General features: G+C 39.6%; 2 protein-coding genes across 4 annotated transcripts; both read left to right on the top strand.

Moving 5' to 3' along the window:
• The first annotated feature begins 48,079 nt into the window (after positions 1-48,079).
• Positions 48,080-129,196, top strand: LYST (lysosomal trafficking regulator). 3 transcript variants are annotated; one of them, XM_032183498.1, is made up of 53 exons: positions 48,080-48,138; positions 63,751-63,835; positions 64,857-65,055; positions 67,151-67,241; positions 69,672-71,751; positions 73,355-74,372; positions 75,951-76,112; positions 76,767-76,923; positions 78,111-78,337; positions 79,679-79,745; positions 80,593-80,702; positions 81,733-82,156; positions 83,287-83,431; positions 84,167-84,340; positions 84,861-85,021; positions 86,427-86,617; positions 88,066-88,311; positions 89,585-89,758; positions 90,637-90,786; positions 91,412-91,549; positions 92,285-92,483; positions 94,068-94,199; positions 96,508-97,135; positions 97,605-97,782; positions 98,541-98,710; positions 100,156-100,386; positions 101,253-101,419; positions 101,890-102,042; positions 103,441-103,632; positions 104,238-104,416; positions 105,552-105,758; positions 107,055-107,231; positions 107,712-107,788; positions 108,693-108,881; positions 109,634-109,779; positions 109,855-109,951; positions 110,567-110,628; positions 111,033-111,088; positions 112,144-112,296; positions 112,637-112,881; positions 113,611-113,677; positions 114,924-115,080; positions 115,478-115,618; positions 115,999-116,216; positions 117,581-117,811; positions 118,874-119,063; positions 119,914-120,050; positions 120,854-120,952; positions 123,483-123,622; positions 123,899-123,996; positions 125,637-125,793; positions 126,005-126,076; positions 127,089-129,196. In XM_032183498.1, the coding sequence occupies exons 3-53, from the start codon at positions 64,864-64,866 to the stop codon at positions 127,225-127,227; spliced, it is 11,391 nt and encodes a 3,796-aa protein (XP_032039389.1). In that variant the 5' UTR covers positions 48,080-48,138; positions 63,751-63,835; positions 64,857-64,863; the 3' UTR covers positions 127,228-129,196. The 3 variants fall into 3 exon arrangements, with proteins under 3 accessions (XP_032039389.1, XP_032039388.1, XP_032039387.1); XM_032183497.1 differs by lacking the exon at positions 48,080-48,138 and adding an exon at positions 48,617-48,661; XM_032183496.1 differs by lacking the exon at positions 48,080-48,138 and adding an exon at positions 60,797-60,877.
• Positions 129,197-131,195: 1,999 nt separating this feature from the next.
• On the top strand, positions 131,196-143,787 carry GNG4 (G protein subunit gamma 4). Its single transcript, XM_032184594.1, has 3 exons — positions 131,196-131,378; positions 136,788-136,893; positions 143,030-143,787. Exons 2-3 carry the CDS (start codon positions 136,798-136,800, stop codon positions 143,156-143,158), a joined length of 225 nt encoding a protein of 74 aa, XP_032040485.1. The 5' UTR covers positions 131,196-131,378; positions 136,788-136,797; the 3' UTR covers positions 143,159-143,787.
• Positions 143,788-144,179: the final 392 nt, after the last annotated feature.

The following is a 144,179-nucleotide window of genomic DNA, read 5'->3' as shown; positions in this document are numbered from 1 at the left end:
TTAAATGTTTGCGTTCTCAATGAATCTTGCTAAATCTTTGGCCTCTGAAGTGTTCTGTGGTATTGAGTTCCTCATTTTAGTTACAGTCGGGGGAAGAATCTCAAGGTTTGGCATTTGGTATTGGCCATTTCAGAGGATCTGTCTTGTGTCTATCATATTTTTTTAGTTAAATGCTCACAAGTATTTTGAATGGGACATAGCAGATGTGATTTTTCTGTTTTGTCTCTCAAAGCATAGACAGTTAATGGCATCTTTTTTATAACATGGGGCTTTCTCATGCTGACCCAGATCTAATTCATTTACCTGGTTCCTATCCTGATTGCTGTTTATTAGTGTCTGACTGTTGTAGTCTTGCTCAGGCACAAGCATATTTCAGTTATATTTTACACTGTGCTTTGGGTTTAAAAGTTATTGGAAAATGGGATTTCTTTAATTATTAAAAATAAGTTGTTATAAAAAGCTGGGATTGGTAATCATGTCAGTCTTGCTGTGGTGTTTGAAGAAATTATTACATGTAATTACAATTCACATTGGCTACAAAAAAACAGAAATCCACAAGTTTTTCTGGGAAGGTGAACAACTCCTTCAGTGGTTGAATGAAAGACAAAATACTACAGACTTCTGCAGAGATAAGTTTTTTGAAATGCTTCTGTTCAGATCTTCCATCACACATAAGATATTAAATGGTGACACCATTAGTAGTGTTTAGCAATGATGTAAAAAGTTGCAAGCTGAAAGTAGTATTGACTCCCTGATGAACTGATGGGGTGGTTCAGCCACCTTTGCATCTGAAGGGAGTGTAAAAAGAAGTTACTCACTTGTTAACTTCTGAAGAACTCTTTCCTCATGTTTAAAGTCCAGTGTGGCTTGCTGAAACCCAACATCCTGTCCAGTATTGTTCCAAGCTGGCGAACTGCTTACTGTGCAGTTCTCCAGCTGCACAATTTTGTCACAACATATTACATTTTTAACTTGTGGGCATATAATTAAGAATGACAGATGATTAGTGGGGAATAAGGGCCCCTCGATGACAGTGTCACAATTCATCAGTTTAACCTATGGTTAAATGGAAAAGTATTTTTTGTGTAGGATTTCCCAGTGTATTGCTTGGAGATCTTGCTGAAGAAAAAAACAGGTTGTGAAACACATGGTTATAGAGAATACAGTTGTGAGACACCCCCTGCTTGGTCTGTCTGTAAGTACTGAATATTATGTCCAGTATCCAAATCCCCAACTGGGGATCTGGCAGCAGTTTGTTCATTAAGAGACTGAGTCACCTTGATTTAAATTCTGCTGCATATGAAATCTGTCCTTTATCCGATAAATGAGTTTAGGATAGTCTGTCATTAAAATAGGGGAAAGATGTGAATATTTTTTTCCTACAAATATAAATATTGAGGACTCTGGAGCTTTGCTTAACTAACGAGATGTTCAGCTGGCAGTGCAGTGAGTGGGCTTCCTGCTGCTTTGTAGCAAAGCAGGAGGAGCTGCAGTAACATTTGCTGCTCCTCTTTTGGGGGGGGAGCATTCTGGAGTTGATGAATGGCAGAAAGCTGCTAGTCTCACAATTACTCAAACGGTGTATTTCAGCCTCTGGCTTCTTTGTTTTAAGCATGCACCAAAGCCAATTCAGTTTGTGGTCCCTTTGCTCTGGGCAGGCAGTGTTTCCTGCACAGTGGGGTATCCGGAACACACACAGGGCAAACAGGGTAGTTGTGTAACGCAGGGCCTGCAACAGGAGAGTACAGATGTTGGTGGGGCGTGCCTCGTGGCAGCTGTGGGTTGGACCCAGGAACTTGTGTAGCAGTGCTGGGGATGGCAATGGAAATCTTCCCAGGAGCTGAGTGTAGAGTTATGGAGAAAGCACAACTGTGGTGACAGGCAACTGAAGGAGAGACAGATTCTGAGGCAGTGGATGGTGATGTGTGGGAAGCTTGGGAGGTGGGAGGGGCAATTAGCATGAAGGTTGTAATGCCTTTGTGGTCAGTAAACTGCAGGGGGTAGGGCAAGGGAGATGAAGCCACAGAATCACTAAGTTACAGCAGATGTTAGAAACCTTTTAAGTCTCTTCTCCTAGTACCAGAATTTCCCACTGACCACAGCACTCTCTTTGGCCACTGCAGGCTAAACTCTGAGATCCCACATCCAATTCTGCTTGAACACGAAACTCGAGAGCTCAAGGTTCTGTTCTCCTCGCCTCTCTTCCCTGCTTTATGCAGAGGAGAAACCTGAGCAGACGGCAGAAAAGAGCCCAAGCTACAAATCACTGGTCTGTCCCCAAGCTTCAGAGACACCTCCCACTAGACCAGGTTGCCCAAAGCCCCATCCAGCCTTCCCTTGAACATCTCCAGGGATGGGGCATCCACTTCTCCAGGCAACCTGTAAGCCTGCAACCTGATGATGTGTTTGTAAGCATGAGATTTTCTCATGTGGTGTATTAGAGGTGGATTAGTGGTTGTTAAGCATTGAGTAGATGTATCTCGTGTATTTTTAAGTGATTGCACTTTAATCATGTATCTGAGAAGTATGTTGTCCTTTCAAACATGAAGACTTATGGAGAACTGGCAAACCACACAGCTTTTTTTTTTTTTTTTTTTTTTTTTTTGGAAACAAAACAGCTTTCTAGGTTCTTGGCTTCCAAATGGCAGTGCAACCATGTCACTGACTTCTTCAAAACAATGAGAGAGTGATGTGCTGCAATTGGTGTCTGTGTTAACCTAGAAACCTTGTAACTCACTTTTCACAGTGACATGCCACATAGACATTTTTAGCTGACCTTAACCTGAAGAACCAGCACTTCTTTATTTTGTTTCAGTCCAAGTCCTGGCATATCTCCAAGCACCCAGCTGATATGGGTGAAGTCTGGTATGGCCTCTGTAGCAGTTAATCAAAATGCGTTTGGTGCAATGCATCTTCTCCAGGTAGACACATCTGTGCTCTGCCATGGCAGGAACAACTTCCAGCAGTGTCAGAGGGCCGTGCTTCACTCCAGCTGTCCGTGACTTACACTCCTCTGTCTGATAGATTTTACTGACATAGATTATATGTATGTAGGAGTCTGGACTTTGCCAGGAAAGATGTTTTGAATGTTAACCATAGATTAAGACAAAGAGGAGGAAATTGTTTCTCTCAAGGGAAATGCTGCCAGAGATTGATGTGCTCCCTGTGAAATCTCAGTCCCTACTGGGTGTTCCCTGGAATCCAAACTGTGAATGCAAGTTGGCAGTACTTACATTTGCCCGACCAGTTCTTAGCTTGTCTGCTGGATTGTCATCTCTCAGGGGCAGCCATTAGAGTTTGAAAACCTATGTAAATTACACATTTGTCCTGGTACAGTATTTTACTACTAGTGAAGCAAGAAAATTTAGGCTCATTTGTTCTTTAGTGCTCTGAGAAATCTACGCTCTTACAGTTGCGCAATTTGTACTTTTCATTTTCAGCTTGATTTTTACTTGAATGAAGAATTGCAGAGGGAAGAGCAGCATGTTCTTGTATAAAAAAACTCCTTAAGACATTGCCTAATGAGCTACAAATGTACAACAGTTAGGGAACACATTTAAAAATTTATTCAAAGATTTTATCAGGAACAGTGTTTTCTCCTAAAGCCTCAAATCTTACGCACATGACCCCTAATAACCTTGACTCTAGAAGTCAAATAAAAAAATTTAACACACAGAATTTTCCCCCCAAAATTTATATTCAGTATATTTAAACTGGAAGGAACCTCAGCAGTGTGTCAAGTCCAAAGCCCTGCTCAAAGCCTGACCAACTTCCCTGCAGGAGCAGATTGCTCATGATCTTGTCTGATTGACTCCCAAAATCTTCTAAATATGAAGGTGCTGCCTTCTCTTTGGGCAGCATCTCAGTACTGACCCATTTCAGTGCTGAAGTCCTGAAGCCCAGCATTTCCTCAGAAGATTAATAGGCCAAGAAGGATCTTCATCTAGCAGATCTACGTTAGGTTGAAATCAAGTTAGGATTGGTGCTAACACATGAAAGGGAGCCTTGTGAAACACATTTAAATTAAAGATTCTGTCTCTTTGAAGACTTAACAAGGTATAACGCAAACATAATGATTAATATAGCAATCTAAAATACAATGCTGAATGTGGAAATAAACAGTCGTGTGTAGTGGAAGGCTATGTGAGAGATAGGGTCTCATTTTCTGTATCTGCCTGGATTTCAGATTGTGCATTGGTTGTTCTGAGTTGCTCCTGGTCCCACGTGCTGGTGAGTTGCTTAAGACAGTCAGTCCAGTTACAGGATATCATTCAGGAGCAAATTACAGCTGAATGCAATACACCTTCAGGCAACTCACCAAATTTAAGCCTTGATGTCAAGGTATGTCATCAAGTAGGGTAATACAAACAATGTTTTCAATTTTAAGTGCTCTATGATATCATTAGTTAAACTGCAGTTAGGTGGTTATTTATCATCCTCAGGTTAGCCACGGTGTTGTATGTGGATTAGGTATCATTTTGTTAATACAAATTTGCCAGGTATCACTTAAGTTACAGTAATTTCTGATTCAGCATGTCTGTCAGCCAGGTAAAGTTACTGATTCTGAAGCAAAAGCCTTCAAGTAGGGTTTCTTTAAGTGCTTGTCCATCTTCATAGTTTGAGAGGCTTCCCAGTGTTGAGCAAGAGAAGATCAATTGTTCTTTGTATCTTGGGACTGGTGTGCTGACTGAAACTCCAAGATGCATCCAGATGCAGCTGCCTCAGATAAAAAGGACTGGGCATCGGAGCAGGTTTTTTAGGTTCTTTGTAATTGCCTGGGTCCTGTAGCCCTGTTACTTTGCTGGGTAGTCTCCTGACAACTCACTTGGGTCTAATTCCAGTCTTTTGTATCAAAACAAACAAGTAAAATCAAGGTAATTCTGCAGAAAATGTGAACTGCTTCAAATTACGCTGTTTGCCAAGCAAGGCAGAACACAGCTGTTGGGTGTTTTAGAGTACGTGAACAGTTTTAAACCCAAGGTCCGTAGGAGAAGGACTGCATGTAATCTGACTGACATCCCTCGTGGTGGGCGCATGGGTTTGTAATGCTCCTACAGGATAAGTCTCTAATTTCTGCTTGTCTGTGCAGGTATCACTTAGAGAAAACATGAAAGAGAGCTCTTCTAAATTGCAGTCAGGCTGCCCTGAAGTCATGGGTTTCTTCTCCAACTTGAGCTTCATTTACAAGCAGCATGGGTAGCTCTAATCACCTGCCCTTATCTATCACTACAGCTGATCAAAAGGTCTCAAGCTAATTCTTGTTTTTGTTCCGCTATAAATCACTCCTTTCCCTGCTGTGACACTGAAGTAATTTGTTGTTGTTTTCTTGTGTTGGTACCATGCATGCTTCTGGAGACTTACCATGCCAGTAGCACAACTCAGCTGGAGTCACATTTTTTTAGCCATTTTACTGCAGATTTCTGTATAGATCAGCTGTAATGCCCTTTTTTCCATTGCTCCTTCCTCATTTTCCTTGCGGGCATTGTTTATATTCTTGCTAAATAAGGACTTTGAAGTGCCTTAATTCAGCTCACAGAGTTACCGTGCCCTTGTTGCTTTGGTAGTGAACGACTGAGGCCCCCTGGTGCCTGCTGTGTTAGCAGCTGGGGGCAGAGTGAAGCATTGCGTGTTTTCCATGCTTGTCCTCGTGTTTAATTATATGGGTAAACGAGAAGTAAAGCAGGAGAAAATGCTTCTTCCCAGTGCACATTGGTGCCTGGATCCTACATTTTTGAATAATTGAATTTTATAGTTTTATTCGACTATTTTTCTTCAGTGTTCTCTTACTGTCTGTGCCGTGCATTTTTCCTCACATAATAATGGCTTTACTATAGCTCTCAAATGAGAGATACAAGACCACATATAAAGCTGCTTAACACACAGGAAGGGTTTCATTATTTTCCACACCGGCTTTCTTAATCTTTATTGCGTCCTCGGTTGAACAGTGGTGATGGTGTTTGTTCCCTAGATTTCTCCTTTCCATTTCCCCCTTACTTTTAAAAGGGACATTTTGCATTGTTTCAGTCCTGGCTAGCCTTTTTTTATTCGCAGTTAGGGGCTGTGTAGTTTCTTGCTTCTGTTTATGCAAGAATCCACATCAAAGACTTCATCATTCCCAGTTTAGAAGATCATACGGAGATCAAAAATAAGACTTGAAAAGCCAAATCTCCCTGGAAAAAGGCTTACGCAAAATATCAGTAAAAGCTGTAAGAGCAAGCATTCAGCAGTTTTGGATGTTTTTTGATTCATGCAGGTGTGGTGATGTAACTGGACACCAGCTAGTGGCACAAGGTCAAAAATAATCTGATTACAGCCATATGTTGATCCATGCTTTGAAGTTTATTCAAATGTTTATGGTGGGCAAAATGTTGAGTTGTCTTGCTGAGGGTCTTTTGTGATCAGAACAAAAATGTATTACTTGTAGTGATTCACAAATTAATGAAATTACAAGTCAGCTTCTTGCCAAATCATCTGTCAGTAGTGTGCTACCACCCCCAGTGCGTTTAGCATTTGAAATGGTTTTCCAATGCATGCCACCAATTGGTATCTTGCTTAGGAGTAGTCTGAAATGTAAAATTCAGTAATGTATTTGAAATTAGCTATTTCCTAGCGCTGTGTGTGTGTGTGAGGGGTAGTTTGTGTTTTGTTTGCTCTGTTTGTCTGCTCTGATCTAAAAGCATGGTCTCTTTCGATGTTAAGTGCTTAAGAACAACATGGCAAGGAAAGTATGTCTTAATATTTGCAACACAGGTTTCCCCTAATGTTTTCTTAGAACTCGATGTATTCAGCTGTTCTGGAGAGTGCACTGTCTAAGAAGGCAAAAGTTCAGTGCTTGTGTTTGTGGCTGTTTATACAAACAAAAGTTGTTGAGCCATTTAGTACCATTTCCCCCTTTTTTGCTAATAAGGTATTACTTTTTTTTTTTTTTTTTTTGCTTCTTGTTACTGCACTGCAAGCAGGATGTTAATAGATTCATTTTGTGCTGGCTATACAGCCTGACTGATGACTAGTTGGAGGCTCTTGGCTGATAGTATGGCTTCCTTGTGTTCCTCTCTTCCCAGTAGAATAAAGGTGAATTTAAAAATTAAAAACAAACCTCAAACTTAATTATATGGAGTTGTTTTATATTGTTAGTAGACACTAAAGCTGAGGGCAGTGCTATGTCCTTTCTTATCCTGAAGTCTGCAAGGACTTTTAGACAAGAATAAATAATTGTCAAAAGAAGGTAAAACTAAACAGTGAAAAACTTGAAATTCATGACCCTCTTCTCTAAAACCCATATTTCTTTCAAACATAGGAAGGTGATCAAGATTTTGCATCTTGCTCCCTGGAGCTGTTTTCTCAACACCAATAGATCACCACCTGTTATCAGTGTATTTCAGTTCCTTGCTGCATCTTATGACAAACATTCACTTCAGGACATTGGCATTCAAGACAAGGTTGCTGTTTAAAAGCCCAACGATCTTAAACTGGCATCTAATATCAGTGCTGCTGACAACAAAAAAGACCTGTCTGATAAAAAACAGACCAGCTGCTAGTGTACATCATCCAAATGTGAAAGTGGCGTTCAAAAAGTGTGAATTCCAGTGCAATGCATTAACTTCAGAGAGGGGCTGAAATCCAACACTTGACAGCTGGATCTCGTTCTCCTTTATGAAAAGACCCTTATAGTTAGCTTTAGGCTATGCACAGAAAGCTCGGCATGAATCTCTGTCTCAACGTGTGTTTTAACAGGCAGGCTGTACACACAATGTATAAAGAGATGAGGGGTCTTGCCCCCAAAGTCGTACATCAGAAAACCCAGTAGATACTTCTTGCCTTTTCCAGTAGCTCTGATGAACCACATGAAAAGTTGGGATCCACGTAACTCCTGGAGTAAACTTGAAATCTTTATTAAATATCATAGCTTACACCCATCTTTACTCAAAGCACCTGAAAATACAACCTCTGGGAACAGCTCTGGGGAAAGTAAACAAACGGGTAAAAAAATAAAAAATAAAAATAAAATGTCCAGGAATCCCAGTTTACCTCTGTTATTGGGCTGCAGTTACCAGGATGCATGTGGGAAGGACCTGGTTTTGAAGAGGAGCTCAGCAGTACACCAGTGGGGGATTTAGTGGTTTGCGAGAGGAAGGTTTTTCTGGGGTAACATGGGAGGGTGGGTGAAAGCTCTGGAAGAGAAATAAAGAATTGGCCTTTTGCTAGGGCAGAACTAGCCTGTAAAAGTTCTTTTGGAAGAAAGGACAAGAAATTGGTACCAGAGACAACAAGAGGGGGTTAAACCTGAGGGTAGTGAGAGGAAGAATCAAGAGGAGTACCTGTGACAGTTCAGGCAACCCAGAAGGGCCATGTAGATCAGCAAGGAGGAGGTGAGGTGCCAAAACATGGAGTTAACAGGTTTGGATGACAAGTTTGACAGAATTAATTATGACCTTGAGAGATGATATGGCTGGATGGAGGGAGCAGTTGGCAGGGCGACGGGGGAGGCTTCAGAAGAGAGATGGGTGTTGTGTCCTGACCCTGCAGGACACAGGTCCACAACTGGTGTTTTGTTTTCTTTGTGAAAGTCTGCAGAGGTGGAGGTGTTGTAGCAGGCAGGGCTAAGCACTGTGAGATTACCTGAATGCAGCAGTAAAAATCACATAAGCATCACTAAAGGAAGTTAGTGGAAGAGTTGTACAATAGGAGGATCAAAAGGCTTAAAAGATCATGTATTTAGTGGCCATGGAACAAAGACATAAGTAATAGGTTTGATTTAGCATCTTAAGTAGTTTGATATAATCCAGAATAAGTGACAGAGAAAACTATCTGCTAATGTGTTTAGGATGCTTTGTAATTCAGGTCAATACGGAATTTGAGATGTTAAATGGCTTTCTCTTCTTCATTCCTGTACAACCCATCTCTGGGAACTTGAAAAGGATTTACCTTCCTGTGAACTGGATCCCACAAATGGAAACATTCTTACACAGCCTGCATATGCAAAGGCAGTCTCAGCTTCAGAAATACTTCACATAAAGAACTCCTGAACAATTCTTGTCCCGTAGTTCTCTTCAATCCCCAACTAGTGGGCTGTGATCCCTGGAGAAGGGGAATTAAAAGAAGAAAAATGGCAGAGTTGTGAAATCAGCTGAAAGAAAATGTCAAGCACTTGTGCAAAGAATTCTCTACTTCTTCCCTTCCAAGGAAGGCTGAGGTTAGAGCGCAGCACTATTTGATGTTTTTACCACATATTTTGGCTGGTGGGAGAGTTGACATTTCTTTCATGTTTCTAGTCTTAAAATCTTATATCTAGTAAAGAAAAAGGAGAGAGTGAATTTTAATCAAAGAGGAAATACTTAAAGCCAGAACACAGTTGCCTCATCAGCAGCAAATGGCAGAGCTGTGCAACTGTGTGTATTCACGCTGACAAATCAAGGGGGCAGAATCTGATATCATGTCTTGTATTGGTGAGACACTTTTTTTTTTTTTTCAGAATAGTCTTAATGTCTGCATTTTGGGACGGAAATAAGGGTAATTTCTCATGTACCTCCTAATTTCTGGTTTCTCAGCGTCTGCATAGCATCAGAATAAGGCATAGCATCCTTAAATCTTCAGAAATTGATAATGGTTAAAACGTTACAGTGACTTTTACTTAGTATGTTTCCCATGCCTTCTGGAGTAAGGCCTAAAAAGAAGCGAAGTAGGGCTGCTTTTGAGAGAACTATGTTACATGAGAAGCCTTTCTTTCAGATGTTGATATTTCTTAGTGTCTGCTTTTGCTCTGGTGGTTATGATCTTTCTGTGAAGTTTGAGTTATGGCAAAAGAATATCCAAGGACTTTATTGCAGATTGTTAACTTCTTCCATTTTGGGTGCTCTTCCTTTGCAAAGCATCAGGAGATGGTCAATTATTTAAAGGTAGAGTAATTTCCCTGTAAAAATAAATAAATAAATAAAAATTAAGAGCTTGACTTTACAGGAACAATAGCATCGTTATCTCATTGTATAAGTCTAGCAGGCTCCATGGATATTTGGGAAGAAATGTGGGGGGAAAAAAAGAGAGGGGGGTAGTGATCACTGTTCTTAAAAATATTTTTTTTTCTCAGGTATTTTGTCGTAATCATAGTATAATGGTAAACTTCCTTGTGTAAATGACCTCTGAAAGCAGTGTTACCAGAAACTGTTCTGGTGCTCCATGTAAGTACTGAGCTCTGGCAGGGCACAAGGGACACACTTTGTACCTCTTGCATTTTTCAGATTTGCGTTCTTAAATTCATGCAGAAGGCCATAAGCAGTTTTCTGTGTCTTAACCACTGCCTTGATGTTAAAGTGATACTTTTTATGCAGACAACCTTCTGGTGCAAGCAACTCCAATGCGTTTGGTTAATATGCAGGTGTGTCCAATATCTCTGCTAATCTTGCAGATCCCTAATGATTACTGGAAGGGCAACTGCAGAAGGCATAATAACAGAGACAAAGCAATCCAGTGATGTGAGATTAAAAGCTGACTCTGCACAAGTCTGTGTGTGCGTACAGATATGTCTGTTGTGCAGGGCTTTAGTTGTATTGATTGGGTGTGTTACACTTTTCTGGAGCATTTGGGATCGGTGCAAGGTCATAATGTGTCTTGCTTCTTTTGTTCTTTGCTATCCCAGTTTAAGGGAAAGAAGAAATGGCCCTCTGATGAGATGAGGTGGTAGTGGACTGATACAGGCCAGGAAGAGGGTGTTGAAGGCCCCCCACATTAACCAGCCAGGGCAAATACACTGTGCCACATCCGTGGTAGCTACAAGTCAAAAAGATGCCCTAGCTGTTTGTTCCACCACTGGTGTATGCACAGCCAGTACTTTAGGATAACTATACAATGACTAAACGCAGCTTTTCAAAGTTGGTCTATCTAGTTTTACCTGCTAGATTCCCTGGCAGAACTAATTATAGCCCAATTAACTGTTAGCAGGTAAGTTCGTGAGCCAGGGCGCTTCCTGAGCTGGTGTTGCTGGTTTGGGTTTTGCAGGTGGTTGCTTAAGGTCCACCTCTGCAGCTCTCTAAGGGAAGGACTGATGGTTTGCAAAGGCAGAGCTCTCTAAGGGGTGGGCAGCCAATTTACGAAAAAGCAATATCGAGAAATTAAATTGCTTTTCCTGGTGGCCAAGTGGAGGAGCAGCATCAGCGAGAAAACCTGCGTGAGCCATGCCCAGACACAGCACAAGCAATGGCACTTCCCGAGGCTTCACCTTGAAACCCTCGGATGAAGATTAGATGTTTGAGGACCTTGCGTGGTCACAGAGCACACCGTGGCGGTGTGGCTGGGAGCAGAATTTACCACTAGGTGGTAGTGTATCAACACAGCATGGCTTGCTTCCCCGGCTGGGAGTGAGTCCCGAGGCAGGGGCAGGACTTGCAACTGCAGAACTTGTGCCTTGGTGCTTACACTGTGAAGGGACGTCACTTTGCAAGTTCCCAGCAAAACCTGTGGTGATTGGGGATTTTAAAGACAGCACCAGGAAGTACAAAAGGTCCAGAAAGTCGTGTGTTAGCAGAAGATGGAACAAAAGGATGGACAACGAGCTCTGGGAGTGAGGCCCTGTGCCTCCCATGCAATAAAAGAGCAAAACAGACAGAAATGAGGTGTGATCTGTCCAAACGTGATGAGATGTACCCCTTGGGATGGCATTGTGCCAAATACATTTCTGGGCTACTAGAGAACAGCTTTTCAAGGAAGCAGCTATCCTTTTGTTAAATTCTCTTAGAGCTTGTAGGTGCTAACGTGTTACTGAGATGTATCTGCATCGAGGCATCTAGGCCCTGTGCAATCTTCAGTGTATGGGTCCCAGGGGAGCACTGTGCTTCTCAGCAAATCTTCTGAAAAAGCCGCAATGAAATCAAATTAAGTTAGAGAATTTGTATCAGTAAAATATACTGGGGGGTGGGGTGGGGGGGGGGGGGGAAGCAGTAAAAAAAAGCAGTAAAATGCACCAACTGCTGTCACTTCCTTGAAGAAAGGCATGATGAATGCCAATGGTCAGGTTCAGCTTGAGAGATTCAGGCATTGCAGGTGGAGAGAAACTAAGATCTGAAATAACCTCAGTGCTGCTCTGTACTGGCAGCAGCCAGCAGTGACATTTAGGGCTGGTCAGCTCATGAATGGGTTCCCTCTGGAAACAATTAGAGCAAAGCAACGTGTTGTGAAAATGCTAATTCCAACAAAATGTGCAACAAAAAAACCAACAAGCTGATTTTTTTCCTCTAGCATGCTATCTTACCCAGCAGTCAGACCATCTGCCTGATGGGTGACTGGGACCCACCACCATGCCAGGCACTCGGTGTCTCAGGTCACCAGTGTCCCCACAGCTGTGGTCACGCAGAGCACCGTGGAGCCATCAGACCTGCCTGGGTGAGAAGGTCCAGCTCTGTAATTCATCTGGCACTGAATCCTTGCAAAAATTATTTTTCGCATGGATAAACCTTCTATCTTCATTTGTTCCAGTTCAGAATAAAATAAATCTAAAATCTTCCATGGGAGAGGGATTGTGGTGACTGCCCAGCATAGGAAGCTGTCGCAATGAATTCTGTTCCACTTCAGGCTGCCTCGGCTTTTCAGGTCTCCTAAGATTTTGGCTGTATTCCTCCATCAGGCAGGGATCATTGACAGGATGTTGAAATAGCTGTGCCAACTGAATGGGAATATAGTTCAAAAAAGAAAACATTTGAAAAAGTCTCCTACAAGATCGTCATTGGTCCTTTAGCCAGCAGCTGAACAGCACTGAGATAGCTGCACTAACTTTTTTTTTTTTTTCCCCATTCCAGCATTTCTGTTTCTCTGACAAGGAGAGGTTCCAGATTTCTGCCGTGGTACTGTATTAGTACTATATTCCTGATTTAAGAGATTGGTCATTTAGAGGAGTTCTGAACATTTGTCTGGTAGCTCGGTACTTGGAGGGGTCTCCTAAAACACGGAGCCCAGTTGTCTGCTGTTACAGGCAGCTTTGTCTTATTATCCCTTAAACAGATTTATCAAGTTTCATCTTAAAACTGATTAGGCTGCTTTTGCAGCCAAAGTTTCTGCCTGGAAGTCTGTTCCAGAGAATTACCTTATTGACGGGTAGAAATAATCATCTAAATCCAGTCTAAATTCGTATGTGGCTGGTTCACAGCCACATGTCCTTGTGCCGATGTTATCCCATTGCTTAAATCCCTCTTTTCTCCCTCTTTGTGTTTCTTTCCAGTATGTGTCCAGGAAATGATCATGTGCCTTCTCAGACGTTAGAGGAAACAAACAATAGTAATAGCTGTCTGTCTCCTCTTGTAAGACACCCTTACATTCCTGACATCCTTCTCTGCATCCATTCCAGCATGTATTCATTTTTCTTTAGTGTGGGGTACCAGGATGCTCTTCCCTGTTCTGGACAAGCCTCATCCAGGCAGTGCCTCACTCAGTGGCATTCCTGTGCAGGGCTTTCTGCAAGATTGCTGCAGTGTGGCAATAGTCCCATCATCTGTCATCCCAGATGTGCCCAGCCCAGCTCAGCTGAGTGTCCTATGTCATTGCATCCCTTCCGCTGAAAAAGCGAGTGTGTGTGGGGGGGGAATTAAAACTACTGGGACTAACGGAGAGGAAAATCAGCTTCAGCCATCTTCCCTTAGACAGGCCACGTCAGACAGTCCTTCAAGCAGTGCGAGTATAGACTCTGTAATTTCTGAATTGGTTAAGCCATAATAAGAGGGTGTTTTTTCCTTATTAAATGTTTCTATATCCCTGTCCTATAAATATAGTCACAAAATACTAGGTGCGGCCAGTGCAATATTTCTGATAGGACTTGGAGTTATTCCAGTTTGGCCAGATAATGTCTGATCTCAGTGCTTTCCCAGGTAACTTTGAGGTATATGGACGGGGTAAGCAGTAATAAATATAGCAAAGCATCTGAGATTCCTGCTATCCACTGCTGAACTAAACTTTTGTTCAGGAATCTTTTTAAATTGAGACACTTAAGGTCCACTAATGTTATTTATAGGAAATAACTAGTTCTGAATTGTAACCCAGCCTGCTCTGTTCAGGGAATTTCCTGGAATAGGGAAAATGCTCTTCTGTACTTGCAGGGTTTTGAGTCGGTGCCAGACGGAAAGTGTGGAGCTCTAGCTCATGACCAGTGCTGGGAATACTCTAAGGGATGTATACATCCACTGCTTTTTTGAGTTTAATCAACAGATATAAACTGTAATAATGTTGGAATTGTTTCTCATTTACACTGTCAGAATGTGTGGATATAGGAAAGACTCCAAAGAGTTTGGATAAAACAGAAAGCAAATAGTGTATTTAGTTTGGGTCATTGTTTTTTTTTTTTTGTTTTTTTTTTCAAGCTTGCATGGCTAAGCCTAAAAAGCCTAAAGTGACCATCAGCAGAAGGTAGCACCCACAGTAATCCTAGTCCTTGACTGTGTTTCCTGTTCCATTTATGTACTGAGTTCCAGTTTTTGTTGCATTTCCTTTCTGAATTGTTTTGCTACCGGTAAAGATAAAACTGTTGGAAAGATAAAACTGTCCAGAAATTAAAGCTCACGACAACTTACTAGAACAGTGTGAATATTTTTAATGGGTATTGAGCCAGTCACTCTGTCCTGTTGCCTTGCTCTGCTCAAGGAGCTCTGCTTTGCATGTGTGAGCCCACACAGCCTAAAGGGCAAGCTGTACTGGACACAGGTGTGTAGTTGCATCTTCCTCTGATACAGTTCAATAAAAGTACAGAAAAGGAGGGACTGCACAAAACAACTGGTGGACCCTGAGAAACATTAGCCTGCAAAAAAATCATATGATCCCTATGCCCCATCTCCCCTTTTGGTTTACTTAGGAAGGGATTTCTTGATTATGAGGCACGTAAATAACTGGTAATCCAGGGAAGTTCTGCTGCCAATCCCACAGTTTTATTCTGAGATTAGGTGTTCCACTTGAGGTTTTCACTGGGTGTTTTCCCTCTCTGATCTCTGAAGTCCTTTTCCTTTTGTTTGCTTAAATCTTTTTCTTGGAATAAGAAAGCAAAAGCTATTACTATTTGTTTGCTCTGTCTCTACTTCTCAGTGGTAGAAATTGCAAAGCAAGAGTTGGTGTCCTCTACTGCAGGTCTCTGAGTAAAGAATTAAAGGCTCTTGTTTGTCACAGAGCCTCTGCCATTGCTGATGCTGGGACAGAAAGCTCAGTCCTCACGTATGAGGCTTATGTCCACATGAGGATTTGTTTACTCAGTTCTTGACTAAATTGCAATCCAACTCACGCTTTAAAAGGCCCCTAAATAACACATGTAATTAAGTCTTTGCAGTCAGGACAGATAGTGTAGTTATAAACTTGTTTTCCAGCCATGTTCAATTTTCAGGCCAACAGGTGCTTTAAGCTATGGAGTACAGCACATAAGCATTACCCCCTTGTAAAAACAGTGGAACGGAAAGGAGGTTTTATAACATCAAATTTTATGTTTCTCATCTGTTCAAGTTCTGCTGAACCATCATATCTGATAGTGTTGTGTGTTTTTTTTTTTTTTGTTTTTTTTTTTTTTTTTTTTTTTAATGCGGGTCCAAGGGTGAAATTCAGCCCTTGGGGCCCTTTTAGTTATTTTGTTGTTCTTGTGCGTAAAGGGACAGAAGAGGTCCTAACTGCTGCATGTTCTTATGAGGCACTGAAGGTTAAATTAGCATGCGTTTTACAATACAGGTTTTACCCGAAAATATCTTTCAAGGTGAAGGTGCTATTCAGGCTCTTTATTTCTTCACGTTCAGAGTTAGTGGAAAGTACCAAACCGTCTCATTTAGACTGACAGTTGTTCTACTTCCTGAACTGGAGATGGTGAAACAGTGGCAGGTGTTTATAAAAACCTCTTCTGTGAGCTCGTTATAATATATGCAATAATTAGCTCTCCTGGGGACGTACTTCCAAGCAGTCTGTCTGAGTGACTCACGCTGACTTCAGTGGGAGCTTCATACAGGGAATTGGGTCCTTTTATAGAAGAGAGGGAAAGAAAAGAACTGTTGTTTTTAAGAAGGCAACTTGAATCCACAGATAGAGCTGGCTATTTTTATGTCACTCTCCCGTTGAATTCTGCCTGGTCTTGATGTTATTTCAGCTGCTCTTTCCTCCCACCTCTCCTGGGGTGTTTGATTTCCTCAGGCATTACAGCCCTTGTTTTCCCTTTAGGTGCATCATCCTAATGATACTTTAGGCATATCCCTACTGATGGTAGCACCCCCCAGAAATATCAGAACATAACTGGTTTTATTTTCGGAGAAGCTTTTGTTTTCTCTTTTTGTCACCCCAGTAGAATGTACCAGCTCCGAATTTTCTGTCCACTTCACCTGCACCTGCTTTACATCACTACCTCTGCAATAGCTTCAGCAGATCAAATCCCGACATATAGTGGCGTGGGAGAACTGACTGCTTCTTTGTATTTTCTTTGAGCTTTAGCTGTCTTGCTTACAGAGTGCAGCTTGTGAGCCCGACATTTCGTGCATTGTATAAGCTACAGATGAGTCAAAGTCAACAATTCATGGGAATCTTTCCAGTAACTTCAGTGGGCTTTGACTTAAGCCTTGGGTGCCCTTGACTAAAACAGATGGCCTGTCGGCAGGCAGGCGGGCAGCCTATGGACGTCATTTTCGGCTGTATGATGTCATTGACTCTGATTTACGCCAGTTGTTAGTGAACAATGCTGCCCACACGTGCAAAGCCTCTCCTGTGAGTTGCTGTACTGAGTTCAGTCCAGCAGCTGCTTTGCTCGGCTGTTCTGCTCCTGACAGTGGGGGCTGGAGATGAACCAGAAGCAATGGGTGGGTGTGGGGTAACTCATTTCTATAATGATTTTCTCTTGAACATCAAACACTGGGGCTAGTTTAATCCCTATAGCATGGTTTAATCCCTAAAGCACAGAGTTTCTTGACCTTTTCACATTTCAGTATTAAAACCATCACCTTGGAGGTGTTGAAATTGGCTGTCATTTGTGCAGAGTCAAAATGGGAATATTAATGTCAGCTTCAAAGGCAGTACAGCATGATCCTGTTCACCCACAACACAGTGTTTCTGGAGTCATTCTGTGGCATAGGGCAGAAGCCAACAACATATACTTCAGGGCACTGGAAAACCTTTAAGTGTTATGGAAATACCACCAGATAGTTCCTGTCTGTGTAGAAGAAAAAAGGTTCATGTTATTAAGGTCTCACCCTGAAAGCTGTCAGATGATAAACTGCACAGCGATCTCTCTTGTACCTTTGAAGCAAGAAGGGAGGGTAAATCCTACAAAGGCCCATACCTCCAGGCAGTCTACAGACGCAGCTGTTGATTGTTTCTTTGAGGAGATTTGCCATGATCATTTCCTTTTTGCTTTCATTTTCTACTTGCTTCTTCTCCAGAAGAATTCTGAAGAGGGTGATAAATCTCAGCCTGGACAGCTGAGGGCCTCTTTGCTCTTGCGCTGTCTCCTGGTCATTCCTTTTGAAGCTCTGACCCCCAGCTCAGCCTGATGGAAAACTCTCAGAGAAATCCAGAACTTCCTTATTCCTATACCTGACAAGGATCAGAAAACTTTTCTGTTCTGTATTCTAAACTGTGGTGTTGCAGGTAATTTATTGAGCTTGTAATTTTCAGTGAGAATGAAACAGGAACTTTCAGTCCAAAAAAACACCAGCAGCTGTTGTTGGTCAATGTACAGCATTCATGAATGAAAAGTATCTTAAGTTTCTAAAACTGGATGGATTTATCAAACTAAAACTGACCATGGTAATGAGCACTGAAAACAATTTCTAGTTTAAGAAAACATTCATTGTGATCAACTAATTTCATATTGTTTCTTCTTTAACGAGCACCTGCGTGAGGAACTCTTACTGCTTATCCTTTATCAGGCTCACACTTTAATTTTCTTCTTACAGCATAGAATGGGTGAGAATCCTTCTTTTCTATGGTGCAAACCTAATCTCCAAATCAACAAAGATGATTCATAAGCTTTACCCTCTGATCTGGCCAGGTCAGCCACTGCCAGCAGCTTCATCTCTGCTGGCAGCCAGCTCCCCTGCAGCTCTCTGAGCAGCTAGAAATGCAGACTGATGGTGGTGCACCACACAGTCTTACTGATGATGGGGGAAGAGGGATCTGTGTGGGTGTAACTTTTCTACTTTCCTCCTCGGGCTCCTTGCCTAGAGCCCTTGCTAACATCAGAGAAGCAGCTTATCTCCCTCTAGTCCAGTTGACTCTGAGTATCATGCCTTGGAGGAATTTCTGTTTGAGAGCTTCCAGTGGGCGTTACTAAATCCTGATCATTTCAGGTTTGCACTTAAGCTGTTGTTGGTTTTGTTGGTTTTGTTTTTTTCCCCAGTGTGGTGAGTAGCTATGTCCTGTAGTACCAGGGCTGCTTTTGCATTTTCCTTTAACTTTGCTCAGGGTAAGGATGTGAAATCTGCATGTAAATGTTTGTCTGGTTCTTCTGTAAGATCAGATATGAAATATATACATAAAATGACTAGTCAGTTGCATGTTCCATGTGACTCGGTCTTTTTATGTAGCTACTCAGGAGAATCTTCTTGTCTATTAACTTGAACACATAATATTGACCCTGTTGGGTCAATAGGAGCAGTTCAGGTTTCTAATAAAGGAATTAATTTTTTTAGCCTATGCAACTTTTCACCTTATCAATTTTTCTAAGGTATTTGTAATTCTGTAATAAACTGTGAGCTGCTATAAAGAAACTCGGGATTTAAGTCACCATCATGTTTAGATAGATAATTCTTCAGAGATCCTGATGTACTTTTAATATTTAAAAGAAATCAGGTAATGTTTATCTTGTACTATGTCAAATATCAACAGATTGCTTATTACTTTTAGGGAAGAAAACAGTTAATGTTTCTTGGGTGGTTTAATGGGTATTTTTTACTAACCAAAGCTACTTAGGATAGGAGTTTGCAAGTAGAATCACAATTTTATTTTTATTTTCCTTAGTGGAAATGAAGAGAGAGCACAAAACCACGTATTTTTTGAACAAAACACATAGCACGTCTATTTGCAGATATGCTGTCAGTTGTATTATATGCATGTGATAATGGCATACTGAATTGCATCGTGTTTCTTCTCGTTATCTATGTATGTCATTACAAATTTGTCTCTATACCACATGGGACAACATCTTTCTTGAGTAGTATTGTGTCTTGCTGGTTACTGAAGCTTTAGGATTTCTCATGCAGTACTTCAAATCTGGTTTACTGCTTCTTATCTTAAAAAAAAAAAAATTACATTTCCTATGATATCCATCTTTAACCTCAGTGTGAAAAGTGCTTTGCATGCAAGTCTGCTTGCAGATAGTCAGAAAATGTCAGTGGTGATGTACACAATAACAGGGCAAAAAGGAAGAGGAAGAAAAGAGTTACACTTTGTGAACGCACAGCTCTTTATTTCAAAAAAAGGTTATGGGGGATTTCTTGAGAAATATGCTTTTGTCTCAAGGTACTGTTTACTAATAGTGGGTGGTAGAGGCCAGCTATGTAGGATGTGCACTGTTCCTGCTTCAGAGTGAAATACTCTTTCATCTGCTTCCTGTTCTGGCTCAAGACAAGTTGTCTCATGGATAGCCCAGCCCTGCATTCCCAATAGTAGAGATAAAGAGTGAAGAAGAAAAGGGTTGTTGTCCACTCTCTTGTTGTTCAATGACGCAAAAAGAGTTAGTAGTTAATGTGCAGATGTGCATGCCACAAAAACATTACGGCCAGAAGAAAATTGCACAATCAACTCTGCTGAGCTAGAGGAGGCTTGTCACTTGCCAACAGAGCAGCCCCTTGATATGCCTTGAGGGCACCTCCATTGCCGTGCTCTTCTCTGCTCATCCTTCTCTTGCATCTTTTGACTCTGCATTCGTAGAAGAGAGATTTTGGTATCCAACTTCAGAAAAAGCAATTGGGCCAAACTCTGTATGAAAACTATCAAAATTACTTTTTTTCCTTGCAGAAAAATATGTATCCCATCCAACATCTATACAGTAATTAAGGCATGTGAAGCTCCACCTACCAGCTAGTTGTCCCATGTGCTTTTGGACTTCTTTAGTGATGTTCATACAGCTCCTGCAGGACAGTCAGAAGTGCAGCTGAGACCTTTGCAACCTACCTGCTTTCTGCACACTTGGTTGTCTCTCAGGTAACTGGAGGCGGCCTTGCCTGTCAGCCAGCAGAACTGCTGACCTGCACAGCAGGACCTTTGCCATGTAGGAACCTGAAGTGCCCTGGCCATGCCCACAGATTTACCATTTCTGCTTCATGGGTTTGAACACCTGTTTACTGAAACCGAAGGGGTTCAGGGACAAAGCGCTATCTCATGTACATCTGTACTTCTCCATGGGAACACCCCTATCCAAGACCTGACAAATAACAGCCTGTTTAGCCCTTGTGACCTGCTCAGAACCAGTTTGAGTCTACCTTCTCCCAGCAGCCCAGCTAAGTAGAGCTCTGGGGTTGTGGTTATGGGTGCAAAATGTAGCACACGTGGAAGCAGTGCCTTCCACAATTTTTGAAGGATTTGCTTGTGTTATTACTGCATTTGTAGCTTTTCTTTTTCTCTACATTTCCATGTATGGCAGAGAGGTTGAAGAAGCATTCTCCTCCCTGAGGCCAAAGCCTCTGTGTGCTTTCACCAGAATAAAGAAACATGGATTTCTAGCGGCCTGACATTTGTCTGGTTGAGAAGAGACAGATCGCAATGCTTAGAAGTCAGTGGTGTATACCGAGACAGACTGCATGATAACTTTAAGTGATGTTCATGCTGAAATCACACATAGAAGCCATTCATTTTAGAAGTGAGTCAAGTTCTCCTAATGCATGGCAGGTTATATACGGTGCTGAAGGTCATACATCACAAGGCTTTCCTCTTCTGCAGCCGTGTGTATAATATTTTAGTTCCAGTACAACTTTGAAAGAGATTCTTTTATAAAGCAGGAATACAAAACTGCAGTCACTTCACACATAAAGGAAATAGTAGAATGAGGTTATTATTCTTTCTTAAATGTTGCAGTTACATAACTCTATTTGTAGTGATCTGTCCACATCCAATAGTTTAATAGCATTAGCTACTCTGAGAATTTAACCAATTCTATTTTCTGAGATCTCTTTCATTTGATTTAATAGTGCTCAGTATGTTATGCGTAACATGTTTAATAGTATCATCTGTTTTGAAATGAATAAAATTCAAAGCACTAGTAACTCCCTGTCAATAAAAATCAGAGTCCAAAGTCTGTGAATAAAGAAAACACTTTCTATGGAATAAAGGAAGAGAAAGAAGTAGTATTAAGCTTTAATAAAATACTTGTACTGTGCATTTAATGCTTGAGAGTAGAAGCTCATTGATAGGCACTGGAGTGCTTGCTTTCATTGAAGCACTGATTCAAATAAACTGCTATGCAAGCAAATTTTTCTTGAGTTAGCTTGTAAAATGTGAGTGGCAACCCAATAAGATTTTGGAGCTGCACAGAGTTACACTGCAGAGTGGCTAAGACTGGATTCTCACATTACAAACACTTGATGCCAATACTGTCTTAATATATTCCCTGCTGCAGCTGATTAAGCTGTTTGTGTGATGGGACGTTAAATTGTGCCTGGCAGAACTTGTACTGGTGACATGGCTTCACCTGCTGCTGTGGAGGAAGGGATGATTATCCGGGTGTAGGAACCTCTTCAGCTGGATCTTCTGGTGATGGAGTGGTGTGCAGGAACCACAGCCTGATGGCTGGGTGAGGACACGCTGGAGGGCGATCGCAAAATGAACTTCCCTACGCTGTGCTCTCAGTCTGCCTCTGCCCTGGCAGAGAGACCTCTACCAGCATATCAGTACCTTTGCTTCTCACTGCTCCCTCTAGAGTTAGCCCCTCTATTCCTCTGTCTTGTGTGAAACCTCAGGATCTTGGGTCTCCCAGGTTCAATGTTTTTTTAAAAACTGTGGCTCTTCAGAAGTTCAGGTGGTGCAGCAGCAGAGCCTTTCCTCCTGGGGCTGACAGCAGGAGGCAAACAGAATGACTCACATCTGACCAACTTCTGCTCTCTGCAGAATCTGAATCAACCAAGTGAAATAAAGTGAGTGGCTTCCTGTTCAGCTGGTACACAGAAAGGAAGAATTGTGTCCATTACTCATGCGGGGCTGAAAGGAACAATTTATAGTCAAAGGTCTTCCTATCTAATCAGCAACCTATCTAGGCTGATAAAATCTTGTGCTCACAGTCTTTCCCATGTTGTCTTTTTTACTTTATGCTGTACAATGTAGCAGTCTCCAGGAAAGATTACACCATTGCAGGCTTGCAGCTCTGAGGCAGGTGTTCATTTGTTGCTTCAATCAGTGGAAACTGCTCTGTGCTTTCTTTTTTACTAAAATGCTCTGGTTTTCCTTCCTTCTTGTCAGGTGGCATATTACAATGTTCTAGGGGATATACTAAAATGTTCTGTACACTAATGTGTACTAAATGTAGTGAAGGGCTAATGAATAGAAAATCTTGCATTTCAGAAATGATAAAACACTTATTGTCAGAAGAAAGAACACATTATTTGTGCAAACGGGGAAAGAAGATCTCATTGTGCCCAACTTTGTCTCCCATTCATATTGCATTTTCTGGTTTGGTTTGATTTTGTTTCTGCATAGACCTTTTTCATTTAATTCATAGATATTTGTCATTTGGTATATTTCAAGGCCCTGCTGAACTTTTTCATCAGATAGCTAGAAAAGTGTTCATTCACCTCATGAACACCCAGTGCTGCTTCTAGCTTTGGCACAGGACGTGCGGATGGAACTGAGGAAGCTCTTCAAGAGCCCAAATCTCTGTTCATTTGTCTGTGACTAGCAGAGTAAAATCTGGATTTCCAGTGAATCATTTACAGCAGAAAGACCACCCTACATATGGGGTTAGCAGAGCCACGCATCTTTTGGTTTGCTGGATACAAACACAAAGAAGGGGGGCTTCAGGTGCCTTACCTTGACATGTAGCCCTCTCTCTTCCCATGTTTTATTGTTTTTGTTTCAAGACCGTTTTGGTTCACATCTCCTCATGCTTCCACAGTGGAGAAAAAGACAGACATTACTGCCTCAGTTTGCTGCATTCTCCTGCAGAGACTGAGACAGCATGCTTAGAGACATCTTTGATAAAGATGAAGAAATCCAGCGTCAGCACACCTTCTGCCTGGAATCACGAAGTCTTGGCGTGACTGAAGCGGTTGTTCATGTCTGAGATGGGATGTCCTGGATCTGCGATGCACCATCTCCAGAGCCAGCTTCAGCAGAGGAATAACTCTGAGAAAGATCATGATCTTGCCTGGTGGAAATGTCTTTGGGACCATTCCCTCTCTTACTGAGAGCTGCTTTCTGGAGATGAGCTGCCTTGCGTTGTCCTACTGTGAATACTATCTAAACAGTTTGATATTCTACAAACTGCTTGGTTTTAGAAAATGGCTTTTCTATTGCCTAGATTTCTTCTCAGTATCTTAGCAGGATCTTTGGCTAAGTTCTGCTTTATTTGTCCTCCCGGGGACCTGAGTTCAAAGTTCACTGCAAGGTGCTGCGGTTAGCACACGTGCATTATTAGACAAGGATGCTAAATCTGCCAGGAACAGAAAGGTCAATAGTGCTCACAGGTATTTCTGTTCTCTGTTTGGAAAGAAACCAAATAATATTCAGCTCTCATATTCTCATTCCAGAAATAGTTTGGGATTTGATTTTTTTTATACAGAAACTACTACGATACCATTTTTCAGCCTGTCAAATGAGTAATTTACAACCAAACTTTAAAAACAAACCAACAAACAGATTGACAAACTCTCTGAGCCTCTGATGTCAGTACATAATGAATTTGATAATATTGGAGAAATGTCAACACAAGCTTGTTTTTAAAAGCCACAGTCCCCAGCTCCAGGGACAAAACATTGCTCTTTTGACTGCCAAAGCATTGTCCTTTCTGTCTTCTGTTTGACCAATGAGGAATGAATGGATATGTCTTCTCTCTGAGAGCTGTCACAGAAGGCCAGTGGTTAGGGCTGTGATTTTGGAACTCATCTGCCATTCGAAGATGTTTACTGGATTCCAACCTTGCTCATTGATTAGGGATGCTTGGAGTAAATGTGACTCACCAGCTATATGGTCTTGCCTGAAGAGCTGGGACTGCAGAATTTTTCAGTGGTCGATCTCCAGTTAATACTAAGGGATGGCATGAAAATGATGTCCTGGAAACTGTGATCATCTAGGGGGAGGGAAGGTAGACTTGGATCACGTTATGGTGACTCATGCTCCCTCTGGAACAGGCATGAAATCTACATCCTGCACAGCTAAGACATTAAAGCTATCACAGCATGAACAGATCACTTCTAAAACGATGTTAGAAGCAGTATGCTATCAACATTGTGTGATTTGCACTATAGCTGGCTTCTGGTTTTGGGCTTCACATTGTCATGTTTCCTTACCAGCAGTGAACAGAGAAATTGAATCGGTCACCCGTTTTGCAAGGGAAAATGAGTGAAATTCACAATCGCTCAAAGGATCTCAGATTTGATACCTTCTTGGCCAAAAAATCCTCTCATTCTAGGTAGTTGCACAGGAGTTATAACAGCACCTGGTTCTCTGCAGAAGTAGTGGCATAGGAGCTGATGTCTGAAGACAACACAGGAAATTGAAATCAGTGTAGTTATTGGGTATCTTTTCATGGAGAGCAAGAAGGGAGTAGTTAAAGATGTACTGTTTTCCTATACATTTAACTCTTAACTAAGTAATTGGAGCATAGGATGGCATGTGCTTGCATGCATGTATTTACTGTGGATGGAAAACCTGCCAATGTTTGCATCCCCTTGAAATCAACCTTATGTCTCCCCTTGTCTTCAGGGGCAACAGAGGCAAAATCTGCAAATCCTATCTGCTAATTATAAAAGAAACAAAGAATTGCAGTATGCAGTAAAACCTGATATGGCTGTGATTCAGGAAAGCACTCAGTGCTCTCTGTCAGGGAAGTAAATCACATAGCAGCAAGGGACGTTCCCTGTTCCAGATGCCCCTCAGGAAAACCAAGCACAATTTTAACGGTGCAGGTTTATGTATGCTGTGCCTTCATGAAACTTTCCCATCTCTGAGCTGTTGTTTTTTAATCCCCCAAAATGTGCTGCTTCTTTCTTGTAATATGTTGCAGTGTGCATTTGTTTCCACAGCTGAGCACTGAACCTCCCCCAAGAAGGCAACAGCTGTTGTGAATGTCTAATCAGATTGCCCAACTAATTAGCAGGTTAAAATGGACTTGCATGTTTTATTCCCTCTCCTTGTGATTTCAGTGACTGATGCTGTTAATGAACTCTTAATGAGGAAGGATGTTATATAAATGTTGGGTAAACATTTTTCGTCTTTCATTTTCCAGGCAGAGCCCACAATTAATATATACCATGCATAGAGTCATAGCTTCATTTAACTCCTCTCAACTTGCCCACTTTACACTGAAATGAATATTTCCTCCTCATTTTACGTGTCTTGTTGTGTTAGATGTACCATGCTGATCTAAAAAAGGCAAATTCTGTGGGTGTCCAGAGTTGTTGTCAGAGTCAGACACTGCACGCTTGCAAGACATGCTTCCACGCAACGCCTTTGGTTTGAAGAAATGTGTAAAATGATCTCACTTATCCTTTCAAAAGTGGTTTCTAACCCATTTCCTTGCAAATAAGCCATTGAAAATGCAATCGTCCCATTAAAGCTGACAATCTATTACTCATTTATTTTTCCGATAGGGTCTCATTCTATTCATGGTGTGGTCACAAGTAATCAGGGAATAACTGTGCCATCTGTAAGGAATTTTTAAATTTGGTTGGAAAACATTACTTTTTATAATAATTACTCGGGATCATTTCTCAACATTAACTTTGAAAGAATAGTGATTTTTTTCAAGAGTTTCCTCTTGAAAAAAAAATGTGATTTTTAAATATAATAGTTATAAATATAATAATAATATAACCCATTGTTATAAATATAATGTTATATTTACAAAGCAATAATAAGAGGTTGAAATCTTCTCAAAGCTTTTCTCTGATAATCTCTGCCAACCAGTACTGGTGAGTAGGAAAAAGAATTTCAGAGAAAAAATCTTGCATATTTTGAAAGCACAACCAAATGTTTAACAATTTGAAATGTAAATGAACTTAATATCTTCAAGACTTTGCAACTTCTAAGGAAATGTATATTTATGGTAAATTCTCATCTTTTAGAAAATGGACATGTGTCATCAGCTATCTTTCTTGTGGAAAATTCCTGCTGTATTGTGTGTAATGTCAGCAAGCCTCAGAATACAGAGGATCATTTATCTCCCATTTACTGGAGGGAGGAAGGCTGCTTAAAGCTTCTCTCTATATAAATAGCAGGGCCCTGCAAACCAGGAATCAGTCTCCCTATTAAAAAAAAAAAAAAAAAAAAGACATTTGCTTAAAAACAGCGTTTCTGTAAATACTTAATATTCATTTCTCTTTTAGCTTTCTGTTTTCTGAGACTTTAGGGCTTTCATTTTCCATGCTTTGATGTGCAACTCTGAGGATATGAGTAATTTTCAAAAGGGAAGTGGAGTTTCTTCATTGACCACATGAATGCAAGAGCTGGGCTTTTATGAAAGATAATCCAATATTATGAAATTAGTGATAGTGTGGCTCAGAAGACAGCTTTAGAGCATGAAAAGTACTGGAAAGGACAGGGTGAAGGGAAGCTAAATAATTCCAAGCACTGGTATCACATCCCAACATTTGTGTAGTGCACCCAGCGTTCAGCTTAATGGTTCCTCTTTCTTGCAGGCCCTAAGCAAATGTTTTCCTAAATGCGTCACTTCAGGCATGATCGGCTTGGCTCAGGTGTCTTGCTGGACAGAGATTTAGCTTATTTACAAAAGGCAAGCCTATCTGTCAGTTTTTATCCACTTATTCTCCTCAAAACTTTTTTTAGTCTTTTAGATAAAGATTTGGTACTTACATATCCTGAGCTCTACTGCTAAAGTTATATTTTCTTGAAGCATGCTCTTGGTATGACAGTGCTGAGTACGTGTACTAACAAAGATACACGTGCTTCTGACCAGCGTGCAGGGGCCAGAGTTCTGGATCAGAGAGGGAAAGAGCTTTTCCTTTCTTTTGGAAGTGATGTCCCCACTGTTGCCATTGCAAATGTTGGAACGGTTCCTCTGTGACACAGTAGGTAAGCCTTGCCAGTCTGTTAGCCAAGTTGTTTAGCATGGACTTTGGTTAACCTACATTTAAATTAAACTTTTTCTTGGAAAACCTAGCTGTTTGTTTTCTGTTATTGCTACGTTTGTGGTTAATATCTTGACATCTACATTATAATAATGGATAAATAAAGAATTGTATTAATATGGATTTTTGTTTGGCACCAGCAAGCTATATTACGACTCCGCCAACAGCCGAAGCAGCCAGATGTGTGTGTACGTGCGTGGTTTTTCAACCACATAGGCTTTTGCACAATAAATCCATTAGTGCTGATTGCTTCCCTTTCTCTAAAAGGCTCTGCTTTTTCACTTCATTTTGCTATCTCTAACTGTAATTCAGCAAATGGCCTTTAGTGAAAACCTGAGAGAAGGACATGAGTGAATTATATAATTTAATGCATTAGTCACAAAATAGCAGATGGATTTGTTAAGGGTGAGTCACAGCTTTATTGCCTGCGTCTTCTAGATGTAAAATGGATCTTTGTGGCTTTTTTGCCTCTAACCTTACTTATTCTTTTCTGTTCTGAATGCTAAATACCTGCTCAGTGTTATGGCTAGGAAGACACACCATATGAATGAGGCGCCAGCTTTCTCTCTAGGTTCCGTATATATTTTTAATTGCATGTGCTCATTTTACTACCTGTGAAACCTCACTGTTGGTTGCTTTTTTTTTTTTTTTTTTTTTTTTTTCAAAGCAAGTCATAAATACAGCTTCAACACCCATTATACTTAAAGCACACAGGGTCTTGCTTGGCACTTTCTACCAGGCCTCAGGGTGCTGGGCGCGCAGGCCGCTGGTGGTGCAAGGGCAGGAAACGGGGGTGACACCTCCTGCCGGGGGCAGGCCACTCACACAGGGCGAGAGCTCTCTTGAAGGGATAATTTCAGTTTCCGAATTATTAATTGTTGTATGGTGGTGTCTCGCTTTGGGCTTGGCATGGAGCCCGCAGCTGAAAAGTCAAGTCTTTCTCACACCAGTTCTGCATGACCTCGGTGTATGGCAGCTGGAGGAAGAAGTGATTTCCCCGTGCCCCACACTGTGTTTGTGCATTTACCCAAGTGTTTGGACATTTCTCAGCACCCGAAGTTGCACGTTGTGACTAGGCAGTTGCAACACCTGCCAGAGGCCTTCCTTCCTCTCCGCATCCCTCCCTCGGCCCTGGTACCCCTCCTGCCCCCAGGACCTTCCCCAGGCCCAGGGGCTTGGTGGCACAGGGGCAGAGGAGGAGGAAGGGAGGAAGAAGACTTTTGTGCTGAGCTCCTTCTCAGGGAAGAAGTTGTTACAGTTTCTTCTCAAGATCCCAGCCTGTTTACAGTCTCTCCAATTAAACCCTAAAGCAAGAGACAAAGTACCTTCTTTATAGGATAGGTCCAACAGATCCTTCAAGACCAGGTCTGTGAGTCAAGCTCTTACTCATTGCTGGGGACATGCCAAGGAGTCTGTTTTTAAGGCACTTACCTTCTGGGCAAGCAGTGCTATCAGAAATAATTGTAGTGATGCAGCTCCCTCTTCACAACAAACCAGCATTTGTTATGTCCCTGAACATAGCTGGCAGTGCCCTTTGATTAGAGGGCCAGGGCAAAATTCAGATTGTCTAAAGCTGCAGGAGCAGCCATGCAGCATGCTTTGCTTTTCCCAGATCCATCCTGCTGTTTTCTGTCCCTCTGTGTGCCTCCTGGTAAGCATCCTTGCCTCCTATGCTTTGTCCTTTCAAAATTTTAACTTCTGAAATTACTCCTCAGCTAGTGGACCTTCTGTTGTCTTCACCAGAAAAGAGTGTTTTTCTCTCAGGAAAAGAGCCCCTTCAGCTCCTGGCAGGCCATTTCATACCGACCTGCCCCATGTACTGTTTGCCCACAGTTCATTTTCTTCAGTAAAGGCTAGTGATTAAATACTTTGCTGCCTCTCCCTTGCCAGCAGCACATTGCAAGCTGGAGAAGCACAAACATAGTTCATAAAAACACCACGCAAAGCTCCTCATTCCTCACAGAGTTTATGTCAGGGTACAAAAGAGCTGCCCAAGGCCTCTTGTAGTTTTGCATAAAGCAGTAAGTTAAGTATTTCTAGTTTGTGTGTGCAAATGGAAAAGCATTTTCACAGTCTGCATCCTTGAAGCGCAGAACCTGGTTTACTGAGGGGAAGAATGTCACCTCTTATGCTCAATGCGCTTCATGGTCTTTGTGAGGACTTTGTAAAGAGTGATCCTATTAATGGTTAACCAAGTCGGTAACAAGACTGGGAAAATTGTTAATGATATATTTCACGGAGAGCACAGTTGGAGCAACTTGTAAAGTTATGCGTGATGCCATATGCGCACACAGGCAGGAGCGGGCAGGGTGCCACAAGCAGTGTGTGAGGCCTCCTGACCCACCACACAAGTGACACAGGCAAGGCAGCATCGCTTGGAGTGACTCCTTCCAAAAATGGTGTTATATAAGAACAAAATTCACTTTGGATGTGGCAGGTTTGATTTTTTCCTTGCCTGCCCACACTTGTGGTGGGAGTACCAGCATGTGCTAGAGAGCCCTGGACTCTGGGACACCTGGGTCTGCATGGGGCTGTGTTGACCAGACACTTCTGTTATGCAAACTCTAAATCTATTGACAACAGGCCAAGAAAATAACTGGTTTGCACTAGGATGTGGCCCTACGGTGTGGTAATTATCTCCATTTCAGCCTCACCTCTGAAGAAGATGGCTGCTTTGGTTATGGTCACTGCGTAGGTGCTGGTGGCTGAATATTAACACCCGCTTTGTCCCCTGCCTTTGCAGCAGTAAGGCAGTCAGCTTCTCAGAGCCAGCCACAGTGTGTGCTGTGCTTGTGCTGGCCCTGTCAGTCTGTGTGTGGTAGCAGTGTTTGTGCTAATACGGGTCCTGTCTTGGCAGGCTTGAGGTCAGAGAGACCACTGAACCCCTGTGTGTGCCCTCTTCTGCAGGAGGGGAAGGGCAGGCACTGGCTCCTGTCTTGGTGCCAGTCTGCGGGCTGCTGATGGCCTGGTCCCCAGAGGCCTTCACATCTCCAGCCCGGGCACCAGATCGCCCTGGTGCTTTGGGCTCCCAGGAGCCAGAGATGCAAGCAGGTCATCTCCTACAGGGTCTTCTCCCTTTCCTGGAACAATTTGCTTGTTCTCCTCATACAGTAATCATGGAGTGTGGCAGGCTAAAGGAAAGTAGTTCACACTTCCATTTTTTAAATACTTTCAGAGCCTTTTATTTTTTTTTCTTTTTAATTCTGAAGGAGGATCACTTGACTTCCCAAGTACATTTTTAAAACAATATGACTTCTGTGACCATCCTCCATCTACTGGATTTATATAAATAGCTTCAATAAAAAAATCATGAAAGGATTAGTAATAACACGCAAATCATCATCTTTAAGGGTATCCGTCTCTTCTCTCTCATATTATGAACTGCAGATTTGCTGGATAGCTTCCCTTTGCATTAAGAAGACTCGGTATTGTTGCTTGGCTTTCTGCCACTTTTAATTGCTTAACTCCTTTAGATAATTAGCAGCTCTTCTGTTTATTAAGTTTGTGTCAGTTTAATAAGGCACCTCCACTGGGCGCTATTAAATCTATCTCCCTTGAGCTGTGCTACTCCTTGGTGACTGGCTTCTCCCATCTATGCAATTGCATTTAGGGGATGTGAAATCTCAAGCAACTCATCCTGAAGCGTAGCACATGGCCAGTGCTACAACTTTGTCACAGATCAGGGGAAAGGAGTGTCCTAACCAGAGGCTGACCTGCCAGCCCACTTCTTCCACAGGTGAGCCCAGACCTGATGGTGACTCCTGTGGAGGTGGATGACCATCCCACAGAACATGCTGGAGGCTTTGCATGGCCCCAGGGACCTGCTGGCACCACAGCAAGTTCTGCTTAGAGAGCCCAAGCCTGAGAGAGGTGTACAGACATAAGTACCTTGAGAACAACTGACATAAAAGTGCCAAACTTTTGGTAAGCTACTTGTGTGTGAAGAGTATCAAAGTGACTAAAGAACATGATATGAGTCCTGTGATGGCAGGACAGCACAGCATGACAAATTATTTTTGCCTCGTATTATGCTCTGTTTGGTCTGTTAGTCTGATCATACTGAGTCTGTCATGCACACAGCTGCTATGGAAGTGCGTATGTAAATATTCACTTAAATAAACACATCAGCTTTGATAAATGCACCTCTGCTCAATGAACCTGGCCAGCTAATATAAATCAGTATATTATTAAAAACAGAGACGATAAGTGGAACTTCTTCCTCTGTGTGTGTAGCAGATGCCACTATATTTATGACCTTTGCCCTGTTAGTAATCTCTATAGCATACACTAGCCATATAGGCTAACACCTATAGGGGTTAGCCTATATATATATAGGGCTGCACCATGGAGATGGAGAAAAAGAGGTTTTCATTAGGACATTTATTCTTGAAAATGAGAATTTAATCCTCAAACAAAACAGAGAAGGCCTTGGAATTAATCAGCAATGTTTCAGAGGCTGGAGTGCCCAGGACCTCTATTTATCTGCCACAGAAAAGCCACTGGCTGCATGGCCAGAGCTCACCATTACAAAGTGATGGAGCAGCACTGAAATCTCTCAGCTTCCGTGGAAATTACCTGAAACGGAAAGTGCCAAGTACTTTCTGAGAGTTACTTGACTCTCTGCAAGCTGAAGCTCTAACGTGTTGTCATTTATTTATCTTTCATTTGCATGCCAGCCACGCTGCTGAATGGAGCCTGGTGCTTCTTTATACTAAGGCCTCTCTGAACCACTTCAGTGTTCATATCTGGTGACGACACCTCAGTCTGAATGAGGATGCACCTGTGTAGCGTCTGTGCAGCTCGAGTTGTTCTGAATCCCTCTGAAAGGTTGGGGCCAAACCAGCACATACTGCTCCTTTGCTGGGGGCTGTCAGGTAAATGTACTGGCAAAAGTGACCAACAAGAACTTACAAATAAAATCTGCTAAAGGGGGAAAGAGGCAAAGAGAGCAAGCAGACCTTATTACCTACATAATGTAAATGATCCCTGACATTCTTAGGTTCCCTTTAGAAAACTGAATCCTTCCACAAGAATGGATGTAAGGCTTACAATATCTGATACCACAAACAGGAAAGTTTGGAAACTGACTCTCAGGATCTGCGCTCACTGGAGCCTGGCTAACGCTTTGTGTCTTTGCTATGTTTACTTGATCTACAGTTCAAATTACAGCTCAGCAACTGACCACATAACATGATAAAAGAGAAGTTTGTCCCTACCTGACATGGCCTTTGTATCTGATGTGCCTCATATCTCTCCAGGTAAATTGGCTCAGCTTGACTTGAATAAAAACCAAAATAAATAATTTTCAAATCTTCTACCCATTCAAGATCTGTCTTCACTTACACTGGGTCTACTTCCGTTTTCCTTTCATTTTCTATGCACATTTGCAAAAAGGGTTTCTTTTTACTCACATTTCAGGGAGGTTTTTTTCATACACAGGTTTTAGATAAGCTCACTAGCAGGCAAGTGCGTAGCACAGAAAAATGCATATGATTTAACCGATGAGTCACATGCAACAAATAATGAATTATGGATGGTAGAACTCAAAAGAGAAGTCACAAGGCTTATGCAGCATTTAAATCCTGTTTACAACTCCAAATGAGGTCACTTTGATTCAGGTCCTTATATATTTGCTTACAGGCCGGATTCCTAGGAGCCAGACAGGGATGTCACCAGTTTCCCTCTGGCAGTTCCTGCTCTCTGTATCTCATTCTTCAGCCTATTAAAAAAAAAAAAAAAAAAAAAAAAAAGAGGCACAAGAGACACAGAATCAATAAATGTCCTTTATCTGAAGTGTGAAGAGCTGCCACTGGCCATCCAACATGCTGCATGTCACCAGAGCTGCCAGGTTTTGCTACAGCTGCTGAAAGACAGTACAGAGGACAAGGTGGGTGCAGATGGGTGCTGGTGAGAGGAGAACTGAGTGCCTCCCCCAGGCCTTGCCATCTGTGGGGCCAAATGAGGCACACTGGAAGCGCCACTTAATGCTGTGTGTGTCTTGTGGTTAAGCATGCAGCTTTACTTTTCAAAAGCTTCCGTTTGGTGTTTCTCATAATTGTAACAAGTGTTAAAATCACACGTCTTAAATTCGTTTGTGGGCACGAGCAGACAAAACATGCATCACACTTTGATTAGTTGCAGAAGGGTCAGGCCCAGAAAAAAATCACCGCAGAATGAATTTTATCTCTGCTTTGTAAGCTGAGCTATATCTTTATATGTATATAACAATTGGTCGAAATATGTTGTTGCTTGCACCTTCTGGCACAGTAATTTGTATGATACTGATCTAATACAATCTTGCTCTTCAGGGTCATGCTGATTGACATCTGCTCTGCACCTAGCAGCCTCTGTCTCTCTGGCACCCGCAGCAGAGCTGGCTGCTGCAGGGACTGCATTTAAGCTGTAGCAGCTGGAGGGAAGCCAGCTGACGTCCTTGCATGGGATCTGCGTCCCTGGTCACCTCCTCTGCAGATCAACCGGCAAGACAAACTCTTTACTATCCATTCAACCCTGTCCCTTCATTTCCAGCCAGCTTCACTTGTCTCTTCTTCCATTTGTTCTTCTCCTGTGGTTTGCCATTGTGGTTTGCCTTTGTTTCCCACAGCTCTTCCTTTCCTGCCCCAAGAAAACTGTAATGTTTTCTTGCCTCCTCACTCCCCCTTCTTTTTACCAGTGGATATATGTGCAGTGCAAGGCCCTTGGAGCAAAGGCTGTTAGGAGTTTCTGCACTGCCACCACACAAAGGTCCCTTTCCAATCTGAACCCTCTTTGTGTTGCTTAAACATCCCTATGTGTGGACGGCAGTGTCCCCCCTCCCACATGGAGGTAATAAATTTGTGATTTTGACTGTTGGAGACGCTGTCTGAAGGCCCAGCTGAAATCAGAGCTCACAGGTGTATATATAAGAGCTGTTGGGTTATGAGCACCTTCTTCACACAGCAGCCATTTCTGTGACTACTCCCTTGAGTCTTCCCCCTCCTTTTCCCACACTGCAGCTCTCCTGCAGCTCCATACTTCTCCATCCTATGCCTCGCTAGCCAGTGGAGCAAGGATCTCCTGGATCTCTTGCCCAAGCTGGGTGATGGCCACAGGCACGATCTCCTCATGCTCCTGAGTCTGGTGATGCAGCAGTGGCATGGGAGGAGTAGGACAAGCCACCCTGTTTCTCACCAGCAAGCAGAGCTGTCCCAGACTGGTGGCCTCCTTCTGCTTGGGTTTATGAAGCTGTTGCCTTCCCAGCCCAGGGGCGAGGGAGCTGCCTGCCTCTTCCAGCAGCCCCGGCTGGCCCAGCCTGTTGGAGCACTGCTTTTGGGGCAACGTCTCCAGCCTTCTGGGGCAAGACTCAGGCTCAGGTGAGACTCCCCAGGCTTGCCTTGGGAGCCTAGTGTCATCCAGCACTGAAGCAATTTGGAGACTCTCCCAGGACTGAGCCGGTGCTGAGCAGTACAGTGAGGAGAAAAGAGGGATCCTAATTTTCCTGGTTACAATATTCTTGCTAATGTGCTGGAGTTTGGGGGCCTTATGGCAAAGAAAAACACTGGGAATGTCTCCATGAGTGATTGTCCCAAAGGGCTGATGCTCACATAGAAAAGGCAGAAGGACCCCTCCTTCCCTGAGACCATTCCCAGAGCATCCTTCAGTCCTTCTCAGGGGCAGTGCACAGACTTGTTGTCCCTCCCCTGTAGGCAGCTGCCTGGCTCTCAGCCACTTCCCCTCCCTCCATGCCAGGAGATGAGGTTTTTTGAGGGGCCACTGGAACCTCCGCTCCTAACCAGCCAACAACTGGGGCAGCAACCTTTTCCCCTTGTTGCTATGAGGGATACAGTGTGGGCGCTAAGCCAGCCATACACCTCTGCCATAGGGTTGATTGTTATGGTTCCCACCCTCCTGGGGCAGCCTCTCCTCCCTGAGCTGCCCACGCAGCCTGCTGCAGGCCCTGCCTCGGGTGGCAGGCCGGACGGCCATTGGGGTGCGGGCTACCACAAACACCAGTGCAGAGTCAGGCCTGGTGCTGCTCAGAAAGGCAGGCACTGCCGTATGCAAGCCGTGCTTTACTAGTAGCACTTGCTTTTATTCACTTCACTATGTCACTCAGCCTCTGGCCTTCATGGGTAGTTTAGGGAAATGAATGCTTCTGGTCAGTGCTGACCCCTTCTTATTTGGAGACAAATGTCATGCTGGAAAATGCATGGGTAGTTAGCTGACAGAAAGGGAACAAAGGCAAAGCATTTCTCTGTTACACAGGATGAGTTCTTGTTGCAAATGGTGCGATTATAATGAGCTTGAGCCCAATTCATTACCTCTGTTTAAAAAAATCGCACACCTTCAGAGATAATGATCTTTAAATTTTAATTCCGTTTCTAAGTGACTTGGTTTGACCTGTTTTGCCAGAAATAGTAATCCTGCTCATGAATACCATCTGCCCATTCAAACCATTCATGTACCAAATAATATATTTGAGGCTGGAGCTTACAGCTTTAGCTGTCACATGATATACAGTCCCATGCCTCTTAATCAGAGCATCAAGTGATTTATTCAATGTGCTTTTTTATTTCCTGCCACAGCCTGCCTTCTCCGAAGTTTCCAACAGCTTGCGGCAGCCAGCACTCACTCTCAGGGCTGGCTGCTTTCTGACGAGCAGGGCTGTCACAGACTGAAGCCCTTTCTGCTTCAGCTTCCCGTGTTCATTTCTGTAATGTATTTGGGAACCATCTTTTTTTGTATTTACATGACCATGACCTCAAAATGGCATCTGATAGGTGAGCCATGTGCCAATCAGTATGCCACTGGATGCTTATCCCAAGCAAGATAAGTTATTTACTTATATATATTATTTACTTAAAACTAAATAATATTTGTTTATATGCATATTGTTCACTCATTTAGTCAAATTTTCTGCTGGAAATGTAACTAGACCTAGATACCCCAAATGTGATCCAATCATGAGATTTGAAATCTGATTTTTTTTTTTTTTTATATCACAGATGCTTCTGAGCTTTTGCAGGTCTGTTGAAAGAACAACTTAAAGACCTAGTCAAGAAACAATTGAACCAACAGCACAGGAATATTACAGAAAGTATTAAAAAAAAAATTGTGATTGAAATGTTTGTTTAGTATAGGAGGGTGTGCAGTGATCTATTCCCTAAATTTCATATTGGTGGTGGTTAAGCCTTATTCACAAGATTCGCCTGTTACATGCAACTGCTGCTTGATGCCAGGAGGGAATCCTGCATGGTAATGTATGTTTCAGTATAGGTCTGTGAGCCAAACCTTGGAGGGCAATGGCTCTCAGGAAAATTGTAGCAAGGGCATAAAGGGAAGTTAGATCACTAACCTATATTCAGCCTTCTTCTAGGCATGAAGGATGGATAATGTGTAGGGAAGAGGACACCATGACGCATTTCCATGGAGACATGTCCCCCTACACATGGGAGGTCTTGGTTTGACTGATCAGATTAACAACAGGCAATGATAATTTACTGCGTTGTCTCCAAAGAGCTTTCTGGATAGATCCTGTGTACAAACAACATTTCCCCAGCGTTGATCACAACCTGGGCTGTCTTCATCATCCCTGACACTGATTTCTGTGGTAGAAGCACACAGATGGTTCCACAGACCTGTAACATCTGGTCCACAGTGAAAGAATTACAGGCTTGCCCTTTCCCTCCAATCACTAATATGCACATTTCTGCCTTTTATTTCTGCATTATAGGCCTTTCTTGTCAGACCAAAGTGGTTTGTTTGTGAAAACTTTGCTTGTAAAATCAAGGGCCTTGCCACATTAAAGATTTGTCTTTGTGGGCAGAGATCTTGAAACCATTTTTTGTATCTTAGAAGTTCTTACAGTCCTGTAGGCTAAGGAAGAATGTCATCCTGTCTTTCCTAAGGTGAACAGAGACTAAAGCTGCCAAGGAAAACTTTGAAAAACTGATCTCCTGAATTGCAGCCTGTGACAACAGTCATGACCATCCTTCCTCCTATTTTAGTAATAAAAGTAGAAAAAATAAAAAGGAAAAAAAATGAAAGAAATGAAGCAAAAATGTACCTCTTTCACTGTAAATTAATTAAATATTAAGTTTAAAGATGCAGGTTGTTTCTTGTATTTGTTGTAGATCAGGGTGAAGATAAGGAATGGAATTCTCTTAGCATCTCCTTTCAGAATGGGTCTCTCCCTGAAGGTGCACACTTTGATTCTGGCCATTTTAGAGAAATGACAGCCTCCGTATGTGACTGAGTTGCACTCTTTCTCTTACAGTCCTACGAGCAGAACTAAGAACTGTCACACTATACACAGGGTCAGGGAAGGCTGTTGTGAGAGCAGTAGAGCATACAGCAGAGGATACCTGTCCTAGCCTTTGCTGACTCTTCAGTGATATTCTGCATTTATGTGTTTTAGGCAGAGTATTGCATTGGCACTGAAGAAGCAGAGCCCTCCGGGATGAGTCATTTGTGTATCCTGTGATTGTGGTTTTGTATATCAGCCTGCCAAGATAAAGATTAGCATTCTTGAAAGAAGGACTGAAAATTGTTGTATGTTGCAGCTGAATCAGCATCGGCTGTCTACATTGGTATTATCTTCTATTTTTTTGTAATCTTCCTCATCCATATCTTGGAGATTTTGTCTTAACACAAACAGACATCTAGCTTTCTCAAAAGGCCTAGTATTGACATCACTGGCCAGGACAATATTGGTGGTACAGAGGTGGCACTTTTTGTGACATCTGAAACATGTGTTCAGCACGCGGATGTGTTAAAGCAGCTGTTATGCAAAGTGCATGCCACAGGAGAGAGCCTCCGGTCTCCAATGCTACCTTGTGAAAATCTGTATTCAGGAACTCACCTGTCAGGTCAGCACTACTGGGAGCAAAACCGACCTCACTTGTGCACAGCAAGCACTCAGATGCAAGCATCCTTCTTCTGTGTCCACAGTGTTCACATCCATTCTGTTTATAGCTGTAGTGACTTGGACACCAGCTGCAGCGACTTGAAGCAGCAGCCTCTTCTTTTCTCATGGGAGCCCTGTTGTACAGGGTGAGGTGACAGAGTACTGTTAAATCTGCTGGGCTACTCCACTCAGTCCCCCAGTGCCAGCAACAGTTTTAAGTCATTTTCTCTACCAAAGGATGAAGGTGAATGATCAGCTTTCATTCTCTTTCATTCTGGTCACAAAGAGTTGAGAGACAGCTGAGGTGGTTACAGGACACCCCAGAACTGTGTAGGGAGAGCCAGAGACTTGAAGATGGCTCCCCAAATTCATATTGTTGTTAGATACCTTTGAATGGCAGTCTAGTGGGATGGATCCATGCTGTGCTTGAAACAGGTCTTTGTGACCTCTTTTAGATTCAGACTCTGATTATAAACTGTTGTTCCCTAGTCCCAAAATGAAGAATAGCAACTGCAGAAGTGCTGGATGAGGAGATGAGTGTATCTGTGCCCCTACGAGGAGCTTGGCAGTGCCACACCACAGCTCCACCATTTGACAAGAAGCACAGCAGTGAGGCCACCCTGAAACATGTGCCAGGCACTTCTGCGACGTGTTGACACAGAGGTGAATGGAACACCAGAGCAGATAGACGAGCAATTCAAGAAACCTCTACAGGAGCTTAAAACATGAGCTTAATCCCCCCCAGCAAACCCTAGAGAACCATAACTGACACCGATCCGTGGTAATGCAGACGTTACAGGGCTGTTGTGGAAAACGCTATGACACGAATACCGCATGACCGGACAAATTACATACCATAATGGTCTGTGTACTCTCTTTTCACTGAACTACACTGATGTTATTGTTACTGTCTTAGCTGAGAGTCTTCCTGAACATATACAACAAATTTTGAGATGAAGTACTTTTGTCCACTTGTGTAATCATGCATAATTTTACTTGTGTTTTCAGCTAACTCTTACTAGGATGACTGGTTTTTGTGCTGAAGAAGATGGCCGAATTAATTTATATTTACTATTAATTGGCATCTGATATCAAGCTTTCCTCAGAAGAGGAGCTGGAATGCATGAGCTAAGTAAAAGTTATTTAGAGCTATAATCATAGTAGCACCAAAAGTATAATGCCACAGTCAAGAAATCATTACAGAGACGATCCAGCAGCTTGCCAGGTAGTGGTGACTGTATAATGTGATATTTGCAATGACTGCATGTAAAGGAAAATATTAATGGACTCCTCTGATGAAAGATCAAGTTTATATTTCAGTCAAAGCATAGACTTACATGCAGTGTAAACCAAAATCATTTGTAAGTGTAATGAATATACTTGTAGGAAACCCAAGCATTTTCAGTAATAAAGATAGCCGGTAAAATACCTAGTGCAATAACAACTGATGAGCTATGTGATATTTTATATCTTCTTAATGTTTTGGAAGATAGTCATAGCTTCATTCAAATTTAGCAATACAGACTTCTTCCTTCTCCCCCCCCCCCCCCCCATTTGTTGCCAGCATAAAATAGTTTAAAAGCAACTCCTAAATACCATGGGCTATGAGGTATGCACAACCCTAAGCTGAGATAACAAGAACATCCTGCAACTAAAAAAGGAAAGAACAATCTTCTGTGCATCAGGAATAACAAAAGGCGTGGGAGTCATGATCATTATATTCAGCCATGCAGCCACTCACTAAGTGCTAATCAATAGAGACAGATTTAGAAACCAATGTAAGTCATTTCCAGTAACAGAAGTAAGCAGAGGGCTCAGAAATGGCATAGCAACCAGACTGTTCTGCCTGAAGGAAGCCATTTCCATCAATCCGACTCCATCACCATCAGCTGTGACACATACAGGCCATGTACATGGTGTCACTTCAGTGCTGAGTGTGTGCAGCATGTAGGCTTTTCTGTTCCCAAATTGCATGTACTGGCAATCTGGTCTGAGCACAAGTGTCTTGTTTAAAATCGTGATCATGGTAGGACTTATGTCTTATCTGAACATGAGCCAGGAAGTGACAAACTGATTTAGTACAAACTGGTTTTGTACAGCACGAACTAAGACCTGAAAGCCTGATGCTCTTGTATTCTGCCAGAAGAGCATTTCCAGACCTTAAGGTACTGAGGACTGCCTTCACCAGGTGATTGTGTCGGTCTCCCAGGCTGTTGGGCACACACAGAGTGAGCAGGAGCTGAACACCACCCTGCCTTTGGCCTTCTGCACCCCTGCTCCTGTATCATCTCCCTTTGTGCATGACTTTCTCATGCCTTTTTATTGATACTAAACTTCCTCCTGCTTAAATCTGTCAAGGTCACTTTGCAGTTATAGCCCTTAGGCTGTAACAAAAGGGAACAAGAGGTTTTTAAAGGGCTGGCCACTGTGACCGTAGGGATTCTGGTAGGGCACACAGCTTAGGGGTTATGAAAGCTGAAGAAAAGTGGCACATGTAAACAGATCATCAACTTTATGTGAAAAATCATTTAAATGCTCAACAAGACTATAGCTTGGAATCTATATGCCACACATTCCTGTAATAGGGTGTGTTTGTGTGCATAGTGTGTGCTGTGATGGAGCACTGTCTGTGGCTAGAGCCTCCAGATGTTTAAAGCAGTACAAGCAATCGTCACTCAGCTCGAGTGTGTACAATTTCACCGCACTGTTGCCATTCACCAGAAAAAAAAAGAAAAAAAAAAAAGAATCCTGAGGATGTTGTCATAGCATGGACTCTCTGCTGGTTATCACTAGACAGTTTCTGAACATGCCTGCATGCTTTCAGGGCCTCTTTTGGGGGAGACGGAAGCATGTACTCAAGCAGTTGGTGTGTAGTGTAAGTTTGCCCATAACATGTACACACGTGTGGGTTCAAATTGAGCCTAGAAGAAGCAAGGATGGGTTGCATCTAGCCTAACTTCAGTCAGTATAGGACAGCTCCCTAGGCTCTTTCTATAGTCAGTGGAGAGAGAGGGAGAGGAGCATTTTCAGGGGCTAGTTCATCCCATTTATGCTGCAAACCTCTTTTAGGACAGAGTAACTTTGTCTTTTCGTTCCTATCTGTCCCCACTGGCCACATAGGAATGGTGTTTTAGATTGTGCATCTAATTTACGGGGGAATGAATTTAGATCAGACAAATCTCATGCCTAGGGATTACTGCAGATTTCCAATTTCTAAGAAAAACTCTAAAGAGCCATCATTCTTTTCATAAATCCTTAGGCATTATGACAGATTTGTCAGTCATTTTATGACAGGAAGAAGCTACAGCAATAATGAAGGGATTATTTTAGGTTTCTGTGTCAGACTCCAAATTCTGCTATAGTATTTCATTGCCTCCTGTGCCAGGTTTTGTCTCCCTGAAACTGAGAAGAAGCTTTCTGTTGGTATAAGTACAAGAAGTACATTTATGCCTGGAGACTTTCCAAGAACTTTCCAAAATTGAGAAGTCAAATTAAATAGTGATTACATGTTTCCATCAACATTGCACTGACGGTGAGCTGTATTCTCTTCCTTTATACAAACTGCTACAGGCACAGAGAGTGTGTGAGTTCCCCCTCAGACAACCATATATTTGGAGTGACCCCTCTAAAACTAAGGTGGTGTGGACCTGCTGACTGTAGATGCAGAATCCAGCACCATACAACTGCACATAGCCTGCATGGAGGTTATTCAGAGAATACACGGTAAGGTTTGCTTTCATGGTTAGGCTTGTGAGGCTGAAATCAGAAGGGATGGTGCTGCCCTTCATGTTGCAGGTGCATGCCCCCCTCCCTTGTGCTGACACAATATTTGTGACTAGGCCATCAAACAGGTCAGCAAGCTGATCTGGTTGAAAACTTGCCCTGGAAAAGCAGCAGATCGTTTTTCAGCTGGGTCAGTGGGCTGATCCAGCCAGATGCAAGACCAGATGAGAACCAGCACTCCCTTCCTAGCACTCAGTCTCAGCACCCTGAGATGTAGGTGTGACTGCAGGACGTAGAAAAATGAACCTACCCAGCAAATATTAGAGGCAAATCCCAAGACCATATTGCACTGACAGGAGAAATCGTAAGAGGTAATTCAGCGTATCGAGACCAATGGGTAAATTGACCTGGTAATATGTGGCAGCGGAGCTCAAGGAAGCAGTCTAAAAGACTGACTCTGTGAGACAAACAAACATTGCATGGGCACCTCTCAGCTAAGGGCTTGGAAAATCGCACAGGAAGCGAGGGACTGCTGCCCACCTCTGTGCTCCAGCGGTGCTTTTAGCACCTGGCAGCTGTCATCATGGTCACAGAGCAAAGCCAGAGCAATGTCTGCAAGAGGTCATGGCTTTGGGTCTCTTCCCCTTTAGCTGAAAATAGCAAGCCAGTGTTAGCCACAAAAGAGTTGGTTGGTGCCTATGCAACTGTATGCACTCATCTGGTATTTTAGAACAAACATAATTTCTTTATTATGACTAGCAGAAAGGGGTCCTGGCCTTCCTATTCTTGCAGATGTTATGGAAAAAAGGTATCTAAAATTACAGGCTCAGAGATGCAGCTGCAGATTTTGAGTTGCATGGTTTGATGACCCTTTTATTTTCTTTAATTAGAGAAATAGCATCAACTGGAAATGAGAAACTTTTATTTGAAAATCAGTTCAGGTTTGCTCATTGAAAGCTTTTTGGCAAAACTGGACAGAGTTTTGAGTTCTTCAGACAGTCTTCTCAGTTCATGAATTTTGCCTTAAGGCTGAACTGTTCCCTTTTGATATGCCTGTATGCAGTACTCAGGTGAACACAATAGAATGGCATATTGGAAAGCTTTTAGCCTCTTGCACCACTTAGCACAATCTTTGTAGCTGTCTGCATTTTTTTATTCATTGCCCCGCACCACTGATAGTAAAAGCCTGGATGTGTTTCTTTTAATCTTTCTTTGCTTTATTTATTTATTATTATTATTATTATTATTTTGACCCAAGCAAAAGCAAAACAAAGCAATCTCCAAACTCCAAACGTCTGCAGAAAAGGCTGCTTATGTGAAGCTGAAATGGAGCCAGAGCACAGCAGCAAGGAAGCTGTGATTTCATCCCGCAGAAACTCCAAGGCTTCACTGCAGCAGCCTGTGCAGATGCAGCATCACTCTGACTGGGTCTGTATCCAAGGCTAGCAGAGGAGTCCCCAGAAGGAGGATACTCGTGTAACACTGTGCCACTGCCCCCTTGCTTTGTAGCTCCAGCTCTCTGAGGAAACCAGGTATGCCCTGCAGGTTTTTAAATAGCTTTTATTCCCTGGAGTAATGCCTAATTTCCAAGGGAAGGGTGAGCTGCATAGAGAAGGGGCAGATCGATGACAGAGAGAGGTGTCCAAGGAGGGCCATTCCCTCATGTCTTGTGCCAGGGTGTCCTGTGGGACAAGGCGCAGGAAAAGCAGCCTGAGGGGAGGTGGGAGGGCACTGCTATGGGTGCTTTCTGGAGAGTTTTGCAGCCCAGTGGTGCGGATTCTGAGAGGCCCCACATCTGGCACGAGGACCAAAGAGCCCAGGGTGACTGAGTAGCAGCTGCTGCGCGTATTGTGGTGCTTGTCTGGGACAGGTCAGAAGCAGGGAGTGATGTCTGTACCTGGGGGTTGTGTGCCAGCTCCTGTGTCAGGTCAGCACTGAGGGGAGCGCTGGTGGGGAGGGTCTGGGGAGGTGTGGGTGGGGCTGGGGAAACACTGAAGATTGTAGCAAACCCTTTTACACCAGCATGACTCCAGGGTGACTCTGCTGAAAGCAGTAAACGCTGACAAAACCGTGAACGGGATTTGGCCTTATCATCAGAAAATGAGAAGATTTGGCAGAGGGCCTGGAGGGGTGCTGGGAGCTAGTCTCTGGTTCCATAAATGCGTATGTTTCCAAAAAAAAGTCAGTGCCGGTTGCTGGATATGTGTCTGAAGCCTTCCAAGCGTGAATCACCTTTCATGTGGAACAAAGAAACTGTTGCACTTCAGACAGCCACCCTGCTGAATTATTTAATGCAACTAAATACCTGCAGAGCTCCGCCGCGTTACGTAAACCTGCAAAACTGGCTCAATTCCTTGCCTTGAATCAATGTCATGCTCTCTTTCTGTAAGCTACTTCATGGCATCAAACGAATGACTTGGAGTAATTCTGGAGACGTTTGGAGAAGGAATAGAAAACACAGGCAAGTGTGAAGGGGAATGGGCACGTTCCTGTCAGGATAGCCCAGGCTGCTGCAGAGGCTGCTGCTCGTGGGAAAGTGAGAGCATCTGAAATTTAGCTTTGTGGCCTGCAGTGTCTCCAGGGCTAGCATCTGTCCGAGAATGCTAATCTGGAGAAAGTGCCTCCTACAGAAAGGCAGAAAGGCACAAAGGCTGAGCGTTGTCACAGGGGCTGCTTCCTGAGCCATGTTTGTTCCAGGACAGACAAAGCAGGCCCTGTGTGCTGTCCATGCTGGCTCTAGTGCACCCCGTTGCTTTCCCTGCATCATCATTCCTCTTGCCAAATTCATCTCCTGTGCCAAAGCTGAAGGTAGTGTTAAGTACCAACAGGGAACTGTCTGCGTAAACATTGAGCATCTACCTTTGCTGATTTTCCTCAGATTTCACCTCAGCTTTGCTGGCTCAGCTCAGGAGCTCATCCTTTGCCTGTTTATTTACTGTAGAATGGGGACTGGGCTGTAGACATTGTTACTGACACATGACAATGTGCAACTGTATGAGGTGATGATCTGGTGTGGCTCATACATTTGGGAGCCATGAGAAAGTGCAAATTAAAGTGCTGTATATATGTATTCATCCTCTCATATTATTTGCGTTTCTCATTTGGCTTCTCTCAGTCCTTGTAGTGTGAATTACTCTAACTTCAATCATTCCTGTAGAAATTGATTTCAATCAAATTTTCTTATATCATTCAAACTCACCACACTAAAGGCATTTCACTTCTAATTCAGTGATTAGCAATTTACCTCAAGTGTTTTAAAGTAAACTTTAGACTGGAGGAATTCCTTCCAAGTAGCAAAGCCAAGGCTGGTCAAGCTAGACTTGCTGATTCATAGAGACTACACATAGCACAAATGTAGGGATCATGCAGTGTGCTACAGCCAGGCTCTCCACTACCTGCTCATCTCTTCTGCAAACTGCAACAAGAACCACCAGTAAAGACATCCTGATGTCAGCTTTGTGCTGGCCAGGAATTACTGCAGTGACGAGTCAGGCACCACGGGGAATGCAGTCCTGCTTGGAGCAGGCAAGCCTGAGCAACAAGAGAAGGTTTCCCAGAGCTTCTGTGCTTTCAGATCTTTTTGGAACCATGTAACCTAATTTATTTTTGCCTTTGTGCTCTACCCATTAAATAATGTTTTCGTTTTCTCCTCTCTGGTCTTTCTATTCCACTAGGGTCAGCTAGTCAAAAATGAATTACCCAGGCATGAAACATGACCAGCCTGATTTTGTGTATCCTTGAATTTGCTCTACAGCTACTTCCTCCAACATTCATCTGGAAGTGCATCAACTCACAGGCTGCTTCTCATGATAAACATACTGTATGTTACCCACATTTAAACTAGCATGTTGTCCTAATGAATCTCTCAGACAATTCACTCATTCCCCAAGTGCAAAACTACTTTGCCATTTTTCTCACTCTTTCAGATTTTTTACAATAGCATAGGAAAAAGTGGAGTATGGTGCTTCCTTGGGAAAACAGGCCAATATTCATCCTCCGCAAATCTGAGCTAAGATATCCTTTCCAAAAACCTCTCTGATTTAAGATGGTGGTTTCAAGCCATCTCATATATTATATGTATCACTCCACAGTTTTTATTAGTGGCTTTTTTTATATACCATTAAAACACAGATAGATTTTCCTAGACAGGTAAATAGGCATTAGAAAAGAAAGAGCGAATATGATTGTAGAAATGGCCCACAAAATCCGTGCCTTACATTGCCTTTGTAATGTTTTCAGCTGAAACTTTGATGACAAGAGTAGACGGTGGCTTACGAAATGTAGTGGGTACCTAGGAAGTTCTGGAATAAGACATTGGCCCATTGACCCCTAAAATTTTTGAACCACTGATTTTAATCCACTGCCTGTGAACATTAACACCACATACTGAAGCATATGGGTACTGATGCTACCTGTGCAGGTATCAGCAGTGCGGGCTTGTTCTGTTGTTCAAGAGAATAAGAGGAAAATGGCATTTATTGTCTTGTATCTTGCTTGGTTCCCATGTTAGTACCACCTGCATGTTTGCAGAGGAGGGAGAATTATAGCAGAATGCTACAATTTAGGAAGAATTCTGCTGAAAGACCTTACAGATTCAAGAGAGATTCAGATGATGCTTGTAAAATAAAGGGAGTCAGCAGTGAATTACTGTTGATACAAAGAACTAGACTTGATTTAAAGTTATTGAAGCATGAACTGGGGTCATGTTACTCACTTTAATAGAGCTGCTGCAAATTTATATTGACGTACATGAATTCAGAATCAATTCCCTCATGCATAGTATTTTATGGTAAAACACAGATTTCAAACTGAACAGCAGGCATGCTGCCATATCAGCAGGAGCTTTAATTATCGTAATTAAAGAAAATCCACATATCTGAAAGATAGGTTGCACTTTCAAGCATTCTAGAGAGAACATTAATGTTCTGATAAAATCTTTAATTTCATTTACTTACCTTTCTCAACATATTTTTATTATTATTACTATTATTCCATATAGTTTATAATCTTTTTATAGCATGTACGTGAGAGCCGTTTCAGGGCATTTCAATATAGGCTATGACCATCTTCTCTTCCAAAGACTGCAACAGATGCCTTGCAAAAATCACTCATGTATTCAAGTGTGGTGACCAGTTCTTATCTGAAAACTCATAGTTTCAGTAAAGGTTAAGTTATCAGTCCAAAATGCTTATATTCCTGGAATACCAAAGCTGATATCCAGGGGTGTGTTGATGTATTGTTGTACTTCTGATCTGGCCGTCTTCCTTTCCATTGCTGCTGCTTAAATTCTGCCATACACCACGGCAATGTACAGGCTGCCTCATTTCTCTGGTCTCCCTGAGAAAACCAAAGACAACGTGCAACTCTGAGCGTCCTGCTGGCTCTACGCGGTGCCTGCTGACAGGGAAAGCTGGTCAGCAACCCTGAGCCTTGGAGATACCGATGGGCACGAGCTTTGTGGCATGGCAGAAGCCTCTGCCAGAGCAGCAACCAGCTGCTGCCAGCACGGCGGAGGGACACATAGGCATGGTTCTGCACGACAGATAAAGCAGCGCTCTCTCTGCTTTCTGGTAAACAGGAAGCTCTGGTGGAGAGGTAGCGAAGACTTCTCTTTCTTCGGGGCCGCAGGAAGCGCAGGGGCTTCACGCAGACGTTTGGGAGTTTGCGCCCAGCGCAGGGCACCCTCCTCCTCCTTGTGCCCTGCGCCGCTGCTGCCCTTCCCTGGGCGCAAACCCCCGGCTGTCGGTGTGAAGCGGTCGCCTCGGGTACATCGTGTACATGTACGCTGCGGCAGGCGGGCCGTGGGGCCGGGTGCCTGCAGGGTAACCCTGGTGGGCACCGCGACCCGAGCACTACGCGACCAACTGGGGCACGACGGGGGGCGTGGCCTAAGGGATACTGGGCGTGGCCTACGGGATACTGGGCGTGGCCTAAGGGATACTGGGCGTGGCCAATGCCTCAAGCCCCGCCCCTCTGGTTTTCGCCCCTCCCCTCCCCGCCGGTCACGCAGGCGGCGCAGCCGATTGGCTGCAGCGCGCGCGCGTGACACCGCCCCCCCTCCCCTCCCCTCCCCTCCCCTCCCCTCCCCGCCCCTCCCCTTCTCTCTTCCGCGCGCCGGTGGCAGCGGAGCGGGAGCGGCGGCGTCAGGTGGGGCGGGGCGGGGCGGGGCGGGCGTTGCCATGGCGACGGGGGCGGGCGGCGCGGCGGGGCCGGGCCGGGCCCTCCCGCCATGGGCTGCCGGGAGGCCGGCGGCGGGATAAGAGCGGCGCGGGCGGGCGGGCGCCGCGGCTCTGCCGGAGCCACGAGCGGGTAAGGGCGGCGGCAGCGGGCAGCGCCGCCTCGGGGTGCGGAGGGCTCGGCGGGCACAGGCCGCGGCGCTCGGGGCCGGGCGGGCCCCACCGGCGGCCGCTGCCTCGGCGCTGCTGGGCCCGGGCAGCGGGAGGCGGAAGAGGCGGCGGCGGCGGCGGCGCGGGCGGGGCCCTGCAGTGCCCGCCGCGGGGCTCCCGGGAGGGGCCGCCCCGGGCCGGGCCGCGCGAGAGGGGCGGGGCCAGCCCGGGGCCCGGCGGCGGCCCCGCCCTCGCGGTGGCTCCGGGGGCGGCCGTTTAACGGCCCCCGGCCCCCGTGAGAGCGGCTGGGGGAAGGCGGGGGCAGTGGCGCAGCCCCGTGTCCGCAGCAGGCTCCTGCCGCTGCCTGCGGGGCGCTGGGGCAGCCCTCGACGTAGAAGCAGCGAGGAGCTCTGTTTGAGTCAGGTGCGTCGCGGTCTCTGGCTCTGCAGCAGGGGAGAGATGTCTGGAACGGTGAGCCCTTCCTGGGGGAGATACCGGCGGTAGAGGTATGTCTGCTGACGTGGTCTGGTTGAGGTTGCTTGCTTGGGCAGGAGATGATGTCTGGAAGGAGCCCGTATCATAGTGGGACTGTAGCATGGAAAGGGGTCAGCAAAGCACAAGTTCTTTTTCCTTTAACTGTGGGCTGACAGATAATCGCCAACAGTGCAAAGAATAAAGCATCCTTTTAGGTACTGTGGGAGATTTGCTGCTCGGTGGCTCTGAGAGTTTATGTTGGACATCTAAAATACCAAGAGAAGGAAGAATGAGAAGGCTTTCATATATTGTTACAGCTGAGAAGAAATGAGCCTCTTCTTACGGTGTTCTAATTCTGTTCTGTTTTCCTCATGTTTTAAGCAGAGATTCTTGCAAGGTAGAAGCAAATAGCTATCAATGCTGTACTTTGAAAACCAAGTTTAAAAGTAGGTGAGACCTCAGGAAGTCAGTAGTCACTCAGTTCATAAGGCTGCATATGGATTTCTTCAGAGGAGCTTGTTTAATGTCACTCCTTCTTGCTTTCCCTCTACCATCAGTGTTACTTTACCCAGAGACCCCTTCTATCTTTAAAACGTTGAATAATTGTGGTAAGACTCTTCTGTTAGTTCAGCAACCATTTAATAAGGATTCTTAAATGCTTCTTTCTGCTTGTTTGTTTCTCTCAGTCCTGTGTAGGCTTCTCAGGTGCCTCTGTATCAGTTTGTCATGCTGTTCTAGACAGTAAGAAGAGACTGTAAGCACCTTGAACAGTAGCAGTGTTGGAAAGTGAAACACTTGATACGTAAACGTTAGGAAAGAGAAACTGTACATCCTTAACACTTAAGAAAAGCAACAACATACTTTTCTTCAGCTTTCTTTGGAGTTGAGCTCAAAGAGCACACGCAAGCAGTATGAATATTAACAGATGCTTCAGGCAGTTACCAGTCCTGAGTTTGTCAGTGGTTTCTTTAATAGTCCATGGTGCATCCTTATTAATGTACAACCGTACGCCTTTGTAGCTTGTGCGGAGACTTAGGACTTGTGTATTGGAAGAATTTTGCCATTGTCATAGCAGTCCTTTCAAATAAGGTAATATTGCACATAGAGGAATTCTGAAGCAAAAAATAGTTCCTGTCTTCTGTGGGTAGAAGGGAGCTGAGGGAAAACAGGGTGAAAAGATTATGTTGTAAGAGGATTCTGTTGCACCAGGAAGCACTTGCTGCTGAACATGCTCTCACTTGCCTTCTGCAGACAAATTAAGGTTCAGTGGAGTAAACAGCTGTCATTAGCCCCCACCAAGGTCTGTTTTATCCTTCTCTGAGGAGGCTTCAGGCTCTGTGGGCTTCCTCAGTGGAGAACTGTACCAGCTGCTGCCTGGGATGTCACTACTGGATGTTGTTAATTAGGGTCATCTTCAAGGTGTTCCTTTAAAAAAAAATAAAAATTACTGTTTTAAAAGGATTGTAGCATGCAGGGAGGGAGGCTTCTGTATATGTCTGTGGTTACGTTTTACCTTTTCCAGTTGGAGATGGTTATGAGTGTCAGTCACTCTTGCACACTGTTGTATGATGAAGATGAGATAGGATCAAGTAATTGAGTGGATATCATGAGAGCTATCAGCTCCTGTGATACCACTGTTCTGAAGGAGATAAACCTGTTCTAAGTTGTGTCAAGATCAGGGAGAAGGATTTCTGGGCACTTTTCTTTTGTGGTTCTGGTTTGCCTGAGCTGATCAAGCAGCTTGTTGCTGCTGTGGAAGGATCTGCCTCTCACCTTCTCCCCTTTTCTGCCAGTGGCTGACCTTTGCGTGGTGATCCAACACAAAAATAAACCAGCTGGGGAAAAAAAAAAGCTTTCTGCAAACCTGTAGAAATGAATTGCATCAAGAAACTGAGTGGGCCAGCAGTGCTGGTGGAAGAGGAGAGGAAGGATTGCTGGGCAGGAATAGCCATGCCTTGCTAGCAGGGAGCTGCTCCTCAGGAAGTGGGGGCTCCCTCAGACTGAGCAGGATATCTGCTTCAGCTGCTGAGGTAACTCAGGAGGAACCAATATAGCACTGTGGTGTTTAGTAGATTGACTTTTTTTTCTCCTTCACTTCTCATTCAGACACTGCATTTCAGCATGCCTTTCAGTGACATGTTGAAATTAGTTCATTAGTGATTGTCTTGCCTCCAGATAAAACAGTGTGCAGAAACGATGCTGGATGTGTGAAGGGGAAGGGAAAAGGGAAAAGCATGTCATGTGGAGTCTTGGTGGAAGAGGTTTTTCTTGCTATAACTGTCAGCTCTAATGGCTTATGCTTGCAGCCTGGGGTCTGATCAAAATCCCATCTTTCTGGGAAGCTAGGCTTTGGTACTAACTATTAGGGTAGAGTCAAGGGTCTTGCTAGTGTGACTTGTAGAGTGCTGTGCTCTGCAGGTAGACAGTGCAAATCCATTGCTGAGGGTGAGTGCGAAGCAGAACAATTTAACACAATCAGCTTCTGTGTGTTGAAGAAGGTGTTGAATGCTGTAGTTCATGCAGTGGAGTCCTGGAATTGTACTATTTCTTGATACCTGTTGAACCAGCTGTTACATTTTGGTTCCTGGATATTGAAGTTACAGTTGGTCTTTTGAAGTCACCACTGCGTGTTTCATCTGTCATCTTCTGTGTCTGTGCTCTGCTTCTCAGACTTCGTGGCCCTCCGCCTCCCTGTACATAGCTCACTACTGTCTGCTGCTACTGTGGGTGTGATTTTGCACAGGCGATGTGGTACGTAAGCACTGAAACCATTGTCTTCTGCACTTTTGAACTTGTGTAGTTCTCTGCAGGAGGCAAGCCCCAGAAGTCTGCAGCTCTTGTTTGAACAGCGCTTTGAGCCACGTGGAGTGGAGGCACTCCAAGAATCACTTCCTGGTGCCCTGTGAAAGAACTGGCCTGCGCTTTGATAACCTGGAGCGTGGGGTAGTGGAGATGCGGGGGCAAAAGCGGTGAGCGGTGCTGGAAGGCTGTTGTCTGCAGGGCTGTGTCTGTGTCAGGTGGTTGCTCAGCCATTCTAACAATCTCAGTTAATCCCCACGCTTATTTATTCTTTTCCCTCTTTTCCTCCACCCCCAGGTGAGCTTCTTGACTGCAGTTATGTGCATCACTGTGCTCTGAGGGAAAGTACGTGTGCATGAAGCACTAAGAGTGGGTGGGCGCCTGGTTCTTTGGGCTTCTAGCTTTAGAAAGAAACCTGTCTGCTTTCCTAAGAGAAAACTGGGAAGGTAAAATGTCAAAGGGAATTGTCAGGTAGTGCTCGCATTAAAACTTTTCATTTTGTACAATTCTATTTCAGCAAAGGACTTGCTTTATGCATTCCTCTCTAGTATTGTGGATGCATCTCCTGAGGATTTATGTTCTTGAGGTGGATGAATGGCAAAAACATCTAACTAGATCTGTTAACCTTGGTAATCAATGCTAAGGTTAAGTCTTACTATACTAACCAGATGAGGAATGAATGATAGAAATGGCACTGTGAAGGGATGAATAGTTGGTGTCTTAATTCTGGAAAAAAGTGAATTAGCAAGGAAAATATTAAGTTTTAAGGAAATATTTTCATGCATTTGTAGGATTGCAGGAATCAATACAAGTACAACAAACTTCTGTTATATTTCAGGAGTTGCTTTGTGTAGCTTTCTGAGTCAGTAATTGACACAGAAATTGACTTAATGTATAAAAAAAAGTATCAATTTTCTATTCTATTTCTAATGGAAGATCAAAGAGGCTAACAATCCTAATCTCAAATTAAGGGCAAATGTTCTTATGGCTTGCTTTAGTGAAAATGAAACAAAAGTGTCAGACTATAAAACCTAATGTGTAAGCTACCTGATGTACATTTGTACTTTTGCATTAGCTGCATCTCTCAGTTCTAAAGAAGAAGAGTATATAGTTATATATACTATATATATATACTATATATCTATATAGTATATAGATATATATTCGATTTATAGTTCAAATAATGAAAAATCAAAGGAGAACTCTTACGCATCTGGATATCTAGGTGAGATTCTACACGAGTGTCTTTGGCCCCAGAAGGTGGTCTAAATTTATTGGAAACTATTTTAAAAGCTTAAATTACTTTAGTGTTACAGAGTCACTTTCATTATAAGGGTCCTGTAAAATCCCTGACATTTGCAGAAAAAAAGAAAATGCATGTGACATTTGGTTGCCAAAAATACTACTACACTGTACATCTAGTTTTCATCTGGCATACTTCATTCTCTTTCCAAACTGTCAGAACAGTTAAGTCTTGTTTGTGTGTACATGTAATAGGTGTCTGTAGTTTGGGGGACATGTTAAAGTTTGACGGTCTTTAGTATTTTGAATAGCTTTATGGTTTCCTAGAGTGTTTCAGAGTCTTCTTAAATATGTCTATTTGCTAGTAGGTATATTGGGAAACTTTACACTTAGTCATTATTATACAAAGTGAAGTGTAATCATTGATTATAGTTTCTTTGTTGCAGTGCTTGACTAATTTTTGAGTGCTTTTTAAATGTCAAGAATAAAACAAAAATCCTATTTGTTCCCAACTTGCGTTTCCAGTGGAGAAAAGTTGCCTGAAGTGAGATGTGTGACTCCTCCTGGCTGTGGTTCTCTTGCTGGTTAGGCAAGGGTGTTCACAGGCCAGTTCGTGTCCCTTTGGTCTAAAGCCTGGGAGAGGTACAGGGTCAGGCCCCCAGAAGCAACTGATGCTGCTTGTGCTTTGCAAAGAAGCTGGCACACTGAGCTTAACTGGAACAAGTGTGTGAGACTAAATATTCTGGGAAATGCTGTTTTCTTATATTAGCTTCAGATTGCTACCCTCCGTCTTGTCCCCATGTGGTTACTACTAGAAAATATGGATTTCATACATTTTTTCAAAATATGGATTTTCACAGACCAGCTTTAAAATCCCAGAAGCAGAGTGTCTTCTGCACATTAATGACCTCTTTAACTCTGATCATTGACCATCTTCTCTTATTTAACTGCTCTTGGTGAGTACTTTAGACACAATGTCAAAGTTTATTTTCAGTGCTTTGCTTTCTTGTTCTAATCCTCTGATTACCAAGCTTTCAGTTTCAGGAGCAGCCTTTACTCATTGCTTCAGCAAGAGTGCCTCAAGATACTGCTCAACTCTCTGCCTCTTCCATCTCTGGTATTTTGGTGCAATCAAAATGTAAAATCTCACAGGTTACAGAGAAGTGTGCATGGTCTTCCACATCATGCTTTGATTTGTATCAAGATGACATTTGTTGTTTAAAATCATCTCCAGGTAGATGCAGTGTGTTCTGTTACTTGCGGTATGGTCACAACTGTAGCATTTTTCCCTGCTTGTACCGGAGACCACAGTATCTGCTGTATAGCCAAATAACGCAGGAGGGTCTTCTCCAAGTCAGGTTAGCTTTGCAGGGGCTCATTGCCATGAGCTTTCTGCTGGAGGGGTCCTGAACTTCTGACTTGACCTCTGTAGTAGACTGTTTCTGTTGCTGTTTAGAGTGGAATGTAATCTTCATCTTCCAAGTTAGTCACCACTGCGCAACCACAGCTGTCAAGACTTGCTCTCTTGTCTCTTTGGGGGTGTTTATCAAATACAAAGCTTGGAAGAACACATTTTGGAATATTTGTTTAACTTTTAATTTGGTGAAGAACTTGCTAATACGAAGTGTTCCAGACATGGGTTACTTGGTAGCCTCGCAACTTCAGCCTTTTCATTTCTGAATGTTTTACTGAAGTTCTTCATCCTCTGGTTTTCTTTTAAAATAACTTAGTAGTCTTTTGTAGTTTATTTTTCTAAATAAGTTCTGTCTTGAATTGGTGTATGTTTCAGTTCCTTTCTGTAGTACCATGTGCTTCTTACAAACATTGTCTTCTGGCACTTGAGATAAGATCCTGAACAGGTTCTTGTCTTCTCTGATTGTGATAGCCAAGCTTGTCTCAAGTATTTTCATGCTATTGGTAACAGCATGGTGGTATTCTTTGTTGGAGCATTTTAGCCAGTCTCCGTGACAGCAAGCATGCTTGTTTTTAACACAGTTAATGTAGCAGTGATTGCCTCTGAAAACCTACAGTGTTCACCGTGCCTACTCTAAGGAATGTTTATCCTCAGCACCTGTATGTGCTGGTCTGAAATATGTAAAATTAAATGAACTGGAATGCATATAATGTGGCTGACAAGGTGGCTATAGTTACTGTTTTGAATAGTATAAAACCACAAGCTAAGCATAACTTATGTCTGGCATATACTATGTACAGTGTTAATGCGTGACTTGCGTGTAGGTAGTTGTTTGGGAACCTGTCTTTCATCAGTGCTGTACTTTTATCTGCCAAATGATTCATCTTCTCTAACCTGATTGCAGGCTTACCAAGATTGCATGCCCAGGTGTTTCACATTGGTTGATGACTAAACAAAATTCCATGTTGAGTTGAGAAGCTGTCTCAAAGCACTTGTGATATGCAGATAAGCTGAGGGATTCTTTGCTGTTTACTGTCTCAGTACTATTTCATTTGGACTCAAAAGGGGGAAACAGTTGCTGATCTTCTAACTTGTAAAAGGATACAGATCTTTGTAGCTCAAGGCAGGACCTGATCACAACCTGCTGAATTTCAGCAAGAAAGTTTACCTTGCACTGATCACTTAATCTCTGATGCCTTCTTTTTAGTACAGTTAGCGTTGCACTGCTCCGTTCCATTATGGCAGCTTACATAGCTCCTCATTACACGAATTGCTTTTAAAAATCTTACACGAAGGGTGCTTAATCTTATCCAGTATTTTTTCCAAGTAAGGCTCGCATGTCAGGTAGGTATTTTATGGGTGGAAAACCCATGACAAGACAAAACTGAAATACTAAAGCGTGTCAACAAAACTGAAATACTAAAGCGTGTCACTTTTCTACCAACAGATTTTCCTTTCCCCGTTCTTACATGATGGTAAATATAATCTGTTTTGGATATGCTCTACAAATGGAGAGCTGACACTTAATCCTAGTATCCAAGATTATAGTACTTCCCAAAGAGTAAATATTAAGTGTGAGTAAGATTTGCAGGTGCCATATGTCTGAAGTTTAACGTTGACTCTATCTTGAAGTTAAAGCAACATAATAAACTCTATTTGTAAAAGTTCTGTTATGAGTTAAACAGATAATGCAGATTTTTGGAAGTAGACTTGAAAATGAACAACAAATTATGACATGAATGCTTCAGTCAAGTTGGGTAAAATGCTGTAGCTTGAGTTAAATCTTATTTAAAAGAGGTTTGTTCGTGTTTCACTGCTGTGAACACTTCAGTAGCGTGTGATGCATCAAAATTCACTGGATTGGCCTTAATGAGATGGTTTATAAAAATGACTCCCCTGATAAAGAACAATTAACTAAATGTACTATATGGAATTATGCAAGGAATTTCATGGAAGACATGGGAAGCTGTTTCCTGGGCTCCAGGAGGTGTTAGCTTGCAGATGTGGTGGCAGAGAAGACAACTAACACACAGGAGGAACTAAGACAAGTGGGTGAGTTAGCATGCTTTAGAAAACATGAGGGCTGGGTTTGAATAACAGGCTTGGCCTCTGCCATACCCTTGTACAGGAGGCACTAGTAGACTAGGACAATAGCTGAAATCTGAAGTTTCCCAGTAGTTTCATCATGGCGGATTTCAGATTTTTTATTTTAATGGTTATGATTTTTAACCTTTGGAGTTCTATTTGTGTGATGTTTTAGAGGTCTGACCATGCGGTTTGTATATTTCTGGTGCATTGCTTGTATGTAGACAAGTCTGCATTTAGGTTGCATGTGAGCTGGCTTCCTTTCTGGGGACCCAGATCCCTTATCACCTGCTATTTTCTTGCCAAGTTCTTTTGTTTTTGGTTCTCCCTGGTTGTGCAACCTCCTTAGAGCGATTTATTATACCTCACTGTTCTTCTTGGCTTGATTTCCAGTCCCCTATGTGCGGCTTGTAGCTACAATCCTTTTATAGTCACTGGCAGCTAATTAATTAGAAACCAGTTGTTTTGAGCTGATAGAACAAGCTGATGCTTTTCATGGCCATTAGTAGGTTTTCTGCTCAGGGGACTGATACATAACAAAATGTATGCAGCAAAAATGCTAAGGATATAAATTACAACACTACTTCCATTCTACAAACTGTAAAGTTGTACTTCGGGAATTCATGAAGAAAGTGTTTTTTCTATGTAAACAAGAGTATTGTGTATGTATTGATCTGTTACACCATTTTGATTTGTGCTTCTATTATTCATTCAGAGGTGCTGTTACAAATAATTGTGCTGAAGATTTTTGAGATCCTAGGAATAGTCTTGTTGGACAGAGTGCTACAAGTCAGAATGTATCCAAGAAACTGGATTATACCTTACTTGGCCAGCATATTTTTGTAGAAGTAACTTAAACTGCATTTGCTGGAGTTTAATCTGAAACAAATTTTGTGCCCAAAGTTACCTGTGAGTATAATTTTTTCCCAACTGTTGAAACAACCAACCTCTCCCTCTACTCTCCCCCCCCCCCCCAAAAAAAAAAACAACACCCCACCACTAAACCACTGAGGCATTAAAATATATGGCAAATGATGATTTGGGGATAAGGGAAGGCTTTGTTTGTCTTTACTTCCTCACATTGTGTGGTGTTCCATAGATCTGGATCCCAATCAGAAGAATGACATTTCTGAAACTGAGAAGTCGACTTGCCTGGACATCTAACGTCTTTTTGTATATCTCTAGGTACCTATAGCCTTAGGTACAGTGCTGATTAAAGGTTTTCTGACTTGTTTATATGTATGTGGTAGGTATTTTGGAAAGTGCCCACTTCCTTAGTTTTGCTGAATTTAGCGTAGCATTTGTCTGATCTTGATTGTCTTTTTCATTGGTAAATCTGTTCAACAACAGAAATGACTCATTTAGGAAGCACTGTGACATGGATAGCTGACTGTACTCCATATTAAAAGGAACATTTTTATTTATGGACTGTCTCTTTCAGAGAGCACAGATATTGTAATTCCCTAAAATTCTGAGCTTTTCTTTTTTGGTGTAAGATGAAGTGCTTTCACATCCACTTAGTAGAAGAAATCTAATTCCCTGGTTGTGTAAACACTGAGCTTCACTGCTTAAATTTGATTTTAATATCTAGGTAGCAGAACATAAGTAGACTACATTTTATAGGAGGCTTAAGGTGCTTGTAGAAGCAGGGCTTTGTCTTGTGGTGGTGTTTCAAGGCGAGCATCCCACGTAAGTGAGAAGGGAGCTGCAAACACATCTGACTTCAAGTGAAAGCAGCAGTGCTAAGATTATACATGCACAAACACACTTGTGTATACAGCAGGGCTATTGCTCTGAAGATCTCAGCATACCTTACAGTGTTTATTGAAGTAATGCTTGTTTATTGTGTTATGAACTTGATGTGCTTTTCCCTGGTTAGTGAAGAAGACTGTATAGTATTGTTCCAAGTATACTAAACATTTTTTCATTTTTTCTTTATCCTGGGGAGAGAGTCTGAATGACTTCTTTGGCAATATTAGTGGTCTAGTAGATTTTTCAGAAGACTGAAAGCCAGTTAGTGAAGTCCTTAATGAAATAAAGGACTGCCAGGCATCAAACCATGCCAAGGAAATTGATATCTACCTGCAGTCTTCTTATGACAGCTTCTGTGTATTACGAAGCTGCTTTTCATGTGCAGCTTAATGGCTGGAACAATGCTGCCTTAATGTATTTTAGTAGTTTGTCTGCTTTTGTGACCCCCCCCAAATAGCTAATAAGTGAGAGCAAAGGTTAGAGCAGGAAGTGGCTGGAAATAAGGAGTAAGCAGGAGGTCTTCTGCAGAGCTAGAGCCTTGTGTGGTATGTCTGTTTTGAGAGTGAGCTGTACTTGAGCTGTCTTGTTTTCACTTGTTTGCTCTTGTTTTTGAATATCAGCGTTGTTGGATGGTTAGCAAATGTTCACTGCCTGTTTTTAAGCTACACTTCTGGCTGATTGCCTTGCGTTTGTAAAAACAAGGCAGGAAAATGGAAGCCTCTCAAGTTTTCTGTTGATGTGCTGCTTGAATTACAGGTGCTGTTTTCTTAAGGGACTGCATATTGCTCCTGCTGCATAGCCTGTTTTGACAGTGCTGGTTGGGTATTCATTTCTAGCCTGTTTAAAGTTTCAAATATCAAAAGAAAAAAAGAATGCTAATTTCTCCAATACATTACCTTCAAACTTTACTTGTATTTCCCCAGCAAGGGGTCAAATTTGGTGTCTGCTGCTATTGAGATAAACAGTTTCTGTAATAAACCTGGCTATGTGTGTGTTACAATTGCACAAGCCTGTTAGCGTCTCTGTCAGTGATGTGCTGGTGCTCTTCATCATACCTGTTGTCCCCTGCTAAGAAAAAAATAGAGCTTAAATTTAAAGTTTAACTCCAAAGTAAACCTGAAAATCGTTTTTAATATAATCACGTTAATGTGAGAATCATGGAAGAGGTCAAAAGCATATTCTACAAAGTGAAAGTGTTTAGTGGAGGCAAGAAGACCGGGACAATTATTTACTGAATGGAATGAGTACAATGTAAACATAGCTTTTATTGGCCAGTAGTGACTCATTCCCATATGTTTTATTCCGGAGTGAGTAAAACAGTTCCAGTTTTAGAATTTGAGGCCAGAAATAACTGCATTGTACAATGGCTTACATAAATAGCATTTTTCCAAGTGTTAATTTTCATACCTCCTGACAATGCAACTTCATTGTACCCTGTTCTCAAAAGGACTCACAGCCATGCATTTGTGTAAAGCTTAGTCAACGTTTGTCTCTTATCTGGAATAGAAAACAAGAGAAGGTAAACAAATTAACAGCTGCCTGTGCCAAAAATTCTACTCGTGTTTGAATAGCCCATAAAGTAATTTCTCGTAAGTTTATTTTTTTCTTACAAACAAGGCTATCACTTCTTTACTGCCATGTATAACAGGGCTAAAAGCATATAACCCTTTATACAAGATGGCTTTTATTGAAAATAACAGTGGGCTGCAGGAAATAAAGGCTTACGAGTGGCTTATGTATGCCATGTGCACCTTGGGTACATGTAACTTTGCTTTACTCAGGCACTCTAGCCAGGCCATGCAGCTGTATGGATAGCACTCAGTAGCATGCTCTTTTTAGACTGGCAGTTACTAACAAGCAATTTGCACAAGTTTTGATATCTACTTCATAAGAGACAGGAGACTGAAGTAGTTTCCTGTTGTTGTTCTTTGCTAGTACTGTAAAATTAATATAAAAAATGAAAGATCTAAGAGGAAGTGGGTTTATCAGAGCAGTGATTTAGGCTCTTGTGTGAACTGTAGACCACCACCAAACTTTCTGCCTTGTCCCTTACCCTTGTGGTAGCTGTTGGACAGCAGTTACAGAAAGTAGTTGTGAACTAGTGTTATAATGTTTTGATTTCATTTGACTTACTGTAGTATTTCATTGCAGTGTTGCTATAGTAATTTGCTAATTGGTACTGTTTATTGTGTTACTGGACTTTTCAGATATTTCTGGGCAATATATTGATGAAAGCACAGCCAAGTCAAAGGTAGAGTTCACTCTCAAGCAGAATACTAGCCTTGGCCATGAGCTTTTTTTGCGTTTTCATCATTCCTTCACACTGTAGTGATGTTGGAGATTATACAGCACTAATGAATTAGATATTAAGTTAGTATATTCATGATTTGGTATTCAATGTTGAACAAATGGTCTTATTTTAAGTTCCGTTGTGGTTTAAATTATTTAAAGAATGCTTTTGATATTTTCTTCTGAAGATATGAAGCCCACTGAAGTACAAGGCATTCCTATACTTCAAAATGCTCAACTGATGAGCAACTTCATAAAAATGAAATCCAGTCCAGAGAAACAAGTTTCAATTGCAGGTAGAGTGATCTATACCATGACAGTAAATAGGAAGTGCATTCCCTGAGAGCTGGCACAGGAAGGGGCTGGATGGCAGAACTGGTATGAATTGAATTGAGGATGATATAAAGATGGATGAGATTATATGTGCATATCAGGTCATTCATAGCTTAAGTGATTTATTCTCTTTAATGCTTGAGGATTTTTCTCCTTTCAGACATGGTTACTATTCATAAAGAACACCTCAAATAAAATGAGATCATATTCTAGAGGGTGGAATGGAATTTAACAATGTGATTTTTTTCAGAGCTAACCATGTGAAGCCATGACACTGTATATTCCATAACTGTCCCATTAGGATTGTACACAGGACTGGGGAACCAAGATTTTGGTAGGTTTCTTGCTGTTCTCTTGTGGTGTTGTACATTTTTTTTATTTTGATAACACAATCTCTCTGAAGTCCAAAGACAAACTAAGACACTACCTTACTATTGGTATCTAGTACAGTGTCTGTTTCCATACTACCAGGCATCAGAGCAATTAAAGATGTCATCTTAAAACAAAAATACTGTAGTAGAGTAGTTCCTACTTAGAACAAATTAGTTGGCATACTTTCTCAGAGTAAGAGGAAATGCCATGCTGTGTAGGATGTAGTGTCAGTATACCACTATCTGCAACAGAAAGAGAAAGTGATAAGCAAGCTGAAACGTTAGGATGTGGGTGGATTTGTTATTGGTTTTGGGGGAAAGAAAAAAACCCTCTGTGGAGCATTTGCTTTGTTACAACATCAGTGAAGCAAGTTGTTCAGTGAGTCTGTTCTAAAAGTGCTATGCTTTAAGGGCTTAAATGACTGGTCAGGAAACAACACAAAAGGGAAGAAGGCTGGCTCTGTACATGCAACTTTTCTGGGTACTTGTTTATTATTTCTTGTTTTTGCTTTATTTTTTGCCTTCAAGACGGGCTGAACATTGAGGTGATCTGAAACTGCATTTCCAAAGACACATGTGGTGTCAGTCTGTTTTAGGACTGAATTGCAGGGAAAGAAACAGGTATAAATAAGCAGCTAGCACTTGTTGAAATGAGTCCTTCCAAACAGAAGTGCTTTGTCCTGCATGATAGCCCTGTTTTTTTCTGTGCTTTAGAATGACAGCATTTTACTTTCTTAGCAATTGTACATGAAATTCTCCGTGAAGATGGCATGCTTGATGTCTTTTTCTATTAGTATTAACAAAAGAGTGTTTTATTTTAATAGTGATGTTGAAAATTCACCCTTTTGTTAGACTACTTCAACTTTTTAAATCCATGGAACAGCGCAAGCAATGCAGAAAATCTGGGGAGTGAAGTTCCTGAAAGAGGGACACTGAAATATGGAGAACAGTGTCTTTTTTTACATCTTTTAATAACGTCTGGTGCACAAAAACCATGAGTTGCCTGAGCTATTATTGCTGTAGTTGCAATGAGTTGTGAACACTGGCTGTATGGGTAAGATGGTTTTCTGTGAGGCTTAAGTTGAAATGTGCTGCTCCAAGCACTCAAAGGTGGGCCAATTACTATGAGCTTGCCTGTGGAAGCTGGAGGTCTTTTGTGCAATGTGCATACTCCATCACAATCACAATGATGAAGCTGAAGTTTTCATTTAATTGCCACCTGATTACTACAGCCATAATCTTTTAATTTTTTTGCTTTTCTATCCCTGAATTAAGGGGAATGGGTTGGGGGGGTGGCGTGGGAAATATGGACTATAAGTGGTTTTGGAGCACTCACCTAGAGACCTTTATAGTTGAATGTTTTTTCAGTCTTTTCTTGGTGTTGAGCTTTCACATTCCCACTGATGGCAAATGCATTTCTGTCTCTTAATCACTTCTAGAGAATGAGGTTTTAATGTTTAGATTGGCTTTCAGCATTGGCACCCCAATTTGTGAATGCTTCAGTAAATGTGTGATTGGACAGCTCATCTGTGTATGTCTGTGGTAGCAGCTTCTGAAAATGTCAAGACTGATAGAAATTGGGTTCAGTTTAAACATCAATTTGGGACCTGGACAAGTTGGATTGATGGGCAGAGGTCAATGGGATCAGATTCAACAAGGCCAAGTGCTGTTGTGGCCAAAGTGCAGGACACAACCCCATGCAATTCTACAGGCTTGAGGCAGAGTGGCTGGAAAGCTGTGCAGAGGAAAAGAATCTGGGGGTGTTGGCTGACACTCACCTGAACATGAGCTAGCAGTGTGCCCAGGTGGCCAAGAAGGCCACTGGCATCCTGGCTTGTATCAGAAATGGTGTAGCCAGCCGGGCCAGAGAGGTGATCGTCCCTCTGTACTCTGCTCTGGTGAGGCTGCATCTCGGGTGCTCTGTTTAGCTTTGGGCCCTTCGGTAGAAGAAGGACATCAAGGCCCTGGAGTGTGTCCAGAGAAGGGCTACAAAGCTGGTGAGGGGCCTGGAGCACACGTCCTGTGAGGAGCGGCTGAGGGAACTGGGGTTGTTTAGTCTGGAGAAGAGGAGGCTCAGGGGAGACCTCATTGCTCTCTAAAACTGCCTGAAAGGAAGGTGTGGGGAGCTGGGGGTCGGCCTCTTCTCACAGTAACTAGTGATAGGCCTAGAGGGAATGGCCTCGAGTTGTGCCAGGGGAGGCTTAGGTTGGAAATAAGGCGACATTTCTTCTCAGAGTGGTCAGGCATGGGGAAGGAGGACAGAACTCTTACGTTACTTCAGTGGGCTCTACAGATACAAGGAGTAAAGCATATGCAATACTGTTCTCTTCCAGTTCTATTAACTACCTCTTTTCCAGTGATTAGGGTAATAATGATTTGGATATCTGTCAAGGCAAAAGAAAAAGAAATGGTTTAATGAGCAGTCAGGTGCTGATGAAAATGCATAATTCAGATTCTCCATCACTTGTATCGAGAGCTGCAGTATCTAGAGCTGCAAGTGCTTAAAGTGTTATGCATGTGGAGAGTCACCACTTTAAAAAAAAAAAAAAAAAAAACAACCTGCTTCTAGAGGAAGATGTTTAAACTTGAATACCTAGCACATTTTACATTTTCAAAACTAATGAACCTTATTATGTTAACTTACCCTGCATGCACCAGTTTGTTTCTCTGTAACAGAATTTTGGTTATACAGAGTCATAAGGTAAAAGTAGATGTAAGAGTTTTAAAGCTCAAAACTCAAGGAATTTTCATGAACTACAAATAACTATCATAATATGCATTCTAGAAACAAAGAAATTGCTTATTAAGTATCATGCTTTTTTTGCTTTTCAAACAGGTGAACCAAGGGTGGCATTTCTGGAATATATCTACTTTTCCTTCCAAGGAGAAGATAAATGCATTAAGCTAGTGAAGTAATTCTGGTAAGAATCTTTTCTGTTACTGAGAATGTTATATGTATAAATATTCAGTCTTGCCACTGAAAGAAGCTCTTTCTATTATTATTACTCACAAACTTCTTCTTTCCTAACTTATTCTTACTTGTATGTAAATGTTTCCTGATCGTGCAGTGTTAATCTTTCTGCTACATTTCAATGATCTTAAGTCATTTGGCCCCCTTCGTGGATGTTCTGTGCTTGGATGTTATGAAAGTATTTGAGTTTTGAAGATTTTACTTCAACTGTTTACATAAAAATGAAGAGTTAAATGTGCTGTGGTATTCATTAAATGGGTTTTACGTGGATTAAATATTCTTGTTATTCTAGTTACCACAGATTTTTTGTCTTGCCTTCATCAGTGATCTGATCAGTTTTCTACAGCGATGTGTACATAGTAGTGATTGCCACCCACTCAGTTGATTTTGTTTGAGGGGAAACACTGTTGGGGTTAAGTCTAAAGCATTATATTTATAAAGCTCCCACATTAATCTTAAGTCACTACTTTTTCTTTTTTCCCTTGAAGCAAGGTGTATATTGCTTGAATACATAACAGGGTAGAAAATGTCTTTAATAAAACATTTAAGAATGCATTTCCTATAAATTGTTTAATAGCTACCTGTTGTCCCTGTGTTTTTCAGCTTAAATGCATTTTAGAAGCAGATGAAGATTGAAGCTCACATCCAGCTTTTTTTTAAAGTGAAATTTAGTAATTAACTTTAATTTATGCAATGTGAAGGAATGCTGTGTATCATGGGATTCACCTATTAGATTTATAGAACAAGTGTTTGGAATAATCAGCTGTTAGCTAAGGTCTCACTGAAATTCTCAAAGTTTATCTTTCCTATTCCTTTCTACCTTATTGTTATATTGAATCCTCTGTCCTACAAATCTTTCATGCTTCGGAAGTGGGCAGATTGTGAAGAAATGCCAATTCTCTCCCCCCATCTTTTCTATAAGGAATGCATTTTCTGCACTATTTAATTTCTGTACTTCCCTCTAATTACAGCTCAGACATGAGCAGTGCCAGTAACTCACTGGCACGGGAATTTTTGACGGATGTCAATAGACTGTGCAATGCAGTGGTCCAGAGGGCAGAGGCCAAGGAAGATGAAGAGGAAGAAACTCATATGGCAGCACTGGGACAATACTTAGTTCAAGGCCGTGGGTTTATTTTGCTGACCACATTGAACTCCAGTATTGATCAGGTAATAGTTTTTCTTACCTCATTTTAAACCTTTTTGTGTTGAGTTTTGAAGGGGTTTGTCTGGCTTGTGTTTATGGTGCTGGTTTTCTTGCCCTTCTTGTGTGTGCGCAAATTAATTAGACTAGAAGTTTAGAAAGATAAGTTGCAATTACATTCTGTCCTTCACCAAGAACAAAACATAGCTAATATAACTGTTTGCCAGATGATACTGGTGGCTATTAAACTTCTGATTAGTTAAGTCGTGTAAAACTTGAGTGCAGCAGCTGGGTGGAAAGAGGCAATAGGTTAGGATTTTTAAAAAGCATGAGTCTGTTTGGGGAATCTACAGCTGAAACTGACAGTTATTACTTTGAGAAGGTTCTTCTAGTTTAAAGCAATAAAATAATGTTAATTAACATACATATTTCATTTTGGGGGGGGTAGTGGGGAGAGGAGTGTCATGCATCTTTCAACAAAAATTCTGAGGATGGTCTCTTGTTGACTGTCATGTGAATGGATGATCGATATTTGAGTTGTCCTGTTTAGAGTCCATCCCAGAATCCCATATATGCCATAACTGTAGATTTAAAAAAAAAAAAAAAACCTTTAAATCCTTATTTCCTAACTACCACTATCCTTCACTGATGGTGTAATTTCAGGAAAAGGCTCCAAAATCTTAAGCTCTGCCTATTCAGAAAACTTAATTGAAATGTATTTGCTTTGTTCTTCCCCATCTTATGTGTTGTACTGTTTTGTAGTTCTCTACTTTGCATCCAAGAATGAAAAGAGGTGGGGAACAAGAAAGCAAATACAAGTCACTTTGTAAAAGTAGATCTAATAAAATGGAAGTTTAATTATCAGTCTAATTTGTAGAGGGGTTATTGATGGACATGTGTTTCTGATTCAATCTTTGGAATATTCAAGCTTGAACTATTTCAGTTGGTTTCATTCAAAGGAACATTTTTTTCTGTGAAATACCAGGTGATTTACCAGTGAGGTGTTTCTTGAACCAAACCAAGTGAATAAGCTAGCATGAAGAAATTCAGATAGGCATATGCAAAAGTAGCTGATGCTGCTTTGCAAGGTGTCATTCATTTTACTTATTGACTCCAGTAGATTAGCTGCCTAATTTCTTAAAACTTCAGCAAGTACTCTGAATAATTAATCTATTAAAATATTTAAGTAGATACCATGTTAAGTTTTTTTTTTTTTACTTCTGTCCTGTCTAACATTTGCGAATGTGTTTCTAAGGACTCTGAATCCAAAATCTTTGTAAATAAAGGTGTGTGCAAACATTTCAAGTCACTTTTAAATTCTAGGCTTCAACTAAAAGCAGATAGGTAAGAAGTCATAAAACTTTATTAACAAGCTTACTCAAAGTTATCTTCACACATCTTAATCTCATTGCTACCTTGAATACTTGGGAAAAGATATTCCTTTCACCGCGTATCCCTGAATGGTGGTAACTACCAAAATGGTCAAGTCAGACTTCTTTGAAGAGGAAAAAGATGGGATTTCTTGATCTTTAGGACTGAAACCACAGTGGTAGTGATGCACAGCAATGAGTAAATTAATTGTTAGAGTCCTTTATCTTCTACTGTTTCTGTCTGTCTTAAAATCCAAGTAGGATTGAGGTATTTTAGTAATTAATCTGTTTTCTGAATTAAGAATCATTCTTCTTCCTATATTTTTACCACTTCATTGTGAGTCAAAAACATCACTTGATAAGTGTTTCATTGGTGTAAATGTCAGTCTGGATAAAGTAGAAAGCTTCACATGATTCTCTTAACTTATATTTCTGTAACTACAGAAACTTCAAACTTTTCCCAAGCTTCATGTTGACTTTGACTAAATCCACAAGTATTTGCTTTTGTCTTTTCCTTTCCTGGTTTTCCTGTTTGATTTTTGCAGAAGCATAATAAGTATCTTAGATGCTTTCTTATTGGCTGCAGGTAATGATTGTAGCACTCTTAGTGGTTAGGTCATTTTTCCAGTGTGCAAAACAGAAGAAGGGCTTAGGGAACTGAACGTTTATAGCTTGTAAAAATAAACCTGAAGATTAATCTATTCAGGAAAAAAAAGTACAAAAGCTTATTTCTGTTTTGTTTCTAACATAGGAGCTGACATGTCGGGAAGAACTTCTGACTCTTCTTCTGTCACTTTTGCCACTGGTGTGGAAAATTCCTGTCCAAGAGGAAAAAGCAATAGGTAAATTTTATGAGTTACGGTATTAAGGACCTGGAAAAGAGTGGTGCATTGTATTTGTATATTACTATGGAGGCAAGGAATTTGAAAGAGTATGATATTTTCACTGAAGAGGAAATGTTTAATGGTGAGGTAGGAAGAAAAACTTACTGGTTCTTAGTGTGATACATGCTGGTGCTGTAGACTGATTAGAGGTAAGTTAAGGAAGACTTCACTGAAATTGAAGAGAATAGGCATAAAGTGTAATTAATATCAGTTATAGTATAAAAGTGCAATGAAATGGTAAGGAGAGAGGCTCTGAAAATAGAATAATACTATGTGATGATGAACAGACCCAGGTTGCGTTTCTTAGTTGGATGTTCTGTGTCAGAAAAACTGATGTGCTAATAGAGGAATTAAACCACGAGAGTTCAGCTGCTGAAGAATCAGTTTAAAGCAAAATAAAGAAATAAAAGGTATGATAAAGAAGTTAAAGGTATATATACAAGGTAAACCTTCACAAGAAGCGAACCAGGAAAAGACAGCCAAGATTATTTTCGGAGGGGGGGAGGTGTTTACATTTGTTTGCTTTCTTAAAGGGTAAAACAGATGATGAAACAAATGAAAAAATGGTCTGTTTGTTAATGTTTGGAGACCTAAGGTATTTTAAATGCAAGCTTCATGTTACTTTTATGTAATTAACTACCCTGCTTGCATCTTTCTTCCATGGTCCTGGAAGCAGGATTGAATTAAAGAAACATTTTGGTCTCGTGATAGCTTACTGAGTCTTCCAGTTTAGTTTAAAATGCTGGTGTATTAATAGGATAAGATATACTGGTTTTGCACTTCGCATAATGCACATTTTTTCCTACTACAACCTTCCATCTTGTATTACTGATGCAGTAAAAATGATGTATTCAGTTGTACCCCAAGAGCTGTGTTTCCTTGGTCTGAAATAATGTCTTGACCCATCTGTATTAGGTAACTTTTTTTGTTCTGTGAGGAAAATTATTTTGTGAATTACTTTTAATTCCTGCCTCCAAAACAGATTATCCTTAAGCAACTATGACTGTGAAACAACAAGGAACAGTCATTCTTGCACATGGAAGCACTTTCCAGTTTAATGGTCGTATCTGTAGTGTGGGCTTTTGGGGCTTTGTTTTTTTTGGGGTGGTGAGGAGTTACTCTCAACTATCACATTTTTTTTAAATACTGAACTTACTGGATGATGAATGTTTGCAGTTGTTTTATGCTAGGTATTCTATTCACCAAGGCATCCAGATACCATCGTGCCATTATTCAGAATGGACTTTATCCAAGAGCACAGCCAATTTTTTCCACCTGCTTTTGCAAATTACAGTCTGAATCTACTAGTACAAGAGAACTGGAAAAACTTGTATTTTATTCTTCAAAGTCATCTTGCCAATTGAATCAGACTTAAATTTCATATTTGCCATTTTATACTGAGTAACTGAAAGGTGTTCAGTCTTGGCTTTCGTGGGAACATTCCACACCTTAATCAGTACTCCTTTCCATCTTCTTGTCCCTGATTATTGCAGTAAGTCTACAACTTTTGGCTGTTGCTTTTGTTTGGAACAAAGCTCAAGTGATTGAAGCCTGTGTACTTCAAGATAAGCGGTATTTCTAAGTAGGTATTTTTTCCCTGTTACCACCAATACTCAACTGTTTTTTGTATGCTCTTATAAGAGGGCTATGAGTGAAGGCACTCAGCTCCTATAGCAGCTGAGATGCATAAAGCAACAGTGAGTCATCAAACTGAAGACCTTTTTTCTTCCCTTTAAGAAAGCTTTTTTTCCTTGTTGTGGGATGGGGTTGTTTCACAATGCTTATTGTGAGACTTGGAACATACAAAATGGTATGCTCAAAATAAATATTATTAGTGTTACTACCTAAAACTGCTTCCACAGCTAAGTAATAAAAGAGATCTCAGAGCTGGTATCTTGCTGATTAATAATTTATTACTGCTGTATTAGTGTAAGATAACCAAACTTGAACTGAGTATAACTAATGGATTATGGTTTTGTTTCCCCATATCTTATCTGTAACAGGCAAAAGATTTTTTTCAAACTAAGCTTTCTTCCGCTTGCTCCCCAAACAGATCTTTCATGTTCCTTGATATAACCTTATATTTTAAGAGAAGGGAATAGATATGCCTACAATAAGTTCTGGGAAACTAGCACATTTTTATCTATCCCTAATTGAAAAATTAACTCTGTCTCGGCTTTCAAAGTAAGCCAGTGTTGTTCCTAAATGTCAATTTTTTACTGACTTAGTGTATGTCTGTTGTAAATGTCAGACATAGGCAAAAACATGGCCTATTAAAATAGTATTTTTCATGTTTTTGAAGCAAAAGTATTGAAGCATTTTTCTTTTATGTTTTTAACATTTTCTTGAATGTTTCTTTAATGTTCCTTTGTTTTTCTGTTGCAATAGGTTTTAATATACCCTCTACAGTAGACATCTGCCTAACCAAAGAGAATTCAAGTTCTGTGAAATCTACTCAGGAAAAACTAGGATTAGATGGAAGCACTCGTTCATCTCTTCAGGCTTCTGTAAAACTAAATCCTCGATCCCGAAAAAGTGGACATGTGCGCAAAACCACCCATCGTTACTCTGTGCGAGATGCGAGAAGATCTCAGCTGTCCACTTCAGATTCAGAGGGAAATTCTGATGACAAGACTACTGTAATGATGAAACACAGACGCTCCCAGTTCCTGCAGCCTTTTTTAACACATTCAGTTAGGGAAAGCTACCTTGTAGGTAGAAGTGACTACTTACCTGCTGAAACGGTACCAAATTCTAATCTTGATGCCCCTAACGTAGAAAACTCCAGCCAAATTACTCCAGCACATGAGCTCAACCCAGAGATTTTGAATGAGCCAGTTGCAGGAATTGCTGGGAGTAACACGGATAACTCTCCTTTTGACTTATGCCATGTATTATTGTCACTGTTGGAGAAGGTGTGCAAATTTGATATTAGTTTGAATCACAGTTCTGCTCTTTCAGCTAGTGTGGTGCCCACATTAACTGAATTCTTGTCAGGATTTGGAGACTGTTGCAATGTCAGTAACACTGAAAATGAAGTAGTTTCTGCAGGGTGGACAGAAGAACCTGTGGCTTTGATTCAAAGGATGCTCTTTCGAACTGTACTGCATCTTATGTCTTTAGATATTAGCAATACAGAAACAATGCCTGACAATTTACGAAGAAATTTAACAGACTTACTTAAAGCAGCATTAAAAATCAGAATTGGCTTAGAAAAGCAACCTGATCCTTCCCTTCCAGGGTACAAGAAAACACTACAGCAGCCAGTTCAGGATGACTTTGTATTTTCTAAGTGTCATCACAGAGCTTTGCTTCTACCAGAGGTTATAGAAGGAGTCTTGCAGATCTTGATCTGCTGCCTACAGAGTGCAGCCTCTAATCCGTTCTACTTTAGCCAAGCTATGGATCTGGTTCATGAGTTCATACAGCATCAGGGATTTAAGCTGTTTGAAATAACAGTACTTCAAATGGAATGGCTGTGTATGAAGAATGAAGGAGTAACTGGGGAAGCCTCAGAGCATCTGAAAGCCCTTATCAACAGCATCTTGAAAATAATCAGCACTGTCAAAAAAGTGAAATCAGAGCAGCTCCATCAATCAATGTGTACAAGAAAACGGCACAGACGATGTGAGTACTCTCACTTCATGCATCACCACAGAGATCTCTCTGGGCTCTCTGTGTCTGCTTTTAAAAACCAAGCTTCCAAAAATCCATTTGAGACAGCTGATGGAGAAATTCATTATCCTGACAGATGCTGTTGCATTGCTGTTTGTGCACACCAGTGTTTGCACTTGTTGCAGCAAGTTTCTCTGAGCAGTACTTGTGTTCAAATTCTCTCGGGTGTACATAATGTAGGAATATGCTGTTGTATGGACCCAAAATCTGTGATTGTTCCATTGCTTCATGCTTCCAAGTTACCGATATTAAAAAACTTTCAACAGCACATACTGAACATCCTTAACAAGTTTATATTGGATCAGCTGGGTGGAGCAGAAGTTTCTCCAAAAATTTTACAGGCGTCATGCAATATATGTACTGTTGATTGTGATCAGCTTTCTCAGTTGGAAGATGCCTTGCAAGGCAACTCTAATGATGCTGGTCTTGCATCTAGTTCCTCTTGCAGAGTTCAGGGAATTCTGCCTAGCAGTGGATCTGAAGATATGTTACTGAGATGGGCTGCATTAGAGGCTTATCAGGACATTGTTTTTGAAGAAGACAAACTACGTGGCATGCAGATTGCAAGCCATATCTGCCACTTAATCCAAAAGGGAAATGCAGTGGTCCAATGGAAACTATATAACTGTATTTTTAATCCAGTGCTTCAGAAAGGAGTTGAGCTAGCTTGCCATGCTCAACAACTGGGAATAACTACAGCTGATAAACACACATGCAGTTACCATAGCCAGTGCTTGCCTTATGAAGTACTTCAGATTTATTTGCAGATACTCCCTGTGTTGTTTAAATCCAGGTTGGTTGATTTTCTGCTTATTAATGGGAAAACATGCTGTTTATGTAGTACAAAGCTTTATGTATGTTACTGAGTAGAACACAAACCTTTTTTGGACAGTAGTTTGCTTTGGATATTGGGGGGGGAGGGAGGTGGGATATAAGATCAAAACAAGATTTACTCCTAGATTCGTAAGCCATACCAAGTGAGGGTTCTGCAGTGATGGGCCATGGCCTCTAACAAGTCAAAGCAAAGCATGAAAGCATGTAGAAACACAATCTTTGACATACTCTTTGCCTCTTAATTCCTCATGCTGAAGTGAGTCAGGAATGCTGAACATGTCACTTTTCTGTGGTAATTAAACCACTCAATTTTCTAATATGTTTCCATTTTTCTAATGTTTACAGAACACTAATCATTTAAAATGGTTCAAAAAGAAGAACATTCTTCTAGGGATTGAAGTAAATTCCATATTTATTGTGGAGTCAATCAAGTAGCTGTTGAATAAATTTCCATTTATGATTATTAATAGGAATGTGTCATTTTTTCCATTAAAGTTTCTGATCATTTCTCCTGGAGTCCTGATAAACTGAAATTAGTTTAATAGGGTTACGTAGGGTTACCTGAGATGGTTATGAAGAATAAACTAGTATTCCAATGTTCATGAAGGCTTGCCTAATACATTTCTAATATTTATCCTAATCTAAACAGTCAAACTATAAATTTCTGAAGAAGCATGTAGTGAAAAGCCCTTTGTGGCAAAGAGATAAGAGAATTAGTTTAGATTTATAAAACAAACAAAAAGCCTTTAAGGTATCTTACCTACCACTGGCTTAAAACTTGTATATATACAAGTCAGTACATGACTTACTTCTTTCTAGAGTGCTTATCTCAGTTACAGTGAAAGCTGATGCTTCAGAAAGGAAGATGGAGAGTAGGGCAGGTGTCTGCAAGCCAACACAGAACATTAAGAAACTTACAGATCCTTTCTTCAAACTGCTTGAGTTCAATGTACTATGTGGAGAGTAGAAAGAATGGAAAAAGATACTTGGAAATACCCCCCATATTTTTTAATATTAAACTTTCTGGCACAACAATAGTACAACGCTGTGCTTCAAATGCATTTCAGATAAAATTCAAGAGTTTTTTTGCAACTGTTAATACATTTTACTAGCTATGTCTATTTAAGATCTCAAGTTTGAGAGATTCTCTACTTCCTAACTTCCTAGTGAGGTCATAGCCATGAAAGACATCAAGATATTGACTAGCTACAATTGCTAATAAAAACTAATAAAAAGTGAAGTGGAAGTTAAATGCATGTTATAGAGTTAAACACCTTTTTTAATGCTTTGAGTATCATACATCTGTGTTCTGTGTTTTAGTGGTTAACCAATGTTATTTCCTACATTGTGTCTTACAAAAAAGAGATTGAGTTTTCCCATCACATTCCTGAGATGGGACACTTAGAGCAATTACTGTAAATGCCATCTGTCCCTGGTGTTAATCAGGTGTGGACCAGAGGATTATTTTTGGGTATCTCATCTTATGAATAGCTTATGAGGTCTTAGGAGCTACATGAATTTTTGTTCCTCTTATGAGGTAACTCTTATGCTTTCTCTTACAGGATAATTAGGAACTTGTTTCTTAGTTGTAATGGAGTGAATCAGATGATTGAGTTAAACTACTTAGATGTTTTAAGAAGCCATTCTTTGAAAGTGTTAGGGACTTTGATACTCTGTCTTGGGGATCAGCAGAAAGAACAAGCAATGCCAGAACTAGAAGACCTCAGCAATGAACATCAGATGTCTACGCCTGACTTGCCTGCATCTCTTTGTAGCCAGCACATTGTTTCAGAAGTGCCCCAAAGCCTGAGCAAGTTTTATGCTGGCCTGAAAGAGGCTTACCCCAAAAAGAAAAAGTTTGAGAGTCAAGACACTCATGTCAACACAATAAACCTATTCCTCTGTGTTGCTTTTTTATGTGTAAGTAAAGAAGCAGATGGTGATCTGGATTCAGCTAATGACTCTGAAGATACATCAGGATATGATAGTACAGCCAGTGAGCCGTTGGGCCACAAATTACCATTTCTGTCACTGGAAAGCCTTACTTTGCCCTCCCTGGAACACATTCACCGTGCTGCAGATATTTGGTCGGTGTGTCGTTGCATCTATTTCTATAGTTCAGTTTTCCAGAGACAGTTCCATAGACTTAGAGGCTTTGAAGCATGCCACAGACTACTCATCCTCATAATTCAGAAACTTGCAAAACACGAGAAGGAACAAGAAAAAAATGAGAAAGTACTGAGTGACAGCAAAAGTTCACATGGGAGTCCTCGTCTCAACAAGGATGATGCTGTTCAGTTCCTGAAGAGCAGGGAGATGACACAATCAGAGCTCAATAATGCTGACCGTCTTGCTGGTGCAGAACAGCTGGTGCCTGAGTGTGTCTCTTGTGACATCTCTGTGAGTGGGGAACATGCTTCAGTTACATCAGTTGTAAATCTTGAAGAGATTAAGACTTCTGTAAGAGAAGAGACTGAGTGGGCACTTCAGGGTATCAGGCTTCTGGAAGCTCTGCTGACAATTTGTCTGCACAGTGCAAGCACCATCCAGCAGAAGATGGAAGGGGAGGTTTTTCACCAGGTACTGTGTAACTTCCCTTAGCTTACCTCACTCATATTTGTTATGTATGGTATTACTTTAATAATAATCCAGTCAGAAGTTCTTCTGGAGATTAAAGGTTTACGTTCTTACTCTGGTACCATAATTTGTGTCATGCCTCAAGTGTACTGTTTAACTGTAGGTGTTGTAGTTGGTGGCAGTGGTCAGCAGGCATGAAGGAGTGGGAGTAAGCAAATGGACAAACTGGCAGTTGCTGTTTCTGGGAAGGCATTCCCCGTGCGTCAACTTGTTTCCCTTTTTCTGTACCCAGTAAAATACTGGTTAGGACCCTGTGCCTGTTTGTCCTCCAAAATTATCTTTGTCTTCTGCTCTTTTTGGTTGGATCCGTGTTTGTGCCAGTTTCTGCTTTCTCAGAGGCCGAGGGAGAGTGTTCTAGAATGGCAGAATAATCCAGCCTAGATGAGATTTTTACCTTTGTGGCATTTGAGTTGTATTTCCAGTTTATTTTTTCATTCATCTATTACAGTTTGAGCCATCGTGGTCAGTGTGGCCAAGGGCTTAACATTGCATGCTCTGTTCTGGATTAATGCATCTTGAGTCCGAGGGAAGGCTGATCCTAGGAGATGAATTTTTTTCTTCTGTAGCCTAAGGTGGTCCTGACTAGAGGAAAGGGATGGTTTCCTTGGCCAATACATGCAATAGTAGATGTTGACTACTGTAAATTGCTGATGATTTCTTTGTCTGGTTGGGTATGGCCTGTTCTTTCTACTTTTTTATCCTGTGCAGTTCTTTTGTCTAGTCCATGCTCTATGGAGGCTGTCTGAGCTGATGGGTGAGAACGGTGAGAGAGACTTCTTTTCTGAAAGGGTCTTCACTGGATAGTGTGTGACAGAGATGAGATTGAAGGATTATTGCATAGGGAAGACATGAATTGTATGCAGTACCTTGCGTGTAATGTTTTTGATGAAAATGCTGAGCAGAGCACGGTGCTTGAGAAAAGGAGTATTAGAGGGCACAGATACTGAAGACACCCGAAGAAACAGTTGCTTAAGCTTTAGAGGTGAATTAATTCAGCATACCACCAAAAGCTGTTGATTCATGGAAGACAACTTTGATGTGCTTTATTATTTTAACGGCCATTTTTAATTGTACTTGGCAGTTTACTATAAAAGCAGGAGGAAGTAGGTACAGGTGAGAACTAGAAATGGGTGTTTTTTCTGGGCCACCTGTTGTTTTCCTTAAGTTGGACTTTTCACCCGTGATCTTGTTAACCTATCTAGTAATAGTAATGTGGTGTGGTCTAAATGCACTCTGCACTTAAAGCTGTTTCAGAGGCGTTTATTTTTGAACCATAGTGCTTTCAATTTTTTAGGAAACAGAAAGTTGCCTGGATTTTTCCATGTGCAGATTGCTTAAACTTGTCATGGCAAACATGACAAGTCTCTGTTACCGCAGGAGACCTCAGTGAAGCCTGGTAGTTCTAGCTGGGAAATCTAATCAGTGTAGGTGGAAGGAAGTTCTTAATTGGGATACTGGACTATTTTAGTTAGCCAAAACAGAGTAACATGAATCAAAATGTTTGTCTCTTCCAAACTGTAGAATGCTTCTGTGGATGATATCTTGCTCCAAATAAGAGAACAGCTTGCTCAGTCAAAAGTGCTAGAAACTGCCTTGGCAAAGCCTCTGTTTGATTCACTGCTCCGTGTTGCGTTGGGCACATTCTCTGCTGATCTGGATCGTTCTGAAGAAAAAATAGAAAAGGTATGAAACACCAATTAAATAGATAGTCTAATTCTGAATACTGCAAGGTTTTCTAGATCAAGTTTTTGTTGTTTGGGTCTGTGCTTTTAAATGAGATAAGACATTTAAATGTTTGGTTCTTGTGGTTGTTGAAAAAGAATTCTCTGATTCTAATGTGTTTATGTTGAATGATGGTTATTCATGTGCTGCTCTGAAATGAGTCATGCCCCCCCCCCCCCTCCAAAAGGAGAAAGCTCCAATTATACTTTATAGAAATCCATGAAGTTCTCCTCACTCTTCCATTCTGTAGCAGGGAATGGAAAAACTCTCAGAGGAGAGCATCAGAAGGTGGATGTTCACTCACATTAGGGGCTGCAGACGTATCTTCACCGAAGAGTGGATGTCAAAATCCTAACTTACAGTGATTTTTGCAGCAACAATTTTTCTTAATGCATTGGGTACTTGTTTCCCAAAACTTTGGGTAGCTAGAAGGAAATATCCGTCTTTGCAGAATCCATGTTCTATGTAAGAATGATGTATCCTTAGAAAGAATCTCAGTTTTTTTGTCTTTTTTTTTTTTTCTTTCCCCAATGGGCATAGAGAAAGGTTCTTGAAGGTTCTAAGCTACTTACTGTTCTGAACTAAGATGGTAAATTTGTTTGGTGTGTTAAACAGACACATTACACTGAAAAGGAGCCTGTGTCACAACCTGGAGATATTTCTGACGAAGCTGAAGAATCACAGTGCTGTAGCCTTAAACTTTTTGCTGAAGAGGAAGGATATGAAGCAGATAGTGAAAGTAACCCAGATGACAGTGAAACCAAGGTTGAAGGTAAACTTGAACTTTCTGAATATGCAAAGCAGTCTTTACAACATAGCCAACCTTACTTGTCTTTTTGAGGTGTACAAAAATAGGGTAGCTAAGGGGTTCTAGTTCTGGTAGGATCCAGTTTCATTTGGAGAGTCTGTCTTTACACTGAGTGTTAAAAGAAGTGTTTTTGTCCTGGTTTATATGATTCTTGCTCTGAAGTCGTGTTGGGTTGTCTTGGTTGAAATGTTTTATGGTGATCTAGAAGCAGTTTTCTCCAGAGATGCTTATCAGTAGGTAGTTTATCAATAAAGGTTCAAAATTTTATGTAGTTTTATAGTTGCTAAAAAGCGCGTAGTCTAGTCTAACCTATTTTCATTCAACAATTGATATGCAAGTATTTCACTTTTTTGTGTAACTTAGAACGCATTTTTTTTGTGCTGAACACCTAGATACTTAAATTTTAGTATAATATGAGGTAATCATGAACTGTAATAGCAGCTAATAGAACTGCATTTCACTATTATTGTTTACCTGTATGATAAGGCTTTATCCATAGTGATCTAGAGAAGCGTATACAGCATTTTAAAAGCATTTCTGAATTAAAAATTCAAACTGAAATATTTCCACGAAGCACTTTCAAGTAGCATATGTCTGTACCAAATCGTATTAGTTTTAAGTGATGTGTTTTAAAGTCTCACCAAGTTGTGAGAGGGGGGCTTAAATGTTTGTTTCGTGATTGTCATAGAGATATTCTGCCATGCATGTTTCCTGAGTTAAATAACTAAAGAACTGTTTCCTCCAATCTTTTAACATAAAAAAGGTTCATTTAAATTGATGTCCTTTCTTGGCAGGCTCTTAGTTATTTATAGAAGCTGAGGTTCTGATGCACTGCGTTTTACTGTCGTATTTTCAGTTGCGTATTTCATCATTGCAGTGCATGTCCATTTCCCAGCAAATGAAGGCATGTAGTTCAAGAACATGTAATGGGAGAAACTGCATCCTTGCGCTTATGTATTGGCAGGAAAATAAGAAAATCTGAAGCAGAATAGCTTGTAACTTTTATGAATTTCTGAAAAACTGCTGATATGCTAGCGACTGTTTTTGTTTTGTACCTTTGAGATTAGATAAAGTATGTCCTTGGATGTCCTACTTAAGTCTTGCAAACTGTATTTATCTGAGTAATTTTCAATAAGACTGTCTTTTTTCAGGAGCAGATGCAAAGGCAGAACCAGGGTGTACTGATCCTTCAGGTTATTTTAATGACCTAACTGAACACATCAATCAAGGAGAATTAATATATCCTGAAATCTGCATGTTAGAATTGAACTTGCTGTCAGCTGGTAATGCAAGTTTAGATGTGCTTGCTCATGTATTCCAAAGCTGCTTGGAAATTGTCAGCCAGAAGGAGAGAAATGCCACTGTACTTATAGAACAGGTAAAAATGTTATTAAACAAATGCAACACTTCAGAAAACTTCAGAAATGCAGTATTTTCTTTTTATTCAGTTCTGTAGTAACAGTGTAGCTAATAAGGTGAACTCAAACATTATTACTTGTTATGGCATTTGATAAGACTTGAAACAGTATAAATGACTGATATTGCCAATGAAGCTGCATTGCATTAAGAAGTTAACAAACTATACTTAACTACAGTTAGTAGAAAGACAGTTGACCTACAGAGCTTTTGAGTTTCACGGTTTTTCATCAAAACTGTTCAATCATGAAAACTCTGTGTGTGGTTTTAGAAACCATCAAGCTACTGAATATAGAAAACAAAAAAGCAAAGAGTATATATGTACATACATATTTGATACATGTATATTTTGTAGTGTACTTTTAGAAACTTTCAATGCTATGCCTGAAAAACATTTCACTTTTGCTCCTCATAAGTTTATATTAACTATAATATTTATATTAGCTCTAATATTAATCAGCTAAGCACATGTTGATGTCTTTGTGGTAATTTTGAATTTCTGAAGGCTAGCTTGTTTTGCTTTCAAATAACTAAGCTTTAGTAAACTTGTTTTGCAGAAATAAAAAATATAAGTAAGCTTAGTGTTTGTTTATATAATAACTTGGTGAAGTGATGTTAGTGCTTGACAGGTTAATCTGAAAGTGGGAAGAAAATGTTTTATTTTGGTACTTCAAGTCATTGTGTGAATTACTAGCTTTAAATCACTAGTACATATTTTATTTTTCTGAACTTTAGCATGTAAAAAAAATACTATTTTTTCTTTTAGTGTATTTCTAAAAAAGCAAGTATATATCTACAGAACTAACCAGTTTAGAAACTTTGTATATACTTACGAGATTTTTATGTGACATTTAAAATTGCATTTCTGAAGCATGTTGCTCTTAAGTAAATGACTTTCTAGTTACTCTTTAAAATAATCTTGCACAAAAAGGTTGGGGAAGGGTTAAATTTGTGTTCAGTATTGCATCTCTATATACCAACATGTTGTATTTTGTCAAAACCTGTCAAATTTTTTTAATTCTGTTCTGGTTGAGAACACAAGGGAGTAGTTCTCAGTTGCTGAATAGATAGTGGTAAAGGATACTTTCTTGAATCATCTGGATTCGAGAGTCTTTCTGATATGCATTTGAACTGTAATCATGAAAGCATACTCATTAGCAAATATATATTAAAAAAAAAAAGTAAACCAACTAGAATTATTCTTACTTAAATCAACGGTGCATAAGAACTGTTTGGGAAAAAAATACTTTGAGCTTGTGTGTGTTCTTGAGACATGACATTTTCCCCTGTATTTTTGGAACAGGGTGCTGTTAAACACATTTTGGGAGGATTTATGAACATACTGACACAAACGGAATCTAGTTTTCATGGTGAGTACGGGGTCTAGGTTACTTGAACATTTTCTGTAACTTAATGTATATAGCCCCAATTTTTTAGCCATTAATGAAAATGAAAAACATTGTGAATTCACATTCAAAAAAACATTACAAAGTGAATTCATTGGCATGTGTGAATGGATGCAGCTGTCTCTAACTTGTGAGGGATATCTAATTTGTGTAAATACAGGGCTATTTCTGAACTAGTAGAAACTGTTATTTATACACATTCTGCCAGATCTGAAGAGAATAATTGAAACCACAAACCTAGGATGATAATGTTAACAAACACTACTTGGGAAAAATAGCACTTAGCTCACTGATTAAATCTGACTCCATCACAACATAAGCTTTTATTTCAAATTTATTTGTAACCCAAAATTTAGTACTATCTTGATTGTGTTTTTCTAGTCAGAAAATACCCTAGCTAATCCAAGAAAGTGGAAGCAAAGTAAAAACTTATCCTAAGGTAGCTCACAGAATGAGGCTTTTCCACAGCAGGAAATTCTGTAAGCCGTCCCAGGACTTAATCCCTGGCTTTGTAGGAAGAACCTTTGCAATCTATATGCTAGGTTTCCTAGATTTTCAGACTTTTGCAAACCTGGAAGCCCAACTTGCTGTAGTGGTCTAGATTTGTTCAATGGAACTTTAAATGCTAATAGTGTCAGGAAGTAGGTAGATCACTGTAGAATTCATCTTGTAATCATTGCTGCTTCCTGAGTTTGAAATCTTTTCACAAAACACTGAATTCCAAGTTAATTTTTCTTCATAGTTGTATCAAATAGAAATTTATAAAGTTTTTCAAACATACTCTTCAAGAATATTTTCTCTTTATTTTTAGCATGTCAAGTAGTGCTGGTAGACCTGCTAGTTTCTTTGATGAGCTCACAAATAAGTTCAGAAGAGCTCACTCTTCTCTTAAGGATATTTTTGGAGAAGACGCCTTGTACGGTATGTATTCATTAACATCTTACAAAATTGAGAAGGAAAAAAGAATCCTTTTGTGCCAAAGTATTTTGGGAAATAAGGACTTTTTAAGAGCAATGTTGGTTGTTGAAACAACATACTTTCAAAACATGATAGGGAAGTTGGAGAGAAATGAGAGGAGTTTGAAGTCTGTTGTTGAATATACTAGAAACTCCTTTCTTTAGCACAAGAAAACAGGACTTGTCTTAAGCAGATGGACATTACAGTTATGGATGACAGAGTATTGTAATGCTGTAAAATGTGAAGTCTTTCCCTTAGTTATAAAGCATCTGTATTTTAGGAATGGGTGCTGCTTTAACAGCAGAAATTACTTTAAATACTGACTTAAGTTGGTTTGTTTAACGCTGGAATCTACTCCTTGTGTGGGATATACTGCTAAAATAACTAACAGTTGGTTTGTGTGGGAGTCTGTACAAAAAAATGCATGGAAGGAAATTAAGCATTATTGTGGAACATAAAATAGCACCAAACTGGGAAACAAGTCAATCTTTCAAAGGTAGCTTGCAATAATTAGCTATGTACCTAAGGAAACATTAGCTTAAGGGCTCAGGTAGTTTTGCTGCTTGATTATGCAATAACAAAGGGATGGCCTGTGTGTACACTCACACTCCCTCAAACAGGGAGTAAAAGGTGTGGTCTTATTTGAGGTGTAAATTAATCTTCTATTCTAATGTGTCAGAAAAGTGAGATAAGACTGCACAATGGCCACCTACAGTGGTTCAGCTAATTCCTAGGTATTGTAACTTGAAGATTGATCTGCTGTAACTAAATCCCCAACAGTTGTGGGGATTTAGTTACAACTGATCTAGCTACTCACTGTTGTAATTGGGTTTCAGTCTGGATATTTAAGTCCACCTATATTGGGAAAACCATGAATCCAAGTTTAAATGAGGAGTGGGGTTCTGTTTAGTTAAGAGATGATGCTTGATGATGCTTGAGAACATGGTATTAAACAGTTTGATTCTTACTTACTTGTTTGGTTTATTTCTTCTAGGAGATACTGCTTAAGGGTGTATTGAAGATTATAGAAACTAATATTTATATGAACCCATTGCAATACCTTGCTTTCCCTTTACTTTATGGCACAAATTTGAGTAGTAGTTCTTCACAAAAATCTGCTGGCACTTTCAACAGCAAAACTGTTGGACTAGTAAAAAGAGCAAAATTTTCAAAGAACAAGAAAGAGGCAGATGGTGAAAATTTGAGTCACCAGCTGCTTTCTTCTTGGCATGTAGCCCCAATTCACTTGCCTTTAGTTGGACAGAACTGTTGGCCACACATGTCTGAAGGCTTCAGTGTCTCACTATGGTTTCATCTGGAGGGTGTTCATGAAACAGAAAATTCAACAGAAAAGGGGAAGAAGCAAAAGAAAAGAAGCAGACTCTTCTCTGTAAGAGAGAACAGCTTTGATAGCACAGGTGAGGATATAGTACTACTTCTTTCTATGTAGGTAGCAGCGAGGGATTCTGGTTTATTTTTTATTACTAATTGATGTCAGATACAAAGGGTTGCACTTTTTTCCTTATGATGAATATTAACCAGAAGTGATAATAACCTTTCTGATTGTTCTTTGTGTGCTGTAAGATATACTTGGGAACTAAGCTAGGAATGTTTACTTAATAACGAAGCCAGAAGTGTTTTATCTTTGTTAGATTTATGTCTACTTCCTTAGAAATGTAGTGTTTTCATTGAATTTTTAACTTCAGTCAAATGTCTTTATTCTGCTTCATGTTATGTTGGAGGAAATATTCAATGCTGAAGCTGAAAGATCATGGGAGAAGACTGTCATATTTAATTGGTCTCGTGTTGATGAATGGCTTTTGTGTTGTAGCTTTTGTGTTCTTTCTCTTCAATAGAGAGCTACTAAGTCTTTTTGATTTAGGATTTAAATACTGGTACTCTTAACTAAAAGATGTTTTAAATCCATCAAGAGCCTGAGGCTGACTCAGTGTAAATCCTCTAAATTTCCCTGTGTGCCATTATAAATATCAATAGCTGTAAAAACACTTCTCTACATTTTTTAAGGCTTGCTAGCTCCCAAACTGTTTCAAGCTGAATCTCTTGGATTATAGTTTATAAGAGGAAATATTCCTTGAGGTATTCAAAATGCCTCCCAGTCACAATACTTAGGATGCCGTCTACTGTACTTTTACTCAATACAGTTTAAAAAAAAATGTGTTTGGGGGCTGAATCTTGGAAATTACTAGAAACACTTTTGTTAAAAGATATCTACTTGTGCTTCATAAAGCCAAACAAAAATACTGGATGCAAGATCATGTTTAAAGGGTAGTATGATTTGTAAAGAACCAAGTCTAAAGACTTGGTGCACTTGGTCAACACAGGAGATGGCGTTTGTTGAATTAGAATGTATACACATTTAGTGGGTTTATCTGATTCCGAACAAAAACATACCAACTGTACCAAGTGCTTAATGTTAACCTCTGTTTCAATACACAGAAGACCTAAGTCTCTGAAGAAAAATGCACATTTTTAGCTTGCTAAAAATGAATTGTGTTGTAATTGTTTATAAACATGCTTATATTTCTAGAAGAAACCAAGTCTATGGGAATGGAATACCTAAGCATGGGAGACAAACTTGTTGAAGATGGCTGCATTCATATAATTTCATTGGGTTCCAAAGCATTGATGATACAAATCTGGGCAGACTTGAACACTGGAGCTTTCATATTTCGGTATGGTATATTAGTCCAAAAGTCAAATGTTTGTAAACATGTTGTCCTATCTAACTTCTAGCAGCAGCTTGCAGAGAACACTGCTGTGGAATAAAAAACTACTTTTTATAGTAGAGCAATTGTACATGCTGGAAACATCAAATGAAGTTTATTGTATATAACCTACGGGATTATTACATCTCAGATCTTATATGTTTCATATAAATATATATAAAGAGTTGCCCTAAGTTTGTTGCAAGATGAGACATAAACACAGTGTAATGCAAAGTGACAAAGTAGTGATGAAGTGACACAGCAAAAGCTTTTGTAGCTGTAGATTTTCATAACTCAGGTGTGAAAATTCTTAATAGCTATGACAATCCTCATCTTCTGAACACCTCTTAGTATTATTTTACTTCCTAGATCCTTAAAACAGATCTAAAGCCTGAATTTTAGAGCACTTAATTTCATAGGTTTCAAAGAACTTGCATTTTTTAATGCAAATTACTTCTCTGTAAAATAGAGATATTATACTAATCTAAAATGTAAGTAGATACATGCAAGCAGATTAAGTAACTAAGGTGAAACAACATACTTGCATAGATTATTCTGAGCATTCTAAATACATAATTTTGTGATCTAAAAAGTTATCTGTGAAAGATGAGAAATAGAACCTCAAAGTGACTGATAAAATGCATAGTTGGAGCTGAAAATGCAAACCTGAAAACACTTGTTTTCCCTTTTCTGTTTTCATAGTATGTGCATGGATCCAAATGATGAGATGAAAGCAGGTCTTCTGGCACAGGCTGAATCTCCAGAGAATGTTTTCCTTGTGGGCAGGTGGCAGCATTTGGCAGTAACATATCTACAGCTGCCAGAAGGCAAGAAAAATATCCATGGAAAGCTGTTGTTGTGGGTTTCTGGTCAGAGGTAAAATGTACACTAGTTACATCTATATCTTTTTCTTCAAAACCTATCAATTATTTGATAAGAAAGCATCTATGCTACTTCAGTGCAGGCTGAAGTTATGGTTGAGAAGTAGTGGTTTTTTTTGGGGGGATAAGGGGGTGGAATGTCAAGTAGAAATTCTTGAAAAACTGCCATTTTAAAATTTCGCTATAACGATTCAGGTGTGTGTGTATAGCATGTGTATGGTTGCTTCTTCACCGAGGTTAGAGGGGAGGAGAAAGGATTTCCCATCTAGCAAATCCTGACTTTATGGCAAAGCTAGCTGATAACGCTATTTCTTTTCTTCTGTCCTGGGTAGTAATTGAATATACATGCCATTATAGGCACCTTGAAACTCAGTTATAGAAGGTGAAGATGGCTTTATTAATTTAATGTCAATAACTACATGGCTTCTCATCTACTAAGTATTAAAATTTATTTTAAGTCTAAGCTGACTACTTGAGGTAGCAATTTTGAACACTTATTTACACTTTATTTTTAGGAAATGTGAGATCAACTTAGATTATGCACTACCAAGGAAATCAAGCTTGTCATCTGACAGTAATAAAACATTTTGTATGATTGGCCACTGTACATCATCTCAGGAAGAATTGCTTCGCTTGTCAGGCAGATGGGATCTTGGAAATCTGCTTCTTTTTAATGGTACTTCTGTATGCTTTGTTTTTCTAGCATAAGTCTTTATTTCCTCCTTCCCGATCAAAGACCTAACTTGATTTCTTAACAATGCCACTTATTACAGTAAAAGCAACGATACATTATTTACAAGTGCAATATATTAAAGAGGAAGTAAGCAAACATTTCAGTATTGAGTACTTCCTAACGTGTCTTTCTGCTTCTCCCACTATTGTCTGTCTTTTTTGTGCTGTAGCTGGCAATTCCAGTTACTTCAGTGATCTTAAAAATTTCTTCAAATAATACACTGGGGGGCGAGGGGATAGAGGGGGAAGTGATGGTAATACTTGTTCTCCTTTATCTTAAAGCACTCGGTCTCTGCCAACTGGAAAACAGATTTCATTTACCTGCTTCTAAATTAGTAATTTAAAAATACTTGAAGCATATTAAAAATCAAACGAAATCCAAACCACTAAATGCCTTGTGTTAAACATGCTTATTTCTGAAACTGCTCAAGTTACTTTAGGGTTTTCTTGGACATACAATTCTTCTCCTTCTTCTGAAAGTTTTTTTCAGGACTTCTGTGTGTTTGGTTAGCCCCAAAGACTGGAATCCTGCTGATTATAATTCTGGCATTTCTTCATGTGCAGTGGTCTAGTAAGAACTACCTTACATTAGAAATCAGTTGGCTGGGGTGTGTGGTGTGTCTGTGTTGTGTGTATGGAGACTGCATATTTGAGCAGGCAGCGAGATGTTTGCTGTAAATGTAAGCTCCACCTGGAGAATCAATATGGTCTGCGTTGACTACAGCTGGTATAACTGATGTATCCAGAGAACAATGGATATACAGCTGTTGTGTACCCAAACATCATAGACTTCAGTCCTTCTACTCTCTGAAGCAACTGATAAGAGTTGCTTCATTTGAAGATACATTCTCACAAACAGGTCAATTGAGGGATAACCTTCCCTCACTCTCTAGGCAGTGTCATTTGACTTTTTTATTTTCTACACTTATTTTTTTCTCCCTGTTGGTTGTAGTGAACTATTATTATTGGATCCTTGAGTCACTCTGATCAAGTCTTCATGGTGTTGTGGCATGTTCTTACTATCTACAGTCTTGCTATGCTTTGAGAACTGAGTAGTCTTGGATAGATAACTTTTCAATTAAAAAAAAAAAAGAGTAATTGATTAATTTAGTGCCAAAGGCAACTGAAAACAAATCAGGAAAGCTGTCTGTTTGAACTTAAGACAATAGAACTGAATAATCAGGCCTATGACATGTGGCAGAAGTCAGTGCTTCACAGTAGTTAGCACTGGACTTCACTGGTTGTTTCAGATCAGCAGGTCCTGTAAAGAGAGCCAGTAATCTTCCTTCTTAAGGTATAAACTTCACCTTAATGTATGCTTAGAAGTTAATGTCCTTTTTGTGTTCTAGGTGCAAAGATTGGACCAGAGGAAGCATTTTACTTATACACCTGTGGACCAGACTTCACGTCTGTAATGCCTTGTAAATACGGCAAAACATTGGCTGAATGCTCAAAGTACATAAGTAAAGATATTCTACAATGTGAACAAATTAAGGAGCTCTTCATGACAAAAAAGGAAGTGGATGTTGGACCTTTAATTGTAAGGTTCTACTTAAAAATGGTTCCTAAACTCTTAGAACTGATTAAGAAGCTGGGAAATTGTTTTCTGCTGTCTCCTAAAATGCTTTACTTCCTAAAGGCTGGCAGGAGTAAATCCAGTTCTCATTAACATAACTGCAGAAGTCTTTCCATTTATTTCAGTGGGAGTTGCTCTGTACACCCTGTGTAGAGTTCATCTTCATGCATATTTTGTTTGTCTGAGAAGCAGGCACCTCTAGAGTTGTTTTAAGTACCTGTCCTAGGATTAATGGGTAGCTGTTCACTTCATTAGCATAGAGGTAGCCAAGGACAGCTTAGCTTAGTTAACTTCTTAGCATTAAAACAGGAAGATAGGATTTATCTGGCTTTAACAGGAAGCAAAAACTTCATCCTTCTTCTGTGGTGTTGAGAGAGCTGAAAGCTTGACTGAATGAATGGTCATCTTCCAGGTAGCGGATTGTTGTTTTTCACATCTGCCCTGATGCATACAGTTGTAAATATTAGTTATGTTAGAAAAAGGAAAAAAAAAATATATTACACTTGGAGATTTCTATTACTTTTGGAAAATTGTCCTCATACAGGTAACTCCTGTTGTATGAATTGTTCCCACTAGAGGGAATTTTCTGGTATAGTTCTACAGCAGCTCTGTAGCTTTAGGCAAAGGATCTTTCTGGATGTAGTTCTTGTAAACATTAGTACCAATTAGTAAACTAACTGGTACTACAGTGAATAACCAGAATAAAGCTATATGTTCAAGTGAAAAATCCATCTCTGTACTTCTGCATAGAACAAATGCCTTAAATGTAATTACTCTATTGTAGCCTCTATGTGAAATAAATAGACACAGCCAGTTTTCATTTTCTGTGAAAATGAGTTGGTTACTTCTGATAGGTTTGATTTTTTTGATTTAGTCTTTTCATCAGTAAAAACAACTTCTGTAGCCTTATGTGTAAATTATGTATAAATCTTCTATTGACACCCATTTTATAATGGTGAAGCTGATTGAAGAACTGACTTAAAACTAAATGTTTTGGAGATATTTTGAAAAATAGCAGTTACTCTATATTTTGGACTTGGTCATTCTTCCACTTTTAGGCAAGTTTGTTTCCCTTTCTGATATTTCAGTATGTTTATTTTCATTCAAATTTGTTACCTTTTTTGCAAAATAGTTGTGATTGTTTTTCAGGTGATAACAGGAAACTGATCCTTGGTGTATGTTTTTTAGTTACAGCCAAGGAAGTTAAGAAAACATGACAAAGATTTCTTAAATTTAGTTCTGTTGCATTTTAGTACATGCGTATCTGTACAAAACTTAGTGCATACGAATGGTAAAGCAGAAATGAATCGTTGAGGTTGCTGTTATTTGCTGTTAGGTGTCTGTATGTGTTCTTTTAATTAAATCAGTTCAACTATCTTAATTTTTTGGCTAATAAACCTCTTGTATTTCAGGAAAGTCTTGCTGTTGTTTATACCACGTGCTGCCCTGGTCAGTATACCATATATGAACCTGTTATTAGACTGAAAGGTCAAGTGAAGACTGTTCCTTCTCAGAGACCCTTCAGTTTAAAAGAAGTTCAGAGCAATGTATTGGATTCTCATCACTTGAAAACACTTCAGCCTGTTGAATATAAAACTCTCCAGGGTATCCTACATGAAATTGGAGGAACTGGTGCATTTGTTTTCCTCTTTGCTAGGGTAAGGGAGCTGGAGGAGGGGGAGTGCATGCATATGATTGCCTGTATAAGGCTTTCCTTTGATCTTGGGTAGCAAGTAACATATTCCAGCTACCTAATTCATGTCAATTACAAGTCTGCATGTGATATTTTTTATTTTTAAAGAAAACTTGTGGAAGGAATCTGTTGTAAGAGTGCATCATAAGGTTGTCTTAAACAGGAAGCTGAACTGAATTATGTAATGCTTTTTATAATATAGCTTGTATGTACAAGATGTGTTCTGATTTAGAGATGGGGCTTCTAAATGTCAAAATAACTTATTTTTAGGAGTATTGTAGAGCTGGCTGTATTTTTTGGTTTCTAATTTTTAAATCTAAGTATTGATTAATATTTTTAAAAGTCCTTGAATGCATTGCATCTCTAATGCTTGAAACACAGGATATTCATAATGCAAGTATGAAGAAATGTATAACTACTTAGCGTGCAGAACTTTTTATCTAATAAAATCTGAGGTCTTTTTTGAAAGCAAGTCTTTTAGCAATGTTCAAGGCTTAACCTGTCCAATAATTTAATTTCCAAAATACTAAGGCTATGAAGCTTAATTACTACTTTACTAGGGCCTGTATGTGAAAAGCCAAATACCCATGCTAGGAGTCTCTGTAGTGTTAGTTCCCTCAGAATACTAATGCAGGCCTAAAACTTGTTTTGCGTGCATCTGTGGAAACAGTTTTCTAAAAAGTATATATGGAGATTAATCAGTGCACATTAAACTAGAGACAGGTGTTGCGGCTTCTGGTTATGGAAATACTGCCTGCTAAGTTTTAATATTGATAGTGAAATCTGAAGAGAAAATTCTTATTTGTGGTACTATATAATGCATGTTTGTGCATGCTTTTTATGGACAAAATAAAACTTGTATGTAGACACTTACAATCAAATGTTGGTGTAGTCTATGCCAGCAGGAACCTTAAATTAAAAGTTTAACCAAATTCATAAATGAAAGGCAAAACTGAGAGCATCCAGAGGAGGGCTATGAAGACGGTGAAAGGTCTAGAGGGCAAGATGTACGAGGAGCAGCTGAGATCCCTTGGTTTGTTCAGCCCAGAGCAGAGGGGAGGCCTCCTGGCAGCCTGCAGCTTCCTCACTGAATATGCATATATATTTAGAAATAGTAACATATGTCATCTGACAATCTTTAATCCAGAAGTTATGGCTTGAGACTGCCACAAATAATTTCTAAGGCTTTTTTCTAAACATTTCTCATGTAAAGTGTTCTATTAAACTTGTTTTTTCAGGTTGTAGAGATCAGCAGCTGTGAAGACACTCAAGCTTTAGCACTGCAACTTATACTGTCTTTAACAAAATACAATCAACAGAGAATACAGGAGATGAAAAATTGTAATGGTTATTCCATGATTCATCGAGTGTTGATCAAACCAAAATGCATTGTTGGATTTCGCATGCTGAAGGTAGAGCACTCTTTAAACCTGATTCTGTTAATGCTAGCACAAACTTAGAACTTCTTTGTGACTTTAATTCTACATCTGAAGCTGTCTTTGCGAAAGTAGAACAGTGCTTTGGAGCCGGTTCAGTTCAGGATTGTTTTCGTCTTGAACTAGAAACTACTGATGGGTGAGCAGAGAAAAAGGAAATGTTGAAAGATTCTGATTTCAAAGGGGATGGGAAAAAATGCAACTTCTCTCTGAGAGCAAAGACTCTGAAGTAAACTTAAACTTCTAAGCAATGAACAGCAAGTTGGATTCTATTTTTGTTTTTAGTTATAGTGGCCAGGTAGAAAAACGTGCGCGCAGTGAATGAACCCTGTTCTATTTGTACCATCATGCTGTAAGATGGATAAGTGGCCAGAAGTGTGTGAGTGCATCTTTAAATAGATAAATGAACTGCTGGTTGTCTGAAGCATCTTGGCAATAACTTTTAGAAGCTTGTTTTTAATGGGTAATCTAGTTGTACATGGATCATGAAAACACCTAGAGGTATTTTGCTGTATAGCTTTCTGCAGTTTAAGAGCTTAGGTGTGATTGTAATTCTCAAATCATGAAGCTTCACTTGAAAAGTCCTGATCAAGGCTATTAAAAGCGTCTTTCAAAAGTGCCTATTTTGGCACTCAAAACACCTGAAATTTTTCAGAATTTGTGTACTGGTGCTATAAGGCCTCTACAATGAATCCAGTGAGGTGACTAAACTGAAATTATTTTGCAGGTTGGCCAGGTAGACTTGCGCCTTCCCTGTCAAGAGGCTGATGTGTCTTTAAAGGTTTTTGATAAATCTGATAGGACAACTGTTCTGTTTTGTGGTTAATCTAAATTCCCTTCTCCGCTTCTTTAAGACTCTCCTTGAAGGATGCTGCAGTGGTGAGATTCTGTATATAAATGAGAATGGGCAATTCATGCTTGACACGGATTCTACAGCAGTTATCCAAGATGTTGAATTGTTAGAAAAGCTACTGCTTGACTGGAAGATATGGTCTAAAGCAAAGGTAATTACTTTCTTTTTGGAAAGATTGTCTGAAAGCCAAATTTAACAAGTGTTCTGACCTCTGAAATGAATTTCTGCAGTTTAGGAAACTTCAGTAATTAGTGACATCTAAAATTAATTAATAAAAATTATTAAAAAATTAATGGTCCTTATTTTTCTTTAAGTAGCTGGTAGTAGCTTTTAGCTCCCAGTATCAATATTGCAGGCTGCCTTAGTGTATTAAAATCTATAGATGCAGTGTATATAAATTACTTGTTAGTTGATTGTTTTTCATCCTTTCCAACAAGTTTTCAAGAGAAACTTGGTGTGACTGAGGAAAATGTTCAGCTTCCCCCTGGAATTAAAAACAAAAACGAAACAACCATCTGGTGTTACCTAAAACACATTTTGTGTGTCCTTTATTTTAAGGTGTAATTTTTTTTTTAGCTTTAATCACTAAAATGTGATAAATTGCAAACTCTTCTGATAGTTTCTAGTTCTGACCTGACTCTTTGCAATCACTTAGTTTTGCTGCTGTGAAAAAGATTAAGTTAATTTGTCTGTTTCTTATCTGTTAGTTGTTTTTATTCTCAGGATAGATTCAGCAATAGGTAGTAAGCTATGTTCCTGTTCTGTTTGTTTTTCAGCAAGGTGTTTGGGAAACTCTGTTAGCAGCTCTAGAAATCCTTATCAGAGCTAACCACCACCAACAGATGTTTAACATTAAACAGCTGTTGAAAGCTCAAGTGGTACATCACTTCCTGTTAACTTGCCAGGTTCTGCAGGTAATTCCGATTTGAAATCCTATTTTGTGCTTGGCAAGTACTTGGTTTTACTTAATGAAAAAATACGGAACTGCATGCTATAGGGAAAAAAAGTGAATGCAGTAGACTGTCCTCTGTGCTTCCAGACTGCTTTCATCCTCTACAACAGGCACTGTTGCTGTAAACTGATACAGTTCCCTAATGAGAGCACAATGCTGTTTTTCCTGATGGACAGAAGGAACAAGTGGTTTTAACCATATGCTACTAATCGAAAGCCTAGACACAGGCTTACTTGTGAAATCCATGTGTGAGGAGGAGCTGAAACAAACTGTGAACCTTTTGTACAGGCCTAAGATGCCTCTCACTAGTTTTACCATCATCAAGTCTTCATTACCGAGAAATATATATGGGTCATAGGAGAATGTTACCGCCTGCCTCTCTGTCCTTAGAAACTAGTACCTTTCTGGTTTAGTAATAGACTTCTTGGAAATCACACAAATTAAATGTGACACGAACTGTCTTAGTATATTTTCAGAAGCATGTCCCTAATTAGTGATGACCAAAATCTTACTGAAATCTCTGCAGACTTCTTAACGAGTTAAGATTTTTTTCCTCAATCTGAAGGCAGTTAGATGTGAAATAAAAAAGTATTTCTCTAACCGCCTTCATACCTGTTTGTTCTCCTGGTATAGCATGATAGTTAAACTGTCAAATTAAAAATACAAATAACTTAGTTGTACTGCTCTTTCTTTCTAGGAGCATAAAGAAGGGCACCTTGCATCCCTGCCTCGGGAGGTTTGTAGGTCATTTGTGAAAATAATTGAAGAAGTGCTTGGATCTCCCCCAGACCTGGAACTGCTGACACTGGTCTTCAATTTTCTCTTAGCCGTTCACCCTCCCACTAATACATATGTTTGTCACAATCCTACCAACTTCTACTTTTCACTGCACATAGGTAGATATTTTGTGTTTAACTAGAAATGGACATTAAGATAAAATTCTACTGAGGTGTGTGTGTGTATATAAATGTATGTATCACTGTTACAGACTATTGCTTTCTGAGTATCTTTTTTTGGTTGCTATATTGTAACTTTATTTACAAAACTACTGACTTAAAGTATTTCACTGTATTGAAAGACATTCTAGTTAGACTTGGCTTGGTTTACTAGGAGAGCTTTCTTCCGTTTAGAGCTACAGATAATGGCCCTGGTGTTTGTCTTTAATTTTCTTGAAAGTTTGCTGCTAACTGTAATACATAACAGTTTCCTGTAGAGACATGATACCCATGAATGCCTGCAAATTTGGTAAATCCTAGATATATATGGTTTTGCAGCGTCAAAAGCTTAGGCTCAGAGGACTATAACACACCAATAATGCACTCATTTTGAGTATATTTCCAAGAAAGACAACATTATTTAGGCAATTGGGGTTCTAGTGAAAAAGTTTAGCTGGAATGTTTCATAGTATGTATTTGCTTGTATATCACAGATACCAAGTGAAGTAAAAGTAATTCTGCACTACAGGTTTAAAAAATAATGAAGGTTGCCCAATTCCATTTATTAGTGTACCTCACAGGATTTCAATTATTGCTGCTGTATGCAAACACTTAAAACTGGAACTCAGATGAAGCTGATCTGACGCAGCTGTCAGTAGGCCTACAATGCAAATTTGTTAAGAAAGGCTATCTCGTTTAAAAAAAATATATTAAAAAAAATGGTCATTTCTGAGAATCAATCTATCAGGAATTCCAATGTAAATAAAACTTTTTACAGAAAGTTCCTCTAGGGAAATGAACAGAAAATAGTATAATACCACAAGAGTCCTATAATGTTCATAGATTTTCTATGTAAATTATAAACTAAAGTCAATGAAAACTGCAACCAAGCTGTTTCCAGATCTAAATTACAATTAGGAAGCATTTTCCTGCCACTTTTATGTAATCACTGCTGCTTGTTAAATGTTTTGGCATTTAGCAACATAATAACAAGATTAATATTAGCATTGTATGACTTCAGCTGTAAACTATGCCAAGATTGAAAATTTAACCAGTTAGAAAATTTTTCTTCTGATGCAGGTGCCAGTGTACCTCCAGTTTTAGTAACTGTTGTGTGTCCAAAGACAGTATGGTTGTTTTTCTTATCTATCCTCTAAAATTAATAGATGTAAAACAGAGTAAAAGTAGAACTCATTTTTTTTATACTTAGAGTTTTATTAGATGAACATAAACAGTCATCTGTCTTGACATGGCAAAAAGTCCATGTTACTTATTACTGGCAGTATGCAAGTGAGGACCATCTTTAAAGATAGTTACTCTAGAACAACTTAATATTTTCAATGTTCTGAAGTAAAATTTGAAGATACGTTACCAAAAGAAACAAAAAAAAGTTGGTCTCAAATTTTTTTCCTCAGATGCTAGTGAGTCAAACATTTCTCACTAGCCTGTAGTGATCAACTTTTATGTAACCTGAATAAGAATTTTAATATATCAAGAATGTGAACTTACTATGCTTTTATGTAACTTTTCCCCTTTTCCTTCTAGATGGCAAAATTTTTCAGGAGAAAGTTGAATCCCTTATGTACCTAAGAAATTCCAGCAGTGGTGGGAAGTCAGTAGACAGTTCAGCATTTGTGGTTACGACTCCAACTGGTTTTGCAGCTCTACCACTTGAAGGTAAAACAATGCTGGAAAAACACATAAGGACATTAAGACAGTTCTTTGTAGAGTGCCTTAAAGTGTTACTTTTCCATGTCTTTCTTACTAAGCCCCCTACTGCCACCATCACCCCTCAGTTTGTTCAGTTTGATGTCTGAACAGCAGAGTAAGAATTCAGTTGAATAGAACAGGCTGCCTCAACTGCTCTTTTTTCTCAGGTAGAGACAAATTGCAATGCTAATGGCTCAGGCAGTGAAGTGGGCCAGCTAAATAAATTCTTTTGTTGTATAGGCTTGCTAGAGATGTGAGAATGCCTTAACTAGGCAATAGTTAAAATAGTAAGCTATAGGCAGCTATCTTGTCTGTGCAGAAGGTATTAAGCTGATACTTCAGTTGTACATAATTCTTAATCTCCATCTAAATGTAGTATTAAAATATTGGCATTTAATTATACTGCAGGTATATATACTGTCCTTACATGAGAGAAGATGAGAACCAAGATATAACTTGTTCTTTACATGCTTTATATAAATTAAGAGTGAATAGCTTTCTTGAAACAGCCTCATTATATAGCATGCTAAGCAAGTCATGGGCTGTGGAAATAACTGCTTTAATCGCTTTTGAATTTTTCTACTACAGATGTTGAAGTAGTCCAAATCTATGAAGTAGTGTGAATTTACTAGTTTACAATGGTAACTTGTCAGTTAGCTTGTTGTCCAGGGTAGTATTTTCAGCCTTATTGGATAATTTCTTAGTCACACTTTACACTGTTTTGCATATACAATTGACAAACCACCTGTGAAATGAAAGCTAAAACATGTAACTTATGCTTAAGCCTTTATTTAAACTCTTCAACAATGAGAAATATTTTCCAAACAAAAATGCAAGTTTGTCAGTTTATACAAAACAGGAATGGAAGATTACTCTGTTCTTGGATTTAACTGCATTATATTTCAGATTGTGTATGACTTAGCTATACTCTGTATATAACCGACTTAATACTTTTACAATTGGTGTTTTGTTGGTCCTTTGCTTAGAAAATCAAATAGTTTTCAAACAGTGCATTGAAATACTTAGTTTAAATCCTTTACTGAAGGCAGTGATATAAAGAGCAGACCAGAGTTGTGTATAGAGTTGGTCATTCTCCCATATTTAGATGATATATGAAATCTTACTCTCTTAAACAGAGTACTTTTTCATATCAATAGTACCGAACTCTTGTACATGAATGAAGACTATTCATGTGCACCAGAGGAATGCTCATCATAAATTTTTGTGAAAGTAGGTGTTCACGTTGTGATTATGAATTTGAATTTTTAAATTTAGGTAAAATATTTCAAATGGCATTCTTATTAGACAACTTGCTACTTACTTGTGTGTTTGCAGTTGTATATAGTATCTGCAAATTTGTGTAAGCTTGGCTGTAAGACTGCAGCTATGTGGATCATTTCTGTTATGTACAGGACAGGTCAGTCTAGTTGAATGTATTTGTGTATGCATGTATATATTCATGTTCTCTGTATGTTACATATAATTCACAAAAATATTCTGATGCGTTGTCATTGTATCAGTACTAGTCAAAACTATTGCCCTAGTACTAATTAGTTCATAGTTTTCAAAACATTTCCAACTCAGTCTCCTTTTCCTAGACTATCAGAAGGCATCCTCTACCAGGCTGGCATACTTACTGCTTTCCCTCTTGAAAATGTTATGGTGACATCTATAATGTGCTCTGGAAGTAGGACTGCTTCAGGCTAAAATGTGCCATTAAAAGCAGACTACTATGCTAAATAAAACATTTAATAATTCATTACAGATCTGAAATACACAAAATGGCTTGGTGCAAAAAGGTTAAAATTAGTAGGTGAGCAGTTTGCTGTTATCCACTGAAACATGTTGGTAGATTGGGCCTCTTACAACGGAGAAAAGAGCAACCTACTCTTTGAATTTGCTTTGAACAGAGGTTGGACTAGACAGTTTCCAGAGGTGCTTTCTGCCCTCAGTGGTCCTGTGATTCTGAATAAATCCCTACTGAGGGTTGGTTGAGAGGATCAGAATATAAATCTGGGAGACTTGGACTTACATGCAAAAACTATTTTGCAATTCATACATCTTTCAGTTTTATCTTGCCAGTTTTTTGGGTGCATGATAGCTTAGTATCTCTACTTGATCACTTGGCCAAATCTGAGCTACGCCAGTTTTTAAACCAATTTTGCTGCATAAGACTAGTTTAGACGTTGCTGTATTTTCACGTGGAATGTAACAGTGAGTGAAAAGCCTGTTCTGAGTGCAAAAAACAAAGCTAAATATACCCTTATTTCTCTAGAAAACACTTCCAAAGCTACCGTACAGCAGGAGATAAGTTATCAAGTACCTAAAAGGCTATGCAAAAGCTTACCAGCATCTCCTACTTTGTCACCTCAAGTACATCAAAAAAGACTAATTGAAAGATTGAGGAGCATTGATGATCTGCAGAATATTGGCAAGCATGACTACATTGATCTTCAGGATAAAACTGGTTTTGTAACGCATTCTGAAACCATAAAGAGAGTACAAGAAGACTTCCTTAGCAGTTGTGAGTCTGCAAAAACGGTTTGTGACTCAGAATTAACATCTGTTGAAACATTTGAAGACATTCCAAAAGAAGAGGAGTTATCTGAAAATGTGTTTGAGAGTAAAGAAGCAGATGTGGACCTGAAATGTAATGAAGGTGGTGCTGCAGCTGAGCCATTGCTGCGTCGTCCAGACAATCTGAGAGGACTGACTTCACTTCAGAGGAGTCAGAGTAATTTTGCAGGGCTGGGCTTAGCGTTTTCTGTTCATGGAGGATCATCAGCCATTGCTCGCTGGCCAAGCTTTGCTGACAAGAATGTACTTCCTGAGGAATGGGAGAGTCTTGCTTTTTCCTCATCTAATGAGAATACCCGAAAAACATATGAAAGCTCTGATGAGAGGTAAGAAGAAAAAAATAAATCAACAGTAGCTCAGTATATCAGGGAAAGCTTTAATTTCACAATGTTCTTGATTACTATCCTACATAAATAAGTCTAAAAATTAAGAGTATGTTTTCAGTGGCTGTAATAAACCAATTCATTAAGCTTGGTAGTCTACAGAATTGTACCTTTTCGAATTTTACATTTATATAGAGAATTCTTAACATTGGGGATTTTTATACTACCTACAGTAGGAGTGTGAACTTATGGTAGCTCCCCAAAAACCTATGTAGTCATTCTGGTCACATTACACTTCTGTTATTTATTGTCAAAAATAGGTATTAGTAAAGAGTGGTAATAGAACTATTGGTTAAACATTTGCCAAATCCCCCCATGCTGTCCACCCAAATAGTAACCAACAGTTATGCATTTCTTAAGGTTTCCTGTTGTAGACAACAAACTGAGGTAAAATGCATTTCTTTGTGTTCAGATGTACAGAAGACTGTATTGTGCTTGTCTGTTGTGGATTATATGACCTCTTGCGTGGAGTTCTCCTAATATTACCAGATGTCATGCTGGAAGATGTGATGGACAAACTTATCCAACCTGATTATCTCATAGTTCTTGTGAACCACCCATCTCCTCTCATACAGCAAGGCGTCATTAAAGTAAGCCAATATAAAATGTGTTCAACTAAGAAGTTGTCAGCTAGTTGTGAGCTTACTTTGTCAAAAACATGAAAGTAAAATAAAAAATAACAATTTCTTCATTTTTGTGGACTTCTGAATTTTAAAATCTATTTCCACCCCTATGGTTTGAAACAAAACACCAGCAAGCCAAAAGAATCTATCAACAGAAATATAATTTGTGATCTAAGCCAGAGAGCTTACACACTAGGATGGAAGGCTTAATACACAAAGTTCGAATGTATCTGTAGATTTAGACTGGATATAGAGGAATAAATCTTTTTATGATAAGGGTGGTGAGAGACTAGAACAGGTAGCCCAGAGAAACTGGAAATGTTCAAAGTCAGGCTGAAAGAGGCTTTGAGCAACCTCGTCTAGTGGGAGGTGTCCCTGCCTATGGTAGGGGGAGTGTGTGTGGGGTTTGAACTAGATGATCTTTAATGTTGCTTCAACCCAAGCCATTCTGTGGTTCTGTACCTGTTATGTATGTGACTTGATCTCCCTTGAACTTGACTAGGAACCTAAAATAGTTTTTGGAGTTTAAAAAATAAATAAATTCAGCTGTGATGGGTGTAGCAAGGCAGTTTAGACCAGAGTTGCAATGTAAAAACAATTAGTTTTTAATCTGGAATTTTAAAAATCATTGATTTCAAACTGTTTAAATTGTAGGCAAGAACTAAACTTTTAGGCAAGTTGTTAAATATGTACATCTTATGTTGTAATTATATATTTATTTTTAGTTGTTGGATGCATATTTCAACAGAGCAAGGAGGGAGCAGAAGGAGAAGTTCCTAAAGAATCGTGGCTTCTCCTTGCTTGCTAACCAGCTCTACCTTCACCAGGGGACTCAGGAAGTTGTAGAGTGCTTTTTGGAAATGCTCTTTGGCCGCTCCGTTGGCTTGGATGAAGAGTAAGTAATGCTTTGCTTTTGTATCCTGTAACTTAACATTTAAACTAAAAGTAGTGCACTTTCTTGCTGAAGGCAAAGATGTAATAGCTTCCTAAGTACTATTTTTTCCTTCCATAAAGCAAAGTTCTTCAAATATTTTACATGTTTTAACACTGCTTTAACATTTTTCAAGTGCATTAGACCACTTAAAGCTATTGTATGGTCCTTAAGCTTTTGATAAACAACTTCATCTCATGGGTGCTGTCAGGATGTTCTAAACCCTCAGCACTTCAGAGGACCTCGAAGGCCTTTGCACTTTGAATTTACTGTAGTCAGTTTAACACATCCTATTCTTCTCTGATCCTATGTGAAACAATGATTTCTATCCTTGGGAATTTTAAGCAGTGGTCACTAGGCTGCTGCTACTGGACTTTGGTAAGTGATTAAGGAAAAAGCTTGATGCTACTTGTTTCCTTGGATTGGTGCTGGCTATAAATCTCTTTTTTCTTTAGGGCTAATATGACAGAAGTGCTATTTACTTGAACTGATGAGCTACCCCATATTGGTAGGAACAGATTACCTTCAAGCAGAACATTAACTTTCTAAGAAATTTATATATTTTAGAATTAGCTTGACTACTTAGTGATTGTACAGGGAGGACACACATCCAAGTACAGTCAGCAAGCAATGCATAAATCTTCAAAAAAGCTCCTTTTCAGTTGCCTTCTTTGCGGGATTTGTAATGGCTTCTGTCTGTTGGCATGGTCTTCACTCCAAAAATGTTCCTGTTTAATTGCAAGACTTAAGCCTTTTGGCTCCTTAACAGTTCTCTGCTTTGGGGCTAGTTATTTCCTCAGAACCCATTGTGGGGCTGGAAAGTTAATTCTTATGGCTCAGGTTAGTTTAGGATGGTACATAGCAGTCATGTGATAAGATGTTTGCTACCTTCAAGTAATCGAGTTTGTTAATGCACAAGTAATACAAGGCCTGAAACTCTGATTTGAAATTCTACAATTGAAATAAGCCAGAAATTGCCAGACTTTGATCTAAACCTCACCACTAATGGATATAAGGCATCAAACCTGCTCTCAAGTCAATATTGTACTGATGCCAAGGTGTATCTGGTTTCTTGATGTCTGTGCTAGTTGTAATATTACTGGAAAGAAAGTCATTCTTGTACACTGATCAAAAAAACATGCTTGCATAAAATCCATACTGTAGATCATTTGTAGTAAGGTGAAGTACTACATATGCTTTTAGATACTTTGTTTCCTTACAAAGTGTTTTATTTTGCTCTTGTTTTCTGTGGTACTGCAATGAAATGTAAGAAATTGGTATCTACATCTTTGCCAAAGTGCTAGTATAGACTGGTATTCCAGCATTAATAATATATTACTAATTATAATAGCTGCATACACTAGGTTGCTATGTAAAGATGTTAGACTGACTTGTATTTATTTCAACAGGTTTGATCTGGAAGATGTCAAGAATGTTGGACTTTTTCAAAAATGGTGTGTCATTCCTGTCCTGGGTCTAATAGAGAACTCTTTGTACGATAATGTTCTGCTGCATAACTGCTTCTGTCTCCTGCTGCAAATTATAAATTCCTGCTCAAAAGTTGCAGACCTGCTGCTTGATAATGGTTTGCTGTATGTATTGTGTAATACACTGGCTGCTCTTAATGGACTGGAAACAAAGTGAGTACTTTATCTGTTGCTATAAAATAACCCAGACACAACCTTTAGAGAAGCAAAAACTGAAGTATATAGTATCCTTATTTAACTTTTGAAATGTTTAGTGAACGTGTAGAAAATAAACTGCTTTTGAAGTCTTCAGCTTTTAACTACACCTCCAAATGAAAGTTAATATTTAGATACTTAGTTTAAATAATAGAACACACTGGTTGTGAAGTATCCTTTGAGTACCCTAAGCTTTTAGGTAGGGCCCAGGAGATGGTAGCATTCTACCATATCTGTTGACAATGTCAGAACTGCAGAAGTGTCCCTCCTGTGCTACCTGTTTTTAATATTTGAGATTCTGAGTAGGTCAAATGATTTAATTATAAATATTCTGTACTTACTGAAGAAACTATACGGTAAAGGAAGGAGAGGTGGGGGTTTTGTGCCTGTACTTCATTAGTTCATATGCTGAAGAAGTAGCCAGATTTCCTTTATCCAATAGTTTTAATTCAGCATGGTTACAGAAAGAGATTGAACTGAATTTCTTGAGACACCCTTGTGAGGAGTTTAGGATTCAGAACTGTTCTTTATCTTATAAGTCTCATTTAAAAAAATACTACTTTTCCAGTAAAACTTCTGTACAATCCTAATGTTAATCTATCTCAAGGATTTTCCAGGCATTCAATTTGCAAAAGTTAAGGCTGAAAAGAGTCTTAGATTACAATTTTCTAGCCTATAGCAGTAATATCTTCAGAAGTACTAATTTCAAATTAAATACAATATAGTAGGTATGGCTGGCAGAAGTAGCAAGAGCAGTAGTAATAGGTCATTGTACAGGTTATATCTACTAAATTGTAACGTTTCTGATGATTACAATTTTGCAGCATTCCCCTGAATGACTACAAGTTGCTTGCATGCGATATACAACAGTTGCTGGTAGCAGTTGCAATTCATGCCTGCAGCTCCTCGGGTTCGCAATATTTTCGTGTTATTGAAGACCTCATTGTGCTGCTGGGTCATCTTCAAAATAGTAAAAATACAAGAATGCAAAGTAAGTTATTTGCTTATTTTTTGGGGTTACAGGACTGGAGAAGTAAATCCTTCCCCACTGATCTTCCAGTTGAGGGTGAAGGGGCATTTTTTGGTGATGAATCTTCTTTTAAGTGGTTCTCAAAGTACTACTCTTACTTGGAAGCCTGTCTTGTGGTAAAGAATTGTGTACTGCTAATATAAATGAACAATGACCATAAGACTTTGATCAGGATGTTTAAATAGAAACCTTCTGTAAAGTTTCATTGAGCTTATTTTCTAGTAATTAAATTCTATGGCTTCTATGTTGAGAACTCAATTCTGTACCATATGCATTTGTATAATGATGAGATGACTTTCAACATGATTTCTTGGAATCAAGAATTTTACCTCTTACACTGTTTTCTTTTACTTTTAACAAATATCTGGAAAAAAATCTTAGACTTGTACAGAAAGCATGCCATTTGGCCTTTATTATGCCTCTTTCCGTAGATATGGCAGTTGCTCTGCAGTTAAGAGTTCTTCAAGCAGCTATTGAATTAATAAAAACTACAGCAAACCAAGATGCTCAGGAGCAGGCTGGATCAGTCCCATCCCTATCTGCACCACATCGTGCAATGTTTCAAAAGCGTAAAGGCATTGCTGGTTAGTAGCAAAAGTGTAATATACTTGTACTCTTGTCTCTGTGTTACTAATGAAATATCTACAAAACTTGTTTTGCTTTTTCTATGAAAACACAAGTTCAAAATGGGTATAGATTACACTGCTCTAAAATACATCATGATTTATTGGCTTTATATATTAATCATATTTTAGAACAGTGTAACCTACCCATTTTAAACTTGGTTTTGTATTACAAGGGGAGAATGGGAGTATGAAATTGAAACTTCAGTTAACTTTCTCATTAGTCTCTAAAGGCAGATACTGCCACCTTTGGAAGAGAATATCAACTGGAAAGTTGCATAGTAAAAACATTTTAAAGGTAGTTCATAGTACTTAACTTCGTAGTAATATTGAAATACAAAAAAAAAAGTGCTTCTAAGTTGAATGCAGCTACAATGTGGGGATTGCACTGTTGCACAGCTTTTAATTAGTGATTATCCTGAAGAAACATCTGGCACTGCAAATTCAGCTGGGAATGTGGGGGAGCTGGACTCTACCATGGAAACTTTCATAAAACATTTGTACAGTTCTAGGTTTAACAATAATACTGTGTCTGTATTGGATGGTTTGTGAATCATTCTGCAAAGCTTTTGGATTCTTCTGGCTGGAACTTTAATTTGTATGTTGCGTTTAAATGAAGCCACATTTAAGGCGTGTAGAAGATGTAATTTAAAAACCTGAAGTATTTCACTTCTTTTAAAAAATCTTTTATTCCTTGTTTTCTATGGGAACCTTTTTCGTAATATGGTCAGCCTATGAGACTCCTCTCCGTCAGCCCAGTAAATACAGTGAAAATATTTGTGAGGTAATCTAGTAAGGCACCAGGGGTGTGTGTGTGGTTGTAGTTACTTCAAAAAGAATGAAGTACAGTCAATGCTCAGCAGTTCATTTCAAGAATTGTTTTTCCAAGGAGTGTTCTGGTAAGATAGAAATAGTTCTCATGTGGTACAAAATGCATTTGTTTATACACAGTTAATATAGTGACTCCTCAGTTGTGTTGGTAGTCAGCTTCTGATATTAAAAGTGAGTAATACCATATTAAAAACTAATGCATCCTTTATCATAATTGCACAGTGAAAATGGATTGAGTGACTTCTTTGCACAAAAATATATAAGTTGCACAATAAATCTGATCTTGAGACTAAATCATTTTATGGTGCCATTTCTTGAATTTTGTATGTTTTTAAATATAAAACGTTAAAAGAAAGAGGCAAACACTCAAATGATGCTTTTTCCCTTTAATATTAGCATATTTCAAATGCTTGATTTCCTGAAATGATGCAAAATGTTTGGATAAAAGCAGTAACCGAGTGGTGAATTCGTGTGTTTTAGTAGGATGCTATTAATAGTAGGGTATTATTAATGTTTCTCTGCTTCAAGGTTCCAGAAAATTTTCACTCGCTCAGTCTGATGCTCTGCTGATGAAAATGCGTTCAGTAGCAAGTGAGGAGTTCAACATGATGATGCAACGAAGAATGAGTCAAGAACATCCTATCCACGCCACTGAGACTGAATTTGTACAAAGATTACAGAGGCTAACTGTCCTAGCTGTTAACAGACTCATTTATTTAGGTAGGGTTTTTTTGTACATTTCTATTTTGACAGTGCCAGTGCAGTACCGTATGAAAAATCAATATTTGCTTTTGGAGAGTTTGTGTTCAAAAATGTAATGCTGTTGATGTTGGCTTAATGGAGTTAACTATAAAAACATAAAACTCTCAGTAATTTGTCAGTATTACATAACTGACAATCAAACCTGAATATCTGAATGAACTGAACTAGGTATTGTACTTCTACATTAGTTCATCTAAGCTGCCTGAATTATGACCTGAAGGCCTAAGTTTGACAAAGGGAGCTCTTGCTTTCTCTTTTAAAATTTATCAGTTTGCATGTTTCTATGAAACGGCTAAATTTGTTAGCAAGTCTATGATGACTTGGGGGGTTAGTTAAAATTTCACAGAAGCAAGAGTTTAGCATGTGGGACAAAGAATTGAACTGCTCCATGATTAACTGTGAATACTGAATAAACTGATACCTAAGGGAATTGAAATAAGGAGTACATGTTGATACTTAAAACAATGGAGTAAAGATGATATTTGATTTAATGCCATTTGAAGGAACATGGGATTAGTTTGGTTGAGATGGTACTGACCTATTTGTGCCTCTTAAAATTTAAGCATCTACTGAAGAGTGCCTTGATTTACTGGGTATAACAGAAACCACAAGTCAAAGCAGACTTTCAGCATCCCAGCTGGAAGTTCCTGAAGAAGAAAACCAGCAAGAACTGCCTAACAGAACAAATCCTTTTCTGAAAGACATGTTCAAAATGTTGGTGGAAGGAATCAAACTATCCCTCGTAAGTTACTAATTAGATGTTTTCCCCATTAAAACATATTTCATAAGGTTCATTTACAAGGAACTTTTAAGGACAGAAAGCTTTAGGCATAAAATGTTTTTCTTGCTGCCTCTCTCAATCCAGCTGTAGAATTGTTAAAAACTGTTCAGCTTCCCAGTTATTCTGAAGTTGTGAAATAATAAATGCATCTGTCCTGATTTAACTGTAACACTTGGCAAAATTCTGATTGTTGAATGAGTATGCAAAGGTTGGATAGATTTCTGTAGTCAACTTTTTCCCCGTAAATATTGAGGTATGTTCCTGGACGCTATAAAAGTAGGTCTGCTATATATCTACAGATGATGCATGAAAAGGAGAATTTGAGTGATTTATATATACTATAAATGTAAATAACATTGGTGATGTAACTAGGGGGGCAAACCTTTTTTAAATTATTGCCAAAGAACAGAGTTTCTTTTCTACCATACAATTGTTAGCCTGTCAGCCTTTCCAAGATGACTAGGTTTCACTTGAGTAATTTGAAATGATTATATTGGAAAATCTAGCTTATTGCTTCTTGCATCTTTATTTTCCTGAAGTCATCTTTATAAAAAAATAGTTCAATCTATTTTTCTCCCTAATTCTGGAAAATGAAGTTTGTGGGGTCTTCTCATCATGCCTTACTTGTAGAATTTTCCAAAGACTACTAATTCCTTTGAGCTCCAGCACCTCAATCAAATGTCCGGTTTCTAACCTTATATGAAGTAATCCATTATTCTGAAACTAGTGATTAACATGTGAGCTATGTATTAAACAAAACCCCTTTTGATTTTTAAACCCTCTGTTCATTTTCTAGATTGTTGTATAGTCCTTCTAACTGAGCATCCAGTTTAGCTAGGAGCTGCATTGCTAATATTGGCAGATCGAGGGAAAATGCTTATCTTACTAGAAAAACGAAATGCTTTTATTTTCAGTAGAGTGCCTTCTAATATGTAATAAATCAGTAAATTAGTTTAAACACTGTTTTTGTGGAGTTTTGCTCATTTTAACATTTTGCTCATTTTAACAATAAGTTTGTTTTGCAACGTAAAGAAATCTGGTGAAAAGAAGCCCTATCTCACTGAGAAGACATAAAAAAAAATGTCACTTTATTTAGGGTACTAGCAGAATGAACGCACCCAAGCAGCAGTGGAAGAGAATCCTCTTGTCATGTAAGGACACTTTCCGTACACAACTTGGGAGGCTTCTTGTGCACATCTTGTCTCCAGCAAAACCACTACAAGAAAGAAAACAGGCTTTGGAGTTGCTCCATGAAGTGAACCATCAGGAGATTATGCGTGACTGTCTTAGCCCAACTTTGCAAGTAAGCTTCAGAGTGTTTGAGAAAAGCCTGTTGGACTTGGGTTCACATTTCTGGTTTAAATTGTACAGTTATCTATAACTGTGTGGCTGAAGTTGTTCACTGCTATTTTACTGACACATAGAATAATGACAGTCACATCATATAAAATGCCCTCATCTCTGCAATTACTATATTGTCCTGAGGGTAGATAGCTTTGTAAGAGGCAAAGTGTGATTATTTCTGATTATGTTGACTGTAACACATCAAATATCACATTTCCTGTGCAATGCAGGAACAAAAGGTTTTAACATGAATGATTTGACTGAAGATGCTTGAAGTTGATGTGCCCTGAACAAGTAGATTAATGAGGGATTATCCTTGCCTTGGAACTCTAACTGTAGACTTCCTGAAACTTGTAAGAACTGATTGCCACTATTGTTTAAGAGGATGTCAGTTGTCAATCAAAGCACTACTGTTCTTTAAGCAAAGCACTATTTTTCTTTAGCCTTTACTCTTATAGTGGAATTATGTACTCTGTGTTATTGTAACTCAAGTAGCTGCACAGCTTTTCCCTGCGTTTTGGGGTTTACCAGGAAAAAAACATTTTTGATTATACCCCCTATCAGATTGTATACTGCAAGTTTGAGAGAAAGCATTTTTTTTAGGAGTTGTAACTGGACAGGAGCATTTCAGTTTGAGATCTTTAGGAGCTACAAGCATGAGATAAGTGAAATCAGATGTGCCACAGTTTGAGTCACTATACGCTAAGGAGAGAAAGTACTTTTTAAATCAATCTATGATACTTACTTGTTTATTATCATATGAACATTATTCAATTAAATCAATGCTCTGACCAGTAAACAAAGAGCTCGTATGTTAACAGTGGCTTCTGGTGTGTCACATGGAGTGTGTTTATTGCCTATGTCTGCTTAACTTCATTATTTGTCCATTCTAATTTGGCTAATCAAACAAGGTAAAATTAGGGGCCACTGGCACATATTTCCTGAAGCATAGACAAGATTGCAAGAGTATTTGAAAAAGCAACTTACTTCCCATGTAAGCTGTTTAAAAAGTTACAAGATGCTGCGGGGAAACTATAATGTGGAAGATTAAATTTAGCATGTTCTTTCCACTTCTATATAAGTTTGTCTTTGGACATCAAAGCTTTAAATTACAGCAAAACGTAGAAGAAACCTGTCCAGGCTTACTAGAAGAGGGAATAAAGTTTAAGGAAGAAAAAAGTTCAGTGTTGTATTTTACAATTAAGAATGACCATACCTCTCTTCTTGCCCTCCCTTCTTTATTTTTGTCTTTTAGCATGGACCTAAATTAGTGCTATATTTATGTGAGTTAATGCACAATCACAGTGACGAAATGAGCAAAGAACAACAACTAGCAGCGGGAGACTTTGTGAATACTTTAAAATGTTGTGGCTATAAATGCATTCCTCTGAGCACACGGCCCAAACCAGATATAATAAAAGCTTTGAAGGAGGTTTGTGAATAAAAAACTTTACTTTAAAAACTAGTTATGCTTAAGTTAGATAGATAATATATCTATTATATATGGATGGAGTTTTAATGAACACAGTGCTTGCTTTGAGCATGGATTAAGTATGTTGGCATTCTCTGAGTTATGAATATTTCTGTAACATGCTTACACTTGACAGCAAGCTCATTTTAATGATACTTGGTTAAGTATATTACTTAAAGCAAAAGTGAGAGTTCACAATAAGCTACTAGTATTCCCTTGCCTGGAGAAAAATGAATTTTTGTGATTCTTGGCAAAAAAAAAAAAATAAATTTAGATGTAGTTTTATGTTAAAATGACAGCTGAAATGAAGACTTGGTTTTAAATGGTGGGAAGGTATCAGGTCTGTGATTTTTCTACCAGTGTTTTTTCAAATGGGCATATACTTCACCATCTGCTTGCTTTTTTCTGAGTTTGGAGAAATAACATAGAACTTCTGTTCAGGATCAGAAGAAGTATGAGATAGAAGAAGGTGTGAACAAAGCTGCCTGGGAGAAAACAATGGCTAATAATCGACAAAAGTAAGTGCTTTCTTGAAGGGGCTGCAAGAGCTTCCTTAGAATGCTGTCTCCTTGGCACACCATTGCAGATACCTCTGTAATTGTTAAATGTGTGGGATATTTGAAATTAACATGGATAGGAGCTTTCAGCTATATTACTATTATATAAACAGTTTGATTGTGGGTATATACATTTGGGTAGGTTCCATAATCTTGAGAGTACGTACTTTTTTGGATATTTGGAATTTCACCTCCAGTTTTACAGCCGTTGTGTCTGTCCAATCAGCTTGCCTCTTGCTGTGATCTTTTAAACATAACTTCCTTGCAACTAACCCTCATCTTCAGTGAACACAATATAACATTCAGCAAGTATCTGTGAATCACTTTTGTGAGCTCTGCAGGCTGGTGCTTGATGTAACACAAATTGAAATAGCTTGTAGTAGAGTAAGAGGTTCTTTCCATTAATTTACATTCCAGGCCATGCCATAAAGTCAGCTGAGATGCACACAATGTGCTTTAACGAAGGCAACTACAGCCGTCTGTTAAGGTCAACTTAGATAAGTTTGTCCAGATAAGCAACAAGGCTTCACTATGTTAAATAACTTTTAAGAAATATAAGCAGTAGTAAATTACTGTTCTTAAGAGTTTTATTGTAATGAAAGCACACAATATTAATGCATGTAAATTGATCTTCTGATTGTTTTTTCTTGTCTTTGGTTGCAATCATCTTTTTGTTAAGGCTAAGAAGCAGAAGGTATTAATGTCTCATGAAAATATGAATATAGGTAGTGTTGCTCTAGCTGCTGTAACACGAACTACAGATATCCAGTGCCAAACAGATTGTATTTTATATGGATTTCTTGCTGTCTTGCCTTCCCTTCTCAGTGTGATTTGACATTTTAAAACATGATTCTTTTTCCCTCAGTCTCTTTCAACGTCTGGATACAAAATCTAAAGACATTTCCAAAATAGCTGGAGACATCACACAAGCTGTCTCTCTGTCACAAGGAATGGAAAGGAAGAAAGTTATCCAGCACATCAGGGGGATGTATAAGGCAGAGCTCAGTGCCAGCAGACACTGGCAGGAACTTGTTCAGCAGCTTACACATGATCGGTAAGTTGTTCTCTCATCTGAGAGGGGGAGACGCTTACTGTCTGATGTGCACTTCATAATACTTAGAGATATAATGCTTGGTATGTAGATGACATTAGCAAAAGTAAATCATTGTAATTTATTCATCTCGTTAAAGGTCTGTAAAATACTCTTGATTTTTCTTCGTGTTTTTTTTTTAGGGTGGGTAGCCAAGTAGTATTTCTGTCACTGAGACAGTTTTGTTTTCTTGTCAGTTACATTTTTGCTTTGTTCAATAGAATGAAGAATGTTATGAAGTTTTTAATATTTTACATTACACTGACAGAGAAACAAAATATTTTTCATGTCATTCCCTCTAGTATCCAGCTACAGTGTTTTCTAATATGCATAGAACAAGATGTTAAGCCTTGACAAGAAATTAAACAACGGTGCTTTTTACCACTGCTGAACTAAAGTTTCTAATAGCTGAGTTTTCAGAATAATATTGCATTGGACACATCATATTGTTATTTTAATCAGAATTAGTAACTAAGAGCAGTCTTACAGTAGTAGTTCATAATGAGCAAGTCAGTGGCATAGCACATGAACATAAACTACATGAAAATAGTCTTAATTTTGTTGCAGACAAACTGTCCAGTGCTACTACCATGGAACTTCTGTCTCTGCCATTTGAACAAAAACAGAATGCATAACAATATATACTGCCTCTACTGCTACGCTCCATATATATATATATATATATATATATATATATATATATCTTGATTTTTCAGAGCACTCTGGTATGACCCAGTCTATTACCCAACTTCTTGGCAACTGGATCCAACAGAGGGCCCAAACAGAGAGAGGCGCCGCTTGCAGAGGTGCTATTTAACTATTCCAAATAAATACCTTCTTCCAGACAGACAGAAGCAGGAAGGTAATTATAACCTCTTACAAAAGTAGATTTGAATAATAATGAATACTAGTGTCTTATTAGTTGTTTTTTTAATAGGCATGATAAAACCTCCCTTATCTTACCTATTTGAAGACAAAACATATTCTTCTCACTCTTCAACTGTTAAGGACAAAGCTGCAAGTGAACATATAAGGTAATTCTTGATAAGATTTACCTCCTTTTTTCACTTTTTCCTACCCAAAATAAGTCCTCGCTTTATCTCACCTTACTGAATTCTCTTAATGTTTGTTGAGAGACTATAGTCAAATTGAAGGTGTTTTCTTGCTACGTGCACAAGGGATCAGAACTACCAATATGTAGGTTTTCTGACACTTAAAACACAGTCTCCATTATGTCAAAAATCACTGAAAGCATATAGTATCTTGTGTTATAAAGGGATAAGGATATTCTGTGGGACAGTCTGATGGGATTTCTTTACTTATTTGTTGCTTATATATCCAGGACAGGCAGTGCAACTAGATCTCGTAGTTCTTTCTTGCTTTTATGATCGTTATACAACTCCATAGCTGTGTTAATTTACTACCCATTACAGGGTCTAATCCTACTTTAAATGAGAACAGAGAACATACAATGCAATAAATTAAATACAGATACAGTTGTGTGCAAGTCTAGAGAGTTGAAGTTCCGTTTTCTTTACCTCCTTGGGATTTGAACCTTTTGGGTCGTAGTCCTTCAGTTGTAGCCTTTGAGGCTGTTAGTTTTAGGTACATGCCAAAAGTAAGCAATACTACACTTGGAATTCTTTCAGAGTTAATCGAAGATGCATCAGCGTAGCACCTTCTAGAGAGACTGCTGGTGAACTGTTGCTAGGTAAGTAGAACTGCTGGTTCTCATAAATACCCTTGTCTACAATTTCTGCTGTGTGTGGATACTTGGCTGAAATTTTAAAGAACATTTTTGTTCTTGAATATGTTATGAGGAATGTTACTGCTAAGAAACCAAACTGTTGATTGACGATTGACTTGTCATATATAATATATTGTATAGATTAGTTTTGGCATTTGCATAAGTGGTGTTTGGATTGTAGTTAGTTTTAAAGTTGCATGGTACTTGCCAAAAGTTGTGGAATAAGTTCTATGTCAGCCAAGTACTGTCTTGTCCAGGTACTGTTCTTAGTTTTCTTAACACCTAGACACTAAATGTTTGTATGAATTAAGGTGCAGTATACAAATGGTAATACCATGGTACCTTTTTGCAACTATTTCTTCCTGCAGGGAAATGTGGCATGTATTTTGTTGAGGACAATGCTTCAGACACAATTGAACATACCGTAAGTATTAGAGCACACTGTCCATACTTAACTTTTCCAAACTGTGACAGTAAATAGCTTTTGTCTAGTCACTGATTGTTTGTTCTGTCACCGAGATTGCTGAGTGCTAGAATTAGATGTCTATGGGCAAGACCAGTGAAACTGATTAGTTTGGGTTCAGTGTTCCTGTTGTGCCTGCCTGTGGTGTCAGTGATAGTAGCAGAAAACAGAGAAGAGGAAATCCAGCAACTTCTGGGGCTGGGGCGGGAATTGTGGATTGGGAGTCTTTTGCAACTTCTGTCCATTACTTTAAATGTACAGAACTTGCTCTAGGCCGCACCTGAAATAACTTAATGGAAGCTGGATCACTGTGATGTATAGAAACTACCAAATATATGAATTGTGCTGTATTCTTACAGCGTCTGTTACATGAATTTTTCATTACATAGGATGTTCTAATCTCAAACCCTCTCCCCCTTATCCTATATAAGAAAAAAATGTTTTATATAGGAAATTGAAGCTGACTTTCTTTCTGATACACAAAGGCTCTGATTACTTAATTCAAGTTTGTATATCCAACAGACATTTAAGAAAATTATTGAGCAAGGGGTTATGCTACTGAAAGTCCTACAGTATTTTCAGGGAGTTCCTCCTTACCTTCACTAAACACAACTCCTGTGGTTTGAGAAGCTACTAGCTGTTTTGCTGTTTTACTGCTTTGTCCTTTGTAGAACTGGCAGAATTGGGATTCATGGCAAAGTTTGACAAATGGCATGGCAAGCATGGCAAAACTTTGTCCAATATTTTAGTTTAGGTGCTAGTGAAAGTATGTTTGGTCCGGAGTGCTGGATAGGGTACTGAAGTGGCTGTGAGAAGTATATGTGATTGCCTTGAGGAGAGGGGGGGATGGGAAACGTCTATGAAAAAAGTCACAAAATATCTTAAAGCATCACAGCAAAATTATCCAAGTTTGCTTTGTGATATGCTGTATGGTTATAAACTGGTCTCACTGAAGAAAAGTTGCTTGTTTGGGAAACCTACTTTTTAGGTTAACTTTTCAATTGTATCTTCCTCAGAGTTTTCATGGAGAAACTGAACCAGCTTCATTTTCTTGGACCTATGAGGAAATTAAGGAAGTTCATAAGCGCTGGTGGCAGCTAAGAGACAATGCTGTGGAAATATTTCTAACAAATGGCAGGACTTTACTCTTGGCTTTTGATAATACAAAGGTAACATGGCACCAATACATAATAATATATCAAAGGATTTTGCGGTGTCTTCATAACATGTTCATGTATTATTTTTTAAGGAGATCTGTTGCATGACCTAATAATAAATTCTACTTAATATCTTTGGAAAAAACTCTGCTCAGCTAGGCTTCTAGACAGACAGACAAAATCACAGTGTAAAATATCTTTGTATTAAGATGTTAAAGAAATTTTAGTAATGCTAAACATTACTTGGTTACAACAGATTTCTGGGAATTTGTGAGAAACTTACTAAGCTTTATTTATTATTTTTTTTGAAGCTTTTAAACCATATGATTAAATGTATGGTATTTTCTTCTAGGTCCGTGATGATGTGTACCACAACATCTTAACTAACAATTTGCCTAATCTTTTGGAGTATGGAAACATTACTGCTTTGACCCACCTGTGGTGCACAGGACAGATTACTAACTTTGAGTACCTGACTCATTTAAACAAACATGCGGGACGCTCCTTCAATGATCTCATGCAATATCCAGTATTTCCCTTTATACTTTCTGACTACACCAATGAAACACTGGACCTAAATGATCCATCAGTATATAGGTAATATGAAATGTTTGGAACTGTTTATTTCCAAATACTCAAACTGACTATTCAGTGTAGCTATGTAACTTCATCGTATTAAATCATGCACATACATGAATGCAACTGTTCAAGGATAAGACTCATACACAATAACTTGAGCTTTTTACAACATGTGACTGTTTCACCTAGGATATTGAAGTAACATACCTAGTGGTGTGAGTATATATTCACAGAATGTTATAGATTGGACTTACCTACTGTTGTAAAGTGATAGTCTATTGATTTTAAATAAAAGTCGTATGTTTAAATTTGTGACTAAAGACTACCAGGCCAAATAGCAAAAAAGCAAAAGAAAATAATACCATTAAGAAAAATTGGCCAGTTACAAAATACTATTGCCTTAACTATAAATAGATCAACATGAAGTGTCCCACCATAATAAATTGCTGTTAAGCTGCTTTTGACATTAATGCGCGGAGTCTTCGCTTTTAAATAATGCTTCTGCTTTGATGGAAGCACTTTGAGTGCACTTGCCAGCCTGTTAGTGTGCTATGGGGTAGCCTATGAAGTTTGCCTTGATAGCACTAACTGGGAATGTCTGCTTTATTTTTTGAACTCTTAAAAAAAAATGCTGTTTTGCTTGTCCTTTTTGTGATTATTTCCTTATTCTTAATGATGCATTATTAAGTGGTGTGAATCAAAGATCATTTATAAAATGACAAGATATGGGTGCTACTTCTGTTACAGAAATCTGGTCAAACCAATAGCTGTGCAGTCCAAAGAAAAAGAGGATCGTTATGTAGATACTTACAAGGTAACTAAGATACCTGCTTTTTGTCTTTCCTATGTACAAATATGGAGGCTTTTAAAAATATGTAATGATAAGGGGACACACAGTATTTTGTTTATGGAATTGTCATCTCCAGTGTATTATCTTTTCTCAGATTTTTTTGTTTGGAACCTGTGATTGTTCCTGTACCTGATGTCATAAATCAATTTATTCTTCCCATGTGGTACTGCTTCAGAGGTTAAATTAGTATGGTCTTACACATGAACATATATATTTAAAGATCTCTAAAGATCAGGAAGATAAATTATTGCTGTTTCACTAACGTGGTTTGTATTAAACTTGTGCCTAATGTTTTTGTTAGATAACTGAAAAGCTGTTTTACCTCAAGTACTCTATTTTAACTTGGACTGTTATGATTATTGGGCTCTTTAGGGAATTTTGCTCTTCTGCCTTTTTTAAGGGTGTAGGAAATAAACTGGTGGGGCTGGAAAGCATTTGTAACTGGACGTTAAAGCTTATTTCTGTTGAAATGGTCTAGGATATTATTTACATGGAAAAAAGCAGTATTTGCAATATTGAAAAGACTGTACAATTTCTCTGCAGTGTTATAAAAGGGAAAAAATGCATAAGTAATAAAAGACAGCAGGTAAGTTAAACTAACTCAAGACTTTGATCCCTAGTTGGATTGTAGAAGCGGTCACATGTCTCTGGACACTTAGTCTATTTGATTCTAAATCACTTGTAAATGTATTGTTCCTCTAAAAGTTTGTGTTTTTCCTAAACAATGTAGGCAAGATTTTACTTTTCTTATTAGAATGCAGGGAATAGGATTGTCCCTTATTTTTCTAGTGTTAGCACAGCATTTTCATGGCTTTTGTAAAGTGCCAAACTGCCTGATTTTTCTATAAGTTAAGAGTCCAGTTAAATACCTGCAAAATGGAGTTGAACTGTGAATAAAATTTAGAAGTTTTTTTTAGAAGACAGCGACTTATTTTGAATGGGCATTCAGAACAATTGCTGGAATACTATTTGACTGGTAGGTGGTAAAACTGAGTGAATATACAACTTCAGAAAAGTATACTGTAGTAGGTGTTGACGGTGGAAATTTTCTATAAAAAAGTGATGGTGTTGGGCATATCTTAAGTTTTCGAGGAGCTGAAGTGTTGAAATACTAAGTGATCTCAGCAGTTAGACTTGATGATAAAAGCAAGCTGTCTGTGTTGAAGTTGAAGTAGGAGATTTGTGATATTTTTCCCTACTACTTTTCTAGTATTTAGAAGAAGAGTACCGTAAAGGAGCACGGGAGGATGATCCAATGCCCCCTGTCCAGCCGTATCACTATGGATCTCATTATTCCAACAGTGGAACTGTGCTTCATTTCCTAGTGAGGCTGCCGCCTTTTACTAAGATGTTTTTAGCCTATCAAGGTAAGACTACTTTTTGCTTTCACTTGCCTTTCGCATCTGAATCTTGTCTCAGCAACCCAGGAAAGCTGTATTTAACTCTTGTTTAGCATAGCATCAATTCCAAATAGCTGAGATCACTAAAATTAAATGTACTGTGCTTACACAATAGACCTATTCTGGAATTATCAAGCTAGACAATAGAGCTGTATATTTAATTTGTTTACACCGTAGCTTGGCATTTTACTATAAACATACTATATTTGACTTCCAGTCCTTGTTTTACACATAGTAATCAAGATAGACAAATTCCAAATGTTCTCAGCTATCTACAAAGTGGTAAACTTCTTGAAGTTGTGGATGTGCAGGTGTTTTTATGTCCATCGTTGATGTTACAAGTTTGGTTTGGTTTTCCTTATAGATCAAAGTTTTGACATCCCAGACAGAACTTTTCATTCTACCAACACAACGTGGCGCCTCTCTTCATATGAATCGATGACTGATGTGAAGGAACTTATCCCGGAATTTTTCTACCTTCCAGACTTTCTAGTTAACAGAGAAGGTATACTATGAGGATACCAAAAATATATACCCAAAACAGCCAGAGGGTTGAGTTGGGGTTGAAACAGAGAACACTTTTATGTGATTGAATATGCTAAGTAGTAGATATGTGGGAGAAATCTGGCATTAATTTGTGTTAGGCTACAAAAGCTGTTGTGTAAGACATAAGGGAAATTTTTTAAACTCTTTCCAAGCTGCAAAGGACTGTTTTCTATTTATCTGATTCTCCATTTGAATGTGTGTGAAGGGATTTGTTAAGGATGCTGCTCCGCTGATTAGCAATAACTGTGCTTAATAGTTAGCCTTTATAAAAACCCTATAAAGATGCTTTTGAACTCACTGTAAACTAAAATGTTGGAACATTTACTCCCATGCTTCTAGGTTTTGATTTTGGAGTACGTCAAAATGGTGACAGAGTTAACCATGTTAATCTTCCCCCTTGGGCTCGTAATGACCCTCGTCTGTTCATCTTGATCCATCGTCAGGCTCTGGAGTCTGATCAAGTTTCCCAGACAATCTGTCACTGGATTGACTTGGTGTTTGGTTATAAACAAAAAGGCAAAGCCTCTGTTCAGGCCATTAATGTCTTTCATCCTGCAGTAAGTATTAATTATCAAGCTTCATGTTTGTTCATTGTACTTAGTAACTTAATGGGGGAAAAGTTCAGTCTAATTTGCTTGGAGAACGTCCAGCATGGAGCAAGTTCCCTTGCTCACAAAATGTTAAAGAATAAGAGAAGGTTTTAAGGAGAACTGAGAAGATCCCAGGGACTAGCGTGTGAATTTCTTTTTTGCCTAGAGATAGGTATAAGGAATGATCAGGTATGGGGTTTACAATTTACACTTTCTCAATAGTTAGTTGTTTGCAGTGGTATACAGGCTTGGTATTGGTAGCTGTTTGTAAGGTATAATTCCTTCTTATGGAAAGGAAGCCTTCAATTTAGGCAGACTCTGCTGCAGGTTTTGATAAGTTTAAAATAATTCATATTCTCCTGTGCTCAGTATTTGTATTCTTCCCTTTATTTATATATATATAAATCTTGTTTTGCTTAATAAGCATTTATCTTCCAGTAAGCTTAATTTCAGAAGAGTCAAATAAGTCTTCATTAATGTAAAATCTTCCAGAGTGCCATTACTGACTTACTATAACACTGGCATCTCAGATTGAAATACATTTTTTAAGCTTCAATCATTACTATCACAAGGCTTGGTCAGCCCAGCAGTCCTGGTTTCAAGTGGGTGTGCACTTTCTATGTGCTCCATAGTTGTTGGAGGAGCTAATAGCAGTCATGTTTGGTAGTGGTGGCTTTTACTTTCTAAGTAGCCATCCAAATACTTTGCTTCCCTTTCCTTTCTCATGCGTAAGTACTGATTTAGTTATCTGCAACTTAAAACATGATATTTGTGTAAATGCATTAACTTTTTTCAAGTGAGCAGTGAAGGCATTTGTCAGTGCGACTGATAAAAAGGATGTGGTACACAGTTAGAGACACGGTTAATTATGAAGAAAGAAAAGTAGAGAAGAATTCCCATTTCTCTGGAATATAGAGATTCTTCCTCCCATTTCAAACCAGAGCTTTGATAAATTAATTATAAAGACGTAAACAAAGCTTTCTTTTTATCATCAGCAACCCTTCAGCTTTCACACAGATTAGTAAAAGTCTGCTAAGAAAACCTTTGACTGAAATTAATTGTGGAATACATGTAGGAAAAGCTCAGGTAATAAGTCTGAAGGTGGTAGTTATCTGCAGTAAAGAGGTGAAATGGTTTCTGTTCTCAGGGGCACCTTATTCAGGAGAGCCTTATCCTTATTAATCCTTATTCAGGATTGTGGGATGGATTCCAGTCCAGCTGAAGAACTGATGGGTCCAACTTTTAAATTTGCACGTGTGTGTTTAGAAATCTTTCCCAAAGAAATATTGGACAAGCTCTTTCTCACCCCTCCCCTCTTTTCTCCTCTCTAGACCTATTTTGGGATGGATGTTTCTGCTGTTGAGGATCCTGTTCAGAGAAGAGCTCTTGAAACAATGATAAAAACCTATGGGCAAACGCCTCGTCAGCTGTTCCACACAGCACATGTTAGCAGACCTGGATCCAGGCTCATCATGGAGGGAGAGCTTCCTGCTGCCATGGGATTACTAGTGCAGTTTGCTTTCAGAGAGACCAGAGAGCACACCAAAGAAATAATATATCCAGTATGTCACTTTATTTGCAAAATGGTTCAATTAACATTCATATACTGTAATTGTTGTACCCTTATATTTAAAGATGAGTAATGGAGAATAGATACTTGTTCACCTTCATAATAAGATACTGGAATTGCATCCATTTCATCCTCCAAACCCTTCCCTCATCCCTTCCTACTACTGCTGGCAAGGCTTGAACTTCATAGAGGTGCTACTCAGCATACCATTCATCCTCACCAGAGAGGGGCTAGACCGGTGTATATGAGTTTTGTCTCTCTGTGTAGTATAGCAAAATAAATGTGGTTCTTGCTTTCTTCCTTCTATACCTCCTTTATCCCAGCATCCAGCTATCTCAAGTAGTAACTGTCACTGAACACTTAAGTTCCAGAGGTACCTCTGCTTCTTCTAACAACTGTCAATGGAAGAATACTTTATCCAAAGTATCTATAATTTGCCTACTCTAAGGTTTTACGAGGCCTTATATTTTAATTTATCAATGCTTTTTTATCATATCCTTAATAACATTTTTTTGTTCTTTATTTTCTATGATTTTTTTGTTTAATTTAGACTTGCACGTGCATTTGCACTTAAATGTGGCAATCCTCTTGTTCTGTTGATCAAGGATACCTGATGGCCTTCGGTACCAAAAAGATCAGTAGCCCACCAGATTGTTCTCATTACTAAACACTTCAGTGGCTTTTCCTTAAATTGCAAGTTATTACCCATGTTTGCACTGTAAAGATAATCCAGAAGATGAATGAAAGGGTATATCACAAATCCATGAAAATAAATATCACAAGTCCGTGAAAATACTTTGACATAAAACAGTGAACATTAAGATAGACCTGAATTTAAGTTGGTTATAGAAAATTGGTACTAGTTTTATGCCTTCAACAACAACATTCTGGGATCTATATGCAAACCTAGAGTAGGTAAATGCTTGCTGTGCTTCTTTGTCCTCTACTTTTCATTGCCTGTAGGGCAGACATATGGTGGTTTATGGAAATGTGATACAAATGATTCTTCTCCCTTCCTAATCTTCCTAATTAAATATTTTTGTGCTTGTTTTAGAGTCCATTGCCGTGGATAAAAGGCTTGAAGTGGGGAGAATATGTTGGTTCCCCAAGTGCTCCAGATCCTGTTGTCTGTTTTAGCCAGCCTCATGGAGAAAGGTTTGGCTCTCTGCAGGCTCTACCAACTAAAGCTATATGCGGTCTGTCCCGCAAGTTTTGCCTTTTGATGATATATAGCAAGGAGCAAGGTATGGATTTGTGATTATTCTCTACATGCAAAACAGAATCATAATATCTGTAACTCTAATGCTACTATTCCGCACTAAATTTCCCGCATTTAGTCTTTTGTTAAAGATCGATTTACATCAATTTATTACATCCAAGAACAGCTTCCACATGTCTGATATCTTTCCTGGCAGGTGGATTTTACTTGTAATTTTCAAAAAAAAAAAAAAAAAAAAGGCATCCAGTAATTATTTTTCATTAAGGCGACTGAAGCATGAAGCTTTAACTTTAGAACTTATCAGCAGATTCAGTCCAAAATGAACTGAAAAACAGGAAAAAGAACATGTGGCAATGGAAGGGATAATTAAAAATAGGTTTTAGAGGTAATGAATAAGGAAAGCAGTAAAAAGCAGAGGTGAAGGATCTGCTTGGAGGGATTCTAATTGATAATGTGTAAACAGGTTCTCATGATTTTTTTCCTTTGTAATGTGCTAGTGAAAAGATTTATAAATTATCTGTTGAAGGCTTCAGGTGAAAAAATAAATAATACTCTCTTTAAAGAAGTAGTAGGTTGTAATTGTTTCTCTGTCTGGGAAGTGCTGTCAACATCGTTTTTTGTCTGTTCCTACTAGATGGAATGATGCTTCAAAAGCTTTGTTCAGCTTAGGTGTTCAACATAGGTGTTTTTGGAGAATGCTGAATGTTTACATAGTCCTTGAAAAAAAAACAAAACACTATATTCATTCATAGGCTGTCTTCATTTGTAATGTACTAACAGAAAGCATCTTAGACTTTATTTTTTGTTATTGACTAACAAAGTGATAAACCCTTTGGTTGCATATATGACACAGAATTTTATATGCCTTCCTTCAGGTGTGAGAAGTATGCATAGCACTGATATTCAGTGGTCAGCTATCCTGAGCTGGGGATATGCTGATAACATTTTACGACTGAAAAGCAAGCAGAGTGAACCTCCAGTAAATTTTATCCAGAGTTCACAGTTCCATCAGGTAAAAATCAGTCTGTCTTCACCTGAATATTGCTAGTTTAACTATCCAGTGGCTTTATGTGGCCGTATTTACCCTTGCTTTAATTTTTTGCAATGCCTATAGTAAGCAAGAATTCTTACTTTGGGGGGATGAGCATCCAAGCACAACTTTATACAGTTGTCCAATGTTTTCATTCTAGTCTGTTAGATTCTCTTTCATTGGCATGTGTCCCTCATTGCTCCAGTGTCATTGTTCCTGGATGTGTTCATGTATTAGACAAAGATCCATTCTGAATGCATTTGATTTTTGTAGCTTTTCTCTCCTGTGGATTATTGGTGTGAATTTATTAAAGCTAAATTTTGGACCAAGAAAAAAATTGAAAACAAGGAAAAATAATAGATGCCTCTCATTGGAAGGAGAATTCCACTATAGTTTGATTCCTCTGGAAAAAAAAAAAAAAAAAAAAAAGATTGCCTAAAAGATAGTTGAAGAACTCTGTATAACTTCTGTTTCACTTCAATTGTGTTTGAGACTGTACTGAAAATACTCTGGTTGATGTGGTTGTAGATCTAGAAATCTATGGAAATTCACTGTGCCCTTTGGCTGTGAACTCAGGCAATGCAGCATTTTCCACTTTGTTTCTGGAGTAATAGTAAATATGACCTAAAGCAGATACATCTTTAACTCCTGGATTTCTTCTTCAGCTTAAGTATTTATATGGCTTTTCTTAAGATAACCTATAGAAATCATGTTGACCAAATGCTATGGCATAGTGACAATTGCAGTTCCTGTTCTAATTTTTTCTGGCTTTTTTTCTTTCCAAGGTAACAAGTTGTGCTTGGGTCCCAGACAGCTGTCAGCTTTTCACAGGTAGTAAATCCGGTGTCATCACAGCGTACATGAACAGATTCACAAGCAATACGGTACGTTCTGTTGGGTAGAACTGATATTTAGGGATTTAGCTATTTGTTCTTACAGCCCTTTATAACAGGGAAAGTGAGAGAAGGGGAATGTTGTATTTGGGACCCTTACTAAAAAGATCAAGTGTTTGGTTAGTATTTATTTTTGAAGGCTCCTCTTTTGACATCGTAAATTTTTTTTTCTGCGTATTTACTTGTGTAGTTTATGTTCTTGTTTTCATGTGTTGCTAGCCTCTAGTTGGCCCTCACCATCTGGATGCATAACTGATGTACACAGAGCTCTCAGTTCAGGCTAGGGCTTGGAATTGAAGTGCTCTGGCACAAGAAAGCTCTCTAAATTTGGGGTATTTTTTCCTGTGAAGGAGTCAGCCTTTCAAAACCTTAAATGAAACTAGAATGTGCATTACCCCAAAGTAAACAACATTTTAAATGCAGGAGGTGTTTACACCAGAGAGAGTCACCACAACGTATATACTAACTGCTATGCCTCATCACTTTGGCATATTCCAAGGGGGAAAGCAGTGTGGAGGGAAGTAATACAAGTTACATTCCTCAACATGTTAGTGGAAGGTGCTGAGATCCTTGTAGAAATCTCCCAGATACTATGTGGTGATAAGCATGGTATGAATATATAAACAGAACTTAGAATTCATCTTTTGATTCAGACTGAGTTTTGAGCTTGTCTGATTTTCTCCAGCAGTAATTTCTACACGTTTTCATAGTTTTAACAAAGTTTGTAACATTCTTGACAGACGTTTTTAGGTATGCCTGTGTGATTATCCATAGCAACAACCCGACTGATCTATCAAATTTAGCTTGATACAGGTATTGGCAAACACGTTTGTATTATTGTACTATAGCTGCTCTTGAATTAGTACAATAGGCTGGGCTAGGGGGAGGCTTGGTATGATCTGCTGTGCCTGCCCAGTCTGCTGCCACTTGCAACAGTGGCAAACAGCAGATGGTTAGACTGGGAAGACCATGAACATACTGCAATTACTGCCTTGGCTTTCTTTCAATTTCTGGTGATCTGCAACTCAAGTTTCCTAAGCTCAGCAGCTTTGATTTTAAAAGTTTAAGTAGAACTTGAAGCCTACAAGCTTAAATCAGTTGGATCTTAAGTCAAGCACCTTAACTGCTCGCCACAACAGAGAGCTTCTAAATAACTTATATTGAGACTTGTATTCCAGTTCTAAGGAAAAAAAAAGGTACTAAAATTCAGTCTGTCTGCCATCTGACATGCAGAAAAGGAACTCCAGTAATAGGCTTATGATCAAGTTCTCTGCATTTTCTAGAAACAAGTGATTTTTTTTTTTGTTTAGCTGCACAGATGTTGTTTGAGGTTTTGTTGAATTCCTCAGCATTGTCAGTTTTACATGCCTTAGGCAGATTGACCTTGATGCCAACTTTGTAGCTCCTGTTGTGGAGTCAGTTACCCAAGTCAGGGCTGCAGGGAATGCAAATGTGCTTCCTAGCATCTGTTCTGTATGAATCTTGTCAGCTGTTCAGTGATAAAGTGAACAGTCTGTTATAACACAGAGCTTGAAACATGAATATTTTGCCCTGATTCATGCATAGGCATCATGTGGGTATCACGTCATTGTCATTGCTGTTGTCAGTATAGGAATCTGAAGAGCCATGTTGTCAGAATCCAAAACATAGCTTCATGTTATCAGATGCTTTTTTCCTAGTCTTTAAGATGGTTTAAAAAAAAATACTTTATTATAAAAATGCCTTAAACCGTATTGACTCTTGCAGTATTACAGCTTAAATTGTCCCATTTCAGTGCAGAAAAACAAATAATTAAGTGTATTTTTCTTTTGTCTGTCACTACTTTCAAGTTTTTTGTCTGTTTTTGTATGAGGGTACAGGATAAATATAGCAGGCCTACAACGTGCTCTGTTGTAAAAAGAAACGTTTCTCTGCTGTGTTTCCTTGCACAAAGATTATGCTAATCTCTGTACAGCAGGCTTTCTTAGTATTCTGATTAAGCAGCTCCTTCAGCTAACACCATTTTCAAGACGTCTGAATTGTTTCATGTTACATAATTTGAGTAAGTTGTCTTATTTGGTGTTCAACTTGCTGCTTTTATTTTTTGTTCAGCAGTAATAACTGCTGAGCTAGGTTTTCTGTCTATATTTCAAAGTACTGCTTCTCAATACTCAAATACTAAGGCTGTCATTTCTCTACCATGGGAAAACAGCAGTCTTGCACAAAGCAGACCAGCTGATTTCAAGGTGTTTAGTTGACAGCAGAAGAGTTTCTCTTGAAGTTATTGGACTACGTCAAAATGTTTGCTTAGAGCAGAGCACTGGAAGAAAAAGTTGAATGTTATGGATGCATATGGCATATCATATCATAAAAACATCGGGGTAATAAAGCATTAATACTATCACTAAAGTGATAATGTTAAAAGTAATGGGAATCATCTTTGGAAATCCAGGAATGAAACTTGCCCCTACATTTATCTTTTTTAGAAAATAGACATTAAAATCTTAGTCTTATGATTTCATTTTGTCTTGCTATTTTTCAGCCTTCAGAAATAGAAATGGAGTCACAAGTCCATCTGTATGGCCACACAGCAGAGATAACGAGCTTGTTTGTGTGCAAGCCATACAGTATAATGATAAGCGTCAGCAAAGATGGAACCTGTATTATATGGGATTTGAACAGGTACGAGTACATATGTAACTTGCAACTGAAGTACTTGTTTTCCAACTTTTTGGTATCTTTACACTTTAATGTTAATTGAGTTTATTTCATTAATATCTCATGTGAAGGCCAACTTGCTTTTTTTTCACGTGAAATATGCAGGAATTCTAGAATGAAAACGAAAAATATCATTACACAGTGTTTGTTGAAATGAATGTCTTTAATGCAGAAAAGGTTCTTCAAAAATGATATAATCTGAACTTCAGGTTTTTTTGTTCTCTCTTTTTGTTTTTTTAGGCTGTGCTATGTCCAGAGTCTGTCTGGACACAAGAGTCCTGTGACGGCAGTTTCAGCTAGCGAGACAACTGGTGATATAGCAACAGTTTGTGATTCAGGTATATCTGGCAGTCAAGGCTTCTAACTTACAGACCAGATAAATCATGAGACTTGTTTTTATATTGGTTGAGTATGTATTAATCATCTGAAGATGCTTTTTAGAGTGCTTTTCTGGTTTTTACATATTAGCATATGAATTTCTCCAGAAATGATTAATCAGGTGTTAGAGTGAAATGGAGAGTTGTGGAAGCAAACAGCTTGGTCTCTTGATACAGGCTTGAACAGATTTCTGGGAGACCTACATTCTGTGAGGTTGGTGGTTTTCATTTTTACAGGGATTTGTTGCCAGAGGTACAGATCTTAGGGGGGAGTACACTGTATTGCTGAGTAACAAAATTATTGTTCATCACTCACTTTAAATGATTTCATATTGCTAGAAGCAACCAGATTGGCTTTGCGTTAAACCAGTGTATAATAAAGAGGAATAACAGATATATTAAAGGTGGAGTAGATATTTCTATTAGGGCTCCTACAGAAGGAAGTAATTCTGTCCCTGCCTCACTGCCTAATCTTATTTTAGAGCATTTTTTTATATTGTATTTCCCATATAGTGCTGTTCCTGGATTAGGACATTAAGATCTTTTTGAATATAATTCAGGGTGCTCAATGACTCAGACTGCCTGTGTGCTACAACACAAGCAGGGCCAAGTCAGAGACCTCACGCTATTTTGATGTCTATAAGAATACCTGTGTTACTTTATCTGTTAACTTGACGTGGGGGTTGGGTAACAGGTTCAATCGAAATGACAATTTTCTTCTGTCGATCCAAGAAGTACAGAAAATGAAGGAAGAGATCTTAACTTTGTTTATCCATATTGTTGGAAGATGATTGTTGACTGAATTCTTATTTTGCTTGAACCAATTTCCTTTCTTATGTTTGAGTAAGATATGTCTTACGTAATGACATATCTTTTAGCCAGCTTTCATTACTGTAGGTCTCCATAGACTGAATTAAAACTAATGCCATTACAAATATTAAGGGGAAAAAAGGCAAGATAGCACAGTTTATAGTATTAAAAAATGAGGGGAAATTATTCTGGGGGTTTCAGAAACATTGTGTTTAGGTTTCAGACTGACACAGATTTACAATTCATCCATTTCTGTAGCTCTTAAGCCAGCTTCTGCTGGAAAATACTGTATTCTTTAATTGGTAAGGGACATGCGTTTCAATCCCTTTCAAGACAAAGCAGTAGATGGGTTATCATTACTTTCATAAATTCAAATAATGCAAGATAACCAGGTAAGCTACTTCCACTTAGTATTTCAAGTACGTTGCTTAAATGTAAGTCAGGGTATGAGAAAGCAGTTTAAAGAAGATAGGATTTCCCTTTCAATACGTGAACATTGGTCATACAAAAATACTATATGAATTCATTTTTAAAGTACAGCATTCCGTAGATATGAAGTCATGTCTTCTGAATCATTTTGCAGTGGCTTGGCAGTTTGCATCACAAAAAGCAGAAAAGCAGGAAAGAGGTAATTGTTCACTGCAGCGCATGTCACTCCAAGTCATTCAAACCTGATTTTTCAAAAGATTCTTCAGAAAGTTGAATTCTGTAACACCTAAATATTCTGTTGCATAGACCTCGCTCTGGTACAGATTTCTCTCTTAATGCTGATGTGTTGTGTTCTCTTACAGTTGGAGGGGGTAGTGATTTGAGACTTTGGACAGTTAATGGTGATCTTGTGGGACACGTACACTGCAGGGAAAGTATTTGCTCTGTTGCTTTCTCTAACCAGCCTGAAGGAGTATCTGTCAATGTGATTGCAGGGGGGCTTGAAAATGGAGTTGTGAGGTAAGCATTTGAAGCTTTTTGTAGTTAGTAAAATGCTTTATAACTTAAGTTCATGGTTTGATAGCATGTAGCCAAACAATCGGTATGATATTTAAAGAAGGTGGGCAAGCTGTTGTCCAGTTTATAATATTAGGTAGTTGCTAAATTCATTTTGTTTATCACTGAAATAATTACAGGTATAAATGTGAAGGAAAATTGATTTTTCTTTCAGACTGTGGAGTACATGGGACTTGAAGCCAGTACGGGAAATAACGTTTTCCAAGTCAGCCAAACCCATTGTAAGGTAAAAAGATTTTACGTATACAGTAAATGGATTTTTTTCTTTCAAAACAAAACCAAGAAAAATAGCCTGTAGTATTGAAAATGGATTTGACATAAAGACAAGAGGTAAACACCCATGTTTAAAAAGAGCCATGCAATCCTACTAATTATTCATGAAAGCAAAATGAGCACAAGTGTACTGTGTTTGTAATGACAGTAATAACTAGGTTCTGCTGCTAGCAGATAGAAATTAGCAGGATTCCCTTGAGAGCTGAACAATACTACCCTTCTTATTAAGTTTAATATTTTTCCACAGAAGCTGTTCAAAAATCAGGAGATAATATCTTAAGGTCAGCAAACTCAAATAGAAGAGTATTGTCTTCCCTCAGAAATAAATGAAAGGACTGCATTTTCCCCTGACCATTTTCTGATACTGGAGGAAAACAGAGAAAGGAGTAAAGGAGACTCAGAAGCGTGGCAGCTGCCATTTTAGAGTGCTTATGTAATTTTGCCTACTAGAGTCCCCTGGAGGGTTTATATAAGCAGAATTATTCTCATGCCAACATGCTTTCAGAACGCAGTCAAAGGATGGAATCTTTATCCCTAGAGGTACAGTACCCTGCACAGAGGTCTTGTAGGGTTCTGCCAGAACTTGATCAAGTTCATGTTAGTGTGGTACAAATCACTCTGAAGAATTTTGTTGTGACCATTACTGTGATTTAGTTTTTGCTTTTGTCAGCCAGTAAGTTCAGAGGGTATTGTTCTGTGCTGAAAAGCCTTTCTTTCAGAGATAGAAGGGGCAGCCTACTTCCTCTGATGCTGCAAATAAACGAGTACTAAATTGCATGGCACATTGAAGTGCTGGACGAAGCTGCAGTTCAGCCTGTTTGGTTACAAAGCTGAGCAGCCAGCTGTTCGCAAAGGTTGCTGTGTTAAGGCATGCACTGGGTCTCCTGTAGCTGAGAACTAATTTTTGTCTTCTAGCATTTTAAATAGCCAAACGTGATATAAAAATAGGTTTTCTTGTTTTCCAGCCTTACATTTTCCTGCGATGGACATCACTTGTTCACGGCTAACAGTGATGGAAACGTTATAGCTTGGTGTCGCAAGGACCAGCAGCGCCTGAAGTTACCCATGTTCTATTCATTCCTTAGCAGCTATGCAGCGGGGTGATGACTTTTTGCTGCTAACTCGTGTCTCTGATGCACTTTAAATCCAAAATAGATTAAAGAATCTTATTTTACTGGATTTTGAAATAGTTTGAATGTCTCTGGAATGTATCTAGATCTTAAAGAACAGTCTGAGGCGGTTGTAAAATTCTGTGCATGCGCAAACTTTAAGTCTGTCAAGGTCACCAGGAGGCTCTGGTTGTATACTCCAATACCAGCAGTGGTGTACAAATGCTCTAATCTACAAGTCAAAATGCTGCAATATAAAATGTAATATTTTTTTAAATCACTTCTTGGAAACAAGTATTTCAAAAATTGAATCAGTAATGTTTATTTCCCTCCGATGCTGTAAAATATCGGCAGTGTGAAGTTCTGTAAATACTTAAAAAAAAAAAAAAAAAAAAAAAAAAATGTCAGCGTATGTATATCTGATTAGTGAAGGGTGGTATAGTTAGCTCTGGGATAAGTGACCGAAAACTCAAAAATCCAAGATGATTCAAAATTGCTTTTTTGAGAAGCAAAGAATTTAGTAGGTGCTTTTTGCACCATCTTATGGTATTGTAATGTTGGAAAAATTTGATTTATCTTTCTTTGTAACTTTTGCTGTCTCTTCTGTTCAGATGGCATAATAGTCTTTACAACAGACAAAAAATATTTGTCCTAATGATGGGCAGACACCTCATAGCATCATGAAGCAATAGTTACATTGTGTTTTGTTTTTTTTTTTTTCCATGTGGGGTTAACTCCCTAAATTTGTAACACCAAGCTATGTGATTTTGTGGCAGACTGCATATACACTATACACACACAGCTTATTTTCCAGAGCTCTAAAAAAGGCATTAGAGAAGGCACAGATGTGTTCCTATTCTTGGTGTCATTGAACCCATACATTGTAAAATGTTTGAATCCAAATATTTAAATGAATGTCCATAGGCATCAGGTAGTTCAAAACAGTTTATACAGATACACTGTGCAAATGCGCTATTTATTCCTAGGTGCTATTTTTGAGAGGAAAAAAAGCCTCAGTTGTTAAAAGCTTAACAAATTTGAATTTTTAGGCCAGATCAAAACCTAACGGTTCAGTTGATGGATTTTTGAGACTTTAAACCTGACTGACACCATGAATGATGCCTGCTAGTCATGTGAATGGGAAAACATGAGGATGCTACACAAATCTAATGTAGTTCCATTTTTCTTCCAAATAGCTTTGCTTTTCTCATTGACACACTCCCCTATTGCCATACAAACTGCTGTCTTATGTTAAAGGTTCACCTGCCTTCCAAATGCTGTATATGAAATTGTCACACTATGGAAAGCATGCACGCAATAAATCTATACACTTCTTTCTAAAATTCCAAATGGTCTTTACAGAAATTCTTGTGACTTCCTGATTTGAACTTTCCAAACCAGAAAGTCTTGAAGTCTTGTTGGTCCATGACAACAAAGACTGATGTTTAGTTCGATTAAGCAAGTGGCTGTATGAACTGAGTTGTAAACTGCATATATTGTCGTGGCATTGTCTGGGATGGCTTCAGTCATGTTTTTTACTGTCTAAATGTTAATGTAAGGTCCAAATGCAGACTGAAAAGCTTCTTGGCTCATGTTGAAGTGATGTGCTTTATTTAAGAGACAAAATACAAATGTCGTGGTTTGGGGGTGCTCTTGTGCTCCTTGATTTGGGGTGTTGCTCACAAAGGCTTATTTTTCTAAAGTAGAATTCGACTTGTTACAAATCAATATGCAAAATTGCTGGCCTTGTAAAGAGTGCAATATTATATATTTTTATGTAAAAAACAAAGATTTTTTGGAAGCAAGGAATATTTATTCAGCTTAACATTCTGGAACTATTAAAATAACATTGCAATAGTATATGTGCATGATGTACTGAAACTTCTGTAAATGTCACATTCCACACTGTCTTTGTATACACTGTCACATTGTTGGGTAATAAACAGATCTTTGTATCAAACTGAGATGGGTAGAACCATGTTTTTGGCTTAGTTTCACCTCTCTTTCAGGCATCTATCGCTCGCTTTGCTCCAATTTCATTTCTGCTCATTTTCAGGTCTTTCATCTTTCAAAATACTTGAAGCGGGGAAGTTCTGTTTGTGGACTACATGATGTGACTGCTAAACCGAAGGAGGGGGGCTATGAGAGTGGAAGTGGGAAACCTAAGGTACATTACTTTGTACAGGTGTGTACATGTCCCTCCTTCTCCGGGGATGTAACGATAAAATTTGAAGCCCCTAAACAGACACTTTTTCTGTCTTCCTAACCATCCACTTCTCTTTGAAAACGTAGTTGAGCTGCGGAAAGGTGGAAAAGCAGCTCCTCTCTGTACTCATGGAGCAAATGAAGATCACTAAGGGGAGGAAAAGAGGTGCTTGTGGGAAGTGAGGAGTGGGATTTCTGGTAGGGTTCTGGCAGAGGGTGCAAAGATACTGCTGTTGGAAGCCAAGGTCTGGGACAGATTCATGTGGTGAGGCCTATCTGATAGCACAGAGGATCTGATTTCTGTGGTGAATCTGGGGATCTCTCTGAAGATGTATAGTGAGACGGGGAAAGCCAGGCAGTAGCCAGATGTTCACTTGTAGCGGGGAGAGGAGAGCAAGTCTCCAGACCATTACTGGGAAAGGGAACTCGGACCTTGGGTTCAGCCAATATCTATCCAGTGCTTAGACCAAACCCATTATAATGAATCGAAGGAATGAAAGAAGATCAGTAGAAAACTAAGTGAACTGAAAACTGAATCAAATGGGATAAAATGTTTTGGCAAGGGTGTGGAATTCTGTGAGGAGATAAAATGTAAGAAGTTTAAACTTAGAGTCTGAAATACCTACATTAAAGATCTTTGCATTTAAACCCTACTCTTGAAGACAGCTGAATTAAAGAAAAATAAATAATCTTTTCCTGCATACTGAGCAAGTGTCTCCTCAGGATTTCTTGAGTTAGTATTTGATCTATGCATTTTGTGGGAGGGGCAAAAAGCCTCTAGAGAGCAGGGAAGGGAGGGGGGAGGAGAGTACACCCAGGTATTGTAACTAACAAATTTTGCAAATTCAGTTTACCTTCAAATATGGGTAGTCCACAACAGTACAGACAAAAGCGTAACTCCAGAGTTAATTAAGGTGAAGCTCTGTAGAATGTAAAACTGGAGGTGTTAGCCTTTTTTGGTGTGTGGAAGGAGTCCAAATAGGACTGACTTTCTCCATGCTTTTTGCTTAAAGCTGTATTGGATTTTTTCCTCACATATGGAAAAAAGTCACAAGACATATGCTGCTACTCTACCATGATAATATAAGACAAATAATGTCTTAAAGCTGCTGCTCGCCTTGAGAATATTACTCTGCATTAGTTGAGCTTGCAGAGGTACTGACAGCATTTTCTTTGACACGATATTCAGTTAAAACTGCTGACAAATGACCTCTGTGCTAGTAAGATGCAGAGCTGCTTGCTGCTCTGGGTGAGGTCAGAAAGCCACTGGTTTGTCATCTGGGTTTCTGTAACAGGCTGTGCTGTGTTTCACAATTCAGGTGGGTCGCTCCTGAAAGGGGATTAAGTATGTGACTGCTCTGATTACAATCTTCCACTTCGTTGAGCTACCTGGTAGAAAGTCAAACAAAAGCATGAGCTGGCTCCCTATTTCCAGCTTGCAAGCCACCTTCGAAGAAAAACTCAAAGATCCTAAATCTCCAACGCGGTTGCACAATGTCTGCACTACCGTCATTAGAGGCTAGTTGTGCAGGCTAGCAGGCACCAGGCACAAAACTGTGCTTTAAAGCAGCTGTTTCCCCCCTTAACTTCTAGATATGTCCGAATCCCCCAGTAAATGCGCCGTGTGGGCTCCGTTTCTGTACCATCTCGCTATCTGAGCCGCCCTGGCGCTGCCCCCCCTCACGGCCGCCTTCCCGCCCGCTGCCGCCCCTCAGCGCCTCAGGGCGCCGCCCCGCCATGTGCCGCCGGGCGGGAGGAGCCTGGGCAGCCCCGGGAGCCCGGCACCGGGCGGGACCGAGCGGGATCGGGCGGGACCGAGCGGGATCGGGCCGAGCCTCCGCCGCACTGCCCGCCCGGCGGCCCGGGGCTTCGCCTGCCGGCACCCAGCTCGGCTCGTCGCCGCCGGGAGCAGCGCGGGGAGCGCCGGGCGGCACAAGCCAGGTTCTGCCGCTGGGGCCGGGGCTGGGAGCGGGGCGGAGGGGGCAGCCCAAGGGGACGCTGGCTTATACAACACGGGCACGGCGACGGGAATCGGTGGAGCTTGGCGGTGGGATGGGGGCTCGGCGCTGTGTTAGGTGTAAACCGAGCTGCTGAAGTTTGGCTGTTCCGCAGTTAGGCGGTCGGCAGCTCCCCGTGAAGTTGGGGTGTGTGTGGAGCGACGAGTCTGACCGTGGCGAGCGGTCCTGCCTCTAGGCTGATGGTTTCTGCTGGTGCTGCTGAGGGATGGAGTTACCCCTGAAACTCCTTCCTGTCAGTTTGGCATCAAGCAAGGCTGAAGACGGTGCCGTTCATATTCCTGGTGTGTTTGCAGGTGGCTAGGTACGTCTGGGGATCTTTCTGCATTTTAGAATTTGATTCACTGTCGTATTTGGTTCAGGGACTATTCCCTCAAATGCCATTGGGACTGACTGCGTGATTTGGGTTAATGTTTCTGCCGTGCTGCGTGGCCCAGGGGCTGGTGCGGGAGGTGCTCTTCAGAGGGGGGAATCCCAGAAGCTGCAGACCACACCAGAGCAGTTGGCAACCTTGTTGAAAGGTTGTTGAGAGAAAGGGGAACGCAACAGTTGGGTGTGGGGCTTTTTAGAGTTTGTTCTACAGTGCACCCTTTTGGTGTGGTGGTTTACGACCCTACTCGGAAGTGTAAGGGGGAAAATGTGCCTCACAGCTTTTCATCCCATCCCTTCTCATCCCATTCCTCATAGAAATTCACACTGAAGAGCTTGAAACTATGTTTTGCTTACATGTTCCACAGTATTTCAGACCCTGCATTTCACTAATGGGCATTAGTAATGTTTGGTAAATGTATGTTGCACCTCTTACCTATGCAAGGTCAAATTGTTCCTGCAAATATGTAACTTCCTGGGTTATCAAGAGATAACTTGGCCTTTGAAGCGCTGTCGGGTACAATCTGTTCCGAAAACAAACAAAGAAAAGTTGCTCTTCACAAGCGTTTTTATGAGCCCCGGAGATTAAAATCTTTGGCACAAATCACTTAACTGTATCCAGCAAAAAAAGCATGGGGTTCATCTCAGGTAAAAAGGTCAAGCAAACAGACAAAGCCCCCTCAGCTGGATGGGACGGGGGGCTGTCACCACGCAGCTTTCAGGAGCAGTAAGTTTGGAAACGGCTGGCCAACACAGTGTGCCATACTACAGAAACTGCTTGGCCAAAAAGGGCCGTGCAGGGGCTGCCGCTGTCGTTCGTTAACGGGATGAGTGCTCCCCGTAAAGAAAGGAGTCACTGAGACCAGGCCGGTGAGCTCGATGCACTGCATATTTTTAATATGCTGCATAAATGAGCTCCGGTGTGATCTAGGACCGCTGGCATGCACCAGTAACAGGTAGACTGCACGTAGTCTGATCACAGCAGGGTTACTGTAACTAGGGTGATTATCAGAGCCCCTGTGCCTATGCATCGATCTAACCTAATAGGGGGCTGCTGGAAAAACAAGCAGGGGTGAACATCGTGAACCCAGCTGAGTAATTTCTGGTTCGAGGCTTTGTAGGTGATTGAAATGATGGGGAGAAGCTATTCCTTTTGGGCACTGTGTAGGCTGCTGCCGTGCAGGTCACAAACCTGGCTGTGCCGTCCCGGAGAACACCTCAGTGCTTGGAGCAGGGCCGGGGCTGTTCAGCAGCTGTGGGCTCAGCTGGAGCACTGGGACAGACATCCCACAGCTCTTCATCTGGCAAAGAAGGTTCCTCAGATTCCAGGGAGTGAGCCTCCAGACAAAGGGTATACGATTGTATCGTTATTAAAATTTCTTTTCTCTCCAGAGCTTTATTTCTAAGTAACAGCGTTATTTCATTAAAGAATATTGAGCCCATGGTTACTAAAGCATATCATAGGTCCTAAGGAGTGCAGAAGCACGTCTCAGCCAAAGCTTTAGCCACTAAGACAGCCAGCTCATCACAGTCAGGTTTGGGAGTGGGAACAATTCAGATTGTCAACACCATTTAATATCTGATAGGGTCGTGACCAATACACCAGTGCGTACTCTATTTGTGCATCATGAGGGAAGTCAGAGGTGTATTTAGCCTAGTAAGTGAAATGTGAAACGGGATAAATCTGCCTCATGAAGTTCTAGAACCAGAAATGACATGAAAAAAAAGAGCTTGGATACTTAAATGGGTGCTAAGCACTCCCAGAACTACGGTAGTTAAATACTGAGGTGTGTGTAAGGGTCAGGGTAGGAGCAGGCTTTGGAACAGAACAAATGTTTGTGCCTTAGGGTATAAATAAACGAGGGATAAATGAAAATTTTCTCCAGTGGATGAAACACCTGTGGCCAGATTGTTTTCTTTTTTAGATTTTTTTTTTTTATAAAACTACTTAATCTGATCATTTTCTAATACCATGAAATAATTTACCAAAGTAGCTACATATTTCGCCCCCCAGCTTTGTTGTATCGGAATACAGGCACGGATGTATTTTGGTGTTTGTGGCCTTGTTTGGGAAAAAAGGGTTTGAATTATTTTAAACATTTTTGTGCCTAACAGACTGTTCAGAATTCCTTCATGGTCATCACTGAATCCCTCACCCAGCAGGTGCTTAAAAACCAGCTGGAATTACTAGAAACGCTCAAATTTTCTGGTTCTAATGTGTGTAAGTTCTATGGTTTGAGTGAACTACCAGAAAAGCCAGGGAGATCTGGAATCCTCGAGACTGTTCGTGGAGTTTCAGTTACTCAGTGCACTTTAATTGAACTGTATTATTCAAAATCAAATTTCTAATTTGCCTCTGGACTTTGCTGTGCACATGAAGACATGGCTCTGTACTTCACTTAGCTTTGATTTTTCATCTCTGTGGTCATTACTAGTCTAGCCATGGGGATGATAACAAAATTTAAATGATTTATACTTGGAGGGGCATCATTTTGTAAACAAAGATGAATGTGTTTACTCTTGTCTTTATAGCTTAAAAGCTGGGGGGGGATCAAAGAAAAAGACAAGAGATGAGCTGTAATTCTGCACCTCCCGCTCTTGTGACTGCCTAGGAGCCTCTCTGCTCCTCCACTGCAAGGCAAAACACATCCAAAAATTGTTTGGAGGCTGGCTGGTTGGTTGTGGGTTTTGTACTGGGCATTGCATTTTATGCAAAGGCAGCTCTTCCACGTGTAGTTAATCCTGTACCCCGTGAGGAAATGAGTTAGCAGACTGGAAACAAAGGCAAAGAGGGGGAAAAAAAGCTCCTGCGGTCTAACACAATTTTAGTTAGAGTGCATTTCAGGGAGAACTGTGTGTTTCGCTGAACACACACATAGAGAAAACGTGTTCTTTGTATTTGCGTGTATTAAAGCTCCCGTTTTATTTTGACTCACAATATAATTTAGGGTAGCATTTCTACTGCCCAAGCTTGTACACGTACTGAAAAAGGTTGTCATGTTCCTACAAATTAGTGCTGAGCATGGTGAACCAGAGATGGTGAACCATCATATTTGTATTTTTCCACCCATATGTACCATGAATTCCACATTTACAGCATAGACTAACAATTTCAGAAAGGAGAAGTAACAGCTATCATTGCCTTGTCTCCGAATGTGAGTGTCTTCTGAGATCAAACCAGTTGAAAAGTTCTTCCTCCGTTCCCTATGTGCTCTGGATTGTGTTCTACTGACGCAAAAACGCTGAGGACATCGTGTGTGTCATTTTTGTTTACAAGAGTATTTGCTGTGTCATACTTAATTTCTTGTTTATATCTCATCCCCTGGTTATTGGATTAGGTAAGCTATTGAGTTTCAGGAAGGGAAATTTGTGTAGTTATAGATGTTCACTGCTTGTCCAAAAATAAGCTGGAAGCAGTCGTTTCGAAAGACTGGCTCCTTAGGGAGTATCAGTGCAAGAAAACCACTGAAACACTGACGTACCCTAATTAGGTGTCCCTTTGACCAGCTCATGCCGTGATGTGTACGTCAGGCAGTAATTTTTTTCTTATGTCTCAGTATCCGTGGACCAAGGAGACTTCTCCTGAATCGCCGCTGCTTCAGGACACCTGAGGGCAGAGGAAATGGCTTGAACTGCTTAGCCATGAGCTGCAGGGGCTTCAGCACTGAGACTCGCTCCTCTTCTGCTCCTTCTACATCACCCATTCCCTGATCACAGCCTCACTCTGCCCAAGGTTTTCTCAATAGGTCTTAACTCAGCGGTTCCCAAATCTTTTGGATTAAACCACTGCCAGATCTTAAAATTGGTGCGCACAGCTACCAAATCCTTAACTGAAATCCCAGTGGATCTCACTGCTTACTGCTTGCTGTGGCTCCTTGAAGCAGGCGTGGGACATCTGCCTTGGCCTCATGGGCTGCAGCTACAGCTGCACCCAGCAGTGCTTTCTGTAGTGCACTTCTGCACTTTGCTCCCAGCAGTGCCTTCTTCAGTGCGCTTTTTCCTCACGCTCATTTCAGTTTAGAAACATGGTAGTATTTTCTCAGATTTGTAAACTACCAGACTGACAATTAAAAAAGCAATCTCTTTGCTTTTGTTTATTGTTTTTTTTTTTTTTAACACTCGATAACCTTGATACCTAAGTACTCCTCAGTGAGTAACTCTGAATTATTAAATTCCCGTGCCAGCAGGACTTGGGATGTTGTCTCTGAATCTGCATGTTGCCAAAGGAAACGCTAAAAAGCAAGGGAAAAAGTACCAAAGTCATTCTGCACAACTCCTTTGCTTAACCTGGAGTTCGGCAGGTTAGTTTCCCAAGAGTTGCAGATCTCTTCAAAAACAGTGCATTCATTTTGGTGTAACATACCATGCTGTACATGGTTTTAGTTGTCTTTTTACTTCGTTGGAGATCTGCAAGAAAAATTTGGAAACTGAGGCATCATTTCTTCTCAATCTCAGCTTCTTCATTGCTAAAGTACTTCTATAGTCATAATATTGATTTATTTTCCTACCTTAAATATCTCTGTTTCTGATGCTTGGTGAGATCCATGTGGCATTCAGTCTCATCGTGCACATTTCTGGACTTGTTCTCATGTGAGTAGGTGTAATTGGGGTATGGAGCCAAACTGCATGGTGACTGCAGGGTCTGTTTGGGAACAGTGTCCTGAGCTTCTGAACCAGGGTGACAAGTTCTGCACCGAAACACTGGCAGTGTAATCTGCATTTTCATGTTGTTTGCAGAATCCAGGATGAATAGCTGCAGTCAACGATGCAAATCTGTGATGCAATCAGGTGCTACTGAACAAGAAAACAGATAGAAATGGTATCTGATCTGTATTTATAACCTAACAGCCTGGCAGTGTCAGTGTGGTGATGTGGGGGCACTGGTTAGATTTCAGTAACTGTCTTATCACTAATTGGTGTATTTGCTGGCTGTACTTTTAAATTGTCTCAACTTTGTCTCCTCCAGGGAAAACAAAATGAAGGAATTAATGTCGAACAGTACAACCAACATATCTCAAGCCAGGAAAGCTGTGGAGCAATTGAAAATGGAAGCATACATGGACAGAATGAAGGTAAACTTTGACTTTTTGTCAATATTTTGAATGCACTCACTGCTTTGTGGTACAGCCTACCTTTAATAATCCAAAAAGACTGTATCAGCTGAAATCAAAATTCTGTGTTGAGTTATAAGGCAGTATCAGCTCATAAACTCGTAAATTAAAATGACAGTATTTATAACTCAGAAATATTAGTGCAATTGACATGAGTAGTCAGTCTTGCTTATATGAAAATATAAATCTCAGTTGCTGCATTTTGTTTCAGTTTTTAGCAGTGGCTTGCTAGACCACTGAATTTGCATAGCTGTGGTTTCTGTCTCGTAGAGTATCCTGGCAAGTCCATTACATAATAGAAGTATGCTCCTAGGGATGGGTATTTGTTTCCTTACGTATGGCTCTGCCTTTTCAGTGCAGCCCTCCAGGTTAGTTTTCAGACGAGTTGGCCACCTGATTTAAGCCACATTGCAGCTGCATGAACAACAGAACTGACAACAAGGAAAGGGTGTGAATGAGTGGCCAAGAAGAGGTTTAAAAAAATGTGGGCCACGTTATTGTAATTTGAAATTGTTGATACTCAGTAGATTGTCTTAAACTTGCTTTTATGTAATCAAATTATAACTTTCACACACTGAACCATTAGCTCGGTTCTGCAGATAGCTTCATTTGTTAGATGTATAATGGTGTTCTTAATTACATGTGTAAGAACGACATAGGCTATTTTTGCAGTTAGTTTAATTAACAAGAACACAGTTATTAGCATATATAGTAGACCTAAAAACCAGATAACTTAAAAGTGCAATTGTTTTACATTTCAGTTTGGGACTGCAAAAAGCACCAAAGAAAAATCTAATGTGTTTCATTAGTCCAGAATACATGTTAACATAATGTACAACTAACATAATGTACAATTAATGTATATGGGACACTAACACAAACTAAGTATGATTTGCAGACGTTTGGTCTTGATTTCTAGAATGTCTTTGAACGAGTGTATGAGGGACTGTGAAAAGAGCTTGGTTGGTTTTCTTATTTCCTCAAGATCTGCTTTGCCCTCTAATCTTTGAAATAGTCAAGTGTGTGCTTCACTATAGGTGAATTTTGCCAAGAGACTTCAAATGGTTTTATCAGGAGATCTGAGTTCTCAGATCATAACTGTAAAGGTAGAGAAAGGAACTAATTTCCTTTTTTTTTCCCCAGCTGTTTTGCAACTGCTTAAACGAGTTAGACATTTAACAAAAGATCAGTTCTTTCCAAATAACTTCATTAGACACTGTTTTGCAAGTTGCTGTAACGAAGTGGTTATTCCCGTGGTAGACAAGACCACATTGTTAACATGAAAAAGGAAATTTTCCAGGTACCTGCATTATTGACCAGGGAAATTAGAAGTTCCACCTTTCTACTACAGAGGCACTTTGTAGTTTCTGTAACCAGCTACAGTTGGGTCTGCTCAACTAAAATGTTGTAATTAGAAGTCCATTTCTAGTTGCACATTCCCCACTGTGTTCTCGATTTTTTTCAACTGATTTAAAAATCCTACAGCCATTCAGAGCAGCAAGCAATGCAATGTTTTGAGGTTCCACAACCTTTTTTTCACACTGCTGAGGTGTGAGAGAAACAGGACAACTTAAAAGGAGAAGACAAAGTTATGCATGTCCAGATTGGTGGCTGGAAGGAGTATTACCATGGTGGGTTTTTGCAAACCTTGAGAACGAGAAGCCCCCAAAGGATCGTAAATTGAAGCTGTCTTCCTTCCCTGCAGAAGGAATGGCTGGAATTATAATGAAGTAAGTAGAAAGCAGGAGGTGCGGATTCCAAGCTAGAAAACGTGAAATGAAATCAGATGAAAAATGGCCTCATGACTGGTAGAATAATGTGTCTACCAAAGATACTAGCAGTGAAGTTGAGAAAGCAAAGATAATACTGGTGCTTTATCACAGTTGTCCCAAGAATAAAGCACTGCTTAATCTTCCCTTCACAAGCAGGAAAGCGAGGAGGAGTGCTCTGACACTAAGCATGGTGGTGTATCAGCTATTATTCCATTTTCTTTTTTCTTTAAGAAGGTAGAAAATATCCCCAACTGTTTCTGAATGGTGTTGGGAGATAAGTGGTGGGGTTGGCAATAAACGGGTGTGAATCTTTGTTTTAGATGTAAAGGATAAGCAGAGTGGGTGTCATAGCAAAGATGGTAATTAGTCACAATCCGTGACAAGACAGACATCGTAATTGCAGCATTTTGCCCTGTCATTGAAGCTTGTAATTATTAGCGCAGCTAACGGGATTATGTTCTAACTTCGGCTGTTTTTATCACCTCTGTTGTTCTGAAATGTAATGGTAAAATTCCACTGTCCTCCTGAGACTAATTCTTCAAAGCATCAGGGCTGAGCGTGTGTTGTTCTTTTTCTTCCTTCCTTTCAGTAGTTTGACAACCCGATGTATTTGTCATTGCACAGAATAAAAATAATTGTATAAAATGGGAGATCGGTGTAATACAGGATACAGATATACTCTACCCCCTCTATCTACACATTTTAAAATATTTTTAAAAATGAAATGCTAACTTCCTGTTAGAACTCATCAATCAAACTGGAGTCTGATTTTTTTCAGCCACTTCTGCAGTAGGTATAAATTGCTTTGAGTCTGCAGACCAAGCTGTATCGCGTAGGTGAGCTGAAATGATAAATGTGCGTTAGTTTCCTCTGGATATTCAAATCAGATGCTTTTACTTTAAGCCTTGGTAAAAGCTGTTCTGGAACTGCCCAGCATCATTCAGCTCCAAGTAAGCCTAAAGGTGAATAGAAGCTGTGAGGGACTGGCCTTCACTTAACTCCCTCCGTGATAGAAATAGGGCGAGGAGCATATCATTTCCTATGGTAACCAACCACAGCATTGGCCATTAGGCAACCTGTGCGTGCTGACCTATGCTAAAAAAGCTGTCTGTCTCTGCTGCAGCTTTAATGCAGTGCGTAATGCAGAGGTCTTCTGCCACTGTTCTGAATAATAACACTGAGCAGGAAACACACTGGAGGCAATGTTATATTTGGCATCTTTTTGCCCACAGTTCCGAATTTGGTTCCTGTGGCTGGGAGCAACATTGGCAGTGTTTTCATTGCTGCTGCAATGTGATCTTCTAACTTAACTCTCCACAGTAAGTGGACATTTTTTCACTGCATGAGCATGAGCTATGCCAGACGAAGTGAAGAAATGCCATAATTCAGTTTCACAATCACTGGAATCCCAATGGGAGGATTTCTCCTCTCCAGCTCCTTTTTTAAAGGACGAAAATGCGTGGCCTAGTCCAGGCTGGGAGGTTGAGTTTGTGACAATGCACTGAAATGTGATTGTGTTCCTCAGTTTCTTGTTTGTTGTTCAGGTTTGCTTTCCACTAAATTGTATTATAGTTTGAAAGCAAACTAATTTGTGAATTAAACACCCTGATGTTGAAGAAGGTGCTTGCTCTGCTTCAAAATGTTTTGCATTCCTACCTGCTCAGTAGAGTGTAAGTTACATATAAAAATGTTGCATTTTTGCTAGTGAAAATCTTTTTCATTGCCGTATGATGTCAAAGCACGGTGATACGTAGAGAAAAAATGAAATTGCTGGGCTTACCCCTCCTGAGACTGACGGCTGGAATTGCGTTTCTCTTTCACTGAACAAAAAGTATGTTCCTGGGCTGATGCTGCATATCTGTACATGAAACAAGCATGATAGTTATGGGAAGGTCAGTCTGCTGAAGTCCAGCATTGGTTCTCCATTCGTGTAGGATCAACCTGCTTAGAATGATTGTTGGTTTCATGAATAAAATACAAAAAAAAAAAATTATCAGTACCTTAATAATTGAAAATGAATGTGCTGAGCATCTTTAATAAACCCATTCTCAGGGACCCAGAGAATTAGAGTAGGTCTCCATAAGGTTTTGTGGCAGTAAAGTTGATGATGACGTAACACTATAAATGTCATTGATTTTTTTTGTGGGCAACTGTGGCTCTGAATTTAACTTGCTCTGAGTAAAAGAGAGTTGAGGACCAAAGAAATCAATTAAAGCATAGAACTACTTTAATTTGAGAGATGCAGCTGAGCTTAAAAGACAATAGAAAAGTGAAAATGCTTATGTTAAGTAATTATGAATATTCTGGTGATCGTCATTACCTGAAAATACACACTCCTCCTGCAGTTACGGGAAACATGCTGACCTCTCCTTCAGGGGATGCATTCTATGCTAGGTTGTATTTTCCTGAGGCCAGCGTAGGTCATTAGCAAAGAAAAGTATCTTTACTGTCTTCTGATCTTTTGGGGCTTGATACGAATTTCATAGTAAATGACATTGTGCCTCTCTCCAGAGAATCTGCTTTTTAAGAATTCACAAGTAAATTTAAATGAAAATTGGGAATATGATAGCATTCCCAAGCTTTCAGTTTGGCCATTATAATTCTATCTCTGAGTCTAGACATGCCCTTAATCTCATTCCTTTGTCATTGCTTAGCAAGTAGCTAATTGAAGAATGTCTGAAAATAATTAAAACTTTGTATTTGAAGTCTGTCTCTACTGCTTTTGCTTGTCCTGCTTCTCTTTTCAGAAGCAGTGGCCCTTCTCGATATCTTTGCCATCTGATTCATTCATTTTGTTCTCAGTCTTCAGCTTTGTATTGGCCCAGCGATCTATTGTTCATCTGTAGTGTTTCTGCCCACCCTTTTGTCTCACAGGCTAATTCATGAGCCAACTAATTCTAAGTAACATAAACAGCCCTGCTTCCTCAGCTAGGAGATAGGTAGTCTACTGGGATGCCAACTGTAAGAGGCGACTGGGTTTAAGCATCCTACAAAGGCATGTTTTAGTGGATTTTAAAGATAGAAAGTCACTTATTTCCTTTGGGAAGCTAATTTAAATTTGCATGAATCATGATCTAACACCCACTGACTTCATAGGTCTAATCTGAAGCCTACTACGGGTTGGACTTCTACCAAAGCAGGCAGGGTGTGGGGAAGGTAAAGCTAACAGTGGCGACATACCTGTCAGAAGAATACCAGAAATCAGATTTATTTTTCCTTTTTACTGTAGTTGTGCAAACTTGTTCACATCAGTATTTGGCTGAGGAGAATCTCTCCTGGTGCTCAGAGAAAAGATGTTTTTGTAAAGACTATCTCCTTTTTTCAGCTCCATTACAATATTGGAAACACAATAATTAAACAAAGCAAAGAGATACAGATAGTTGTAAATATCTTGCTAACAAAACAACTGAACAAAAATAATTCAAGTCTATATCTTAAGTTCTTGAAAAAAAAACAACAAACCACCAATAAATCACAGTGGCCTAATATCATCAATATTTTTAAGGCACAAATTTGCAAAGGTTTCGAGATTACATCTAGAGCGGAAATATTTTCATTTTCCACTTCTTGCAAAATATCTTGAAATCAACATGCTGTTACATTTCTATAGGACTTTTCAGTAAGCATAAGCCAGAATTCAGAATTTGGAGACCTTAGAATTGTTTATTTTAGAAGCCTAAAAGTGTTAATGTAAAGGTCAAGCTTAAATGTGATGACTAAAGCATTACTTATAATAACTTACTAAATAAAAGATATTTGACTTCACTGAAAAAGGTGACCAGCTTAAATGGGAGCTACGAGAAATGATTTGCAAGTCTTGCTCCTGATTTTTTTTTTTAATTCCATGGTCACGTGCCTAAAAAACTTTTTTTTTTCCACATCTAGAGGAGGAAAGGGTAGAAAGAGTCTGTGGGGAACCATCCAACTTTGCTGCTTTAATGCCTGGGAATAAGAGCTGAGGCAGAAGGCCTCTACAAAGATGTGCTTCAAGGAGAATTGATATTGCTTATGAACTATTAGTAGCTAGATGTTTCATTGAGTATACGCTCCTGACCTTGCTTCTGATGGAGAGGAACAGCAGAATATGAGTCATATAAATCAATACCATCCCTTGTCGCTGTGTTAGGTAAAATGTGTGTGAGGATTACAAGGCATACATCTTAGCAGCACAAATGCAGAGCTGTGGTTACTTGTAATGTAAAGAAGAATAAACCGGTTTACTATTTTATGAGTTTCCATTATTGTATGTTATATGAAGAATATTTATGTGATGCCAGTTGGTTCAGATTTAAATGCTGTAATTGTTCTTTATTCTCTTCTACTAGGTATCCAAGGCTGCAGCAGATTTATTGGCATACTGTGATGCTCATATTGGAGAAGATCCCCTTATTATTCCAGTACCTGCATCTGAAAATCCCTTCAGGGAGAAGAAACTCTTTTGTACTATCCTTTGAGTCAGTTTCCAATTAAAAATATCTTATGTTAAAATTTGGTATTGGTGGTGCATGCTATTGGTTTTAGCATATTTTCCTCAGATATCAATACTTAGCCCAGAGTTACAAGATTTTTAGAAGGTAGTGCATTTTCTGGTATAAATAAGTAAAAGAATCCTAAAAAAAATATCAAAGTAATCCTTATTTTTCAGACCAATGCACAAGTTTAATTTCAGTTTTCATGAAGATTATTTGGGTCTTAATGAAAGTATTGAGTACAGTATCATATTGTAGATATCTTTGCCAGTCATAGATTTTTCTGAGACCTAAATGAGTCATACCGACTCCGAAGCTATTTTTAACATTCTTATTTTCTTTGGAAGGTGAGTTAATTCATTTGCCTTTACAAATTTGTATCCAAAAAGAGTAGTGTGACCTTTCCGCAAGTAGCATTGTTTAGGAAAAAATGCTGGTGATTTACAGTGTTTGGAATGATCACTCTTATACAGTAAGTGATGTTTATAAATATGTTTTGTGAAGACTGTAATAAACTTGACTACAAAAACAACCTTAGCAGCACTGTCAGCACAAGCAAAGTGAAAATATACAGTTACTTACGAGTTCTGCATCAATAAAACTGGAAAAACGTGGCTGCTTGCACCTTATTTTGAATGATAGCGATTTAAATTATTTTTGCAAGGAAATTGAACTGTGATATATCAGCTTCCTGAGAGGCTTAGTGAAGGGTGTAAGTTCTGCCCTGATCAGTCCAGGAAGGGGGGATTACAGTTTCTAAGCAGCACTCTACATGCCTTCACTCATGAGAGCGAGACTTTATGGGGATGCAGAGCAATGGTAACAGAAGGTTGCTCTAGAATATGCGTCAAAGACAGTGCCATCAACAGCCACCAAGTCTGTTTGTTCTGCAGCCACAGACTTGCCATGAGAGAATTTATCAGCAAATAATTTGGAGGGTTCGGGGAGGTTTTTTCTTCTGGCTTTGTCTAAAGTGACGCATTGGGTTTATGTGTCAAGGGTTTGG

This window comes from Aythya fuligula, chromosome 3, assembly GCF_009819795.1.
Source record: "Aythya fuligula isolate bAytFul2 chromosome 3, bAytFul2.pri, whole genome shotgun sequence".
Taxonomy (NCBI): domain Eukaryota; kingdom Metazoa; phylum Chordata; class Aves; order Anseriformes; family Anatidae; genus Aythya; species Aythya fuligula.
Note: the sequence above shows the minus strand (reverse complement) of the source record. Positions and strands in the feature narration are given on the sequence as shown.

Coding starts and splice junctions, on each gene's coding strand:
- LYST (XM_032183498.1), top strand. CDS start 64,864: ATGAGCAGTGCCAGTAACTCACTGGCACGGGAATTTTTGACGGATGTC. Junction 79,746..80,592: donor AACGGAATCTAGTTTTCATG/GTGAGTACGGGG, acceptor CTTTATTTTTAG/CATGTCAAGTAGTGCTGGTA. Junction 103,633..104,237: donor TAACAGACTCATTTATTTAG/GTAGGGTTTTTT, acceptor TTAAAATTTAAG/CATCTACTGAAGAGTGCCTT.
- GNG4 (XM_032184594.1), top strand. CDS start 136,798: ATGAAGGAATTAATGTCGAACAGTACAACCAACATATCTCAAGCCAGG. Junction 136,894..143,029: donor CATACATGGACAGAATGAAG/GTAAACTTTGAC, acceptor CTCTTCTACTAG/GTATCCAAGGCTGCAGCAGA.